Raw genomic sequence first — 144179 nt, forward strand, 5'->3', positions numbered from 1 at the left:
TTCCGCCTGCATCAACGGCCTACACATTCCATCTTCGGCCTGTCTTTTTGAAGTTATCTCACACCTGACATTTGAAGGACTTATGATTGGACTGGAGCTTTGATCCTAAGGGGGGGGAACGGGTTTGCCTATATATCAATTGCTTTCGCGCCATATTATTCAGATCTTGCTTCACTACTGCCCGCTTACCATTTATAATTAGTAAAAGTACTTTGGATTTCCAACCCATGAGTCTCTTAGTCTTCTTTCCTAATTATGGAGTGGAGTGGGCCCTGACACATGCATTTATTGAGGTTTTTCATGCTTTGATTTCACAGCTATGGTATTAATTTAATGGTTATAATTAAGTGTGAATTAAACATCTCTTTTAGTTTATGTTCAATTCACTTTGGATATGTTCCCGTTTTTGAATAAGATCAAACATTCCAAGACTTTTGGTTAGATTCTTAAGATTTCTGTTCAGATTGTTATCTGCATGCAGTCATCAGACCATCACAAAGCAAAGATTAAACAAAGACAACTATATATCTATATAAAAGCATGTTAACGTAAATAAAATTGGCAGTAACCAATCATCTAAATAAACTGAAGATTTTGACTCTCTATAATATCCCTCTTTGAAAATTCGGCCCCTGTTTTTAACATATGACATATGTAAATTATAAAGCCTAACTGAGGTAAACACATTCAGCCATGAATTAAAGTCATATGAAGGTGTATATTTTAAGGTGCCAATAAATTTTTAATTAGCACCTTAAATAAGGATTATCCAGATATACACCTAATTAGAGTTGGGCATAGAGCAGTGATGGCGAACCTATGACACGCGTGTCAGTGCTGACACGCATAGCCATTTGGGGTGACACGCACAGGATTCATGCGATTCATCCTCGCTCCTGCACGGCGCCGAGGATGAAAGAATCATCAGAAAGAGTGCAGGGCTGCTGGTAAGGCGTGCGTGCCGTGCGCACACACGTCATCAGCGCGGCAAGGGAGGACCCGCAGGAGAGGAGCGCGGGAAACAGTGCGCGCCTCTCTCCAGTCAGGCCGGCACAGAGTCTACTCCTGGGACTGTCGGTTACGACCGCACCACAGCACGGAACAGCGGAGTGCCAACGGGAACTGTGAGCGCCATTAGCAGCAACTATTGGGGTGCCATGGACTTGTAATTGCCCACAATAACTGAGATAAGTGAGGGGGAGGTTGTGTTAGCTTGTTAGGCTAGTTAACCCCTACATTTTGTAATTTAAACTATAATTGCGCAAAATTATGTTTTTGTCGAAGTGACACACAACGCGAGTTATGCTCGATTTTTTGCCGATTTTTGACACACCACGCCAAAAAGGTTGCCATCAACTGGCATAGAGGTTGCCAGGGGATTAAATAAAGAGGGAAGTCTTCTTGGATTGCATTCTGTGTGTGTGCCGAAGCCTTTCCTTGTTGCTATTGGAAAAGTGATATGCCTCTTTTGATTTCTTTTCTCAGCTTTATGTTTGCCAAGTGCTAAGATCTCAAGATTCATACTGCTTATTTTCCAACAGGCAGAATATTTCCCCATAATGTTTTATCTTTAAAGTTTGAAGGTAAAAACGCCAGTATTTCCAGATCAATACACATCTTGACCACAAATGATATTTTCGACTGTTTCCATAAAATCATACGTATTGTTCCTTCCGTATATATATGTATACAAGGAACAATGATTATATAGTGTCCTCTGCTTGTGAAACTACTTAGAAATATCTTAAATATGGCCTGTTCAATTGTTCCTTCTAACACAACTGCTGCCGGGGGGTGGGCTGATTGGGGTTCTCAGGGATTAGGGAGAACCTCTAGCTAAGATTATTTGCAGCTCAGAGAACCCACACATCCCCTCCTATCTGTGCGCCAAGAGCCCACTCCGCCCAACCCTGCCTCTCCCGGAATCTCCATGTGGCCCAGTTTTGGATGCAGGTAAGTGCAGGAACGGTGCATGGGAGGCTCGAGGAGGGCAAAAAACGGGCCTACCAGAAGTTCAGGAAGGCCAGAAAATGGGCCTGTTTCTAGCCTCCAGAGGGTCTCCAGAGCATGGGAGGCCATTTTCCCCCCCGCCCTCCCAGAGGCTCGAGGAAAGCCTCTGCAATCCTGTTGAGGGCAAAAAATCCCCTCTACCATGGTGCAGAAGGTTTGACTAGGCCACACCCACTATGGCCACACCCACCCAGTAACCGGGCAGAGAACCCCTGCTAAAGTTTTTGACTGATTGTAGCCATTATACCGTTAACAGCCTACCTTTGCAAATCAGTGCAGGACAGAAAAAATGTAAGGGGAATTTCTAGTAAAATGACACTATTTAAAAAACGAATATACTTGATTTGTCCATGTGTAAGGATAATCAGTCCTGGGTAAATGAGTAAAAGGTAATAAAAGTAAAAATACTCAAGGTGAAATGTAATTAAAAAATACTTCTTAACAGTTTTGTTCATTGCAGTTTTGTTCCTGCAGTTCCTGTTCTTTTCAATCATCTCATTTACTGCTATTAATCCATTAATAGGTTTCTACGTGTGTGTTTCTATCTTTTAATCAGTTATAACAAGATAAACTCCTTCCATCCACATTGCTATCAAATCAACCATTTGGAAAAACAAGGGTGACCTTGTTGCAGTTTACATATTAGAATTTAAACAAAACTAGACAAATCAAGATTCTAGGGCTTCATTGGTCTCATGGTTATAAAATGTATTCCAAGAGTCAGCCAGTTTAGAATTAGATTCTAAATTTGAATTAGAATTCATTCTAATTAGAATTAGATTAGTGAAGATATAGTAGATATAGAAAAAGTGTGGAATTACATCATTATTGGAGGCTGTTTTTATTCTGGGTATCATATGAAAAAGTAACAGAAAAGAAACCTCACCAAAGGAAAGAGAAAAAACCGTTGTAAGAGATTGTTCGCTTCAAAATTCTCTACTGCAACTATAAAGTGGTATCTGGAATACTGTGTTTGTGGTCATGTCTGTGTGTTTCTAAGAAAACGTTTTTCAGACTTGATTCTGCAGATCCTTGGATCCATGATAACGTCATAGGGCTTCTGGGAGAGACTAAGGGTAAAAAAACCCAACCCAACTCAATCCAACTCAACCCAACTAAACAGCAGGCGGTTTTCCTAGCTGATTAAAATTTAAGGGATTTATTTTTGGTAAACAGATCCTAGAGTTTGAAAAAGGCTGGTCTAAACCAATGTGATGATACTGGTTTTAAACATGCCTTATCATTATTTTCAAATGAGAAGATTTAATACAATACAATGCAATAGCAGAGTTGGACGGGACCTTGAAGGTCTTCTAGTCCAACCCCCTGCTTAGGCAGGAAACCCTATACCATTTCAGACAAATGACTATCCACATCTTCTTAAAGACTTCCAGTGTTGGGCATCACAACTTCTGGAGGCAAGCTGTTCCACTGATTAATGTTCTAACTGTCAGGAAAGTTCTCCTCAGGTTCTAAGCTGCTTCTTCCTTGATTATTTCCACCCATTGCTTTTTCTTCTGCCCTCATGTTTTTGGATAATAGTTTGACTCTCTCTTCTTTGTGGCAACCCCTGAAATATTGGAACACTGCTATCATGTCTTCCCTAGTCCTCTTTTTCATTAAACTAGACATACTAGACATACAAGAGGGAAAAGAGAAACAAGCTGGCATAGCCAGATGGTCATATTAAAGTGCTATTTGCCAGAAAATTATAGGCAGGATAATTGGCTGCCAAATCCCATTGTGCCACTGTAGAAGACTATTTACTGGTATCACCTATAGACTGGCAACTGGTCTTCCATAATGTGAAAGCGAGGAAAGAGGAGTAGTTGCTGGATATCTGTCTTTAGCTTCCCTTCTCTTTCTTCCAAGCATCACTGCTAATGCAGAAAGAACCATCAATCACTTGGGACAAAATTGGGCAAGTGTTTAGTCACCTGTCAAATTGTCCAATAAGCCAGTTACTGATGTGGAGGTGCTCATCCACTACCCCTCTTCTTTGCCTTCAGGAAACCAATAAAAACCTAGCTACTCGAAAAGTTAGGGAGGGAAGATTACTTTGAGTCTCTCCTCCCTCCTAAGGAGGAATTAGTTTTAGAATTATTGAGTATGTTTCCTAATTTATGTTCTTATCTGTTTTATTATTCTTGTTGTTATATTATAGTACTGATTTTAAATTTAATTTGAATTTTTTTAGTCCCAATTACATATTAGGCAACACTGCTCAGAGTTGGTTAATTGGAACAACCTACCAAGAAATAGTAAGTAAGTACGTAAGTAAGTAAAAATACATAAAAATTATATGAAACATATGAAACCATTTGTTAGTAGGATGCGTCAACAGTGACAGAAGCAGAAGCAAATGATCAGCAGATCACAACATACTTTCCAAATTTATCTAAATCTTTCGTGCAACACAGAACTAGTTCTGTCCTATTTTTTAAACAAGATGTAACATTATTTCAGACAGTGCTGAAAAATAGTTAAAAAAAAAAAGCCCAGCACTCTTTCAGAACAGCATTAAACCTATTGCTGATGTCAACAATCAGAATATAGTACATCTAACAAATAAATACATTGCTTTTTAGATTGTTGTGTGCAACATTTTGAGTACCAATGTTCATTATTGTATAAAATAATCAATCTTTGTCTCTTATTTTCTTCTATAATCTGCACATAGACTATATAGTTATGCTTAGCTAATGCACAATTCTCCTTCCCTTTTTATATTTTCTAATTTAAATGTCCAATAAAAATAGAAATTTAATTAGCCTAATATAGATTAGTTTTTAAACAATATCTGAAATGTTGAAATGCAAATGCCACAATACTTGAGCGGTTACTTGAATTCAAATAATAATTGTAGTGTGTGTGTGTGTGTATGTATGTATGTAATTAGTATGACACTAATTACATACATACATACATACATACATACATACATACATATATATATATATATATATATATATATATATATATATATATATATATATAGTGTCACAACCCCTGGTAAGCCCCAATTATGGGAGGAAGCTAACTGCTTCCATCATCTGTCAATCGGCTTGTCACAAGAGTCCATCACGACAGAAACCCAATATTTTTACTGTTGCCTTTGTTATATTTGTGTTTGTGTTATATTACTGCGAATACCAGTAAGGGTATGGCTAGCTGATGAGAGCTAAATAGCTTGAAATAGATCTATACTAGTCTCCCTTTATTTATTTATCAGCACAAATAAAAACACAAATATAAGAAAAGGCAACAGTAAAAATATTGGGTTTCTGTCGTGATGGACTCTTGTGACGAGCCGATTGACAGATGTTGGAAGCAGTTAGCTTCCTCCCATAATTGGGGCTTACCAGGTGTTGTGACACTAATATATACCTTCTTCCCTGGCTTCAGCTGATAAGGAGGAGACCTGTGGCTTGATGGCTAAGACGTTTGCCTAAGATGCAATACAGCACAGGTTCGAATCCCAGTAAGGGTATGGCTAGCTGATGAGAGCTAAATAGCTTGAAATAGATCTATACTAGTCTCCCTTTATTTATTTATCAGCACAAATAAAAACACAAATATAAGAAAAGGCAACAGTAAAAATATTGGGTTTCTGTCATGATGGACTCTTGTGACGAGCCGATTGACAGATGTTGGAAGCAGTTAGCTTCCTCCCATAATTGGGGCTTACCAGGGGTTGTGACACACACACACACACACACACACACACACATGATTTAGACACTTAGGTGAAAAAGATAAGCCATAGTAAGACTAAATGTTTTGTTTCTGAATGATCACTATCTATCTGAGACGAACCCAGAGTTTATGGTTGAAAATGCCATAAGATTGGTTGTTGTGCACCTGCTATTTTAGATCTTATTGACATCTGAAGAGTAAAAAAAACCCTTTCTACCTGAACAGAAGATTACATTTATTTCCTTGATGAGTTGACCCCCCGCACTCCAGCCACACTGGATAGGAGACAAGAAAAAAATAATCTCAGGTTCATAGACTTCATGCTTGGCTAAGCCCACAAAGTTCCATTTCCTGCCTTTTTCATTGCTCCAACTAACAAAAGTCTTCTCTTTCTGTTCTTTGAAGTGGAAAAGCCAAGTAACTGTTCCTTTTAATTATAAAGAAAACCCTTATTGTTCCTACTTTATTACTTATGGCCAACTACATTAGGAGAGGCTTGGTCACTGACTTATATTACTGTTTTCTTTTCCTTTCTGAATTAGTTACCATGACTAGAAATATACTCAATTCAACTGTCTACCTGGACTATTTATCTACATCCATAAGCATACACAATCACACATCTCTTTTGGTGTCTGTGTCATATATACGTCTGACTACCTACAAAATTGTACAAGCATTGGAACTTTTCCATTGGCTCAGTCTTAGCACTGCTGTTGGATATAAATAAATGTGATCAATGGTAAACAAAATAAAGTTTGAAAAATGAAAATGAAAAGATGTCACAAAGACAAACCTAGATCCAATGGGCTTAAGTTATAGTATAGTCCAATTTAATAGTAGGAGAAACCGCTTGATAGTGATGATGATGATAATCAAATTAATAATATATTCCATTTTTGCACTGCTTTTCCTCCTAAGATGCTCAGAACAAAAACAATGAAATATTTTTGAATTTAAAAATAATGCCTAAATGAAGCAATTCGCAAGCCAAAGAAACCTATCCTAAAAACAAGGCACTGTGTTGTAAGATTGTAAAAATAAAAGTATTTGTAAAAGTAGTCTAAAAGCAGTTGCTTCTCAGAGCAATTATTACCTCAGAATCATTTGAATAAACAAGGACATATTCAGCTGCATTTAAAACAACACAATGTGAAGACCATTGCACATTAGAATTGTTGGATCGAACAGGTCACTTGTGAATGCAATGTGAAGATAACTGCATTTATTAGAAATGTTGCATCAGACAGATCACTGGTGGCCACTATACCATGGGGCATGTTCAGGGTCTTCACAGCTGATCTTATTATATAAGATGTATGGAAGTGAAGGAGCCAATCTGAACTAGGATCTAGGCCACACAGAACATTGGAATCTTTAGCAGCTATTGTGCAATCATACCTTGTTGGGATCCTTTCGTGCTTGCTCCAATTTTCCTAATCAAGCAAAGCATTGAACTAGATGCTCCATAAAATCCACTGCATCATTTTATTGTTTAAGTATTTTAAAAAAGTTTGACTTTGATATGTAATTGTCAGTATGAGTCAATATGAGTCAATATGCCTGGGGGACTTCCAGGGAAGATATGGAGAACCTAAGATTGCTCTGTGAAAACAAAGCCAATGACTATGGCAAAGATAAAGAAAGCAGTGAGTAGATTAGCTTTTGGAACTTCTCTAGATAGTTGCCCCTTGCAAGCAGCAGTTTTTTTGGGTTTGAGTGCCAGAAGACAATGGGATTAGCCATTTAGTTGTAACCATGGCAGAGCCTTTTAAAGGCATATCTCATTTTCTTATAAGTTTCAGAAATTACCTATTAATCATCTTAAAAATATTAGAAGCCTTTGAAACAACAAGTCTGAAAATTTTTCATAGGAGGAGTTAATCTTCAAACTAAAAAAAAACAAGCTTAAGAACTTAAATAATTTGAAATATACAGTAAAAAGTAAATACGATTTTAATCTAAGAAAGTTATAACTGGATTAAAAGTCCAGATAAATTTGGAAACTTGACTTTTTACTATAAGATTTTGGGATTAACTATAAAAATAAACCACTTTTTGTGTAAAATATATTTACTTTGGCTATTCTAGCAATTGCAAGTCATAACAAAAGATAAATGATTATTCTAGAAACTGGATACTAGAAGGGACTAAAAATTTCAAGTAGAAGAAAAACTAGCAGCATGATATAGGTTAATACTGGGACTTATAAAAACAAAATATTATAACATTGGAAATATTAAAGGACATCTTTGAAGATTAGAGCCAATAGTAACAACAATAGCAATACTGTCAGTAATGATGTCTGCATTTATGGATAGACCATGTTCAAAAGATATTAATAAGTGTATGACAGAAGCAAAATAAATTTTCATTGGCACGATAAAGAAAGTACAGAATGTGGAAGTAAAATGATAAGCCAAGAGAATAATTTGGAAAAGGATACTTTACTGGATGTACAAAAGAAACTGGGCAAAAATTAAAAAGGGGGAATACAAGAATTTTCCAGAAATGACCTGGAAAACATGTATTTATTGGATCTGCAACAGAAGCTTGTTAAAGTTTTGAAGAAATCTGTACAATGGAATAAAGAAGAATTGAAGAAAAATAAAATCCTACAAAATATATGACTGAATTAAATATCAAGTAAAAGGGAGGAATATACGGTTGGTTTATTTGATCATTGTTAAAATAAGCTTTTTTTTTCAATGTTCTGGTAAATTATTAAATTTGTTTATACTTTTGTGAAAGTCTTTTTTAATATATTTATTTTATGTTTTTGATTATATTATTTCTTTTCTTCTTTCTTTTCCTGAACTTTTATTCATTCCATTCTCTTCTTTTCCTCTGTGTTTAGTTTGTATTAGTTTCTTACTACTATAATTAAAACTCTTACTAAAATTATTATTTTTTTAAAAGAGAAATTATTGTTTGGGCATCATTTTGAGTATCTTCATACCCCAGTGCAGGGATGAAATCTACTTACCTTCACTACCGGTTCGCAAATATCCAGAAACGGACATGACAATCCTGCTTTCTAGCTAATATAAATCACACATCACAGCTGATTGTTGGAAATACTGATTCGGGAGAACGGGTAGCATTTTTTACTACCGGTTCAGGCAAACAGGTCCAAACTGGTAGCATTTCACCCCTGCCCCAGTGTGCCTGGACTATAAACCATCAATATTTAGGAAAGGAAGACAGGCTAGATAACCTATCCCTTTGGAGCATTAAACGATGTCTTGTAGCTAGACAGTGTCTTCAAATGACATCAGTAGAGACACCCAATTTCAGATCTGAACACTCAAAACATAGACCTATGCTGCTGGAAGCTGCAACATTGTTCAATCATTTTAATGGAAACCACATTTGAATATGACATCCATAGTTGAAAGGGCATTACATTAATCTTCTGAACAGGAGAGTTGCTTTTTAAATGGCACTCATATGATTCTATAAGAAATTGTCTGTGAAGAGTGCATCTCTTTGAACTTGTAATCCTCAATAGTTTAGAAAAGCATAATTTTTATATGTTTTCATAGGAAGAGCAAGAGCATAGAGGGAGTCTTAAAAATAAAAGACTGTTTCTTTCACTCCTTCTACCATGACATGATTGGGGGTAAAAATGTCATGTTGTTGTAACATTCCCAGCACTGTCATTCTTCAACTGTCTTTAACTGACAGATCGATAAAAAATGTTGTGTGTTCCCATTGCTTTTTTAAAAAAAAAGCAGAATCTAAATAACAGGCTGCAATGGCATTTCCCCTTCAATGTTAATCCATCATTATCATCTGAAGCCAACTACTTTGAAGACTGGAGACGGTCCATATTTCAATTTAAATGATGCCAAACAGGTATCAGCTTGACAATCTCTGCTCTACCATGTTTTAAGGGGGCTGACAAAATGTGTGGCTTGTTTCTAGATAATTTCCTGCCCTGCTCCCCTGACTTGTATTCAGATGGCCTTTCTCCAAATAGTCAAATCTGTTTGCAGAAACACTTATTATTACAGCTGGTATATAGCCATGCATTCCTTCTATGGGATTTTACAGTGTTCCCTGTGAGGCATATGTTAATCAATCGTTGTAATAAACATTGAAATGTAGTTCTCAAAGGGGCATCAAAGACCCAAATCACCAATCTTCAGATAGGAGATAGGACATGTACCTTTTGTCTACCCCAAAGGTTCTTTTCCAAAAGGCAACTGGAATGTTTTAGCTTTTTTCCTTGAAAACCTTTCACTTCTTGTCCAAGAAAAAGCTTGAAATGTTTTCAAGAAAAAAACAACAAGGAAGTCCAGTTGCCTTTTGGAAAAGCACCTTTGGGATAACCATGACCTGGATGATTGAGAATTTTCATAGACATTGACATCTTGTCTTCAATATTTTAAGTAAATGTCCAATCCTTTTCATCTAAACCTCCAATGACTAGTTACACAAGGGAAGAGTTTGTGTTGTGGAGTAGGAATCATCTCCAAATGGGAACCTGACTGTCCTCAAAAGTCCAGTATTTTTTGTGAGGGAGTGCTGTCTGGGAATTCATCCATATCGTGACATTTTGGTGGAGGCATTCCAAGCTTTCATACCCTTTCAATTTTTCTTTGCCAATTGACACCTAATTTTCTGACTATGATTAGGGTCATTTAAAAATATTTGTATCCTTTATCCCTTCTCCCTCAGACTCATCCTCATTAGGGGTAGGATCCACTTCATTAGGGGTGGGATCCTACTGGTTTAACAACTGGTTCTCTGAGCACGTGCTTTGTGAGCATGGATGAGCACGTGTGTGTGTGTGTGTGTGTGTGTGCAGTTTACAGTAAACTCACCTTCCACATTACTGCTAGCGAGGAAAACAGTTGAGGCACACTGATCAGCTGGGCTTCAGAAAAGGAAATAAAGGTGAGTATAGTGCAGGGGCGGGAGGGCAGGCCCATTTCAAAGTCGGAGTGAACTGGTTCATTCCCAGCTGATAGTCTGAGCTAACAGTTCACCCGAACTGGTCCGAACTGGTAGAATCCCACCCCTCCATTCCCTTTGTATAGGTATTTCTGAAAAACGAGCTTCACTGAATATGTCAATACCTTTCTTATGATTTTCAAGAAAATGGGCTCATTTTGACACCACCTGAATTTGATGTTACATGGACCAGTAGAGTACAATAAATCCCTTTCTATAGGAAAACCAACTGTTTTTTGTTAATAGATGCATCACTTAGATTACAGCAATGCTTTCATCTCTTCTAGAAGCAGCAAGGCATATTGAGCATCAAGTCCACTGGCATTATATTTGATAGATAAACATGTTTAAAAGGCTGTAAATGTTGTATTTTGGAAGTGAGCTCAGTAATATTCTTCTCTTTCTAAAATGGAAGATCTTAACATGCCATTTTAAATGTTGATGTTTAATATAAATATTCTTTTTGGAAAATAGTCTGGATGAAATTTAATGTAGTGCAAACAAATATGTGCTAATCAGGACTTCTTCTCTTCCATTGTGACCTTTTCTGGTGTGGAGCTAATTCACTTCTTGGGATGCGTCCTGGATAAGCACATAAGCACGAACTAAACAGACTAGAACTCTTCAACAACCAAATAACTACTATGTACTAACACTGTAATCTCCTGGCTAAATGTACCATTGCCATATCTAGCTATATAGATAAAAATAGCCTTGTCTGTATGTTCCAGCATAACTCTGGAATGCCTTAAGCAATTTCAACCAAACTTGGTACCCAGATTACTTACTCTCTGGAAACAAATAGTGTGGGGGTAAGACACCCCTTGGGGTGTGTGTTCTGTTAAGATACAGCCTGTTGTGCCTTAAAATGGCTTCTACTGTACTGCCTTAAATGGATTCTACTGTACAGCACTGTGGAGTTGCCATGGGAATGGTTGGGGGAAGGAGGGTTGGGATAAACAAATACCCAGGCAGCGCTGGGTTATCAGCTAGTGCTAAGTAAAATAAATAAATGTGATTGTCTTTATACAAAGTGTCCTATCTAACTTTCCACCTTGTTATTCATTTCTTTTCTAACTTAGTATGCAAATATATTCATATATTTTCTCTTTATGAACAGCACCAAGGGTAATACAGTTGCTAAAATCTGGGAGTACCAAGTTTGATCACACCTCACAAATCAAGAGCTGGTTTGAATTTCTTTTTTTTAAAGTAACATGATAACAATAATGACCAGTTTTTATGAAGATTTGAGTTTACATGTGAAAAGCAAAAGTATCTTTTTTGTTTCAATACAGTTTGATCCCAATAGTTAAAAATAATCTGGAGAGGAATTATTGAAGATCCAGTCTCTTTGTTCCACTGTTGTCATTCATGGTGCCATCTTCAGTCATTCATTTCTTCTTCTGGAAGTTGACATTAATCTAACTACTGAGACTCACCTTGAATCTCTTTTTCTGGGTTTTAGTTGGATGTTGGCAGAACTTTAGATATTATCCTGAAGATACAGGTGACAAAAGAGCAAACATCTTCAATAATCAAAAAGTAAGCAAAAGAGAATCCGGAGAAACACTTACAAATCTGTTCAACATTCATTCAGGGAAATATCATAGAGAAATTGGTCTATGAGTATACTGAAGAACTTTTGAATAATTAACAGAAGTCAGCCTTGTCAAGAAAGAGTCTTGACTTCTTATCAGGTAACTTCCTGGTATTGTGATAATTATGGTAATCATACAGAAGTCATATTTCTTGACAATAGCAAAACTTTTGACAAAGAACCCACAACATTTTGATTGTGATCTTGATGATGGGCTTTTAGTGGGTTCCCATCAAAGCACAGCATACTCTTGAGGGAAGGGGCAGAAATTTCAATTCTGAGCTTTGTAGTCTTTGGTAATTTAGGAATGACCTGAATGGTGAGGTAGAAGAAATGTTTATAAAATTTGTAAATGACACAAAATTGAATTTACTACTTAAGATACTGAAAGCTGAAATACAACTCAAAATACTTTTCACAGGCTGGATGCATGGGCTGAAAATAACAGAATAAAGTTTAGCATGAATATAAAATTCTCCATAAGAAACAGAAGTCATATGTACAAATATAGAATAGAGGATATCGAGTACAAATTTATGAAGAAATTCTTAAGCAGTAGTTTTTTGTAAACTGAGCATAAATAGCATCCCTATGGGGGACCCAAAAAGAAAGAAAGAATCACAAAAGATCAGATGTAATTAAACATAAATATAATATAAATATAATTTCTGGGAATTATGGGAAGTAATATTTCCCCTTTATTTTGCATTAGTTAGGTTCAGCTATATTACAGTGTCCAGTTTTCTGTATTACTCTTGAACAAAACCCAACAAGATTCCAGGGATGGCAAAAAGGATGATTAGGGAAGTAGTTTGGAAGGAACCATAATGGTTTACGCTTGAGAAAAAGAGACTGAAGAAATTTGCTGAACTACTTTTTTAAATACAAAGGAATTGTTCTAATGAAGGTCTGAAGCGCAGATCATGGAACAATGAATGTCAGTTCCAGAAAAACAGATTGCAACTGAATTAGGAAACATTTTTTAACAATAAGAGCATTTTAGCAGTGGAACTAATTATCCAGAGGAAGTGGATATGTTCAAGCAGAGGCAGTTGTGGATGCTTTAATTTAGATTCCTGAACTGAATAGGGGTGGAGGGACAGTTGGACTGAGTCCCTTTCAGTTGAATAGACCTGGTCTAATATGCCGCTTGTAGGATGAACCTTTTATTGCTACATTTTTCTTCAGTAAAGAAAAGAGGCTTGTTCTGAAGATGAAGAATAGAGGACCAGGAGAAAGCAGAGCGAAAAAACTAGTGGACAAAAAGTAACCTATGTGTTTTTAAAAAGGTGATTAAAAGGTTGTTGCAGCAAAAGATTTACAAGTTTCAGTTACTGTTGTAGGGTTGAGTTGCTGTGGGCTCACTTGAGCACTAGCTCAGGCAACAAGAATTAGGCATTTTCCCATGGCAGCAAGAATTAGGTATATAGAAACTGCTCCCACTAAACAGGAAATGCATTTTTTCTGGTTTATCACAAGGTGGCAGAGTTTAACAAGATTATATCAAAACAACCACTACCAAATCACTTCCATGTTACACGAACATGGTTTTTAGCCACCTTCATTGGCGTTTATTACTGTTGATTTTTTTTTAAAGTGTTGTTATTAGCATTTTGTTCCCACTACAATTCAGGTTAGGACTCCTAGGTTCTAATCTGATTTTATGCACATTACACGGTAAGATTTGGAAATAATGTTTATGCTCATGTGAAAGTAGGCCAGGCAAGATTTAATAGTGGGCTGGGCCATCTATTTCAGTATGCAAATGCAGTGATGTGAATTAAGCAAGAAGTTTGAAATTAAGGGAGGAACTATAAATAAATAATTCATAATTTAAAATGTCTTGACACACAGATTCCACACACATTTACTTAATCCCCACACAAACTGAAAAGATTATCTATCCAAATTAGAAAAAGCCTTCTGCTAAAAGAAGTTTCATGTATACATATTTTTATTTTACCAGCTAGATTAGAATTAGGTTATTTATTTCTGCTGGCATTAAAATTCTGAGAATGAGCAGAACATACATAAACCAAACAATGCCCCATCCAGCAAAGGTACTGCGAGGATACCCCCCACCCCCAAAGACTGCAATTATCCCCAAGACATCTATACTTCTAGAGCATGGGTGTCAAACTCACGGTGTCATGTTGCCGTCATGTGACATATAGTTACATTTTTTCCCTTGGTGGAACTGGGGTGAGCGTGGCCTGCATGTGACACATCTGCCTGTGGGCCACCAGTTTGACACCCTACTGCCTGTTCTAGAGTAACAAAACCATCTTCACATACTCTGCACATAATAGAAAGAAACAGCAATTCTATGTATTTTATTTTTTAAATTTATTTGCTGCTTATTTCACTGTGGGGCTACTTACAACAATAAAAAGGAAGAAATGAAAAAAGTGTTAACAAAACAGAAATAAAATAATAGAACAATAAATAAATGAAAAAGAAAACAATGAGAATACATCAATACGATAACAAAAAGATGGATGAATGGTGAGCAGAGATCAAGGAGGGGGAAGGAGAGTCTGCCATCAATCCAGCAGCCACCTCCAGTGTGGAATTCTCCCATTTGGTCCTCAAGACAACTGGAAGAGCTTAATCTTCCTGCAGAAGGATAGGTGAGTAGGGTAAGGTCTTACCATAAAGGGTAAGAAGTTCTGAGGGATGGGTGCTGCGGTTCATAAGGCTCTTCTTTTGGATCCCAAGAGTCAGAATTCTTTGACCGATGAAATTCATAGTAGGCCCTCTCTGCCATCATGAGTGGGGCAGCCTTGACCAAACTCTCCCATGCCCATATTTTCAGTACATGATGTATGCTTATGGATATTCTCAATCATCCAGGTCATGGTTGTCCCAAAGGTGTTTTTCAAAAGGCAATTGGACTGACTTGGGTTTTTTTTTGAAAACATTTCACTTCTCATCCAAGATGCTTCTTCAGTTTAGAACTGAAGAACCATCTTGGATGAGAAGCAATACGTTTTCAGTTGCCTTTTGAAAAACACCTTTGGGACATACTTGATGTATGATTTCAGCTTCTTGCTAAATTTCTCCTCATGAGGGAAACATAGCTAGCTTTGCCCTGTTTAGTAACTGTTTGAACTTACAATGACACTGAAAAATGAAATTTATAAGGGGTATTTGTACTTATGACCATCACAGCATCCTTGAAGTCATATGATGCCATTTGGGTACTTTGTGAGTGATGCACTTTTATCATTGTTTCAGTGTTCAGTGATCATGTGATCATCATTTGTGACTCTCATAGCCAGCTTTCAACAAGCAAAGTCAATGGAGGAAGCTAGCAATAAGTCACAAATTGCAGAAACATGGGGTCACACTTAGCAATGGAATTCTGATCCCAGTTATGATTATTAAGTGAGGATTACCTTCATTTTTAAAGGGAATTCTTAGCTATGGAACCAAAGAGGTAACAACTCAGCAGGACATCAGCCGATGCAAAATGCCAAGTTGCTGCATAAGGTTGAATCTGAGCAACTACCTTGAAATAACATTTCTCTGGAAGTGCTTTATAACTAAAACTACAAACAATGTAGTTGGATAAAGGTCTCTTTAATAAATGAGAAGTTTAAGAATAATAACAGAAAGTAAAATAGCAGGAAACAGTCTAAATGTCTAAGGATAGGGCCAGGAAAGTTAAGGTTCAGAATAAGCTGAACCTTGCAATGAATGCCAAAAAAAAGGGGGGGATTTTATGAATATGTGCAAAAAAGTCAAGGAGATGGTTATTTTTCTGATTGGAGAAGATGGCAAAATGGAACAGACAACTGCGGGAAGGATGAAATTCTGGATATGGATTTCTCAGAAATTCAATAATTCAGAGCACTGCAAAGAAGAATCATGGTTAAAAACTCCATTACAGTTTCAAAATCCCTTTAGTTTAGCTACCAAAATCACACTGGACTATTTTGACCATTTGTAGAATCTTTTGTTGCAAGTGTCTTGCTGCTTTCCTTCAACAATGTAGGAATTAACTTTCTGAGAATTTAAAGACATTGTATGAATAAAGGACTCTGTGTACCTATATGTGAGGCAGGAAAGAGAGTTAATGCTTTCATCACCATTGACTAATGCTAAGAACTGCTGGGCAATTCTGATAACCTATTGGAACACGTTGATGTAACCAGCTTTATAGGGAGGCAGCTGAAGAATGGCACCAAATGAGGTGCACCAAGTAGTAAAAGAAAGAAAATATGCTCTTATCAGCCTGAAATAGGAACCCTAGTGGTGTAGTGTTTAAAGTGCAGTATTTCAGGCAAACTCTGCCCACAGCCACCTGACAGGATTCAAGGTTAACCTTCCAAAGTCAGTAAAATGAGGACCCTGTTTGTTGGGGACAATATGCAATTAATGCTTACCTTGTAACTGCTCACAGAGTGCTGCAAAGCACATGGGACAATATATAAGCCTAAATGCTATTGCTAAATAACTTTCACTCTAATCCCAGCTGTGGTCATCTGACTTCACTGCTGATTTAATAAGTGGCAACCCTAAGATATTTTACACACCTGGTAGTTGCCATTGGATGCTTCCATTGTAAGAAGGAAAACAATATTTTAACTTCAGTACAGTTAACCTAAGAATATAAACAGTGGCCTATTGGTTCAGATGCCTGCTCATCTGAACCAGGAGCCTGCTCTCACAGTGGCCAACAAAAGGAGCCTAGAAGTCTCTCAGCAACTGGCCTTCAGAAGTAGTCATTTTGCTATCAAGATAGATAAACACTGAATGTTAAGAATGTCTTAAGCTTGTCCTATTTATGAGCTGGAGAAACAACACAAAGAAGATATTGCAGAGTTAGGTGCAATTGGGGAAAGGCCCTTTGATTCAGCACCTAAATCTGGATACAACAGCACACCTTTTATTTCAAGTATTCCAGGAGCTTAACATATATTAGTGCACCCATAATCCACATGCACTATCCGTAATTTACATTCAGAGTTTACACCCTTATTCTAGTTTTTCAAAAAGGAGAGATTAGCTACGTGCACCAAGTTGAATATTATATTATACAAACTCAGGCAATAAGCTTAATTTTTTAGATGCTTCAAATAACCATTCATTTTGAAAGGGTTGAAATTTGAACCTGGAATATTCCCTTCTGAACTATTACCCACTACACAGCTCACAGATAAAAACAATCCAGTTTCTCTATTGTGAATCCACTGGGAAAGAACTTTAATATTACAAATATTGAAACAAGATGAGAAATTGATTTTGTTTGCTGACCCAGAAGTGAGAAAAGGGTTTTTTCATTTCTGCATAACTCACAAAAGACATTGCTGTATTTGTAAGTTAAGATGCCAGAACAGTTGACATCCTCTCACTGATAAAAAAAAAAGTTCAGAATCAAAATAACTAAACCACAGCTTTGCAAATAGCCCATCTCTGCTCAACACAAAATTATTTGCAATGAAAATATGTAAAGCATCTCTAAATGGGTCACTTCACAGGGCCACAAGGGACAAAGGTGGAATTTACACCCGTGTTTTCTTAATAACTGATTGATCTTACAATTCAATGCATTGACCCTTGTTAGAAGATAAAGATGGTCTTCTACATTCTATGTGGAAAGTGTATGAAAAGTGTAGCCACAGGGTGTAACAAACTTAATAGGAATCACATGAATTTTATCTTGAGAAATCTATTAGTTGTCTGACATTACAGCAGCTCTGAATGTTTGAGGTTAGGAAGGTATTTTACTAAGCCCTCATTTCAAACTTATATTAGCATTTCCAGTAAGATTATTACTGTTTAATGCTGTATGAGAGCATCTACTATTTTTCTACCCTGTTTGAAACATAATGGATGGGTATGTTTTTGAGAAAGCACAACTTTTCAATTACATGTCCCATATTAACTGTAGGATCACACATTCCTTGGGGAAGGTTCCATTCAGAATGTTGCTTTTCCCCTCCTAACACTGATTTTGATAGATTCTCACAAAATGTTAGTAGGGTAGGTAGATGCAGAGAAATAAATTTATATAAGTAACTCTAACAAAACTGGATCTTGCAAAAGATATTGGAGAGCTAGTTTGCTCTAGTGGTTAAGGCACCACTAGATTAAAAACACGAGATTGTGAGTTGTAAGCCTGGGCCAGTCACTCCTTCTTAACTCTACTCACCTAACGTTGTTGTTACGGAGAAAATAATAATAAGAAGGAGTATTAGGTACTTTCACCACCTTGAATTAATTATAAAAGTTATAAAGGTAGGATATAAAAAAGTAAATCTTAGCCTAATTATTTTTCTTACACTAATATAGATCTTTGTATCTCTTGGTTTCAATTAGAATGTTGGGTCAGTCAAGCAGATCTCTCTCCTATCTCTTCTTTCAGAGGTTGGGCATTTGTAATAAGATACTTATTCAATTTCTTGACTTTTGTTTCTTGGCTATAGATCAAATGCAGATGCAGATGTAGTTAGAGAGATAGCTAGTATTGGTATTATGCTGATCTTTTGCTCTCATTTGATTGGACCCTATGAATGAAGGGTATAGGGCAAGTCAAAGATCAGCAAAAGATGAAAGGCTGGGAGAAATGAATTCCATCTTGTTTTTTTCAGTTTTGTGTTTTAAAGTTGCCCCTTCTGTGTGCTATCAGCTGCAGAGGGTCACCAATGCTTCATTTAAAAAAAAATGTCATTATGTGAGCCAGCAACATTATAAGGTTATATGATAACCCATTTCAAAATGAATGTATTTCATTTTTAAATCATTATTGGAAATTGAGTTTTCTCACAAACAATCCAGAAAATTGTTCATATGTACAATTGAAGATTCCTGTGAATCTTGGCCAGTGGTGGGTTTCAAATTTTTTTAGAACCTCTTCTGTAGTGTGGCCTGCTTTGTGGGAGTGGCTTGCCAGCCATGTGACCGGGTGGGAGTGGCTTGCCGGCCATGTGACTGGGTAGGAGTGGCTTGCCAGCCATGTGACTGGGTGGGTGTGACCAACTTGTAAAATGTGGTGAAACTCACTTAAAAATGCTCTTGCTTAGCAACCAAAATGTTGGCTCAGAAACTCTGGCATTTGAAGCGCGCAAGTTTTAAAGCTGTCAAGTTACAATACCCTTGCACCCCAACTCTTTAGAAAAAAAAAACCCAGGGGTGTTCAAACTTGACATCTTTAAGACTTGTGGACTTCACCTCCCAGAATTCCTCCTCCAGCCATGTTGGCTCAGGAACTCTGGCATTGAAGTGTGCAAGTCTTAAAGCTGTCACGTTACAAGACCCTTGCACCCCAACCCTTTAGAAAAAAACCCCAGGGGTGTTCAAACTTGACATCTTTAAGACTTGTGGACTTCAACTCCCAGAATTCCTCCTCTCGCTCTTCATCTTGATGATGTGCAGACGGGCGGGGGAGGGAGCTGGAACCGGTTCTAAACGGCTATAGATTTGTGGAACCTCTTCTTTAGAAGAGATTAGAACTGGCAGGAACCCACCCCTGATCTTGGCCATTATTTATATAAAACTGTATATATGTGCATTTGAGAAAGACTATATTTTACATTTACAGATATTATATTGTATATACAGTACATAATCAACATTTAATATATCCATGTCCTTCATCTAAAGCAGGGGTGTCAACCTGGCACCCCGCAGGCCAGATGTATCACCTGCAGCCCACGCCCACCTCAGCTCCGCAAATGGGGAAAGCGTCATGTGACAGCAATGTGACGCAGCGACTTTGACACCATGATCTAAAGCTTATACTGCAACAAATTTCCTTTCCTTTGCACTTGTTTTTCAGAAAGATTTCCTCTTTGTGTAAAGATCTTGGGCTGGGGATAGTAGGAATGTGGGGAATTTCCCAGGCACAGCCCAAAAAAGTGGATACTCAAGATATGGTTTAGTGTTACAAATGATAAGATGGATCTATAGATACTTGTTTGGAGTGTTAACATGAATAAGTTAACATAGAATTCCAGTATTTATTTTTGAATGCTTTGTTTCAATACACACTCAGGTTTATTGGTAGTTACCCTTAGTGGACAAAATACATTAGAGACAGAAAAATTATATTGCTAGAGAATCTAGTGAAAAGAAAGGGTTTTGCTCAGATCAGGAGTGCTTGCAGAGAGAGTTTTAAAAAAAGGTCAAGATGGTATCCATGAGCAAATAATTGATGCTTTGTACACATGTAGAAAGGGGCTGGGGAGTGATCATGTGCTGTGGCTGACACTTTGACTTTTTTGACTCCTCTGAAGATATCCCTAGTTTATGAACATTTTGCCTTTGAATCTTTCAAATGATTAAAAGAGGGTAGGTGATAAAAGCTCAGAGGTGGGTTCCTACCAGTTCGCACCTATTCGGTAGAACCGGTTCGTCAAATCTACCGAACCGGTTAGAAGAGGTTCCATCAGTGGACCCGGAAAGCAGGCCACACCTACAGAAGAGGTTCCAAAATTTTTTGAAACCCACCACTGACTATCATGCTCATATCTATAAAACTCAGTGCCTCTGTGAAAGGTAAGGATGACTACTGCATTTGTGGTGCAATCAGAACATTGCGTGTGTTGAAATTGTTTTAACGCAAACCAAAGATGTCTTTTAAAAAACAAGTTTACATCATATTCTTATGCATGCCAGTGCTGTGTGTGAGGTAATTTAAGGTAGTTCTGACAAGTGTCGTCGGCATCTTTATATCTGGTCACATGGGCGGCAAGCCACTCCAATCCGGTCACATGGGTGGCAAGCCACTCCCACAAAGGAGGCCACACCCACAGAGTGGGTTCGAACAATTTTTGAAACCCACCACTGTAAAAGCTATATAATAGAAGTGTTTCCCCAAAAGCCTTCCATGTTTCCTCATTGTGATGGTGGCAGGAGCAATGTGGTCAGAAGTAAGGTGACCAGACGTCCCGATTTCAGTGGGACAATCACGCTTTATAACAATTTGTCCTGTGTCCCGGGCCGTTTTTAAAAAGTCCCGATTTTCTGGCTTCATGTTGAAAGCCCAGTGGATTTGCTTAAGAAATCCTAACCGGGGCAAGAGAAAAGACACCCTGTCTAATCCCTCTCTCTGTCTCAGTACTTTCATTGAAGATATTAAAATGTTAAAGTAACAAAACGGACCCCCGCGCCCCTTTTACCTCATTTTATAAGAAAAAAATGACCAAGTACCATAGAGCTCCAGGAAACACTTGGCTAGAGAGGTCGCGAGTGTTACTTCCTGGATTTTCCGGAGGGGAGGGGCACGGAGGTTGGAGGTCTGCTTGTGTGCGAAAAATGGTGGCAAAGTTTCTTTGAAAAATATTTCCCTGATTAATTTCACCATTTCAATTTGCTCAGTTCTTTGTATTAACATCTACATCATTCTGGGTTTACTTGGAGTGCAAGCCTGCTGGTAAGTGAGCTGGTTTTTTTTCTTTTATTTTTTTAATGTATTTTAAAATAATATTTTATTTATTGTGCATAGGATTTTTTAAAATTCTGTGTGGATTCTTTTTTTAAATTGTCTTAGACTATTTAAAAAAAGATTCTATCCAAAATAAATTGAAGTGAAACCATGTTTAAAAATTCTATGCACAATACTTTGAAATATATTGTGCATAGAAAGAATATAAATACCAAAATACCAAATACCAGATGCAGTTATTCACTTAAGAACTGTGGCAAGAAAGGTGGTATAATGGGCTTAGTGACCAAAGTTACAATGGCATTCAAAAAAGTGACTGATTACCATTTTTCACACTTAGCGACCATTTTCACACTTAGTGACCATTGCAGCATCCTCATGGTCATGTGATCAAAATTTTGATGTTTGGCAACAGTTACAATTTGTAAATTGTAGTTATATTGAAATTTAAAAAAATTACAATACTATTTTTGCATTCTATGAAAAATTTTGTTGCTCCGTATAAAAATTTTAATCAACCCCCCCCCCCCCGGTCAAAGGTGTCCCTCTTTACCAATCTGAAAATCTGGTCACCTTAGTCAGAAGGCACTCAATATGCTAATGAGGACTTAAGGATATCTAGTTTTGAATGTTTGAAAGATAATGGATATAATGGTAGTCAAGAAAACACACAAATGGATAATCTGCAAATCAACTCAGAGTTCTCCCCCTTGAGGCACAAATTACCAGGCCTAAATTATTCTGGTTCAGGCATATTATGTGAAGTTCTAACTCTCTAGAGAAAATTTTAATGCTGGGAAAGGTGAAAGGAATGAGAAGTGGATGAAGACCAGCAGCAAGATGGATGGACTCAGTTACAGCAGCAAAGAGTGCACCCTTAGGAGATCTTAAGATACAATGTAATGGAGAAAATATAATTGCTAAGCACTGATTTTACCAACCTGGTGCCTTATAATCAATCAACAGTAAAAGAATCAGCAATCAAGAGATATATCAAAGATCAGCACCAAGTTATAGTAGGACAGACTTATGGAGTCCTTGGAAAAGATGTGGCTTATTTATACCTGCAAATATCAGTATCATGCAGATGAGGGTTGATTTTCTCTTTGATACTCCAAGGAAGTGAAAGTTGGACCTCAAAGAAGCAGAATGGAGAAAGTATTGGTATTTTTGAACTTGGATATTAGAGAAGACTCTAGGGAATACCATGGATAGAGAAGAAAACAAATATAGCATTGAACTTATCAATCTGGGGTTCTCACTTGAGGCACAAATGATAGCTCAATTTTTAAATATTTTGGATACATTATGTGAGGACCCAGCTCCCTTGAGAAGCTCATGATTCTGGGAAAGATGAAAGGGAAGAGAAAAAGAGGATAACAAGATGAGCATATTCAATTACTGGGGTGATGGGAACCTAATTGGGAGATCTGAAAAGCTTCGTTGGGACAGATCATACTAGAGAAGATCTGTTTTTGAGTTGCTAAATCAGCACTAATTTAATGGCACATAATGAAGTGCAACAAAAGTATTTTTAAAAGCATCAGAAATCCCACTTCATTTGGAAATGCAGCATAATTTTTTTTAAAAAAAATACTTTAACAACAGCTTGCTTTTCTATTTGTGGCATTCCTCTCACTTCATTCTTTTGGAAAACTGGCTTCAGACCAATGATTAAAATGTCCAAAAATTATTTAAGAAATTCTGGAAGAAAATTTTTAAAAGGAAATGACAACATGAAAATATTTGTATTAATGTTTACTTTTTCACTGCTTAAACATCAAGTTTGGACTTTATTTAGTGTAGCATTAACTGCTGACTATTTGTAAAGACTAGTGATTGTTTACCCTAGGCCAATAATAAGACTCAATGTTTACAGGAAAGTAGCTGTGTATATCTTGGTCTTCTGTCTATCTTTCAGAGGGGCCTTAAAAAGTTCTTCCTTCCTACTTCATTTTGGGAGAGAAATCAATGTCAAATGAAGCTAGTAACTAAACAATTAACCTCTATAAAGCATCTTTGTGCTTTTTTTCACACACATATATAGACACAAACAAAATCCGAAAGCTTACATTATATACCTAAATCTGTTAATTCTATTAGCAGTCTAATTTGAAGAGTGAATGAGAAATGATGTCGAATGAATCTTCATGACAGATGAAGCAATAAGTTTGGGACATAAGCCAAGTTTTGAGAGGCTGTGTTAGGATTTATGGGAGGGGGTGGATGGGCTGATGGAGAAGAAACAACAGGAGGGCAGGAATGGGATATCATCCCTTCTAATTTAAAAATGAAATGGAGAAAATGACCATTCCAGACAACTTTAAATGTATTTATACTGCTAGACTGCTAGCATCACTGGAACAATTTTTCTTTATACTCACTGATTTGTTTAAGATAGAAAATGTCCTATAATCATCCCTAATATTAATGCTATGGCTCAAATTTCCATATCTTCTCAGAATACCCTAACAATAATACTCCTCAGTACAGATAGGTGAGCTATTCAACCAGATAACATCTTCTACTTGTGTAATTTTGTACTTCTTTAAGGAGCAAGGGTGTGTAAAATGTTTCATTCTCAAAATATTTGGGTATGAAAACAGTTATAAATGTTGTGAAAGTGAAATGAAACACATTTGTTTCAAGAACTTTTCCTGAGACTGGAAGAAAACTAGGTGTGAAATAAATCTTGTATATTTCAAAAAAGTCTTGTTTTGACCATTTGCTTGTTCTGAGCATTACAACTGGGCTCTTGTTTTGTGCTTGTGATCTGCTGCCTTTTCCCAAACGTTTTCCAGCTTAGCCAGTATACCAGCCAGGATTAGTTTCATTGGTGCTACTATTGGTTTACATTGGATAGTGTGAAGTTGGAATGGAGTGTTGAGAGAAAGGTAGCTTTTAAGCAGAAGGCCAGAAAGAAAAAGAAGGCTTCCTCTTACAGCTGCAGGCTTGCTGGCTCACCAGAAGCATTATTACTTCCTTTAATTTCAGTTAGTGAAGAAAGGAGGATATATCTATAGAGATAGATAAGTAGATAGATAGATAGACAGACAGACAGATAAATGATAGACAGACACATGTACAGAGATATCCACACAGACATTTCCAAATGTTTGAATTTTGTTCTAGGACAGGGGCATCACGTGACGTATCACAACTTTTTTTCCTCTTTGCTAAACTAAGGATGGATGTTGCCAGTGCATGACACATCCGGGCAGCGGGCTGCAAGTTTGACACCACTGTTTTAGGAGAACACAAAACACTCAAACAATATTGAGTTTTGTTCTTATGGAAAACAACCATCTTGAAATATTTTGACAGAACATTTTGAGTGGGGCTGCTTTGTTCCAAGATTAAGCAAAACACACTTTCTGATTCAGATACATCTTTATTCAGCAGTCCCTTTTTTGCAAATGTACTGGGAAAGTATGAATATTCATGTGCTCCTGTCAAAGACACATGATAATATTTCACTAAGGAGAGCATTTCTTTGGCTTGAAATATGCAGCAGAATTAAACTGTTCACAAACTTATGATTTTCTGGGTTTAAGGGCAATCAATATTCAATACAAAGATGCAAGAGGAGATTCAAAAGTAATGATAAAGGTTACTATTTTTATTTCTATTCCAAATTAAGTACCAGCCTGATAACCTTTATTATAAGTAGCTTCAGTACTGAATTGCATCTTTGTGGGGAGGGGGTCTATATTTTTACTTCCTTGGATATCCTCTAATTGCAGGAGTGCAATAAAAACAAACTTTTCATGCAATTTTAACACGTTAGCCCAACTGAATGGTGGTCAAGGGCTAGATAATAGTATTATAAAGCTAGTCTTTTCTTGTATTTCCCCTCTTAGACTGTAACACCAGAAGTGAACTGAAGTTGCTGTTAGATATATAATTAGATTCTGGTATTTCTGGATGAGATTCATTATCATACCTTGTAATTAAAGCTGGGGACATATAGTGTTGGCAGGTTAAGCTGTGAACAGAGTCCTCTTCCCCTTCCATTAATAAATAGTTTGTACCAGTCTTAACCAGTAATAAAAAAATGCTACCGGTTTGGCCGAACTGATATTTCTGACAATCAGCTGTGATGCATGATTTAGATTAGCTAGAAAGCAGGATTTTCTAAATCACGTGGCACAGTGAATTCCCCCCATCGCTGTTCTACATACCTTTGCAGGCACGCTCGGTCAGAGGTTTTACCCACCTGCCTGAACATCATCATGTCTGTTTTGATGCTCTGTGCGGAAGGTCCTGCACATGTGTGGAGGTGGTACGTGCACTCACATTTGTGAACTGGTAGTGAAGGTACCATAAATAGATTTCACACCTGGTTTGTACCTTAACTGTTTGAATTTCTCATGCTAAAAGGTGAAAGGGAATTATTAATAAAGTAAATATGGTAGCATGGAGGATCTTCCTGACAATCATATAGAGAGAAATGTGTATGTATATATGAAAGTATATACTAACCATATTATCACTGTATGAGTTCATTTATTTTTTACACCATACAGTAGCCCAGTTTTGAGGAGCAAAGTATCGGAAATGTTTCTCCACCCAATCAATGAAATAAATAAAATACTAAACTGTTGCACTTCTTTGTTTTTGCCCAGAAACTGAGAAGACACAGATGGTGATTAGCATCTTATGTGCATGTTTTGTTCATATAATTTTCACAATCTTAAAGGAGTGTGTTGTGAGCAGAATATGTGATTCATTTTCCTCTCCGCACAGTTGAAGTACTTAGATAATTTTAGATCCTTGATATAATGCTCTTACAAAAGTTCCTCATTTACATGTGAATGTGTATTAGTTATTTAAGCTAGTTCTCTTTTGCAAAATAAGGACCAGAACTTCTGCCCTCAGGTCTTGTCCCAGTGCACCAAGATTTTCATAGTCTTTGTTTAGAACAGGGGTGGGGAACAATGGCTCTTTTAGGACTTGTGGACGTCAACTCCCAGAATTGGCTCTGAGAGTTGAGGTCCACAAGTCATAAAGGGGCCATAGTTCCCCATCTCTGGTTTAGATAGTGGGCAAAGCAGGGGTGAAATCAACTTGCCTTCACTACCAGTTTGCAAATGTGAGCGTTTGTACAGGACCTTCCACGCATGCACAGAGCGTCAAAAATGGGATGCGATGACATCTGGGTGGGTGGGCGGAGCCTTCTGCCACCACCGCTACCGGTTCACCCGAACTGGATAGAACCAGCTGATTTTCACCACTGGGGCAAAGATATTCCAATGAAGGGATTGCATTAGAACTGGCCAAATCCTGAATTGGATTAGGTTGCTCTATACCAGTTCCCAATATTTGAAAGCACATTTGGTAAAGTACTGTCTGATCAGCAAGTGGAGATGCAAAAGAAGCAGAAACTTCCATGTACATTCCCCTCTTAATTAAAATTTATGAACTTTTGAGTTAAAGGATAGCAATAGCAATAGCAATAGCAATAGCAGTAGACTTATATACCGCTTCATAGGCCTTTCAGGCCTCTCTAAGCGGTTTACAGAGAGTCAGCATATTGCCCCCAACAATCTGGGTCCTCATTTTACCCACCTCGGAAGGATGGAAGGCTGAGTCAACCCTGAGCCGGTGAGATTTGAACCGCTGACCTGCTGATCTAGCAGTAGCCTGCAGTGCTGCATTTAACCACTGCGCCACCTTGGCTCTTAAAGGAAAAGAGCTTGTAAATTTTCATAGTCATACTACAGCATTATAGTCACAAGTCTGCTTGGTTTATATGCCACAACTGATGATCATCAGATTAACAGTTCAGGGTAATCAGATCCAAACATTCCTTTGTGGTTAAACTGTTAAGCATTCCATCTGTCTTTTTACAATTCCTTGCAGCATGCTTTGCTAGGGGAGCATTGAGCCAGTAATTTCACATTGCCACAGCTAAATTAGGTTTGTGGGTTTTAGAAAAACTTCTGTTGCTACTGTTTCCATAGACACCTACTCTTTAGAGAAAAGGCTACAATCTGGGCCTTCAGTCTCAAGTTTGAACTTAACAACAAAACACAGATCCATATTAGACTTAATTATTAGCTGTGTTGAGGATGTGGTGGCTCAGTCACTAAGACTCTGAGCTTGTCGATCAGAAGGCCAGCAGTTCGAAACCCTAGCGCCGCATAACAGAGTGAGCTCCTGTTACTTGTCCCAGCTTTTGCCAACCTAGCAGTTCGAAAGCAAGTAAAAATACAAGTAAGAAAATAGGGACCGCTTTGGTGGGAAGGTAACAGTGTTCTGTGCGCCTTCGGTGTATAGTCATGCCGGCCACATGACCATGGAGACATCATCTGACAGTGCTGGCTCTTCGGCTTTGAAACTGGAGCACCTCCTAAAGTCGGTAATGACTAGCACATATGTGCGAGAAGAACATTTACCTTTACCTTATTAACTGTGTCAATTGCATTCTAAAGGTTCTGCTGAGCTTCAAATTCCATCTTGTAAGGAGGTCAGGATAAACAGAATCAATGCAATCAACAATCAAGTATAGATTCACTCTAGGTGCAATCATACATTATGTCAGGGCCACTTTGAAGTAATATCAGAATGGTGCATTGTGGAATGTTCTCCTCAGCCTTCTTCTAGAATAATCCATTCCATGCCTTTACTCAATCTTGTTAATCTTCTCTGTGGTCATTGAGTTGATTTTAATCTATTCCCCATTAGATTTTTTGGGTCTTCTCTCCTGCTCCCTGGGAGGTGAATACAATATAATTGAAGATTTCAGGGAGAATTTGGTGAGATACTACGTTAACTATAAATATCTCCTATTTTCATAAACCTACCACTATTTTCATGTAATCCGCAACTTTCTGATTGTCACAAGAGTTGAATAGATACATAACTAGTTCAAAACAATATTTTCAGATGACACTAGATTGGATGGCAGAATTATTTCCCTAGAAGCCAAAAATAAAAAACAAAAATACTCTTGATATGTTTGATATACTGGTTGAAAAATAATAAAATGAACCGGGGTCTTGAGGCCGTTATGGACTGGATGAGGGCTAACAAGCTTGTACTCAACCCGGAGAAGACCGAGTGGCTGTTGTGTTTACCTCCCAATAATTCGATCAGTGTTCCATCGCTCAGGCTGGGGGGTCAAATTTTATACCCCTCAGAGAGGGTTCGCAACTTGGGAGTCCTCCTGGATCCACAGCTGACTTTCGACCATCATCTGACGGCTGTGACCAGGATCTGCGTACTTGAGAGACCGCCTCCTGCCAATCACCTCCCTGCGACCAATTAGATCACATAGATTAGGCCTCCTCCGAGTTCCATCTGCCAGTCAGTGCCGACTGGCAACTACACGGAGGAGAGCCTTTTCAGTAGTAGCTCCGACCCTTTGGAACGATCTCCCCGTGGAGATTCGTACCCTCACCACCGTCCAGACCTTCCGCACAGCCCTTAAGACCTGGCTAGCCCGCCAGGCCTGGGGACAAAGATAACCTGCCCCCACCCGAATGATGAATGAATGTTGCTTATTATTTTACTTCTATGTATTGTTTGTGTCTATTGTCTGTATACCCCCCCCCCCTCATTTTATGTAAGCCGCCCTGAGTCCCCTCAGGGAAAAGGGCGGCCTATAAGTATTAATAAATACTAAATACTAAATACTAAAATGAAATTTAACCTAGCGTAATTTGTTCCTCAATTGAGAAACAAGTACCAAATATACATGCATAGGATGGAGGATAGTTTGTAATACAGTGACTTTTGAGAAAAAGTTGTGTGATGTGTGTGCAGGAAAAACAAAAGCTGCAAAACAGTTGTAGAGTGACTAACAGGAGTCTAGTTTCCAAATGAGGGAAAATACTAATTCCATATGATCGGCTTTGTTCAACTCCTAATTAAAGCATTGCCCCATTTTGGACAATGCACTTAAAAAAAATAGACAAACTGGAACAAGTTCATGGGAGGACATTGAGGATGATTAAAGGACTAGGAAATAAGTCTTGTAAGAGAGATTGGAGGAGTTGAGCCTTGTGTACAGGGATATGTTAGCACTTTTCAAATAACTGAAAGGATGTCACGCAGAGGTCAGGACCTGTTTTCTGTCACTGCAGACTGAAGAACATGAAAAAACAAATGTAGCTTCAAGAAGGGCTGCTCAGTTGAATATCATGCTTCATAATAATTTAAAACAGAAAAGTCATTAGACCAAAAAATAAGTATCAGAGCTTGTAAAAAAGCAGTAAAAAAGGGTGTTTTTTTTTTTTAAAAAAAGAAGAAAATGAGGTGAAAGTGTAAATGGAGAGATGTAGAAAATGCCTGAAATTACTGCCCACAATCTAATGAGATTAGCAACATTTGGGCTGCCAAAGAGATGTCCCGGTATCAACATTAAAATCTGCTCATGCATGGTTCTCAGTGTTGGGAACCAGCACAACCTCATGACTGGTATTTGTACTTTCAACTTCAACTGATGCCTTTTATGTATTGACTGGACTTACTTGCTCTATTGTTGAACTATTACATATTGGAACTCAGCTATTGTGTATTGGAACTTAACACTAGTATGTGGCAAACGGACTCTCTCAATTTTCTGTGTTCACTTATGTTGACATTTACTCTAGTCTTCCTAGTTTATCATAGCTTCATTATGCAAGTCAGTATTTGAGATGTTTTCTTATTGTTTTATGAATTAATGTTCACCCTTTTTAAAGACCACTTCTGCCCAGACTTCTTATTGATTTTAGGAAATATTCTGATCCAACAGATTATGAAATATGCTTTCACAGTGGCACCAAAACTGTTGGGAAATATCCAACCTGGCAGGGAGGAAGGATGAAGTAGTGTCACTGTGCAACTAAGTGTAAAAGGCCCAGAACTGACTCTCCCTGAATTCCTTGGAGCCTTATCTAATTGTTCCAATAGAGAGCTGCCAGACTGGGGAGATTCCTGTATTATAAGGTAAAAGTAAAGGTTCACTCCCACATATGTGCTAGTTGTTCCTGACTCTAAGAAGAATGCTCATCTCCGTTTCAAAGCTGAAGAGCCAGTGTTGTCCACAGATGTCTCCGTGGTCATGTGGCCGGCATGACTAAACACCAAAGTTGCACGGAACACTGTTACCTTCCCACCAAAGGTTGGCTCCTATTTTTCTATTTGCATTTTTACCTGATTTCGAATTGCTAGATTGACAGAAGCTGGGACAAGTAACTGGAGTTCACTCCGTTACATGGTGCTAGGTATTTGAACTGCCGAACTACTGATCTTTCTGATCGACAAGCTCAGCGTCTTAGCCACTGAGGCGCCACATCTCTTCCTGTATTATAGGCAGAACATAATAAAGTAATTGGCTCAAACTCAAATGACCAGTCTGGTCATTCATGCCTGACACAAACAAATATTTCTTTTATTTACTTTATTATTTTCTTATTATTATTTGATTGTTTGATGTATGTTTGTTCTATTTCTTTTTTCCTCCAAGGTTGAAGTAATCTAACTGTTTGATTACTGAATAAATTTAACATCTCAACTTACTTTTTCTTTGTATAGTTTTCAGCCAACCAAATGAAATAAAATTATTAAGTTTCTGAGAATTTAGCTGGGCGATGCCCAGAAACTTGCCAAGTTTTTCCTGAGTACATCATTCAGAGCTCTCCTTTCAAGGTAGGTTAGGGTCCTACTTCTCAGTGGCTTCTGGTGACTATTAATTTGCGGAGATCATTTCAGATAAATTTCAGTCCAAAGCACAGATCATCTGGGCTTTCTAATTAAAGGACATGGAACTAGACTTCAAAGGAACTTGAGCTATCCATAGCTTTGAAAGCTTCTATTTAAGATATCTTGGATATTATAAAGTTTGACTACAAAGCTTTATATCATAAAATATTACTGCTATTGACTTTTTCTGCAATTTCCTGGTGACCTTATATTCCTTTCTTTAGGTGCTTGCACTGTGCATCATCCTTTACCATTTTTATTACTTCCCATTTTGAGATGGGGCTGTAAAAAAACTCAATAGATCTGTTATATGTGAAAGGACAGGTTACAACATTTTTGAAGTCTTTCATTCAATCAACCACACAAACCAATCATAGAATCAGGAACATCTTCTCAGGTAGTTAATATGTCCTTTTAGCCTTTCAGTTTGTCTTATTTAAAAGATTTATGTGTTGTCTTAAATCAGCTCCTGCAATAATGTTCAAAGCAGATCAACAATTATAAAAATCAAGTAGAATAATACTGATATTATCAAACAACAGTAAGAAAAACTAGGATAAATCTATCCAGTAAGATTAAAGCAAAGGTTGAGGTTAATGTGGCTAGCTTGATATTAGTTATCAGTATCTGGATATATAAATATACGGAAGGCTCCTTGCATATATAAACTGTTCCACTGTTGCAAAAGTGTGCTAGATCTTAGTAATGTGTATAACAAAGAAGAAAGAGGGAGAATTTCCATTGCATGGCAAAGGGCTTATAAATTCCAATCAATGATCTGCAGAACACTATCTGGTATGCAGAAATAGAAAACTTACTTTTGACTGTAAGTCTATATTTATTGTTTTTGGAAATATTTATGTTTTATGATTTTATAGGTTTCAATGTTATAAGCTGTCCAGAGTCATCTCGAGGCAAGATGGGTAGTAAACAAATTTAATAAATAAATAAATAAATGATGATGATGAACATATCTCTCTTTGTCTCTCTACCATTCATCTGTAGCTTCACACTTGTTAGTCCTTTTGTTTCTAGATTTTCTTGAATTGTACTAGACTTTATCTGCATTTCACAACTCTATATACATACAGTGTCATTTTATTCATGATTGCCTATCATCAGGCTAATCAGTGCCTGTCCTTTGTGCTCTTATAGTGGCTGCTATTTTTTGTACTTTTTGCACAAACTGTTATTCTATGGAATTATCCGCTTAGAACAGCCAACAAGACTGGGTATTCCAAGATACTTAAAGTAAACCTTTCTGAGCCAAGGTGGACTGAATTCAAAAAGTTGAAAATTGGCTAAAATTTATACCATCTGTTTATTTTCCATATGTCTGCTTTTGTTGAAATATCTTTAATTGACATGAGATTGTATTATTATTTTTCCCACCCAGCTTTTCAAGTTGGCTATATTCTTTCATTTCTGCCATAGCTATTTTTTTGAGCTTATCTATAACGTAAGTGCTGTTGTTTGTAATCCTGCTGTAGTCTGGGTTACTGAGTTATTTTGGGGTTGGGGTTTAAAATGGTTGTCTTTTCCTTTTGTGGATATAGAAAACATTCCAGTATGCATGTTTTAAACTCCTAATTATCATAAAAATGCCAGACATGCAAAAAGTACAAAATTATATGATGGTGTGAAGCTTTTTAAACTGTGTAATTTGTTAATGTAAAAGTTTGCTTGGGTAAATTTCAGGAAACCTCCTGGAATTCTAGAACATCTGAGGGAAACTGCAGTCAGCTTAACAATGTGAACTGGTTTACATTACATTAGATTTGAGAAACACACAATGCAAGCAACTTTGGTGTCCAAAACTTAATTAGAGGCTTCTTTTTAAACATATTCTCTCCCACTATGAGAGAGGGTAATTTATGTGGCTCTACTTAATTCATTCTTCAAAGGTGCAAATCTGTGGAAACTGGATTAGTATGTTGACTCCATCAATTAACATTAATCTAATATCCTGCCCATTTAAATTAGTGTAAACACAGACCAATAAGGTTAGGGGGAAGAGAGTTAAATTGAAAAAGATTTATTTAAGGATTAGTATGGTAACTAAACTAGAATTTAATCCAGGAAGTAAACATCACAGAAATGCAGGTTGTGGCAAACAACAGACCACAGCAAAAACTAGCAGCTTGAAACAAGAATTCAAATAGGAAAGGTCATTTTAGAGAAACTGTGGCTGTATAGTGTTTCTTCTGCTACAGAAAGTGATTGCAAAATAGTCAACAACTTGTGGAATTGGCCTGAATCTCTTTTTATGATGCTAGGGATTCCATATCTGTCTATAAAATAGAAGAAAATGAGTTTTAATATGTTGCTTGAAATGAGACTGTACTTGTAAAACCGACAAAATGAGGCTCTATGATTGGAGAATGAGAAAATAGAATTCCAGGTCAAGGAGTTGCAAGATTTCTAAATCTAAATAATAAAAACCATACTGTATAGCTAGCATTTCATAAATGAAATCAGATATCAAGGATTAATACTTCCCCTTGCTCCAATGTGTCTGTTTAGGCCAAATCTGATTTGCCCAAGAAAGGCTACAGTTGGGCAAAGGCATCCCTGACCAAAACAAGCTGCAGCCCCATTGAAAACTATCTTGTTTACTGATCACTAGAGTCCTTTCATCTAAACTGTGCTTCAGTTTTTTGCCTTCCTCCAATACATGTCTGTGTCCTGATCAGATGTGGGTTCCTACCAGTTCGCACCTATTCGGTAGAACGAGTTCATCAAATCTACTGAACCGGTTAGAAGAGGTTCCATCAGTGGACCCGGAAAGCAGGCCACACCTACAGAAGAGGTTCCAAAAGTTTTTGAAACCCACCATTGGTCCTTGGATATGATTATTCTACACTATCATGCTCATATTTATAAAACTCAGTGCCTCCGTGAAAGGTAAGGATGACTACTGCGTTTGTGGTGCAATCAGAACATTGCGTGTGTTGAAGTTGTTTTAACGCAAACCAAAGATGCCTTTTAAAAAACAAGTTTACATCATATTCTTATGCATGCCAGTGCTGTGTGAGGTAATTTAAGGTGGTTCTGACAAGTGTCACCAGCATCTTCATATCCAGTCACATGGGTGGCAAGCCACTCCCATCCGGTCACATGGGTGGCAAGCCACTCCCACAAAGGAGGCCACACCCACAGAGTAGGTTCGAACAATTTTTGAAACTCACCACTGATCCAGATAATGATTCAGGCCATTTAGTCAGGGTTACTTGAATTGAGATCCAGAAAATATTTCCTCCAGCTCTATAGCTATTCATTTGTTTGATAACATAGTACTTGTTGATCTGGTACTACCATTGTCTCATACGTTACAGCAGGCAAAGTTAGGAGACTGACCTTCTATCTAGATAAAGCTGTAAATTATGCTTATTGTAGTGCTATTTATTTCAGTGTTTCAAGGAGGACTTAGGTGAAACACTAAGCAGGGTCCTTCAGTATTAATCCATTGACGCCTCCACTGAGGTGTTGAAATTTGTCCCATTTTCACACATCAGTATATCTCAGAACCTTTGGCATTTGTAGTTGAGCCCTAAAATTGTTTCTCTTATGTTTCATTGCTGTAAATAAAGCATTTTGATTCACTTATTATGTAGTGATTTATTCTCTTTTAAACATTCTTGCTTAATCTTAATGAATATCAACGAAGTTTACATTACAGGCAAAAAGAAAATTCAGTGAACTCTCACAGATGGTAAGGCAGTCCCCAGCTATTAATCATCATAGCTGGCTATTGGAGAACTAGCAAGGTGCTGTTGTCCTGATTATTTGTGTTTGGTGGTTCTCTAGCGAGCCATTTCAGGAAACAATATAACGATTGCTGCAATTCATAAATTAGGCTAGATAGATCTTTGGTGTGATTCACTGAACTTTTCTTATGTTCTTAATTAGGATGAGGCAGGTGACCTACTTAAATGTTTTAGAAAACAAATCCACTTAAATCTGGTGCCAAGTTATTATCTAGTTCCATAGTTGGGGTTTCACAACAGAAAAGGCTTGGTTCTTGGAAAAGAGCTTGATCTCTTAAAGCAGGCAAGCCTAGAGATATCTCAGTCCAAAATTATATATATCTTCACAATGTAAACATCACCATCTTGCATTGAGCTCAGTCCACAATGGGCAAATCTACAGGGGATGCCATAGTGACCCAGGTGTCAAGACAGAGGGAGGGGCTAGAATTTCCAGTCTCATTGCAGTTCTCCTTTTCTTAGCTCACTCTTTTCTTTACCAGTTTTGATGCTTAGAGTTTTTGAAAGAGAAATGTGAATGCTTCTTTAAAAGCAACAACAGCTAAAAACAAAATGAAGCTGCCAAAATAGAAAATTGCTATTGCTGATGAATTTTGTGATGTGATCTCGGGTGGGGCAGCCCAGTGAGTCATAGAAACGGGGCTAGAGTCTGCTTGTGGTTTGTGCACCACTGGCATCATGCGCTCCACTTGACCACTCCACTTAAAGTGCCGGCAATCTTTCCCACTTAAGAGTGGCAGCCGCAAATGGACATCTCAGGGGGAAAAAAACCCGCTAGGATTGTGATATATGTCTTGCAGCCAGAGTTATTCAGTGGGTAAGAGAATCTATTCATCTCCATCATTAATTGTAACTAAAGTTTTCTGGAACAGGGCCTAGATTATGCCTCCTTTACAAAGCCATGCCCTTGCTTCTGGGAGCAAGGTGACTGACAAATTATTTGCTACAATGCTCACAAAAGAGAGCACAAATTTTACATTACATTTCAAACCACCATGGTGTACTATTGGATGTAAACAAAAGCAGTGCAATTTTTTCAAAGAATTTGAATGTCTATGGAAATTCTCAGCCATCCAAGTCATGGTTCTGCCAAAGGTGCTTTTTCAAGAGGCAACTGGACTTCTCCACCACCCAGTCAGAGCTGAAGAAGCTTCTTGGATGAGAAGCGAAATGTCTTTAAAGAAAAACCAAAAAGTCCAGTTGCCTCTTGAAAAAGCACCTTTGGGACAAATAATCTGAAATGAAGGAGAACACTTGGAATGGCTAAAAAGAAGTTGGCATGTTACCAAAGCATAGTTGGAAATATGCTTACCTTAATTTAGTCTAACAGAAACACACGTACCAGTTCTCAGAAATGTGTAAATTCCGATTGTAATCATTTTAGCAGTACCCTCCCCATTCTAAAATAAATAGGATTAAAAAAAAAACTTCCACCAATCCTAAGGCTTGGTCTTTGTATTGCTGCACCATGCAATTTAAAACATTTCATTTTCCTGGTTAATACACCTTGCTAGAAAATTGGATTTTTGCGGTATTCTAATAATACAGTACCACTAAAATTAACTTACATTCTTGTTCGCAGATGTTGAAGCAAATACCTCAGGCTTGGCTGAACTCACCTGAACCCACTTGAATCCATTTTTGGCACAGCGGCTTTTCAACGGCCCAAAGATAAATACTGCAATTTTGAAACAGGGTTCCCTCAAATTGGATGTGGGGTTGCCTCAAAACTCCACATGAATCAGAGTCCCACTACAGTATAGATTGCTGCTGTTTTAACAACAATTTATGTATAAAGGCTACCGCATTGCTATTGTCCCAATGACAAACCCTTCAGGACACAATTTTTTGATTGGTCATTCATTATGCAGGAAAAGGCAGCAACATTGGTTTGAAGGTAGTAATAACAATTGGTGATCCTGGCAGTTCCTTTTTACCTCTGTTGGTCATAGAACTGTATGCGTCATCAGAATAATATAAACATATTGTATTACATACTATATAGAGTATGTATGTGGGGTGGGGGGAGATTTATTTATTTTTGCACCCTGTGTGTGTATCTCACTTTAGAATAACTTTGATACTCATGTCTCATGTCCCAATAAGCATGAAGCTAGTTACATGGTTCATCCCGATAGTTAGTGTTTAATTGTATGTATCACACTGCCTATTCAGCATCTCCTTGGTTATAAATTGTTTTCATATGCAAGTAAAACACTCTGCCAGTTTTAGTTCTGAAATCCAATTTAATTCTGTATTTGGAGAAGGTATCATTTCCTTTATCTCAAACACAAAATATCCCAGGCAGACCATGAGGTTATTTAACTTTCAGAGTATGCAGCTGTAAAATGCTGCAATGGCCATTGTTTTAACTGGGGTTTAGTATTCATGGAACTTAAGGCTATCAAAGTTTGCCACTTATAATGACTGGATGCTGTTTCTGAGAGTGGGCAGCATTCCTCTGAACAGCAGTGGCTAGGGAATAAGTGGGAGAAAGTTATGTCTGCACGTCTGACTTACAGCGTTTGTGAAACCATATGGCTGGCTTGGGATTCTTCCAACTGCTGAGCTGATCCTTAAGTTAGATGAAAACTGCATCACACAAAATTACTGTTCCCATTGCCATTTCTGTCCTGTTTCTATTGCTTCTGTTACAGTCACTTGATTTCCTTTTAAGATGATGACCATCAAAGTTCAATAGAATTTATACACTTGAAGCTGCTCAGGGACAGGCTTGGACTGTGAGGGAAAATGCTACTGTATTTTCAGTGCAGTGGTAGATTCCGGTGGTGGGTTCCGGCGTCCTCCACATGAATGCGCAAAGTGCACGCATGTACCCTACCCTCCACTGATGCCTCTGCAAGCCTCCAAGACACCCCAGCTGCTCGGCGGAGCATCACACAGGCGCTGTATGCACCATGTGTACACGTGGAAGCACCGAAGAGTTTAAAGGCAGGTAAGGAAGATGAGTGGGCAGGTGGGCCTTCTGGAGCACCGTACCGGAACGGAACTTGGATATTAAAACAGTAATCCAGAGGCAAATTATTTATTTTGTTACCTACAGTTAATTTGTCAACACTAGGTACTGTTATGACACTCTTTCTCTCAATAGGTGCTTTGAGTTATGCTTATGCTGTTGAAGAGCCTTATATTGGATGCTTTTCAGTTTACTGTCTGGACTATAACAAATATACTTAAAAGAAAAATATAAAAAACTGAGTTTTTTTTTTAAAAATTACTTGCAATGATAGATGTCACTTTATTAAAAAAAGAGAGGGAGAGTAATTGGTAGGAATTAAGTTGTGCCTGAATAATGCGAGTAGGCAAAGAAGAAAAGGGCAAAAGAAGAAAAGGGACATAATACTTTATGTGTATCCACACACACACACACACACAGACATATATCCTCCCACACACAAACCTGGCTATGATACGTAAATATATTCAGGTAAGCAGATCTTGCTTCCTTGCTTCTTTATTTTCACAGTGGTTAAAGTGCAGGAAATGAAGATATCTTGTTTCAACTCTTTTGTTCTTGTGTCATCTCTTTTGTTCACTGGCAAGTGGTGTTGAAGCCTTGTAGACTATAACAGTTGACCATATCTTCTTCCCTATATCAATAAAGAAAAAGACAGAAACTTTGTAAGGAAATCATCTGGAAAGAGGAGATAACATAGTCTGGGTCAAAGAACCACTTTCCTCATACTGATAGATTTTTAGCTGTGTGAAGTAATCAGCAAGATGAAATATGGGCCTATTTTAAGAGTTCCATATTCAAGATTTGTCCTGACATCATGGAAACCTAATGGAGTTTGGGATGTTGAGTTGATAGGTAATTCAGGACTAGGATTCAATGACAGAACCATTAGTTACACTGTACAAGTACTATTGTAATGCAATGTCACCATGCAAGTAGAAGAGGGATGTAGCTTGCTTCATGTTAGCACAATGCTGCTTTAGTCATCTGCCCCCCCTGACCCCCCCTCCCCTCCCTCCCACTTTTGTCAACTCCTTCTCTGTTGGCTCCTCTTTCATAGGAAAAGTTGCAAAGATAATGTTTCAGTTTGTCTAGAGCTGCAAAATGGATGGTTGCCCATTAGTAGGAGCTTTCACACTGTCCTAGGCTTTCTCTCCTTCTTAAACCCTTGTGTTGGTCATTGTCGCACTCATCCCACTTGTTATTTAAGAGTGATCAAAGATGGGTGGAGGGATTACTGGTTATTCCCCTACACAGTTACTGTTGCTTTTTCTTGTGAAAACAGATAACATGAAGTAACAATGAGGATGCATCAATGCTTGGAAAAATTATTTTTCTTGTCCCTTAGTGGCCAACTGTATGGCACTTCTGTCCTTCTCTTTTTCTCATCTGCCCCAGCTCATTTACACAGCAGTTTGGAACTATACTATATAGAAATGTCCCACTGTGGATGTCCCTGGGAAAAGGCTGAAACCTGTGGCTGTAGAGCTGATGAGAAAACACCGTGGTGGATAATTTTAGAATCAGTGTGGCTATAACCAGTGTGACTGTGCTATCTTAAAGGATAACTTAAGAACAAAAGAAAACTCTTTTGGGATGAATCAAAAACTCAGTCCATCTATTCTGCCATTATATGGGTCAAGCCAGTTTGGAGTTTTCTAATAATCCACAAACTGGAATGTTTTTATTTGTTGTTCCTTTCTTGGGTGAACCTAATCTTCATGAACCTGGAACAATTGTGTTAATATTCAGTAATTACATAATATTACATGAGGTATTTTATTCTCGCTCTACCAAAGGTTTGGTATAATGGTAATTCCATTACACTCTTGTCAACTTGGGAGGCCAACTTGGGAGGTCAACTTTGCTTTTCATCTCTTTGATTAGTTCACAAGAAGGCTGTGAGCAATTTGTAATCTACATATGATTCTATCATTGGATACTAATGAACTGCATCCTAAGGCTACCACAGTGAGAAGAATGATATGAATTGCATGAAAGAGTCTGCTATGAATGTTTGTACTTTCAGGCAGCAGATACAGACTTTGTTCCTCTGATAATAGTATTAAAGTTCAATGTTCCATTTTATTTACTTTACTAATCTTACTCTACTATTATTTTGGCACTGTCACAAAACAGTTTACCTACTTACAAAAAAAGCTAACATGTTGGGCATAGTCAATCGCAAAGCCAAAATGATAAATATGAAACAAACAACATTCTTAAGAAAGGTTGCCTAAATTTACAATACTTTTCTAAACTAAATATATTCATGAAAGGCCAATTGCATATTTACCAAATACATCTATGATATGTCAACAGTTAACTCACTTGGGCTGAGTTTACAAATAATGTGGTTTGGGTGGTAATGGTTAGTGTGTTGCATGATTTGATAATAACCCATAGTTACAATTAATAACCCATGGCTTAGGGCTTATTGTGATGACTAAATCCACCCAACAAACCCCGATTAAAGCAAACCTGATTTATCACAATGTGTTAAGTCACTTATTCACAGGAACAGAGGTTGCACCACTGGTTTCTAATCTCACAATATTATTAAGAGAGACAGAGAAGGTTGGTGGACTGGAGTAAGGAATAAACCTCTTTAATTCATATAATCAAGCTCTGATCTGGAAAGGCAAGAGCTACAGAACATTCCTCTAAGTTTTCAAACTTTACTTGTCTGGTTTAATCCTTAATGTCAGCAAATTTTAAGTTCAAATGTAGATCATTTATTTAGTAGACACAAATCGGTCTGCAGCCTGCTTCTTTGAATATATGGACTTCTACCTTCAATTTATCAAAGGAAAATAACTGCAATTGACACTATGCAGTTTCTGAAAGAGACAAATGCTGCACATAAACATTCTGTAGATTTAATGCTGGAAACAAAGGTCACAACTTGTGTCAGTTAATATTTTCCAAATCAGAAAGGGGAAAAAAATCTACATTGCAATTTCATTTGTACCCCCTACTTTACCCTATCCCACCGCAGCCCATTTTATTTCTTATATATAAATATATAAATAACTTATTTAAAATAAAGGCCTCTACTCTCTGACATTTTATTGTTGTTACTACAAAGAAATATTCTCTTGTGAAGACACAATCTGTAAAAAAAATTAATTGCATAATACAGCATTTTAGAGAAGAGAACTTTTAATAGACTGTTAAAAGTCATCATTGGCAAAGATGCTGACAGACTGGGAATCATCTCTCCAGATTTCTACAGCATGGAAATTTACATTTTGTATGCATCATTGGAGAGGAATAAACTATGCAAATTCTATTTAGAGAGTCAAATGTTTGATGCTAGATCCTGAAAATTTAATTCAAGCTGATGTATTAAAACCAACAAATTGGATTCAGACTGTGAACACAGGACACTAATAACAAAAGAGTCGGGCTTTGATCATATTTTTGGAGCCACCATACTTTTTTTTTTAGCCACACTTTGTGGAAAACCCTGAATAGAAGTAAATTATATCACACCAACTATGTATCATGCAATTTCATTTCCATTTTTATTTACTCTACTGTAAGCACTTATAAGCAGATATGAATTGGGACAATTGCATGTAAGACAAGAGTCACAGCAACCACCCTAATCTTTTCCCTCACATCTTTTGTTTTTAAAGACACCATCTTTCTGCAAGTTATGTGTATGTGCATGCTTTAAATCAGGGGTGTCAAATTCAAAATGACACATCATGTGACATATCGCAACTTTCCCCCCTGTTGCTAAAATGGGGGTGGGGTGGCCAGCACGTGACGCATCTGGCCTGGGGGGGCCCGCGTGTTTGATACACCTGGTTTAAATCTATTAGCAAAAATAGTGTTTTTCAACCATGTCCTTTCTTGAAAAGGTAAGTAAGGTCAGGCCTGGCTAATTCTAGCACGGGAAACATCAAGAAATCCTTGGGTCATAGATTACAAAGAAGGCAATGGCAAAACACATCCATATTGTTGCGCAGAAAAATGACATGATTTTGCCATGAAAGTCATGAGTATGTCAAGGAGTATTTTGTTTTTTGCTAATTAGCGGATAGCAATGGAAAGAAGAAAAACTATTTACAAGATTATGTGTCATCTTCTAAGACAGGGGTGTCAAGCTCACAGTGTCACGGCATCATCACGTGACACATTGGGGCTTTCTCCCCCTTCGCTAAACCAGGTTGGGGGGGGTCACCAGCGCGTGATGCATCTGGCCCATGGGTCGGAGGTATGACAGCCCTGTTCTAAGACTATAAAGCAAGCTATAGGGAGAGACCATTACATGAAAGCCCTTCTGGTTGCAAAGAACAAAATAAGTATACATTGGAAAGGTAACACAGCAAAAATAGAACTAGGTTAACAATATTTCCTCTTGATTAACTATCCACAAAACATGAAACTATGATGCCAGCAAGGGCAGACAATTTGGCATCCTTTAGAAATTTTGAATTTCAATTCCTATCAACATGCCCATGCAATGAAACCAGAGCTATTAGTCCTCTCTTTCTCTCTTTCTCAAATCTCAATGTACTGTATTGCTGGGTTGCCTGCAATGAAAGATTCCTTTTTTTAACAGTCCGATCAAGAAGAGCTGGTCAAAGGAGTTGAAATTTAGAAATCTTGAAAATGTCAACGAATTTAGTTAAGGGAGAGGTAACCAAAACTTCTCCTGATGTTTTAAACTTCATTTCCCAGCCCCACATTCTTGGCCATTGGTTGTACTGATTGAAGCAGTTAGAAATTCCAAAAGTGCAAGACATTTGGAGGAGTGAGATCCTCCCAGTTTGGCCCAGTTTGGCCAAACTGGTAGGGATGATTGTCCCTTGTCCTGCGAACTGGTAGTAAAAAAAAAGCTTCCAGGGATTGTGTGGCTCAGCTGTGAACCGCGTGATCATTGGGAGCTCCCCCCGCCCGCTTTTTTTCAGGTGCCTGTTCTCCTGAATCGGCAGGAAAAAAAATGCTTTAAAAAGTGAAAAAAAGCTTCCGACAATTGCGTGGCTCACAGCTGAGCTGTGCGATCATCAGAAGCTTCCCCCCCACCCCACTTTTTAAATCAACTTTTCCTGTCTATTTGCTCAAATTAGCAAGAAAAAATGCTTTAAAAAGTGAAAAAAAGTTGCCCAGAGCCACACAGTCACATGACCTACTACCAAGCCACGTCCACAGAACCGGTGGGCAAAAAAAATTAGATGTCACCACTGCTTTGGAGAGCACCGATGCCTGGAATATGCAATTAACTGCAGTCTTGTGAAAGTAAGATTTATTGCAGCAATACACAACAAATGCAGTGTGATTTGTAATATGTTGTGGAAGTTTTAATATGCTTTCAAATATTGTACAGTTTTGGGAGTATCTTGGTTGGGTTTAGTTCTTCAATCAAATTTCCTTTTGGAAATTATTTGGAAAGTGTTTCCAAATAAAGTTTCATAATATTGGGAAAATCCCCTTCAAAATAAAGGAGTGAAACCCATGTGTTCCTGGGTACAAAAAGAACTATTATGATTCTTATCTTCACAAGTGCATTAAAAAAATAGCACTTGTCCTCAACTTTCTCAAAACGTTATTTAATAAAGAACTTGAAACCATTATCAATATTTACAATAGAAATGCTCAAGAGCTGAGTTACCGGTATGTGTTTTGAAATTCACAGAAGGTTTCAGCCATTGAAGCAACAGTGATAGGAAGTATAGTTGACATTTTCCAAATATAAAAACCAGATGATGGAAAGTTTAATTTCTGCGAATTGCAGCAGTAGCTCAGTCTATGTAAACCACGTGGGAATATTGTCTGGCCAACAGGATGTGCAAAGTGAAGAATCTCCTCAGTATTTGCAGAAAAAGAGGTTCAAACCCTTTAGCCAATTTCTCTATTTTGAGTTACAGGTGAAACTGCTTCCATATTAGCTTTTCACATTCTTTGTTCATCAATTTTTATCAAACAAAATTTTAACAGTTTGTATTATTCTTTTCATCTTTTTCAGGCACAATGAATTCAAAATTCTTGCTGGAACAGTTGACATTGAAAATGATCAGATCTCGTGTAGTTAAAGATTTAATTTGCCAAATCAGCCAGTATTCTTAGATACGTATCTCTGTTATTAAAATCTTTTAAAATAACATTAAAATATTTTAATGAGATGTCAGTTTTCCAAGCAAAGCACTAGATTTTAGTCATCTATCATTTTTATTTCCTAAAAATGTATCTAGGGATCCAGAAGTATTTTGATAAAAAAATGATTCTTGCATTTAATCTTTGCAATTAATACTTCTACATTTTAAATGAAAAAAAATTAAACAATATGGGCAAGAGTCTTAAGGCAGAGAGGTGTCTACATTAATGTTGTTTACATAGCTCTTCTCTCTTTCTGGGTGCTGCTTTACTGCTTCCAGAAATCTGTTTAAAAACTTTTCTTTTTCTTTCCATTAATCCTGTTTTATTTCTGAACCAAATAAAAGTGGCCAAGGTTAACTTGCTGAAATCAGCCTGCCTATTCAGACACTCTGCTGCTATCTTTATGCCGGACTTGGACCAGACAGCTCTTCAAATAGAAGTTGACCCCTATAAAGTAAGACTCATGGTCATACTAATCAGCATAGAAATCACTGAGTAAGAGGGATAAACACACAGACTGGTACAAAATATCTTCCAATGAAAAACTTGAAATTAAAAGAAGGGGGCTGGAGGGGGAAAGTATATGTAGAAGTTAATCTGTATTCACTTGTAAAATATACGCTTGCCACATTTTGTAAGTGATTGCTTTTTCACTGTTGCATTGCATAAAAAAATTCATTGCTTTCCTAACATATCTCACATCTTTAATGGTTTCCTAAAATTCATCCTTGAAAATGACCTGCTGGTTAAAAACATAATAATAAATCTTGGTGGAAAAACAAGACTTTGAATGTTCGGGGCCATTGTTTCTCTTGTTTTCTTGTTATCTGTGAGTGTAAGGCAAGTGGGAGGAAGTAAAAATGAGGGTTGATAAGGTTACCAAACGAATCCATCTTTGCATGGGAGGATAAAGATATGCTTATATATATAATGTCAAACTTCACAATGAATGGTGGGGATGGAGGTGAAAGGAGATGCTTAGTGAACCTATATTTGATTGAATGGGTAAATCCCAGTTTTGGTTTTCATGAAACATTTTGTGATGAGGATGGTGATAAGAATGTGTTTAAGTAACAGAATGTGTTCATTTAACTTTTCCTACCAAGCTTTGCTCCAACCTTCTTTGGCCCTACTTCTCATTCTGTCTTTGAATTTATGCTTCTTCCATTCTTCCTTATCTTGACTCCTGATTTATCTGTTATTTCTCTCTCTCTTTCCCCAATCATTTTCTTCGATGCATTCATTTCATATTTTCCTTTTTTCCTGACCCCTGAGGTAAAGCTGACCCAGTATCAGAGGTGGTATTCAGCCAGTTCTGACAGGTTCTGGAGAACCGGTAGTGAAAATTTTGAGAGTGGGGAGTTGCCATGCCCACAAAGCCACACCCACAGAACCCACAGTAGTAAAAATGTTTGAATCCCACCACTGCCCAGTATGCACTCAATTTAGGTTCCTCTTCCATCTTCTGCACCTTTGCCCATTGTCTCTGTTTATGTCTCAGAATCTTATTTCCTTTGTCTCTTCAATTATTTCATTACTTGTAATTCACAGAATGTACAATATGAGTAGGTGAGTTAATGATCACATGATGGAGTTCAATCTATATATATATTTTAAAATATGAACTGAACTAAATTCTAGACCTTTCCCATTTTTCCTCGGTTTGCATTAACTAGTAGTTGTTTGCTTAAAACTGTAGCTAATGGCTGTGCTAAATAGTTGATCTAATCATTTGACGGCTTTCAGTCTCCATCTAAGGAAAGATAAAAGGGTGAAGAAAGTAAGAATACATCAAATATTCATTTGATAGTAGGAATGTGTCCCTATTCCTGAACTTATGAAGGCTTGGTTGCTTACATGCATTCTCTGACATTCACACAGATGAGTACATGCAATCTGAAAATCTGTAGAATATCATTTGGAGATATCATGGGAAAAACAAAGTAAAGCTGTCACTTTATGTGGCTAATAACTTGGGTTCATGTGACACATTAAATCCCATAACCTGGGATAACAAAATGCAACAGCTGTATTTACATAATATAGAAACAAATAAACCACTTTATGGCTTAAGGGAAATTCACTACACAAGTTCCTCCACTACACTAACACAATCAGTGTTCCCACAAGACGCTGAACCACAAATAACCTGACCCCATTTTAATCTCCTCTAGCCTGTGCATGTTTGTGAGAATACTGGAGGAAGAAAGTCAACTATGTTCAAAACAGTACAGTGGAAAAATAATGAGAAGGAGTTAGTACAATGGGTACCAAGCTGTGTTTTGAATGGGTCTCTTGGTAATATTTGCAGGGTGAAGATCTCTATAAATCAATTACTAGCTGTTGGCCCAAGGGGTTAATTAGATTCACTTCATCCTGCACAATGAAGGGAGTGGTGTTACAAGAACTAGAAGAGTTCACTAGAGGTCTGGGAAGAGAACCAAAGTCATTTTTCCTTAGAAATCATGTCATTCTGAGACATATCTGATTCCTGATTTATAAGGGGCTTGTGTTTAATATGGAGGTGGACCTTGAAACTGCTTGTAAGACATACTTGGTGATGGGAGAAAATGCATGCCAGGCAGTTTTACAATACAAGTCAGTACTAAAATATATTAACTCTGTGGTTATTTATCTACTTATAGGAAATATTAGAAATTATGGCTGGGAGAATTACATGTATATATTTCCACCCTAATGTAAAGTCTTGAAGTGACTTCTAATCATATGAATTGGGGTAATAAAAAAGGGGATTATCAAGCTGAGAGATGCATCAAGTGCTGCATTCTAAATGGCAAGTGAAGCTTAGAAAAAACTCCAAAATTTTAATTTCATGTTAGTTTGTTACATTAATCATAAAACATACATTTTCACCAAAATATGGAAAACATGAGGAATCTCAGAAACTTTCATATATGATGATGATTTTTATTAATGATTTTATTTGTTATAGTTGCCAGCTCTAGTAGACTCTGGGCAGTATGCAAAATCCAAGGGGGTTAGAAACAGTTAAAAACTTACAATAACACAGGCAACCTGGGCGAAAACAACTGGAACAATAATAGATAACCACTCAGGGCTCCACAAATAAAAACCAAGACCAACAACCACTTTACTCCCACCCCAAACACTGCCTGAGACTGAACACTGTGGCAAATCATTGCTTGCAACTCCTGCAGCTGGTCCAGAAAGATACTATGGTCAATAATATTGAAAAGTGCTGAGAGATTGAGGACCAGGATGGATGCATCCTGGCTTTGATGATAATGTCCTCCAATACCAGATCATGGTGCAACTGCTCCAGGATAAAAGCATATCTACTCCTTCCCATCACTGTATGAATAGAACCTTCTACCTCCATATCCCCCCTCCAGTTCAGCTTCCTCTGCCCAAGGCCTACACATCCATTTCTCCCAACTTCCCCACCCAAACAAATCTTCAGGAAAACAAAAGAGGATATTGCTTCATGGGTAAGATGTTCCTCAGTGAGTAGACCCTTCAGAGAAAGATTGCCTTTGGATGTCTCTTTAATGGGTCATAGGAATGGGACAACAAGCATGCTCTCTCTTCTTGCATGTATCAATCAGACATATTCCATCTTGAGGAGACAATCCCTAAGGTACCCAAAGCCAAACCATGTATGACTTCATATATTCAAACCAGCAGTTTTAACTAAAAACCCATTGATAACCAAAGCAGTGACCAGAGAATTGAATGTTATATCGCAATAGCTATTCCCATTGCTAGCTGCTCTATATTTTACCAATTACAATTTGGGGATCATCTTCACAGAGTCTTCATGTAATTGAAGTGTGTGCCTGTAGAAACATAAATCACCACTGTAAGGACTTCATGGTCGAATATGGTTATAACTGGTGCACCAGCCTAAGCTCTATAAAGGCTCCCCAACCATGGTATCCACCTACTATTCCAGCAGGATTTGTGAGGCGGTTACTAAAGAAATATGTTTCTGATTGAAGAGTGATTCCTGCTTTGCTGTAATGCCTTCAAAATCTATGAATTCAGTCATGAGAACTTACAACACCTCCTGCAGATCAGGTCAACCTACCAAGGGCCCTGTATTATGTGTCCCCACTCAAAAATATTAAAAGGAGGATGCTGTATCTTTTCTGTTTTTGCTACCTACTTTCTTCTACTTAAAGGATGCTGCCAGAGATTACAAAGATAATAAATATCTTCAAGATGACATCTATAAATAAATGAAGACCACCCACATCAGTGAACCTTTCACCAATCTTATCAAAATTCCTGTAGCATATCCTTGTTTGAAACTCAAGTGCTTCATAGGAGAATAAATTAACAGATGCACTTTCCTCAGTCATCAGGACTTAACCTCAAAGCCAGAGTAGTATGTGGGGATGCTGTGATGGATTTCATCCAAGGAGACCTGGGCTACAAACAATACCTTCTCAAACCACAAAAGCTTACTGACTGAATGTCAGCCAAACCTTGGCTTGGTTTACCTCACAATGTTCTTTTGAAGATAAAAAGGGATAACTCTGTATACGCTGCTCTGTGTTATTAAGAGGAAGAATTGGCAACAGAATAAAGGAACCACCTTTTCTATTTCTTTCAAGTGTTTAGAACACATGTGTAAGCGTGTAAAAGGAAGAAAGGAAGAAAGGAAGACAAGCAATGACAATAATGTATCAAAGATAATCTTCAATTTGTTTCTTCTTTTAGATTTTTTTTAAAAAAAAAGATTATGGAGGTCCATAATTTTAAATTCTCTCACAAATCTATTTCTTGCCATATTTCAGGAATCTTGTTTTCATAGAAGATATTTGCCAGTTTACAATCAAGTCCCCCCCCCCCCAGTTTATAATATCTAAAGTACCCACTTTAAAAAAAACTTTTTACATTCTTTAGAACTGGAAATTTATCCCAAAAAAACTTTTATTTTGAATTTGCTTCTCATTCTCTGAAGCTGACCAAATTTTCTTAGTAGACTTTTGAAAGTAGACTTATCAAAATAAGCTTAATGTCTAAACAAATTATTTCCCCTCTCTGTGTGGCTCATTCTTTTTCTGCATTTTCATTAACTTTTTGGACAGCAAAAACTGCAGACAAGACTTATAGTTCCATAAATCATATTTTTCCTAAGACTTACTTATGGTTAGTTGCATTATAATTCTCTCCAAATTGCATTGCCTTTTTGCTAAGTATTTGCTTAGTTAAAACATTTGCCAGTAAAGTACAAAAACCAGAATTTCATAAAACCTGAAATCTTTCTTGATGGATTCTCAAAAGTGACACTACTTGTATTGGATGGCTTTCAAGGAAAATGTAATAACTGACAGGCAGCTGAAAGAATATAGGACTTGGGAAGAAATAATGGAAAAAAGAAACATGTAAAGTTATTTAACAAAGATGGATGGGATTTTGAAGAGGTTCTTTGCTTCACTGATGCTTCAAGTGCTAAAAGCATTTTCTTAAAGCAAAATTGCAAAGAAAATTACAAAGTGAAGCAGATACCCTACATCAAAGCAGTGGATCAGCCATTTCCTTTAAGGCAAGGGCACAATAGAGAAGGTTTGACCTCATTTTGATGATGATTCAAGCAAATTGCATCTCTTTTCATAAAAAGAAGGACTAGAGATAACATGATAGCTGTGTTCCAATATTTAATGAGGTACAACAAAGGAGGGGGTCAGTTTATTTTCCAAAACACCAGAAGGCAGGACAAGAAGCAATGGATGGAAACTAATCAATGAGAGAACCAAGGTAGAATTAAGGAGAAATTTCCTGACAGTTAAAACAATTAATCAGGGAAGCAACTTAACTCTAGAAGTTATGGGTGCTCCAACATTGGAGGCTTTTAAGAAGAGATTGGACAACCATTTGTCGGAAATGATATAGGGCAGCAATGGCGAAACTTTTTTAGCTTGTGTACCATAAGGGGGGGAGTGCAGGGTGGTCATGTGTGGGAGTGCCACGCCCATAATGCAACACATGACCCTCCCAGTGCACATGTGCGCATGAGAGGCACTCCTCCCATATTTTGCGTGCTTTTTTTGCCCTCCCCAGGCCCCAGAGGCTTTATAGGAGCCCGGGGAGGGCAAAAACAGCCTCCCCCACCCCCGTAGGCCCCCCAGAGGCTTCAGGGACCTTCAGGACTAAAAAGGACCCTACGAGCAAACCAGAAGTCACGGTTTGCTCGTAGGGTCCTTTTTAGTCCTCCGGAAGCTTCAGGGAAGACTCCTGAAGGTCCCTGAAGCCTCTGGAGGGCTCAAACCGACCCTATGAGCAAACCGGAAGTCCATTCCCGAACTCCTGGTTTGCCCATAGGGCCAGTTTTTTGTGCTCCGGAGGCTTCAGGGAAGCTCCTAAAGCCTCTGGAGGGCCTCAGGGGAGGCTCTTTTCGCCCTCCCCAGCTCCTATAAACTGTCTGGAGCCTGGGGAGGGTGAAAAATTGGTTTTAAAAAAGCTGAAGTCAGCTGGCCAGCACACTCATGCACACTCGCCAGCTGATGGGGCAATGTCTCACGTGCCCTGACAAATAGCTCCGTGTGCCACCTGTGGCACACGTGCCATAGGTTCGCCATCCCGGGTATAGGGTTTCCAACTTGATATAGGGTTTGGACTAGAAGACCTCCAAGGTCCCTTCCAACTCTGTTATTCTGTTATTTATTATTCTTTGGCCACATAAAATAAAGCACTGAGGTGAGGTAGCATGCACACACACATACAAGTGGCTATGGAGTGGCTATTGATGCTCCCTCCCAAAGATTGGCTAACTACTCCATCTCTCAGGCTGGGGGGTGAAATTATACGCCCCTCAGAGAGGGTTCGCAATTTGGGAGTCCTCCTTGATCCACAGCTGACTTTAGAACACCATTTGTCGGCTGTGACCCGGGGGGCCTTTGCCCAGGTTCGCCTGGTGCACCAATTGTGACCCTACCTGGACCAGGAGGCCCTGCAGATAGTCACTCATGCCCTCGTGACCTCAAGACTGGATTACTGTAATGCACTCTACATGGGGCTGCCCTTGAAGAGTGTTCGAAGACTTCAGTTAGTCCAGAACGCAGCCGCGCGAGCGATTGTGGGTGCACCTAGGTACAGCCACGTTACACCTATCCTCCGCGAGCTGCACTGGCTACCCATTGGGCTCCGGACATGCTTCAAGGTGCTAGTCGTTACTTATAAAGCCCTTCATGGCATCGGACCTGGGTACCTGAGACCGCCTCCTGCCAATTACCTCCCAAAGACCGATTCGATCGCACAGACTTGACCTCCTCCGGATACCATCTGCCAGCCAATGCTTCTCTGTTGCAGCTCCGGCCCTCTGGAATGAGCTCCCCGTGGAAATCCAGACCCTTACTACCCTCCCGGCCTTCCTTAAAGATACCAAGTCCTGGCTGTTCTGGCAGGCTGGTGGCTGTTGAAGTATCCAGCTCCACTTCATTTGTGAATGTTGTCGTATTTTAAATTGTTGTATTGTCTTGTATTGTCTTATTTATCCGCTTTCCCTGTTTTATTGTAAGCCGCCCAGAGTCCTTCGGAAGTGGGCGGCATACAAAATCAATAAATGAAATGAAATGAATGAAACAAAAGAAAGTGTCCATGAAGTAACCAAGAATCAAGCATAACTAGAAGATATGGCATTACATGCCCCTGAAGCTGAGATACTGAGAAATATTTCCATTAGTTCATGGAATATTTTTTTTTAAATAAGCAGAATATATATTTGTATATATGCAGCAGCAGTACAGAAATGGCTTCCTTTCCCATCTTTTGGGATGTGGCTTTGATCTCCAATTCTAGCCTATAACCAGATTTCCAGGTGCTACCTACCTAAATACTAACTGAGTCAGACTCTGTTTAGCTTTCAATAAAGGCCACTAGGTGTTCAAGAGTATAATTGCACCAGTTTTTTATATAATTGGACCATTTCTGCCAGGGGCTGTTGCCAGGGTTTGGGGGCAGAATTCAAGAAGCACTGATAGTTGAATTTTTCATAACACCCTAGACTGATGCTGCAATTAAAGCATTTTTGGAAAACAGAAGGGTTAGAACCAGATGTTTGGCAGAGTTCTAGACTAGATAAAAGCATTAAGGTGGGGACAGGGCAGGTATCAGCAGAAGATCTTGCCTGGGTGCTAAAGCCCCAGGGGCTACTAATTACAACATAATACTGATCAATAAGATTGTGTCCTTTGCTTACCTAATTCTTCTATAACATCTTGTTCTTGGTGACTTGGTGTAATTCTTCCAAGGATCTTGGATCTTGTCCATCTGTTCTCTTCCCCTTCCCTCAACTTTGTCAAGCATAATTGTTTTTCTAATGCATAATCACTTGTCTAATATATGCGATTTTTTTTTTGCTGACTAATCAATATTTCAAGGAAAAGTCAGTCTTTACTCATCAAGGATCAGTTTATCAATTCTTACAGTCCATGGTACTTTTTGTAACCAAATCCAAAAATCATCAGTTCAAAAGCATCTTTTTTTGACTAATTTTCTTATTATTGATCATTAGAGTATATATATATTTCTCTATCACACTCTGCTCTGCTGATTTCTAAAATCAGTGAAGCTTCATTTGTCTTCCTGAAGGAATTGATATAGCACCACAAACATGATCCTGTTCTTCAGGAGAACACTTTTTAAATTTGTGAATGTTTTAATCCTCTGACTTTTAAAATGCAGGCAGTAATAAGGACTGGTTAAATGAAGATTTTTTTTCTTTTAAGTATCCTTGAATAACTCACTCTTCAGTTTTTAAAAAATAAAGACTGAAATGAGATAGGTAAGGAAAGCCTGCAACTGCTCAACTTTAATGGAAATACCTATATCTTTCTTATATGGCTTTCCCTTTCCCCATTTTTGAAAAAAACAATACTGCATATATTAATTTAATTCATTATGGAAATGAGGAAGGAAGGAAGGTAGGTAGATAGGTTGGTTTAGAAATGAATGAAATGTGTGTAGATGTAAACTTTGGTATTTCTCTGGTTTCCCTTCTCACCCTTCAAATCTAAACCTTTCCCCTGCCAAAACTCCTGATGTGCTGCTCTGTTAATTCCAGCCAGTAGCTTTGTTTATAAGCTCTTGTTGATTTTTCTTCCAGACTAATGTAATTAAGTACACTCAAGACAGCTGGTTTAAATGCCCTTCAGATTTTGCATTTGTAGGTGTCTGTACCACATTTTATACTCCATGGGACACAGAGTTGCTGGAGTAAGGTATTCAAAGGGACATTTGTTGTTGTTGTTGGTCTTCTGAAAATTAAGCTCTTGAACATTCCAAACAAGTCATTTTCCAAACTGAAACGTTGGGCAGTCTGATGCAATGAAGATTATTGAAGAATATTTTCAAATGGAACCTTTAAGAAGATTAATATGCTCTAAATGAGACTCCCCTTGAAAAGTATCTGGAAGCTTCAACTGGTGCAGCCACACAAGCTATATTGATATCCAAAGAAGAACACATGTAATTCCTCAATGCAGATCTGTGAACTGCATTGGGTACCAATTTGCTTCTGGGTCCAATTTAAGGTACTGATTATGACCTACTAGCTGGATACTCGTGCTTCGCTACAAAACCATGTGATCAGGCCATCCCGCAGCCAGATGAATAACGTGCTGGCCACGCCCATATAAGGCAACTGGCAGTTGGAACAGAGTTCCTTTTAGGTGTGGAGGGGGAGTAGAATGACTAACTCTTTAGCATCAATGTGTGTTAATATAATACTGTATAAAGAATACTGATGATCTGATGGTCATTTGAAAAAATCCTTTATATATAAATCCTTTATATATAAAGTCCTACAAGGCCTAGGGCCAGATTACCCATGGAACTAGCTTTGTCTCATTACACCAGCCCATCCCACCCAGTCAGGGAGGGTAGATAACTTGCAGACCCCTCCAGTTAAAGAATTTCAACTGGCAGGCCTAGTAAGAAAGCCTTCTCTGCTCTTGCCCCCTCCCTATTGAATATTCTTCCCCCCAGTGGTAAGGCAGGCTTTCAAAAAATGGATTAAAACATGGCTCTGTGGCCTTGCATGGGAAGCTCAAAGGAGCATGCAATTATGAGAGTCTTTTCTTAACCAACTTTTAACAGGCTTAATTTATTATTGCCTCCTTAATTTTTTAATTTTTAATTTTAACTTTACTAGTGTGTTAATAGGTTCCCACTGGATGTTATCAAAGAGAATCAAAATTGTCACTAATTGGGAATGACTTGATTCCTTTAATGAACAGATAGTTGCATGTGATGGCTTAGAGTGTCATCTTGCAATTCTATGATTTTTTTTTTTTAAAAAAAGGAAAGGAAGAAAAATGATTTTTTGAATGCATAAGAAACAATATGTTTGTAGTTTATTCTGGCTGGAATATTGATGAATACCAAGTGTTCTATTTATGTAGATAAAAATAGCCTTGCTTAGGCAATCATTTGAATGCTTAATAGCCAACCATTTAGTACATCTAATCTGAGACACCAGGGCTGTAATCTGGAGGATTTAGTTTTCATTACATACATCCATATTTCTCAATCTCAGCCACTTTAAGATGTGTGGACATTAATTCCCAGAATTCTGAGAAAGAGAGAAAGAAAGAGGGGGGGGAGAGAGAGAGAGAGAAGGGGGGAGGGAAAGACAGACTCTGACTGACTTATGGTGGGGGATGCATGCTATTCCTTACATTATTCAACCCTATGAGGCTAGGCTAAATAAAGAGTGATTGGACCAGGATCACCCAATTGGCTCTTATTCAAAGAGAGAACTAAAATGCATGGTCTCCTGAATGCTATAACAACTATACTAAAGTGGTCCTTAGACATATAGGAGAGTCAATATGGTACACTGATTAAGGTGCTGGACTAGGAGTGAGGTAGCTCAGTTTCTACTGCTCCCTGAGAAGAGAATCTATCCAGCTAATTCAAACTTATATTGGGAAGTTAAGTAAATAAAGAGATAAACAAATAAATAAAGTGTAAAGGTAGATTCTAGTCTATAATCTTCAACAAAGAGGCCTTCATTATTCACTGAACTGATTCAGGTGTTTGTACATCACAGACATTCTATGGATAAAAATTTCTATAGACTCAATTGGAGGAAGCATGCCATGTTTGTAGGAGTTAAAAGCTATCTCAAAGCTATCTCTATTTCTATTAGAAAATATTTCTAAGTAATTTCCCCACATAATGGAAAAAATGTATCTATCTATTAAAGGAATAAGCCTTCTTCTGAAGATTAAGGTGCTGGATTCAAGAGTGGGGTGTTTTCAATACCATAAATAAGGCTGTTTTCTTCTATCTTTACCAGAGTTTTGCTGGTAAGGTAAGAGGGAAGAATGTAAGATGATGCCTGGCTTAGTTTCAAATAGGCATTTGAGATAAGATCTCCCAAATAGGACTGAAAATGTCCATAAAAAATGTTGTTTAGCAGTTTTATCAGAAGATATGCAACCAGTATAATATGGGGTTACACATTTAGCTTTTGAATGATGTGCTATTCCATTCTATGCTAGTGCCACACGCCAAAAAAAGTAGTTAAATCTAAGGAAAATGATGGGTTTAGCCAGTCCAACTCTGATTTACTTTAAAATACATTTGATTGAAATTTTTATTTAATTAATAAAATAGAGTTTATAAGATTCCTCTCCTTGTATTTAGTAATGCATCCATTCCAGGACATTATGAATTCAATTGCATGAGAACTTTAAGAAGGCTCTGGAGAGGCAGATCCAATGTTCTGGTTTAGCCATGTGTGACTCTGAAGCATCAGGCTGTGTGTCTCTTTACTTTATGCTTATGCAACTTTTGATTCAGCCAGACAAATGAAGCCAAATTATTAGGGCTGGTGGCTTCATAAACTACCAGATATTATAGTTAGCCCAGGACTTTAAAAAAAGGGAATTGCAAACCATCTGTCAAGCCACAATCCAGCTAGAGGGCTGTGTTCAGTTTCGTGAGTCACAAGTTCAGTGGGTTTCTTTTAGACCTATCTCATTTCATCTCTTATTCCATATTAATTGTGGCTACATCAGATTCCTTAGCCTAGAGGAAAAATAACCTCAAAAATCAGTGAGGTCACCCAACTCAGACTGTCCAGCAGACAGGGGTGGAAATTTGCCGTGGAATATTAATTGGGAAATTAGGCAGTTTATAATTTCTTACTGAGGATATTGTCCCTGTGTTGTTGTTTTTTATTTGAGGGAATAAAGTAGTGGATATACTACATTTAGATAAACTGCCCTTTCTTGGCATACAGAGTATCTGGATGGGAGTATAGTTACTACATGTAGGGCAGGTAATAGTATACATTGACTAGATCCTGAGAGGCAAAGGAATAGGATATGGCATAAGCAGATCTCTCCCAGTTGGCAGTCTTCAGTGAAATTAAAATCTCAACACCTGGCTGAGCTCTATAGAGCTCTATAAGAGAAGTCCTATTTTTAAATAGGTCTAGAGCAGGTGTGTCAAACTTGCGGCCCAAGGGCCAGATGCATCATGAACTGGCCATGCCCACCCCCATTTTAGCAAGGGGGGGAGAAAAGCCAGGATACATCACTTGATGACATGACGATGCAAGTTTGAGTGTTCAATATAGACCTCTGTGGAAGTCCTACCAAATACTTCAGAAATGGCTAGTCAGGTGTTTGTTGGGCAGTGGAAGCAGGTGTGCCCAGGCCAAAATTATCATGAAAGACAAAACCCCAGTGACATACCAACTTCATGCACATGGCAATTTAAAATAGCCACCAGGAACTGGTCAAATCCCAGTTCCTAATCAACCCCAGTTCATCAATAACTCATCCTAGATAATATTCATGGCAAAAACCTTGCAGGGAGGAGAGGAAAAACATTAGTTTGAAACTGAAATAGGTAAAGGCAATGTTAACCTGCTTCAAAAATGAATTGATGTTGTTATCATTATCATTTATTAAATTTGCAACTTCCAATGACTCTGGACATCTCACAGCAATCAAATAAATAACAATAAAATTAATAAAACTGAAAAAAGATAAAAGATGATGAACATGATGAGATGAGGGAGGGTCTCACTCTCCCTCACCAAAGGCCTAGGTGGAGACCAGGTCTCCATGGCTGTTTTAAACAACAGCAGAAATGGGGGCGGGGCAGGAGGGACATCCAGATCTCCTTAGTAACTTTGTTTCAGAGGGAAAGCATTGCTATATGGAAGTTGCGCTTACAGGATCCTGAGAGATGATATTGCTTAATTGAAGGAATCCAGAGAGCACACCCACCCTGCAGGATTAAATCTTCTGGGTAGTATTCTGGACCAGTTAACCACCACCCCCAGGTGATCTTCAAGGGCAATGCCATGAAATCCCATTGCAGTAGTTAAGCCGTGATCAGGGCATGAGAGATTGTGCAATCCTTTTGAGATAGCCAGGTCAAGAACAGACACTGCAAGGATTATAGGAATGCTACTTTATAGTTGTAGGAGCTATCAACAGAATCCTGAAAGCCTGCCCACAACTTTCACTACCCCTTTCGAAGGACCACAAGGTCAAGTTAGAGGTTTTCTATTTCTTTCTCACCCTTTTTATTTTCTTGGGGCTGATTAATCTTTTACCACTTACATCTCCTTCTCAAGGCCAGAACTACATTTTTCTATAGTTAAAGTTAAAATTAAGGCTACTGTTGATTTTAGTAGCTGGTGGAAAAGATATGACAGAGAAACCAAACAAATACAAAGAATGAAGCCACAAATACAGTATCAAAACTCAGTACCGTTATCAGTAGTTTAATAACAAGGTACAAATGGTTTTCCTTAAGCTGAATTAAAAAATATCAATACAAAAATATGTGCACGATCTTAATTATGAATTTGATTGATGCTGTTTTGTAATTATAGTTGCTATTTATTTAATATTGTTAAGTCAATGAAAATCTTAGAATTATGTGATATATATATATAATTGGTGGCACAGTGGTTAGAATGCTCATTCCAGGAGTTTGATTCTGAATGGCTCAAGATTGATTAGCCTTCCACCCTCCCAAGATTTGTAAAATGAGGACCCAGATTGTTGAGGGCAAGATGCTGACTCTGTAACTGCTTAGAGAGGCCTGTAAAGTATGGTGAAGTGATATGTAAGTCTAAGTGCCATTGCTATTGCTATTTACAATATGGAAGAAGAAGACTTACCTCATCCAGGGTGGACTCTGAGATTTGTATCAACAAAGGTAACATTGTTCATTTGTGTGTTCCTGCATTAAGAGCATGGAAAATACACAGCTCAGCTAGGACATGTGCATGTGATTTTTTTAAAATGAAAATCTAAGTATTTTCATTATACATTTCATTATTCTTATGATTAAGGTTGAGAGAGTTCATCAGGCAGATGGAAAGCTTTGATGTCTAAATTGAAGTTGTGATAACATCTGAGTTTAACTTGTATCTTCTACAAAAGAAAATAGAAGCCCTGAAAGACGAGAAAAGGTTCTTGATCTTGAGGTCCTTCTTGGGTCAAGTCTAATCAGTGTTTATGTGTAAGAGACAGTCTGTGTTTTTTGTCCCGGGAAAAAAAACTGGCCAAAGCAGATATTGACTACTCAGTAGTAACGTCTTTTAAAACAGGGGATCTGTGGGTAGAGTTCATAAAATTATTAAATTGTGAAGTTGGAAGGGGCCACAAAGATCATCTCAGTAACCCTCTGCAATTTACAAGGTAATTCGTTTAGCTTCTCATTTTGAAAGGTAGTCAGGTAAAATTTATAATATTTAAAACAGCGATTCAGCTTTTTATAATATATATACTTTATCGAAAGATTTTTTTATTATTTTTTCCCTTCTACAACACCTTATAGCCATTACATCAACATTGTTATGTCATCATACCTGTACATGTATATAATATTTTGCTTCTATATTTACACACTTTATACACAGTTCTATATATATTTATATATATTGTTTTTTGGCTTAATTAATTTTGTTCCTGTTTTGCAGCCATTTGTACCAATTGTTCCAAATTTCATAATATTCCGACTCTTCTTTATCTTTTAATTTCAGTTTTAATTTGTCCATCTCTGCACAATCCAAAGTTTTTTTTATCACCAATTCGTCCGAGGGGGTATTATTTTGTTTCTAGCATTGGGCAAATGCTATTCTAGCTGTAGTTAGCAGATGTGTTAATATGTAGTTAATTTTCTTTGTATATTTCCTTTTGATTATTCCCAGTAGAAAGATTTCAGGTGTGTATTTTATCTGTTCTCCTGTAATTTCTTGCACCCATTTCCAAATTTTTATCCAATATTTTTGTGTTTCCGGGCAGGTCCACCATATGTGATAATAGGTCCCTTGTACTTTTTTACACTTCCAGCAGGTCTGCTTCATGTTTGGGTACATTTTAGCCAATCTTGTGGGTGATAAATGCCAACGATGAAACATTTTGTATATATTTTCCTTAAGTGCTGCTGATCGTGTTAGTTTATAATTTGTGTTCCAAATTCTATATATACTTTAAATCTGGAGCTGAATTTGAATATATGAACTAAAATAGGAAGATTTTCTTGAACATAATTAATGTTTCATTCATTCTGGAGGAATTTGCAGATATCCGTTAACCATAACAAATAAAAGCAAATCTTTGGGGAAGTAGGAACAATGAAGTTTAACAGATAGACTACAGTTTGGCAAAGGGGTCAGCAGTATAGAATTTTCCTGACTCGGGGAAAGGTATTACCATTTTTTTCTAAATGTCTATCAATAGCAATAGCACTTAGATTTATATACCGCTTTACAGTGCTTTACAGCCCTCTCTAAGCGGTTTACAGAGAGTCAGCATATTGCCCCCAACAATCTTAGTCCTCATTTTACCCACCTTGGAAGGATGGAAGGCTGAGTCAACCTTGAGCCTGGTGGGATTTGAACTGCTAAATTGCAGTCAGCCGGCAGTCAGCAGAAGTAGCCTGCAGTATTGCACTCTAACCACTGCACCACCGAGGCTCTATCAAGTCCTATATATAACTATATTGAAATACTATGTAAACATATCCTCTTTTGAGGAGATAAATTCTGACTTTTTAACATTAACATTAATCAGGAAAACAGCTGGAAGAGACCTTGGAGGTCTTCCAGTCCAACTACCTGCTCAAGCAGGAGACTCTATAGCATTTCCCTTCTTAAAAACCTCTAGTGATGAAGCACCTACAATTTCCTAAGGCAAGCCATTCCACCGGTTAATTGTCCTCACTGTTATGAAGTTTCTTCTTAATTCCAGGTTGCTTTTCTCTTTGATTAGTTTCCAACAATTGTTTCTTATCTTGCCTTCTGGCACGTTGGAAAATAAATTGACTCCCTTTTCTTTGTGGCATCCCCTCAAATACTGGAATAGTGCTAGCATGTAACCCCTAATCCTTCTTTTCTTTAGACTAGCCATATCTAATTCCTACAACCATTCTTCATATGTTTTAGTCTCTAGACCAGGGCTGTCAAACTCACAGCCTTGCAGGCCAGATGCCTCACATGCTGGCCATGCCCATGCCCAGTTTAGTGAAGGGGGAAAAAATGTCCCGATATGTCGACCATGACAATGTGAGTTTGACATCCCTAAACCAGGCCTTTAATCATCTTAGTTGCTCTTCTTTGCAGTTTTTCCAAATCTCAACATCTTTTTTATAATATGGTGAGCAAAACTGGATGCAATACTATTCTATCTAGTTATTAACAGAAATCAACCTAAGCTTATTCTTGCTGTTTATCAATGTCTTTATATTACAAAAGTGCTTTTTCAGAGGTCCTACTGTTGAACACCAAACCCTTATGTAGACCTTCCCTCCCATCTGATCTGCCAAGTCAAGCCTTTGCTTGCCTGTTGTTAAGAGCTAGAAACTAAATGGAATCCTCAGTTTTGCTATCAGTATGTGGTCTTTAAAGCAACTTCCAGCCTTCTGGCTTTTCCTTTTGGGCTATTGACATTCCTACTCCTGATCTATCTCAGGTAAAATTGTGATGCAAAGTCCCTGCCTAAACAAGACCTTTCAATAAGACAGAATTGGCTCCATTATCTGATCTGCAATCTCCAACAGAGCGGGAGGGTTAAGCCTCCATTGTGTGCTTGAGGGAAGGCTTTCCTTTGCTTATATGTGAAGGCTGCTAATCCCACTCTAAATGGATTCTGTGATTAAGATGTAAGGATGGTAAATAGCTGTTAGGTGTCTGAAAACAATGCCAGCAATTTGGAGGAATTATAACCCTTGAAAAAGGCTACTCTACCTAGAAGAGACTGATGGGGAGGATCTTTGTTCATGCCAAAGGGGAAATCAGAACCACCAATTCCACTAATTGGTTCCAAGAAATGGATTTAATAAAAATATAAGAAAGGTGTCATCATGTCTAAAATCAAAAATAATGTTTGTATTTGCCAACTTTGTTTTGGGAAAGAAGAATCAATATTTACATGCATATTTATTCCTTTGATTTTTCTCCTAAATCACAGGAAGCTGCCTTAGATAAAGTCAGAATATTTGTCTTATCTCTGACAATGCAAGTTTTCACTGATGAACGCAAATCGTGCAAAAATATGGATTGAAGGCACTTTGGATGTTGGATACACTGTCAGCCATTTGAAATTGATTTTTAGGATTGAACAAACAGTTCAATCACTGTGGTCACTGGCCATTTCTGATGCTGGCTAACTTAGAACAAATCAACTGGAATTTGTAATAAATAACAACAAGATTAGAAAGAAAGTAAATCAAGTATTTACTCAAAGGAAGATTTAAAAAAAAGCTAAGCAGGGCTGACCTGGTTAAGTACTTAATTGAGAAAGCTACGGGAAATCTTAAAGCTATAGATTAGATTGTGATATCCAAGAAACATATTGAAAGAAGGGAATGATAACCAATCCTATATGGTTGCCAAGGAAACTACATGGATGTGTTCATGCAGTGACTAGAAACCGAATTCAATTCAAGGAAGTATTTTTTAAAAACTTTTAACTGATATTCATTTGTCAACCAAATTTCAAAATGCTTTAAGAAATTCAGTTGCCTGACATTCTGTTGCTCTTTTTAGCACTTTGGTTAGATGAATGCATACAAAGTACGTTTTCATAGATTATGACACACTGTTAGGAAAAAAAATACCTGATCTAATCTTGCTACTAATTATTTTATGTTTGCTTTCTTTTGAAAGGGTAGCTTATAATCTATAGATCTGCAGCTGACTGTGTGGAAAAACAATCCTTGGGTGATCCATAACAAAGTTTCTTCAGTTATGTCCCATGGAATACTAGTATTTTCCCCAAAAAGAAAAGAAAGTTTTCTACAAATTATTCCCAAGATCCAGAAGGTGAGTAATGAATCCATTCAGTTGGATTAGCTGAAGAAGTATTCAAAGATACTATTCATGAATTGAGAGGAGATGTTGGAAAATTTCTCCATCATGCTGAAAGAACAGCAAAAATTGCTAAATGATTTCTAGTTGAAAGTCCACCGTAGACATTCAGGGAAGAGACTTTGAAGGCCTACTACCATTTCCTTAAATGTAGCATTGTGGTAGAATCCTTTCAGTACAATGAAGAAAAAAATTGCCAAAATAATCTGAGTGTTATTCCAATTATGATTTTTTTTAACAGGTATCATTTCAGACTATTGTAATATGCTGTCATAAATCCTACTAAGATTCATAACTGAGGAAAGTAACATACTGTAAATTAAAATGTAAATCAGAAAAGGCAGAATTATTCAAAAGTTACTTATTTCAATATTATTCCTCCCCCTTTAAAAAATAGAATCATGGGTATATTTCATGTTAAAAAGTTTTTTGTTTCCTGATCTTGAATATTTCTGTTTTACAGCTACTGGGCAATAGCCATGGTTTTCTGCTGTGTAGATCATTGTTCATTTTAAAAGAGGTGTGTCAAAACCTGGCTTAGAATTTCAAGCCACGTTTCTCAAGCTGTATTAAAAACCCTTTTACTTAAATTACCCCCTCTGATTACTTTTCAAGCCAAATCATACACTGAAATGCACGAAGGAGCTTTTTGCTCCATTGGTTTGCAGGGAGACATTTTTTGATTTTGAAATGCTCCCAAACAAACAAAAAAACCCCCACATTTTGCCATTAAAATATAAGTCAAATTAGAGTTAAAAAACCTGTTCCGCTGTTTTTGGAGTTAAGCTATTTGTTTCTGCTCTTCTGTTCTCAGCTATAGAATTAGTAGTAGCAGCAGCAATGGACAATGAATATTATATTTAACAGTATAATGATCATTATGTAAACTTGAACAATAATGGTGTACTAATATAACCCAACCAAATCATCAACTTCCTTTCATCAGAAATCTTCCCCTTGAGGACATCTGGAAATATTCAGAAGTTAATTGGGTACATCAGTCTCTTCACACCTGTAAAGTTTTCAATTTATTGACTAGCAACTTACTTTCTCCTAGCTAATCCATTTTCTGACCAAACATACACAAATATGATTCTGCAAAATACTGAACACAAAGTAAGTGGTTTTTTTTTAACTAAGGCTTATTCATTTCCATTTGTTAGCTTAATGCCCTTATTATACAAACAATCATAATGGGAATAAATTAGAGACTTCAGTTGAAATTGGATGAGAGATTATTTTGTTTGGCCCGGATTTTAAAATGAATCAAACCATTTGAACCTTTGCTATATATAAAAAATGAGGGAAACAAATCTGCAGATAATAAGATCACATATGAGCCTTTGGGCAGTTTTTGCTTTGCTTCCAGCAGCACCAGTAGGTGGCACTTAATTGACTGCATTTGGCCTAGATGTCCCTATGCTCACTCTGTTTGAATCTCATTCTGTGCTTCTTCTTCTTAGATCTTACATGCCTTCTGGAAATCTGCAACAATTAGAGCAGCATCTTCAACACCATGAAATGTAAAAGCTGTGCTCATCAAAATCAAAGTGTCACAGCTTGTAAAGTCCATAGTAGTTCAATTAAGAGTTTTTTGTTTATTGGCGGTTGCTTGTTATATATCAGGATGCAGCAGTATATAATTTCCCAGCATTTCACATTAAAATCTTTTTAAAAGGTCATGATAGTTGGTTCTCTTTATTTGTAAAAAGGCAATTGATACATGGGGTTGCTGTTGTTGTTGTTAGTCGTGAAGTCGTATCTGACACATTGCAACCCCATGGACAATGTTCCTCCAGGCCTTCTTGTCCTCTACCATCCTCTGGAGTCCATTTAAGTTCACGCCTACTGCTTCGGTGACTCCATCCAGCCACCTCATTCTCTGTCGTCCCCCTCTTCATTTGCCCTCAATTGTTGCCCTCAACCCTAATTAGGTGGCCAAAGTATTTTGAGTTTCATCTTCAGGATCTGGCCTTCTAAATAGCAGTCAGGGTTGACCTCCTCAAGGACTGACCACTTTGATCTCCTTCCAATCCAAGGGACTTGCAGGAATCATCAATTCTTTATGGTCCAACTTTCATAAGCATACATTGCAACTGGGAAAACCATAGACTTCACTATAAGTACTTTTGTTGGCAGCTTGATGTCTCTGCTTTTTAGTATGCTGTCTAGATTTGTAATATATAGTAAAGGTAAAGGTTATCCTCACACATATGTGCTAGTCATTCCTGACTCTAGGGGGTGGTGCTCAACTCTGTTTCAAAGCCGAAGAGCCAGAGCTGTCCAAAGATATTTCTGTGGTCATGTGGCCAGCATGACTAAATGCAGAAGGTGGACGGAACACTGTTATCTTCCCACCAGAGGTGGTTCCTATTTTTTCTACTTTCATTTTTACATGCTTTTGAACTGCTATGTTGGCAGAAGCTGGGACAAGTAATGGGAGCTCCTTCCTTTACACGGCTCTAGGGATGCAAACCGCCAACCTGCCAACCTATCTGATCGAAAAGCTCAGCGTTTTAGCCACTGAACCACCACATCCTTTTTAATACATGATAGGAAACTCCAAATTTAGATCAGGAGGAGACTTTCACCCTCTCAAGGTTTAGGCAATCAAAGACCATAGTTTGTTCAATCAACATGTATTCAGTTTACATTATGAGTGAATCACTGTCACTTTTTAAAGATTTGAATAATTACAATAACAAAAGATTGAGGGACACAAAATCCCAAGGGTCTTAGATTGGTCTGCCTTTTCGTTCAAGGACTCTCTGCAAGTTATTATCAGATTCCCACCCCCTTTTAATTAGTGCTTCATGGTTGACATGCCATCCATTTAAAAGAATATTGCATTTAAATTAGGAACATATTTTTGATGGAAGTTCAGATTCAGATTATCTTTTGGAATGTTCAGCATGTCACTAGAATTCCATTGTAACTTTAGAGTTTTGGGTTAAATATGGATCCTATCAGAAATGAGATGAATTTTCTGAGTTCTTCCTTCTGAGATAAGTTTATGGATCGTTTCAGCATTCCACATGGGTTGATTAATTAAATAAATAACTTGGGAATAGAATGGTTGGACTACAACTGGAGAGGCCCAGGCTCAAATCTCCCAAGTTTCAGCCATGATTTCTGATCAATCATTATCTCTCTTTACCCTGCAGAACTGAAGTTAAGAATAAACAGAGGAAGATAATTATGTGCAATCACTCTTTATGCATAAGAACCAGGCCAAGAAATACCAAGAAATAAATGTTAAATAATATTATGTAGTACTTATAATACAATATGCATTATATTTTATTTAGAAAAGCTGTTCTTTTAGTATCCAATTAGTTTCTTTTATGTATTTGTAAGCAAGAAAACAAATAAAAATTTGCTTCTAGGTTTTAGAACAAGATTCTATGCTCTACTCAAACATATTTTTTGTGTAGAGAATTCAACTTGCAAGGTAAAGTGACTTCCCCCTCCTTTTTCTGAACTGCATTCTGTTTCCCTTAAGAGCTGGTCAGCCACCATGCACAGTTGTCTGCACCAGGGAGCAGATAATTTACATGTAAATCTCTTATTTGCACTGTATCCATGAATAGCTTTTCATTGGCATCACAGTACCATTTATAGAAGCAATGGACTACTCATTGCTCTTTGTACATAGAATTTTTACAAGGGAACATGTTGTCTGAACAGAACCCCTGTTAAGAATTAGAGGTATACAAAAAAAGGAGATAGGCAAACTAGTTTAAATTATGTATTATTGTTCCCCCTCGTATTTCACCATTAACAGGGTTAGTTGCAAACTAAAATCCCAGGTAGAAGTAGATTAAATGTTTTAAATCATTCTGCTTTAAATTATTCATCCATTTAAACTTTCTTATTTGTATTTATATTTGTATTTATACAAAGAAACATTCAACAATCTTTCTTGGTTACTCTTGAGAATTATTTCTTTTCCAATCCTTTGGCTTAGCCATTTATGCACCTGTTTCTTCTAGTTTTTTTTCCAGTGTAGATTTTTATGACTTGTTAAAGAAAAACTAATTCTTGGCTGGTTTAGGGTTCCTTCTTATTCCATTATAACCATCATTATCATTATTACCTATAGAAGCAAGTGTAGTACTTTTTCAGAAGGCTAGAGAGGGTGCGAGCCTTAGGCTGGGGAATTGAAGTCACAAAACTTAAAAGTTGCTGAAATTGAGAAACACTAACTCCGGTGATTATGTTTCCCATAATCCTATTGATAAACTAACATACAAAAAGGTTACTTTTTAGAACACGTAGGTATTTCAAGCAGCGTTTATTTATTTTTTTGTCTTGTTGGAGGATGAAAGAAAGAATGAAGAGCACGGTGGAGAGGAAACACGCATTTCATTATTTTTCAGCCACCTTTAGTCAAGAGCTGTTACAAAAATATTACTGGGGTAGTAAACATCATTGGACACATTAAAGCAGATCGGGTTCAAAATATCACAACGAAATAAAACAGCCCGCTTGTTGTCTTTTCTCGGGAGCTATCATTTCCTTTGCAAAAAGGACACGTTTCCTCGTTATGGATGTTAGGGACAGCTTGCGCTTTTACAGTTAGTACCGGCCCGAGAGGGACCTGACAAAGAAAATCGCCGGATCCAGAGCCACCTTTATCAAGATATTAGGCGGGCACCGATTCTTGTTCTTGTTCAATCCAAACAGCGCTTTAATTGCCGCGTTCTTGCTTGCTTTGTGCCGGCGACCAGAATGACGCTCTCCAGCTAAAACTTTATCCATCCAAAGCTATTTCAACTGGGGATCTCTCTCTCTCTCTCCTCCCCCCTCCCCCTCCCTCCCCCCCTCTCTCACACACACCCTTTTGTGTCCTTTCTGGGACTAATTTCATTTGTTAATTAGTTGCTAACAGCGTTGGTCCGGGATAGATAAGCACACCATTAGCACTCGGCTTCGGCCAGTCTCCAGCAGAGCTGCGGCGACCTCACGCCGAGCCCGGGAGATGCAGGAGGGGCGCAGAGCCTTTAACCCCCACCAAATCTCGGCGGGGCCCTTTCATCCCTCCCGCGGTAGCCACAACAGAGAGCTCCCGGCTGAGGACTTTAATGAGGGGTAGGGCAAACTCAGGGGGAGAAGCGGAGTTCTATGGATTTTTCTCTCTCTTTAAATCCGCATCGCGCCCAGGCCTGTGAACCGGGAGAGGAGGTCAGGGTATAGAGTGGGAGCGCCCCTAATTTTTCTTTGTCTCTCTTTTTACATTAAAAAACCCCAGAAAACTCTCCACTGTTTGTAGACCCGCTGCCAACTCTTAGCCCGATGGTGAAATTGCTCTGCAGATGCCCATGAGGTGTGTGGGATTACAAGGCTCATCGTTCCCAGCCAGCAGGCCAGGAAAGGTGAGTGTTGGAGACTCGCACACCCACAGAATCTTGGGATGAGGCAAGCCAGCAGAGAGGTTCCTTGAAGCCCTCGTCGACCCGTTAAATTTACCACGCCGTCCAATGAATTTCGGCACATCCCTCCTCTATACACATCCCCCCCCCCCCGGCTTCCATGGGAGTTAAAACCCTTTGGCCTCGGGCGACGTCAGATTATAGTTGGAAAACTGAGCTGTAAATTTCTCACATAAACCTTCCCAGGAGATAAAGGCGCTCAAAATAAAGCTTTATTTTTCTCCGCCCCACAAACTTCGCAATCCACCTTGAGCAATGTTTGTACGTGCGTGCTTTAAGCACCTTTGGCCGGGAAATCGGCGAGCCCCTGTGATTAATCAACCCGTTTCAATGGGGCTTGCATGTGCATTTAAAATCTGATTTTTATCCGGCCCTGCCCCCTTCGGTTATGCTCTGATGGAAAAATAGAAGAAGCCCATTGATTTAAGTATCTTGTCAGAAGAACGCTTACTTTTCTGAAGTTATTTGAAGAAAGAGGGAGGGAGGCCTTCATTACGTGCCTTTAAAATATCAATTGGTTCTTATATTTATTCTTTGAGTAAAGTCTAAAACCTTAACGTTGTTAAGACTTTGGGAAAGAAATTTAGGGCCCCTTTAAGCCAAACAACGGAATGGCCTGAAAGGCATATTTGAAAAGAGATGGTCAGATCTTGCCCTAGAGTTCAACCAAAATTGTTATGATTCCCACAGCGTGAAACTAACCCTATTTATTATCGCAGTTCATGTAATGATATTATTAATTCGGATACTCCGCCCTTACCAAATGATCTCAGAGCGAAGTTACTTCTATTATGCCTTAATACATGAATGGACGATAATGACACTTAATTATTTGCATTGACATGGGGCGTGGTCCTATGTTACGACTGGATCCATTTATTTTACTATGCAAATTCAATATCCCACCCCCTTGCAATCAACTCTGGGAGGCAAACCAAAATAAAACCACATCCAGAGCAACAACAGATTTTCTTCCCGGGTTCTCACATATTATCCAAACCATTTGATTAATAAAATGGTCTAGGATTCCCCCTCCTCCCCCGCTCAAACCAAAGTTATAACTGAACAAGTTTCATAAATTATGCAAATTGGCCTATGAGTGATTCTTGCTAAGCCTGTGATGTGAATACAATCATTCAGGAGCCTCCCCTACCCGTGTTTACCGCTTGAGGTTGCTCTCATTTTACTAATATTCCTAGTCTCGAGGATTACATTCACAGTTGATTTTCCCGGGCAAATCGATCCGTTTGTCAGCCCGGTAGAGCGACCGATGTCACGGATTGATTGACATCCCTTCGCTATGCATTTCGAAGGCATTGGGGTGTGTGGGGTGGAAATGAATCACTTTCGTGGGAGGGCAATTCGGTCATTTGGCCTTAAGGCGAGAAAATATATATCACATGTACGAACTCATGTGCTTGAGGTTCGTGATGAGCAGTATGAGTTAAATAAATATACATCCGATTTGCTTTTTTTTTTTTTAAAGGAAAGTGTTTCATAAATAAAAGAAATCAAACATGCCACTCCTAGCTTCTTCTCTCTTTGGGGTTGCTACAGATTTTTGAAAGGTGGGCTATTAAAAAATCAAGTAATTAAACGCGGGCGCCAAACGTTTCCGCCTCGGGCTAACTGAACGTCTGTAAGTAACGCCGCGAAGACTGTCAAAGCGGAACTGTCTGGTGGTGTGAACAGGGTGATGCAGGTCTATAAATACTCGCGAAAATTCAGGGCAGCAAAACCAAATTCATAACTAGAGATAAACACGAGGATCAACATGGTTTTTGGAAGGTCCTGAAACGACCATCGGGAGGCTGGAAAATGCCACTTCATTCCCCCTTTCTCGCAAAATGCAACCGTCTTTCCCACACCTCCCCACGGGATCAATTTAGAAACAGCGTGACTGGGATAGACGGGTGGAGGGCAAACGTCAAATCCCCTTCGGACCTTAGAGAGCGACGCCCTTGAAAGGCTCCTTATCTTTTTTTGCCCGGTCAAAGGCTTCGTTTCCCACGTTCTGCCTTCTCGAGGCGCCACACGACTTCGGGATATACTTTCCCCACCGTCCCGTTTCCTTCACGACTGTCTTTGGGAGGCGACACCGTTATCGAGCCTCCCTGCCGCCTCTCCAGCACGGAGTGTCAGGGCCGTTTCTGGGAATTGTAGTTCTCCGTCCCGTTGCTCTCCGGCCGCCACCTGCGACGAGAAGACTTCATTTCCCAGCTCTCCTCTCTGCTGTTTTCCCTCTTCCACTGGCGAGGCCGAGCCGTCAATCAGTTGGCGTCACAATGAATGTAGCAGCGCTTGGGATTTTTTTTTCTTTTTGGTATGTAAAAACACTCCTTTTCCCCCCTCCTCATAGCGGTGTGCCTAATAATAAGACTTTTAGGGCGGGTTTATAAAGGCAAGGCAGGAGGCAAGTGTCATGTGGGCTTCAGCTCGCCTCGCCGAGGAGTGGCAAGGCAGCAGGGCTGAGTGAAGAAGGGGGTTTGGTCGGGGTTCCCCCCCATCTGTCCGTCCGTCCGTCTGTCTTTTGGTCATCTGGAATGGTGCAAGCGAGACCGCGGCGAAGCTGATCGCGAAGGCAAAAGGCAGCCCCGGCTGGAAGATTCGCTGGTGGAGCTTCGCAGAGCAATGAAGCGGCAAAAGCTGGCCGTGGCAGCTGGCTTCTGTCTGTCCTTCTTGCTGGGCACTTTGCTCAACCTCTTATTCATCCCGGCCTTTGATCCCCTCCAGCAGCAGCAGCAGCGAAATGCGGGCATCGCGCACTCGTTGGCGGGCTCGCCTCGGGACAGGTCGTGGGAGGCAGCAAGGAGAAGCAGCGGCCGTCACCGGCGCTGGGATTTAGCCCGGCAGATCCGAGAGCGCTACGAAGAGGTGCTGCGGTACCAACAGAGGCAGCCGCCCGGAGAAGCCGGAGCGGCGGGAGCAGCCGCGGCTAAGTCTCGGCCGGCGGTGCGACCTCTGGAGAGGCGGCTCATGGATCTGGCGCCGCCGAGGCTCCCCTCCTCGCCCACTGACCGCAGCCCACGGGGGCTCCAGCTCGGTTCGCCCGGTCTCGTTGCCTCCGGGGCGCCCTGGGTCCCCGAATCCAAGCTAGAACTCTCTCTCGGGCCGCTTCGGTTGGGATGCCGGGACATTAGCAACGTGACCGAGGTTCATTACCTGGGCTCCGGCTACACCAAAGCCGTCTACAAAGCGGTGCTCAACAAGAGCCTGGCGGTGGCCTTGAAGTCCGTCGACTTTGCGGGGCACGACATCGACAATTGCGTCAAGCTCTATGGGTCTCTGGAAGACTGTTACAGGCTGGCCTCCTATAAGATTGTCAAGGAAATGGTCCTTTTACAACGGTTGCGGCACCCCAACATCCTCCAGGTAAGCAGGGGATCCCCTGGTCTTAGGGACTTCAGATTTGGGTGGACTTGCGCGGCCCAGGCGGTGAAAGATGGGCGGACGCGGGGTTTAAGATTCAAACTCAGACTGGATTGCTTTTCCTTAAGCGGAATATTAAGGCGACGGCTGCTTTGTTATCAGCAGACAGAATGATTATTTGTCATATTTCAATCCTGTTCGCTTCCACCTGATGGGCTGGTGGAAGAGGCAACAGGGTGTTCTTCTATCAAAATTAAGTTAAGACTTTCCGGCTGGCCACGTGGGATTTCTTGTTTAGTGTGGGATGAGATGTTGCAACCTAATTGGGAAGTTGCTATAAAGTGAGCTGAACTGGCTTGGAAGATAAGGTAGGATCGTGTTTCAAGCAGTTGAAATCAGGGATAAATCCGGAACAAGATTTAGAACTTAAGAAGGTTGTTTTGGCTACCGATGTTTCTGTTAGAGGTCAGATGCCAGAGAAAATGTTCTCAAAGAGTTTGCGGAAGAATGAATACTCTAGTGCCAGCCTCATCGTCTTAAGGCCACAATTCCAAGCACTTAGAACTTTAAAGCATGTATAGATTCCCATGGAATTTATTTCCCATTTAAAGTCCCAATTGTAATGCCTAATGACATCTCTATAAACGAAGCTGGAAATCTTATGCAGCCTCCTGGCAAGTAAATCCTGCTGAATTTTCTCCTGAACGAATTGCAAGAACCTGGCCATACAGTCATCAAGAAAGAGTCCAAGCTCTGCTTCAGGGAGTCTTTATTTTTAGACATGCATAGTAAGGATGATGTTATGACAGTCAGGGTGTTTGGGGACAAGGTGTGAAATGTTTCTTCTAAACTGGAAGTATTGATTCTATGGTGAGAAAGCCGGCAAAAAAAAAACCCGTAGTCTGAGTAATTGGACAAAATATGCGGTCACTTCTAAATTCTTCAAATTGTGTGTCTGTGTTAGGTCAGTTAGTTGTATGTGAATTAGGACCTACCTATTGGAAGTCTGTGAGTTCAGACAGGGAAGTGCTGCAGTGATGTAAATGTGAAAATTTTACAGCAAAATAAAATGTGCAATACTCATCCAGCTGTTTCCTTCTGTCTGCATACTGAACTGGTGAAGGTAGGCAAAGCAGGGAGCTAATTTACTTTCAGAAACTCTTGAAATTTAATATTCTCCCAAATCATTGTGAATCTTAAAAGTGAGATGAAAATGTGGTGCTTCACAACCTTGTTGCTTGTTTTTTGTAAGGATTTAATAAGGCACAGGAACACCTGCAACTCTGGGTTCTGGACTAGAACTTGACCTTGTTTCATTAGAAATCAGAATTGCTAAAAAAAATAAAAAGTTTGAGTAAAGTCATTTCTCTATTTTTTTCCAAAGGCAAACCAAGGACCATTTACAGTAGCTCTGGTTTCCATATTGAATGTGCATCATACTAATTTGAAGAGGAGTTCATTGGTCAATTTCATAACTGCTTGAGGACCAATGTATGAAATTAATTGAACTTTGAGTGCTTTCAGTTTTAGCAGATTTGGAAATCATTGTGCCCAGAAATGATGGATAAAAAATCAAGGCAGATGTCAGAATGGGCAGAGATGGCTAGGCAGCAGCAACTCTCCTCATTCTTCATAAACAGCGAGCAGAGCAACAGGAGGCTAAAGTTTCTGTTACCGGTAGCATTTTTTAAATTCTAGGTGCTTATTTGTTGTTGGGGGGAAATCACTCTTGTCAAAAGTACAGATATGTCAATCAATGGAGCTTGACAGCCAAAACCTTTTCCCGCTTTTTTGTCTTCCTTCAAACCGAGTTTTATATGTTTTTAAAACAAGGATAGTCTTTGAGATTCAAATTGACTTGCAAAGTCTCCCGCCTCTGGCATTGTCCAGAATGTCATACACTGGGGGGGAAAACCCTCTTCCTTTTCATTTCCTTTTCTCACTTTCTTCTTTGACACTGTTAAACGTATGCCTGGGAGTAATCAGGGTTGTGGTTTTTGTTCCAAATCCTCACTTAAACTAATGCTCCATTCGCTTCTATTCTAGGTCATCAGAATCGTTTTCTTACCTGTTCCAAATTTTCAGAAAAAGCATATCCAATAGGAAATCAGTCAGTTCTGTCCACATGGACATAGGCTTCCCTAGATTTCTCCCAAATAAAAGGGCCTACTCTAGAGGAGAACTTGATGTGACTTTTTCTTCTCCTTCTCTCCTCTGGACTGCATCCTATTTCATCCCAAGTGGTAACCATTTCTTTAGGACTCCTCTGAGAACTGATTTTATGTGCCTCTTCTCTTGGAGAAAACAAATTGGATGGTGCTCTTCAGTAATCACTGTACATGGATACTTCCTGGAGAACTACTCTTTGGAGAAGAAGGTGTGGATTTTCAGTAAAAAAACAACAACAGCACATATTTTTTTATTTTGGTCCATGAAATTAAGAAAAGGAGGATGAGAAGTTTTTTAAAGTATTTCTTGCAACTTGTCTTCCCTATCCTGTTTCTCCCCTTTTCTTTCTTGAGTGACTTGATGGCCATGTTCCTTTCAACATCTACCTCTCTTGCAACTGCAATTATAACTTTGTTAATTATGTGCTCTTCGCACACAAATATACCCCATCAATTATGGAATAATTCATTTAAATAATATGAACCATGTTTACCTATGAACATTTGTGCTTGTGAGAACGCCAAAGCAAAGCAAGACTTCCTTGACTGAGATATCCTATTCACAGCAGGAAAGACAGATGGAAATTAAAAAAAGCAATGTTACTGCTCCCAGTTGACTTAATTCTGCAAATCTTGGAGGAAATGGTAATGTGGATCTGTAAAATGCAAGTTAGGACTAAATAGTTGTTAAAAATGTGAAGAAAATTGAAGCTGAGAGATTTAGCTAATTATGCTTCCTGTCCCACTCTTAGATTTTTTGTTTTTTCCCTGAGATCTTTGAAATAGATTTTTGAGAGGATGTGTGGAGGAAGGCAACACTGTGGCTTTCAGTTTCATGAATCTGTAGTCAATCCACTTCATTGTCTGAAGTGGGGTTACGGTTTTCTTTGAAGTTGTCATGAACTCCAGTTTTTATTCCAGATAGTTAGTTCTGGTTTCATTCTGCTTCATAATAGGAAGCTGTAGCCCTTCAAAACTTCTAGATTCCTGTGTATTATTTAAATTTGTATTACAGCTTCTAATCTTGAAATCAGTTTGAAATGAATTGAAAGTCCCAGGCAAAGGATTGAAAGTCCCAGGCAAAGGAATCTCACTGAATCTGCTAGAATACCAAATCTATTCTTTCTTCAGGGGTAAAATAAAAGGGTATTTTAGAATGTGGCTGAATATTCTGTTACTATTTCAGCTTTAAGCTGGATGTTCTATTGCTCAGCAATTTTCATAGAATGCAAGAAAGGATCCATCTGAATATCCCTCCAGATAGGGGTGTCCAATTTTGGCAACTTTAAGATTTGTGGATTTCAACTTCCTGAATTCCTTAGTTAGCTATGCTGCCTGGGAAATTCTGGGAGTTGAAGTCCATAAGTGTTAAAGTTGCCAAGGTTGGATACCCCTGCTCTAGATCAACATCACTCACATTTTAAACTATGGACAGCCAGATGATTCTCAGAAATCTCTAAAAGTACACAAATACAGCAAGAGATAGCCAACTGTGCTCCTCACTACTTCTTTCCCAGCAAGAGGTGGCTTTCCTGATCAAGAGGTTCTGTTAGGTATAGCAATAGCACTTATCATAATATACAGCTGTACAATGCTTTACAGTGGTCTCTGAGCATGTCATCTATTGCCCCCAACAATCTGGCTCCTCATTTTACTGATGTGGAAGACTGAATCAATCTTGCGCTGAATCAAACTCCTGGAGTGAGTAGTGAGTTAGCCTGCTATTCTGCATTCTAACCACTGCCCCATAACTTATCATGGTATTTTACCTGTGCATAAATACAGGTAGTCCTCAACTTATGACCACCATTGAGCCCAAAATATGTGTAGTTAAGTGACACATTTAAGTGAGTTTTGCCTTATTTTATTACCTTTCCTTCCTCAGTTGTTAAGTGAACACTCCAGTTGAAAAGTTAGTAACCTAGTTGTTCAGTGAATCTAGCTTTCCCATTGACTTCGCTTGTCAGAAGGTTGCAAAAAGTGATCACATAACCTTGGGACACAGCAACAGTCATAAGTATGAACCAGTTGCCAAACATCTGAAGTTTGATCCCATGAGCATGGGGATGCTTCAAAGGTTGTAACTGTGAAAAATTGTTGCAAGTCACTTTTTTCAGTGCTATTGTAACTTTGAATGGTCACTAAATGAACTGTTGTAAGTCGAGGACTACCTGTAATTTCACAAGGTTGTCCACTAGATATCCCTGCCATCCTAGGTGAATTAAAGAGACAAATAAGTCCCAGTCTTCCCAATAGTGATGAGAGAATTTAAAAATTTGCCTTGTGTCTAATATTTTGTCAAAGGCTTTTATTCATTTCATTTCCTGTAAAATTGAATTTTCACTTTTCTAATATTTTTGTGTTTTTTTTTTAAATTTAGGTATTTGTTTTTAAATGGTTATTTAACTTCTATAAAGCCGCCTTAAGAAAATTTATTTTGAAGATTGGGAAAAAAATAATGGTATAAATATGACTTAGCACACTAGAGAGATTTATCCTGGTTTACTAAAAGTTTTTGCTCTACTTTCAAATATCTAAGACTGTAAATGTGGTCATTTCTTCTGTAACGAATTGCATAGACCCAATGTCATGATGAGAAATTTGGCTTTCTTCTAAATTCTGAACTTTGTTTCCTTCCATTCCGCCTTGAAGGTAATAATGACAAAATGAACTTCTACTTCCAGGCACTAGCAATATGGGTGACTTCACTGATCTCTTTATATAAATTTCTGGGAATGCCTGAAACTCCATCCTTTTGACACCCCCACCTCAGACTCTCCTGGTTTCTGATTTAATTTTGACAGGGGGGGGGGGGCAGACTTTCTAAATAAACCCAGTCTGTTTAGGTGAATTTCCTAAAGCAAAGCTCTTAGTGTCCAGAGAAAGTGTAGAGAGCTTTCAAGAACAGAAGCTTATTTTCCTGTTGCTGCTTCCTTGAGTGCTTGGAATACACTGGAGACCACCCATTCTCCCGCTCTTCTCTCCAGTTCAGCAGCACATCCATCTACAGTGAGTGACGGGTTGCCAAGGGCCTCCAAAGCATTAGTGAATTAGTCTATTTATTCACAAATAGTGCCTTATACTGGAGGGGTGTCTAACCCTCTGGCCAGAAATCAGACTTGTGCAGGACAGTTTAGCACACAATTTGTAACTCCCTTTTTTTTGAGTAGGATTAGTTCTGGATGAACTCTAAAAATTCAAGCCACATCTCTTCCTGTCCAGTAAAAAAATATGTGGACTTAATAAGTGACAATCTGATATTCTCCCCCCATCTTTGATTCATTAGAAGGTTTTTCCAATTTCTTGCTGTACTGATTCATGTTTTTGGAATTTCCAGGCTTGATTACTGCAATAGAATTGATCAGAGCAGCCAGGATCAGGGCAGCCGCTGAAAGCATCTTGGAAGCTTCAGCTTGGGCTCTGGGCACTTGGACAATGAGGGAGGTCCACCCAAACTATGGGTTGTTATAATAATATCAGATGGGTCACTACTTCTGATTCAAGACCACAGAGCCAATTGATTAACCTTAAAAGCCAAGAGCCATGTCAACGTTTTGGATTTTTTTTTGCACACTCATATTTACCTGACCTTTGGTTTCAGTAGACACCAATGCAATGGGCAGAAAATAATCCTGGATACAAGATGCAGGGAAAAGGAATTATGGAGAGATCTGAAATGGTCACTGGATTACCAAGGTGTTCAGGAGGGTTTTTTTTTTTAAAAAAAAATGTCCTGGTTGTGCAGAATAATGGACAAGCCTGTCTGCTCCATGAAAGTTGTTGGTGGAGTTTGCTTAAGGTGGTGATTGGAACCCTGAACATCTCAAGTATTTGTGTTTCTCCTGCAATAAGTCAGCTTGCCCATGTAAATTGAGATACATCTACCATTTTGATGTGCATCTTTATTTGCTTCAAGTCAGAGCAACAGCCATTATTGCAAGAAATGTGTAAAGCTTCATGCAGGCTCCATTCTTTTTACCATACATGTAAGGAAAATCACATTGGCATTCTGCTGATCATTTCTAGAATGAAACTGAAGCTTAATAAACCAAACCAAACCTTGTCCAGCTTCTTTTAATCCTAAGGATGTAAGTCCTTGAACCATTGTCTGCGTTTAGTTGACTCTCCAGAGTCAGGCACGACTGGACAAGGGAACTATACCTTTTAAATGATTTTTGGGAGGCAACAAAACAATAAGTTTCTCAATTACACTAACAGTAATATCATGCATTTATGTTGTAGGATTGTTGCAAGGATTTCTGAGATCATATATATTAGCACTTGAAATTCTTGACAATGTTGGGGAATATTATTTTTAATTGGTATGGTCAATCTATCCTTGGGTATAAAATTAGATCTGGTAGATGGCTTGGGACAGAGCCTCACGTTTAATTTTGGATCGGAGTGAATGAGTCAGCACAGATAAGGCAAAGGTTACTTATTCCATATAGATTAACCTTCCCCAAAATGATGCTCTTCTAGTTGGAGGAAATTAGCATAATCTCTATCCAGCACAGGATAACTGAAAATGATGGGAATTGTAGTGCAATATATTTGAAGGTTACTGGATTGAAGAAAGGTGAGCAAAAGAGTTTGATCTTCCATAGGTGCCTTCTGTCATTCCTCAATCCATGGCAGGATATTTGGGAAAGCTATTTGGATTTTTTTTTTGTGGAGTTTCTTCTCTAATGGGAAGAACTAAGACAGATGTTCTAAAACACTGTAAAATCTTTTATTTAGAAGATAGTACTTGAGTATTTGTAGTTTAGACATAGATAAGGAAATTGTAAAGTTTTAACAGTCCTCTCTTGAGGGAAAAGGGTAGAGAAAAATAGTCTGGATGTGAGCAACATGTGATTACATCAGGACTGGTAAATGTTTTACTTTTTTGACAAGTACAGATAAATAGTTTAAGGCAGAAGTATAAATGGGATTTCTAACACCATAGTTAAGTTTACGACATGAAAATTATATTAATCTTTTATAAATGTATTTAGGATTGTAGACTAATGTTGTAACCTAGACCCAGTTGCTAGAGGGCAACTCCTGTTGCAAATACCTATGCTTATTCCTGATTAAGTTTATTTAGAATGACAGCCCCACTATAAGGAGACAAATAAGAATGAATCTTCTGCTTCTGAATATAGTTTCCTGCAATGTTGGATGATTGAAATGGTAAGCAGATAGACGGCTGGTTTGACATGGCAACTTATTTGTAGGCAAACAGCTTTCCATACAGAGAAGTGTGGCAAACAGCCCACAGAACGGATGTCAGCCTGATGATCCCATTTTGCTTCTACCTGGTTTGGCATAATTGAATTTAGTGTACAGTAGTTTCTTATGATCTCCACAGGAATGGCTGCCACACATTTATTATGGCTACCGATATTACATGGAATAACTCAGAGAGACTAAAACCAGTTAAATAACAAAAACATACTGATAAAGGAGAATCTTTGTAGCTCAGGGTTGAAATAGAAAGTCCTTGGTGTTCTCTGAGCTTTGGTTATCTTGCAGACATTTCATTATCCAAACTAGGTAACATCATCAGTGCAGTAGCTAGTTTGGGTTAATGCAACGTCTGCAAGAAAACAACAAAGCTCAGAGAACACTAAGGACCCCTAAAGTTAAATATCTCTCATGCCACCAAGTGCCAAAACAGACTCATTACAAAACTACATTTTTAAACTTAATTTTTCAAATTTAGAAATTACCCATCTCCCTCACAGAAGGATACTCTTCAAGTAAATATTAAAATATAAAACTCTGTATAAAATTAAATAAGAAGCAAAGATGGATAAATTAAACATAAAAAGGTCTGTGCATCTGTGTGTGTGTGTGTGTGTGTGTGTGTCTGTGGTCATTCAGATCCTCATGGCCTCCAGGCATTTAAAGTTGCCTGTTGAAAAGGCAACTTTCCCTCAGTACAGGTTTTTAATGATTATTATTATCTTTTGCTTCTTAAAAGTGTCTTGAAGGATTTGCTATAGGAAAAAAAATGTTTCGTTCATTGTTTCATTATTTATTCTGTAATTCACCTTGAGTGGTTTTGGTACGTTTTCAATAAATATGTAATATTTTCAAGAGCAACCTTGACTAAGCTTATTGTTCTTTCCAACTGTAAAATTGTTATGCTCACTGCTTAAACCTGGAGTCTTGCTTAACGTTTCCTTCAAATTTTATTATATAAGCAAGGAAATGCAGGTAAGAGTTCTCTGGAAGTATATACTATGCATATTATCATGAAATCATAGCAACAATGCAACCTTCCCCAATTGGGTATCTAAATTTTTTGCAGAAGGGCAGCATTTAAGAAAACAAATGCAAACTATATGATTGAACAAGTCTCTAACCTTGTGTATTTTTTTAAAATAAGTGATTGCTTGAGCATCTGGAGCTTTCTTATAATTTCACCTTACTTTGCATGCAATGAAAGCAAAAGACCTGAGTAGTGCAACTCTAGAAAGAATGTTTTGTTTCAAGAGGAAGAGACTACTTCTAAAATAAATAAAAAAATATTATTTTATTCTAAGCCCTCCATCTAATATACAAATTGTTCCTTGCTGACTGGTCACCCTTAGAGGTTATGCCTTCCTGGGCCTTTTCAAATTGAATGTGGTCACAAGTCTTACTTTAAGTGGAAGGGGGTCTTCCCTTAGACATACATGTGACCCTGCAAGGGACATTTTCCTTGTAAATCTCTTCCAGATGACAGCTTGAAGTGTGTCTGTAAGATAACAGACTTATTCTTCTACTGTTTCAGCCCTTCCCAGTTCTTATCCTGCCAGGCCTCACAGTCACCCTTAGATTGTGTTTGTATTTTTAAATGCATTCTTTCAAAACATTCTGTATGTAGTACATGTTGATGAAATGCTTTGGGTTAACTATAAAGTGGGCCATGATTAATTAAGGCAGTGTACTTTTGTTTTTCAAAATGCAGGTAATACTTAATGATGTCTATGGTAGAAAAACAATGTTTCATCTCCGAAGAGCATTAGGTAGGAAAAGTGTGTTAAGTGCCCATTAGAAATTGAAATGGCACCATAGGGGAGGCAGGCAAAAAAATTAAAAAAATGCCTGAAAATCTTCAGCCAGAAAAATTGCATGAAATAAGTCTAAATATGGTTAGCATCCTGGCAGCTAAATATTGTGTCTGTCTGTTATAGTTCCAAAGGTGATATTCAAATAATAAAGTATATTTTTTTCTGAATTTTTAAAATACTATTTGGCAAGGGGAAATTAGAATGAATGAATATCTAAATCATCAGAACAGATTGAATAGAATAGATGAATTTCTACATAGATAGAGAGAATGAAAACTGAGCACTCCTAAGGATCTCATTGACTTTGTGTGTATCATTTCATTTTATCCATTCATCTTGGATATGGCAAATTATTCACTGGGCATATGAGAAGTAAAGTATGACCCACAAGACTGGGAAGGTTCAATTGCTGAAAAATCCCAACCTTCTATTTAACAAGAACAACAAAAATCCCCCCTTTCTTTTATTATGGTGTCACTAGTACAGTTTGGATAAGTTTGTTCTGTATAACTCAAGAGGACAGTTTGGTGTAGTGATTAAGGCACATGTTAGAAATTAGGAGTCCCGTGAGTTCTAATCTTGCCTTAGGTATGAATCCAAGTGGGTGACTTTATACCTATCGCTTTCTCTTAGTTCTAGGAGGAAGGCAAGGACAAACCATTTCCTAAATGTTTGCCGAGAGAACTGTGAGGACTGGTCAAAGTAATTGCCAGGAGGCAGCATTGACCTGAAGACCCAAACCCATGCAAAATATAGCACAATCAAGTGTTTGCTTGTTCCACCTCTTTCCTATTCTCTTAGCAAGTGGGCATTTTAGTGGGAGACATTTTAATAGCCAGTTTAATGTTGCTGTGTTTGGAATGAAGGAAGTGGAAGAAAGAAAATCAGTTTAGTAATGATGGACCTTTGCAAAAGAGAGGTATCAAAGTCTGATTTATTTCTGAAATTTTATTTAATTCTGTTAATTGCTGTGCAGTTGCTCTCTATGAAACCTGGTAGCTACTGGTAACTGCCTCTTTTTCCTATTTCTATGCAATGTGGTTGCTTTCTTTTGTGGAAGTGGAGGTAGGTGGGTTGAAGGAGAGATTCCAGACCTTGCATTTTTGTTGGGAGATAAATATGGATAGTTTGTAGTTTAGTGTCAAGACACCCTCGACTACTATACATTGCAATCTGGAGATGAAGGTTGAAAAATTATTTCCTTCGGAACTGCAGTAGTAGAACTGTTAATTTCAAACAATGGATGCAATTGTAAAGAGATAATGGTGATGTTTGATTTACTGTAATCAAATATAATTATAAGCCTTGTCGGTTGGCACAAATGCTCAGGCAGGCATAAACAGCTTGTCTTAAATGATTCTTCTCATTTTTTGGGGAGCCAATTACAAAGAAACAATTACTAAGGAACAGTTTTGTTTCTATTGTGCCTTATTCATCTAATGAAAGCTTTTCCATATGGAAGTTTTCTGGCGATTTCTCCCCCTCCCCCTTTCTTGATAGGAAATGCACTAAGGAGTAACTTTCTTCTAGGGAATATTTCATATGATATTATCTTGCAGCTGGTATAAAACAATGGTTCTATCTCAAGCACTTAAAGACAGGAAGGATAATATTAGTTAAAGATTAATAGCAAATTATTTATTATTGGTCTTGCTTCAAGTCCATACTTGATATGAATTTTACTGAGTAGCCACATGTTATATCATTTCCTCTCAATCTTAAAAAGTGGTTTACCATTGCCTCCCTCAACACTATTTAATATTTTTAAGTAAGTAATTATATGCCCCTTAAATAATGCATGCAAACCTCTTCGTTGTTTTATCTTGATTCATGATAACTCTTTAATTAACAATTGAGTTGTCTTTATGCATACAAATTATTTAAAGGGATGCATAGATCCAAATTGGTGTTTGATGGACGTTAGAAAGGTCAAAGCAGTGCCACCTTCTGGTGATTCATTGGAGGTGACCATATGTTCCTTTTCTTGTGCAACCCATGGGATTTGAGGTGGGGGTGGGAGACAGGAGTCAGCCAAAAGAGTAGACAGATGCGGCTTGGTGAAGAAAGATAAATTACATAAAGTGCTTCTTTATTGCAAGAACGTTTCCCTAAGGCCCAGATGTTATCCTGAGCTTTTAAGAGTGAAGAAAAGATCTGTTAGCGGGAATTCTGCTCCTGCTAGACGCCAGAGCTGATACAACTGTAAACTTCCCCTAACTATCCTTGTCATTATTAGATGAGTTGTGTGTCTCTTCTCTGAAGTAGCTGTAGCTGTCTAGATGCTAGAAACTATGAAGTGTGTGTGTGTTGTGGGGGTTGTCTTGTATAAGGTGTGATAAGTAGGGGATCTTTTTACATAAGACACAAGGTACACAATGATGTTGGCTAAAAAAAACCCCCTCCACCATCCTTACTCACTTTGAAAACTGTCCTTCATGAGAAATAATCCAGGCTAATTTGTCTATTCTGACATATGCATCATATAAATCACTCCTAAAAACTCTGTTCCCAGTTGCTGCTTCTTTAATAGGAACTGATGATTTGCAACCTCATCTATTTTCCTTAGGAATACTCCCCGGAAAGGCCTGTTATGGAATCAATTGCTACTAATTTCGGTACTGTTTCCAGGCTACTGACATTTACAATGTAAGACGGTTTTATGTGTGGAGAGGTTTTAGAATGTAGAGAGCATGTCTATCTAAAAAGTAGACTTAAACTGATTTAGTAGTCAGTCCATGTTTCACTTGAGAACAAAGGAAGGTATAATTTGGTAAGGAGAGCTAAGGGGATCTAACTCTGAATTCTACACTAACCATTACAAGAATTCTTTGGAGGAAACTCCAATCAGTGAAAATTGCAATGTGTGATAAATAATGTTATTTATTTACACACATCATCTAAGCTCTATTTTTCTGGACACTACTTCCATTCCACAGGGTGCACATAATAGAGATGAGTTATCATGTATTTTCAGATGGTGACCTTTCCTCTTGGTTTGCTCAAATAGGGTCTATGCTAAATTATACACAACCTAATAAATAGTGAGGTGATCAACATAATTGGAGTTGTACATAATCACTTATCAAATTACACTGCTGATATAATTCCCCTTACTTTCTCAACTTTATATTTCTTCCGTAAGAAGTCAATAATTTGATCTTTGTTAAAATTAATTCATGTCCAATGTGTGGATTTCAACACGCTTAAATCAAGATGACTTTTCCTAAAGCAATTAAGGTTGGACATAGCACCACTGCCTCAGTAATTCCTGGCTAGACTTAGTTTAGTTTAGTTTATTAACATTTATAGGCCGCCCTTTCCCTGAGGGGACTCAGGGCGGCTCACATAAAATCAGGAAGGGGAATACAAACAATAACGTAGACACACATAAGTAAAATAATAGGCAACATTCATTCATCATTCGGGAGGGGCGGCTATCTTTGTCCCCAGGCCTGACGGGCTAGCCAGGTCTTAAGGGCTATGCGGAAGGCCTGGACGGTGGTGAGAGTACGAATCTCCACGGGGAGCTCGTTCCAAAGGGTTGGAGCTACTACTGAAAAGGCCCTCCTCCTTGTAGTTGCCAGCCGGCACTGGCTGGCAGATGGAATTCGGAGGAGGCCCAATCTATGAGATCTAATTGGTCGCAGGGAGGTAATTGGCAGAAGGCGGTCTCTCAAGTACGCAGATCCACTACCATGAAGGGCTTTATGGGTGACTAATAGCACCTTGAAGTGCACCCGGAGGTCGACAGGTAGCCAGCGCAGCTCGCGGAAGATAGGTGTTATGTGGGTGAACCGAGGTGCACCCACAATCACTCGCGCGGCTGCGTTCTGGACTAGCTGAAGTCACCGGATGCTCTTCGAGGGCAGCCCCATGTAGAGCACATTGCAGTATTCCAGCCTAGAGGTCACAAGGGCCCGAGTGACTGTTGTGAGAGCCTCCCGATTCAGGTAGGGTCGCAACTGGCGCACCAGGCGAACCTGGGCAAATGCCCCCCTGGTCACAGCCGTCAGGTGGTGGTCAAAGGATAGCTGTGGGTCCAGGAGGACTCCCAAGTTGCGAACCCTCTCTGAGGGGTGTAAAATTTGACCCCCCAGCCTGAGTGATGGAATATTGGTCGAATCTTTGGGAGGGAAGCACAACAGCCACTCGGTCTTTCTGGGTTGAGTACAAGCTTGTTAGCCCTCATCCAGTCCATAACGGCCTCAAGGCCTCGGTTCATCACGTCTGCCGCTTCATTGAGTTGGCACGGGGCGGACAGATACAACTGGGTATCGTCCGCATATTGATGGTATCTTTTTTTTTTTTTTTTTTTTAAGAGAACTTTTTTATTTTTCTTTAAAAAAAAAACAAACACAAATATATCATCATTTGTCAATCATTAAGACATTGAAATACAATTTTTTTTGTTGTGTGTACCCCTCCCTCCCTCCACCCCCCCCATCCCCCCTCCTCCTTCCCCCCCCGACTTCCCAGAACCCGTACACGGTATGGATTTTTAACTAACACAGTCTAAAATCTATTGAGAAAAAAGAAATAAAGAAATTAATGACATTCTAGATTGAACTTAGCTTCTTCTTACTGAACTAACTTTTAACAGTTTAAATCATTTCTGATCTTAAGCATAGGCTAACTGGAATTTCTTAGTCCCGTATTTATTTTGTATATAGTCAATCCATTTTTTCCAGTCTCGTTTATATCTCTCATTTGAATGATCTTTAAGATATGCCGATATTTTAGCCATTTCAGCTAAGTTTGTTACTTTCAATGTCCATTCTTGGATTGTAGGCAAGTCTTCCTTCTTCCAATATTGCGCCACCAACAGTCTTGCTGCAGTTATCAGGTGCAGAATCAAATTGGTCTCTACCACTGTAAAATCAGTACATATACCTAGTAAAAATAACTGAGGAATAAACTTTATCCTTTTTTTAAAAACATTTTGCATGACCCACCATATTTTTATCCAAAATGCCTTAACCTTTTGACAGGTCCACCATATATGATAATATGTAGCATCGAGAGAACCACACCTCCAACATTTAGGCTGTACATTCGGATACATAGAAGCCAACTTTTTAGGATCTAAATGCCATCTATAAAACATCTTGTAAAAATTTTCTCTCAGATTTTGAGCTTGTGTAAATTTCACATTTCTTACCCAAATTCTTTCCCATGTATCCAACATTATTGGTTCCTCAATATTTTGAGCCCATTTTATCATACAATCTTTAACTAATTCTGTTTCCGAATCCATCTGTATTAATACATTATATATCCTCTTTATATGCATTAAGCTTTGATCTCTTATTTGTTTAAACAGATTATCCTCAACTTGAATAAAGCCAATTTTTTGATCTATTTTCCACCTAGCCTGTAATTGCCCATACTGGAACCATGTTTGAACTACCTTCTCCTCTTTTAATACCTCTAAAGATTTTAATTGTAATACCCCCCTTTCCGAGGTAAGAAGCTGTCTGTAAGTAAATCTATCCTGTTTTTGTGCTGTATTCATATTTTCAATTGCATGTCTAGGAATTGCCCACATGGGTATCTTGTCATTTAATTTATATTGGTATTTCTTCCAAACCCGCAATAAAGCATTTCTCAAAATATGACTTTTAAAGTTCTTATCCAATTTTTGTTGAATAACAGGTAAGCATGCCAACCAAATACCAGATCGTGTCCCTCAATGTTCAATATTCTATCATTGGTTAAATGAATCCAATCACTAATTACAGATAATGCCACTGCATCATAATATAGTTTTAAATTAGGTAGTTTCAATCCTCCTCTCTCACGTACATCTTGCATTATTTTCATCTTACCCTCGGCTTCTTTCCTGCCCACACAAATTTGTTGATACCCTTCTGCCATTCTAAAAGGTTCGCATCTTTTTAAGTATAGGTAACATTTGGAAAAGAAATAAAAATTTTGGTAAAATGTTCATTTTCACTGCCGCTATCCTGCCCAGCAAAGATAAGTGCAATTTCTCCCATTTTTTCATCTCTGTCTGTATGCTATGCCAAAGTGGTTCATAATTATGCTTATATAATTTCCCATTTGAAGTTAAAATGTTAACTCCAGATATTTGACTTTTTTAACTACCTCACATCCTAGCATCACTCCTAATTCTTCCTTTTGTTTAATATTCATATTTATAGCTAATATTTTGGTTTTTCCTAAGTTTATTTAAAGCCAGACACTTGACCATATTGATTAATCGTATTCATTAAAACCATACTGGATTCCTGCGGTTGTTCCAATATTATGACCAAATCATCCGCAAAAGCGCGGACTCTATATTCTTGCTGCCTAATCTTGATCCCTTTTAAACCATCCAAGCCCCGTATTTTATTCAACAATACTTCCAAAGTTATAATAAACAATAATGGGGACAAAGGACAACCCTGTCTTGTACCTTTTCCAATTTGAAAAGAGTCTGTTAAACTTCCATTGACTATGATTTGTGCTGTTTGCTGTTGGTATATTGCTTTAATTGACTGTAAAAAATTATCTCCTATCTGCATTTTTTGCAATATCTTCAGCAGAAAATTGCCAGTTAACTCGATCAAAGGCCTTCTCAGCATCCAAAAATATAAACGCAGCAGGGATCTGGTTGTTCTTTCCCAAATATTCTAATGCATTAATAATTAATCTGACATTACTTTTCATCTGTCTCCCTTGTATAAAACCTGTTTGGTCCGTATGTATCAATTGTGAATGACCAACATTAACCTATTTGCTAATATTTTAGTAAAAATTTTATAATCTACATTCAGTAATGAAATGGGTCTATAATTTTTGGGTTGAGTAGTATCTTGATCTTCTTTGGGTATCAAAGATATAAACGCTGTCTTCCAAGATGGAGGGACTTTACCTTCCGTTTGAATCATATTAAATAATTCTCTAAGAGGTTCTACCATTTCTAACTGTAAATTTTTGTAGTAAACCGCTGTCAAGCCATCTGTACCTGGTGCTTTCCCTGGCTTTAATTGCTTAATTACCTGCAGGATTTCCCCCGAGGTTATTGGTTGATTCAATTTTGCCTGTGTTCTTCTCTAACTGAAGGTATTTTCTCCTTGTCTAAATATTTGTCTATGTCCTAAACCATTAATTTTATCCCCTTTATACAGTTCTGTAAAAATTCCCAGAAAGCCTTTTGAATCTCTTCCTGTTGGAACACCTCCTTCCCTCTGTAAATCAGTTTAGATATATTTCGAGTTTCCTTTTTTTCCTAATCTGATAAGCTAACCATCTGCCAGGTTTGTTTGCATTACAAAAAGTATTGTGTTTTGCATATAATAAATTAGTAGCTACCTGGTCAGAGATCAACATGTCAAATTGAGATTTTAATATGTTAATAGCTTCCTTAACCTTTGTATCGTCTGTTTCCTTGTTAACTCCAGCTCTTTTCTCTTAATTTCCTCTTCCAGTTCTGTTCGTTTTAGCCCTTGCTTATTTCTATGTGTTTTATTTATATTCATCAAAACTCCTCTCATATACGCTTTGCTTGCATCCCATACAAATTCCATAGATGTACCCTTATTCATATTCAAAACAAAATATTCAGATAGTAATTTTTTACAATCATTAATATAGTTTTCATATCTAAATAATTTTCATTCAGTCTCCAAGACCTTCTTGCCTGCACTACCCTTCCAACTCCATCCAAACTGGGTTATGGTCCGAAAGGACTCTAGCTGCAATCTTTGTTTTCTTGACCCTAGGAAGCAAATCATTAGTGGTTAGAATAAAATCGATCCTTGAAAGGGATTGATGCCTGTCCGAGAAGAAAGTGAAGTCATATTCCTCTGCATTCTTTCTCGCCAGATATCTCTCAATTCAAAATCATCCATAATGTCAAAGAAAGATTTGGGTAACTTTGCTCGCATCTTGGTATTTAGGCGGGAAATCTTCTTATCTCTCTTAGTATCTATCACTCCATTCCAGTCACCCATAGTATACAGGAACTATAGTCCCACTGTACTAATTTAGCATGAAGATTTCTATAGAATCTATCTTGCTGTTGATTGGGAGCATAAATTCCCAAAAGGTAATGTCTTTTTCCCTTCTAAGATTAAGTCTAAAGCAATATATCTTCCGAAGGGATCTGCTTCTATTAATTCAGCTTTCATATCTTTTCTTAAGTATACAACTATACCATTCTTCTTTCCATAGCAGAAGCTGCAAAATGTTGACCAAGTTTTGAGTTGATCAAATATTTTTGATCAGTTGACTTGATATGAGTTTCTTGCAAACAAATACATCGTTCTTAAACTGTTTAAGATAATGAAATATTTTCTTCCTCTTCTGTGGAGAGTTCAGTCCGTTGACATTCCATGTTAAAATCTTAGTTGTCATCTTGGTTGGTTGAAGCATTTTAGAGCTTCCTGCACGGCCTGTTTAACCTTAGGTCTAGCTCCTCCCACTGCTTCCAGATTTGTTGTTGTAGTTCCTTGATCGATGGCCGATGATTGTTGATGCTGTTGCCTCTTAGCTTGTTTCTCCATACGTCTAGTAGTCATGCGGCTAGGTCTTGGTTCCATAGCACCTTGCACTTCTAGAGAAGAGAGATGCTCCATCTTGTCTGGTGGTTGTGTAGTTTGCTGTCTATCCTGTCCTTCTTGTGGTCTTTCTCTAGGTCCAGATGGTGCAGGGTGTCCGGCCTTCAATATATTATAATAAAATCTCGGGCTTTCCATACAGAGTTGAGGCGGTACCTTTGCTTATCAAATGTAATATGATGCCAAATGGTGCATCCCATCTATACTGTATCTGACGATTTCTGAGTTCTTCGACCAAAAAAGCGTAGTCTCTTCTGGCTCTTAACATTTGAGGTGGTATCTCTTTCAAAACAGCCAGGTCTTGACCGCCAATTTGAAGCTTAGTGTTATAAGACGCTTGCAGTACCATATTTCTGAACTCTCTTGTAGTAAAATATATAACGATATCTCGAGGAAGCTGCTTCTGCTTTGCCAGCCAGGAGTTAACGCGGTAAGCTTTGTCATTTGCCAGCCTTGGTTGGTCCCTGGTCTTCCCATCAGGCGGTCAAAAGCTTCCGATAGGATCTGTTTCAGGTTTCTCCTGTTTCTCCTCACGCAGCCCCCCTTACTCTTAATGCGAACTCCATTTGTCGGTACTGTATCATAATAATTTCTTTTCAGCATTTTCCCACTTTTTGTTCCACCACCTCTGTTTTCAATGTCAAGTTAGCATTGGCATCATTAAGAACCTCTAGAGTATCTTCCACTCCAGAAATATGTTCTGTTAATACAGTTACAAGACTCAGCATGTCGTCTCTAATTTATCAACCTTAGCCTCAAATTTCTCATACAAACTCCTGTTTAAGTCCTTTTATTTCACTTTTAATTTCACTTTTAATTTTCTTCTTTCATTTCTTTTATTTCCTCTTTTCTCTCCTCTCTATTATCTCTAAATTTATCTTCCATTTAATTGTCTGTGCATTAAAAGCCTCGCTTAGATTACTCAGAAAAAATTCTTTCGTTAACACATCCCCAGCAGGGGGCGTAGGAAGCGGAGGCTGCAGCTTTGTACAGGCACTGAGGATGTGCCCCTGAAAGTAGAGGGTGACGTCTTCAAGTTAATATTTGGTTTTGAGGCCATTTCAAAATTTGTCTGCCTGCAGTTAATAAAACTCTATTGCCTAAATATGCAGCTTTAAGTAAAGAGGCTTTTATTTGAAATTAAGGCTTGGCAAAAGTTTCAGTGAGTAAACATTGTAACAAAACCGTTCAACAGATTCATCACCATTTAACTTCCAAATAGCCAAGTTAATGAAGGAGTAAAATTCTTCTATTGTGAAACCAAAACATGTGATACGCTATCTCTTTTGTTTTGAATTCTTTTGAAGTCTTGTGAGAATTAGCAAAAGTGTTCGTTATTACCGGAGAAACCAGCCTGCTCGGCGCCATTTTAAAAGCCTCTGAGTAAATAATTTTCGGAGGAGAAAAAGAGAAGAGCTAAAATATTGATAAGCAATTATGTCCTCGCAGTAACGGATTCGCTCGTGATAAGATAAATCAAACAAAACTTAGAGCAGAGTGGGAGAGACTACTTTGTCCTGCACAAGGCAGTTGGAAGTTCCCAGCACGGACAGCCGTTCTGCCTGGGCTAGCCCCCCTTTCCTTGCAAGCACAAAAGCTGCAAAAATCGAAGAGCATTTGCCAGCAAAACAGTTTCTTCTTTCCCTCTTGCCTGAAGGATAAGAAAACCTGATAAGACGTCAGATGGAAGATCCTCTAATCAGGTACGTAGCCAGGAATTCGGAGGCAGCTGATTTTTTGCTGCTTCCACCAGTAGGCTCCTCCCAGGAAGTCCATATTGATGGTATCTTATCCCGTGCCTGCGGATGATCTCTCCCAGCGGTTTCATGTAGATGTTGAATAGTAGGGGGGATAAGACCGAACCCTGAGGCACCCCATATGTTAGGGGCCTAGGGGTCGATCTCTGCCCCCCCACTAACACCGACTGCGACCTGTCCGAGAGGTAGGAGGAGAACCACCGCAACACGGTGCCTCCCACTCCACCTCCCGCAGTCGTCGCAGAAGGATACCATGGTCGATGGTATCGAAAGCCGCTGAGAGGTCAAGGAGAACCAGGATGGAGGGATGTCCTCCATCTCTGGCTCTCCAAAGATCATCGGTCAATGCGACCAAAGCGGGTTCTGTGCTGTAACCGGGTCTGAAGCCTGACTGGAAGGGGTCAAGATAGCTTGCTTCCTCCAAGGACCGCTGGAGCTGGAAGGCCACCACCTTCTCAACAACCTTCCCAAGAAAGGGAAGGTTGGAGACTGGGCGATAGTATTAAGAACAGCTGGATCCAGAGATGGCTTCTTCAGGAGGGGTCTCACCACCGCCGCTTTTAACGCGGCGGGGAAGTTCCCCTCCCGAAGAGAGGGGGGCGGTAACAACCGCCTGGATCCAGCCTCGTGTCACCTCACTGCTGTTAGTAACCAGCCATGAGGGACACGGATCCAGTACACAGGTGGAGGCACTTACAGCCCTCATGGCCTTGTCCACATCCCCGGGGGCAACATCCTGAAACTCAACCCAGAGGTGGTCTACTTCATCCTCTTGTGCCTCGGCTGGAACTGCAGAGATAGAGTCCAAGTCCGACCGAAACCGAGCAATTTTGTCCGCTAAGAATTGGGCATAATCCTCAGCTCTGCCCTGCAAGGGTTCCCTCGCTTCCCTTATTTAGTAGGGAGCGGGTTATCCTAAACAGGGCGGCTGGGGCGGGACTCAGCGGACGCAACCAAGGTGGCTATATAAGATCTTTTCACTGCCTAAGTGCCCTGGTGTATTCTTGGTGCTGGTGGTTACCATTGCTCAGTTCGATTCGGACTTATTGGACCTCCATCGGTGCTCTAGGCATCTCCTCCGGCGCTTCATCTCCCGGAGTTCCTCGGTGAACCAAGGAGGTCTCCGGGATCCGCCGCCTCGGAGGGGCTGTAGTGGCGCAATCCGGTCGAGGGCCTCCGATGCTGCCGAGTGCCAAGCAGCAACCAGAGTCTCTACCGGACTGTGGGCGAGAGTATCAGGAATGACACCAAGCTCCGTCTGGAACCTTAACGGCTCCATAAGTCGCCTGGGGCGGAACCACCTGGTCGGTTCCTCCTCCCTACAGTGGGGGTTTGGTCTCCGGAAGTCAAGCCTCAGTAGGCAGTGGTCTGACCACGACAGGGGTATGATGTCGTTACCCCTCAGACAAGATCACAAATCCACTGCTCCGAGAGGAATACGAGGTCGAGCATGTGACCCGCCGAATGGGTTGGGCCCCCGGATTACTTGGGTCAAGCCATGGCTGTCATGGAAGCCATGAACTCCTGCGCCCCATCAGAGTTTTCACCGAGCGACGGCAAATTAAAGTCCCCCAGGACCATCAACCTAGGGAACTCAATTGCCAGCTCGGCTACTGACTCGAGGAGCGAGGGGAGGCTGCTGCAACGCTGTTGGGAGGCAGGTACGTTAACAGCAGACCCACTTGACCCTTGAGGTCCAACTTTATCAGCAGAGACTCACACCCGACAAGCTCCGGAGCAGGGACCCTACGAGGAGCTAACGACTCCCGGATAACAATGGCCCACCCCCACCCCTTCCCTGGGCTCTCGGCTGGTGCAGCACCTGAAATCCTTCTGGGCACAGCTCTACAAGGGGGACTCCTCCCTCTGGGCCCAGCCAGGTTTCAGTAATACATGCCAGGTCTGCCCTCTCATCTAAAATTAAGTCCCCGGATGAGAGGAGCTTTATGTACCACAGACCTGGCATTTAGCGACAGCAGCCCTGAGTCCAGGGTCCTGACTACTTGCGCCATCTGGTCTCGGAGTGGGACTCATAGGGCCGGAAGGAGGGATCTCTGTAATGTAGCGAACCCTCCTTCCCCGGTAATGGCCTGCCCTAAAGTCCCCGCCATATCTGCCCCTCCCTGTTACGACCGTAATACTCCGACCCTCTCCCGTGTCTCTGGTCCCCTCAAACCACCCCCCATGGGGTGGCATCAAAACTCAATGTGATATGATTTAAGAATTTAATTATGTTGCTGCATTTTCTTTACAAAGTGGAACATCCACATCTCCCCTAATGATAAGTAGTAAATGAAATCCAAATATATTCAAAGTTTTTTAAGCTTTAGGAATATTGCAGTATGACAGTTTCTCATTTGTCCTAGGCGGGAAAGTTAATCCAGTTAGTGGAAAGTTGCCCAGAGCACTGTTAAAACTGGTAGCTGAATTATATATTTTTGATGTTACAAAGGAGGAACACTGTTCAATCCATGGAGACCAGCATTTAATCAATCTGATCTCAATTAAATTCAAATGTGGATTCTGCTGGCAGGAGCACTTTTTGGAATGTGACTCTGGTTCCTTCTAAATGTCTAAAGGATCGCATAGCTCTGTCAAAGTTCTGCATCTTAAGGAAGAAATCTGATGTTGGATTTTGTCAAACTTCCTTTAAAATCATAGTATTTGCTGTTGTACAGCTTGGAAATTCCTGTACTCATTTGTTCTTTGTCTTGGCTTTTCCCACAATAGTAATAATTACAGGCAGATGACAACACAATCCTCAATAGAATTCTCACTTCTCACATTTACTTGACATCCCCATCATCTTCGATCTTATTTCTGCCCTTCAACTGAATAACCACCTGACATTTTTCATTTCTCTGTTTCAGAAATCAAACTATATAGACTGAAAGTACAAACTATATAATCTGAAAGTACCTGTTTCATGCCAAATTATCTACAGGTACTCCTTGATGTACGACCACAATTAAGACCATAATTTCCATTGTTAGGCAAGGCAGTTGTTAAGTGAGCCGCACCTGATTTGCAATCTTTTTTGCCAATGGTTTTTAAGCAAATCACTGCAGCTGTTAATGAATCGTGTGGCTATTAAGCAAAGCTGACTCCTCCCCCCATTGATTTTGCCTTGCCAGAACCCAGCTGGGAAAGTTGTAAATGTTGATCACAACCATTGTAAATACATGCTAATTGCTAAGCACCCAAAATTTGATCACATAGGGTATGCTATGACAGTTCTAAGTGTAAGGACTGGTTGTTAGTCACTATCTTTTCAGTGCCATTGTAATTTCAAACAGTTGTTAAACAAGTCAAGGACTACCAGTCAGAGGTGGTATTCTACCAATTTGGACCGGTTCCCTGAACTGGTAGCGTAAATTGTGGGTGGCCATGCCCCCCCCGCCCCAACTCGATGTCATCCCATTTAGGCCCTTTTTTCAGTTTTTATAATTTAAATAATAATTTAATAAATAATAATAATAATATAATAATAATAAATAATTTCCAGCTTAAGGGGACTTCTATCCAGGAATTCTGTGGCTCTTGTAGTTCTGTTTTGCAAAAAATTCAGTTGATTCTCAAGGAAAGCTAACAAAGCGAAAGCATAGAGTATAAAAACTTAAAGCTTAATTAAAATTGATACTAAAATCAATTAATTATAATGGAAAGCCTGGCAAAAGACAGCGTTTTTACAAATTTTTCTAAACAGAGAGAAAAGGAGCTACATATACAGAAATGGTGAAATTGTAGGCTTGTCTGTAAAACTGTGTGTGTCTCTGTGTGTGGAACCTGCAAAAAAGAAGAGCAAATTACTTCTGTGCTGCTGCCAAGAAAAATCTGGAGACATGACCATATAGTTACCCAGGAGGTGAATTCAATTTGACGGAACCTTTACTTTTTATTACCTGCTTATCTATCTTGGTGAACAGTCTCCTGCATAGAAGCATTTTATTTTGTAGGCTAACTCTTGTTCTGTTTCTAAATATGCCAATTCTCTCTGCACAGTAAGGTTTTTGTCCAGGTTTCAACCGTATCACTGTGTGAGGTCAGTAGATAATGGGATGATGGAGAACTCCATACAATAAATGGGTTTATAAATCACATTTCCTATGTCTGCCTTTGCAGCTTCATGGATATTGTTACCAAGACAGCAATGACATCTCAGACACCTTGACTGCTATCACGAACTAGGTTCACCATTGGAGATGATACAGCTTTTGCAGACTTCATGGGAGGACAGGTTTCACGTAAGTACAATTACAAAGGTCTAATGGCTCTGTTTTGATATGCACAAAATGAATATAGGTAGTCCTTGCTTGGAGACTACGCAGCCAGCTACCTTTCAGAGTTATGATGGTATTGAATGAAGAGACTTATGATCGATCCTTGTAAAGGTAGACCTCAACTTACAACCACACTGAGCCCAAAATTTCTGTTGCTTAGTGAGACAGTTATTAAGTGAGTTTTGATCCATTTTATGACCTTACTTGCCACAGACGTTAGGCGAATCACTGGCAGTTGACGTTAGTAACGTGGTTGTTAAGTGAATCTTATTTCCCATTGACTTTGCTTCTCAGAAGGTCACAAAATGTGATCATATGACACTGTGACATTGCAACCATCATGTATATGAGTCAGTTGTAGGTGTCTGAATTTTGACCACATATCATGAGGATTCTGAAATGGTTATAAATGTGAAAAACAGTCATAACTCCATTTTTAGTGCCATTATAACATTGAATGGTCACAAATGAACCGTTGTAAGTCGACAAGTACCTGTAATTGTGCAGTTGCACTGACCCCATGGTCACCTGATCATAATTTACATTTTTATCAACCGGCACACTTCTGTAATAGTTGTGGCGTTCTGCAGTCACGTGATTCCATTTGCAATCTTCACAAGCAAAAGAGGGGAAGCAAGCAGGAATTATGAAGTTGCAACTAGGTGATGTTGAGCTGAGCAACTGCATGCTATTCACTTAATGATTGCAACTGCTGTAACTGCTATTGTGAGTTGGCACACTCATATGATTTACACACACACACACACACACACACACACACACACACACACTTTACAGCCATGGCACTTAGTGACAGAATTGCTGATCCCAATTACAGCCATTCACTAAAGGCTCAAATTTTCAACTTTCAATTTCCAAACATTAGGGGTGCTCAAATGTTGTGACACGACTTGGCAATTGTAAATATATTTCAGTTACTTTAATATAATGTAGATGTGCCTCGTAAGCAGCTACATAAATATCATAACTTTTAAACATTGTATTTGTTTCATTATGTGAAGATATCAGTTCTGCTACCTGGCACTTTTCAGCTGTATCGGGACTGGAGCTCTCTGCATAAATACCATTTTGGTTAGGAATACTGGAGTTGAATCCCTAAAAACTATTAGGACAGACTCAGAGACTGATAAAAAAAACTAAAACAAAATGAAGAGGGGATCCCTGGGGAAAATATTATTACAATGGTACCTCGATACTCATCTTTAATTGGTTCTGGGAGATGATGAGTACCAAAAATGATGACTACCAAACAGTTTTTTCTCATAAGGCATAATGTAGTGAGCCACAAAGCAGCTGACACCAACAGATTCTAGCTTGTGTGTTGAGTAGTAAACAAACAATGACTATTGGGATAAAATTTTCACGTCAAAATTTGTTGATGAACTCGATGAGTTCCAAAGCAGTTGAGTACCAAGGCATCATTGTACTAATTCCAAGTTACTGTAAGGTAAGTGGGAAGTGACAAAACTTGTAGACTATGCCAGGGTACTGACACCATGATTATTTGCAGTGGGAGAAAGAGGAAAATGATGACATGTGTGATAATGTCATACAAATAATTTACAGGTTACATATCTGAATAAGTATGGCATTTGCATGATGATATCATTAATTACTGACCAAGACTTCAAAGCTGTTTCAGGTGTCATGGGCTGGCATTGGGTCTCATTGAATGTATAGGTAGTCCTCAACTTACAACAGTTTGTTTCCAACGGCACATTAAGAAGTGACCTATGACTGTTTTCACACTTACAACCGTTGCAGCATCCCCATAGCCACATGACCAAAATTCAGACGCTTGGCAACTGGTTCATATTTATGATGGCAGTGTCTCAGAGTCATATGATCATCTTTTGTGATCTTCCAACAAGCAACATCAATGGGGAAATAAGATTAACTTAACAACCACGTTACTAACTTATCAACTACAGTGATTCACTTAACAAGAGCCAAGGTGGTGCAGTGGTTAAATGCAGCACTGCAGGCTACTGCTAGATCAGCAGGTCAGCGGTTCAAATCTCACCGGCTCAGGGTTGACTCAGCCTTCCATCCTTCCGAGGTGGGTAAAATGAGGACCCAGATTGTTGGGGGCAATATGCTGACTCTCTGTAAACCGCTTAGAGAGGCCTGAAAGGCCTATGAAGCGGTATATAAGTCTACTGCTATTGCTATTGCTAAATGTGGCAAGTATCATAAAATGGGACAAAACTCACTTAACAACTCTGTATGCCACATTGTTTCCCAAATAGACTCTCATATGATGGAATTGTGTGGCTGCACCATGTGCCAGAGCTATCTGGAGGCAGTCTGGAGGTGGACTTTGAAACGTATCTTGCAAGATCATGCTGGAACATTGGGTGAAATTGGTTTCTAAGAAATTTGTGCATCATGGGTGGATTTTAGCCGGCGTTACTGACAGTTTGCTCATGTGCACTGGATGTGTGCTGCATGCACATGCACATTTCAGTAAAAATTGTTCTGTGCATGTTCAGAATTCCAAAACAAGATGGTGGCGGTGACTATGGTGACTGGAGAACTGGTTCGGAGGCATGGCCAGCCTGGGTTACTGTCAGTTCTGCGGTCCCAGGCCAGCACACCATTACCTGTTCACTCGAACCAGGCCAAACCGGTAGGAACCCACCTCTGTTGTGCATGTGTGATGTTAACTTCATTTTCCACCCGGGACATCAGAGAGCCAGATTTGTATGCCAAGGACCAAGAAAAATTATTGAGCAAACTTTCCAGTTGCACACTTGGCATTCATAGTTGCTGAATCTGTTTCTAATAATGAAGAAAGCTGAAGGCTTATTGTCAATTTCCATGGTCTCTAACAATAACAGATATTATTAGGATTGTTCTGTTACAAAAGCCATGTGTGACAACTTGGCTTTTCTGATTTCAGATATGCTTCAGCTTAGTTCAGCTTCTGCATTACCTGGCCCATTCTCCTCTTGGCTCTGTAACTCTATGGATTTCCGACCTCGACAATTTGTGATTGTGGATGGAGAGCTCAAAGTGACAGATCTGGATGATGCCAGCAATGAGGAAACCTTCTGCACTAGCAACAGAGATTGTTTCATGGAATTTCCAGCAAGAAATTTCACTCTTCCTTGTTCTGTTGACGGCAAATGCCAAAGCATGAATGAGAAGAGGAATCTTTACAATGCATACAGGTACTGATCCAAATAGACACCAATAATTTAACAAATCAAATTATTGTTTACATATTGAAACCAGAAAATAGGCATTAAGGAAGAGTAGCCTTATGTTACAAGTTATTGTACTGTCCTGGAAGTCACACTGTCCTGGAATATGAGCAGTTATACTTCAGAGATTAAAATAGGCTGGGCAGTCATTTGTGAAAGATTTTGGTTACTAGATCCCACAAAGTTGATCCTGCATTGTGGAGAGGGTGAACTGGATGAGTACATCTCTTGATTATGGGGCAGGGCTAGTATTTTAAGATTAGTAATAGACAAGGAGCTGGTTGATCTGTGAACTCAGCTTGGTAATGGTGATGCACATGTATATAAGCTGAAAGAACAGCGAAATACGTACCGTATATTTTTTGATTTATAACCAAAGTTTCAATGGATCCAAAAAAAGATACTTACAATCTAGATTCAAAATTCTGACAGCTGGATGCTGTCAGGTGAACACATTTTTGGCACTTGGCAACTTTTATGGTTGTTTGTAGGATCCCATGATTTACACTTTTGTTTTAATGGAAACGAGTGTTTATTTCCAATTTCCAGCAAAAAGCATTCATTGTAGACAATGGGTTTGCTTAATGCCTGCCACAAAAATGTTGTACAATTGGATTGGTCACAGGTTGGGCATAACCTATATAAGAATTGGCATGACTTATGCTCTTCTCTGCACTTTTTCTAGAGTTGCAACAAGCTTTTATAATGTGGTGACCAAAACTGGTCACTATGTACTGACTGATGTGGCTGGAAAAATATCCTAAATGCAATCCTACATTGTATCATCAGGAGTGTGAAGATCAAGAAAAATTGTAATTTCTCTCTATTCTGTTTTGTTGAAGAAAAATAGAAAAGTTAATAAATTAATAGTAAAGAAAGAAGCCTGGGACTTGCAAGTTTCTGCCAGCTTCCCCACCAACTTTGGTTGTGGAACTCAGGGAAGTTACCTTACTCTAAATCATGAATTTGCTTAATGAAGATAAAAGTCACATTTTACAACTGTATCCTTACCAAGGGAAAGTTCAATCCTAATTGCCACCGAAAGTCACCAACTACCTGTACAGCACATGGTTTTATTTTTTGCAATTCCCAGAGATGTGATAATCATTGATTGTGTGCCATTTTAAGTTGCTGTCCACCCCTACTGATCTTATGGATAGATTTTCTTCATGAAGAATGTGCACATTACTGGAATTTATTATTCATTGGTGTTCCTCAACAGCGATTAACAAACTATTGCAAACCTAACACGGTTCATTGTTTTGTAGGTTTTTCTTTACATATCTCCTGCCTCACAGTGCCCCTTCATCCTTGAAGCCATTGCTCGATGCGATAGTCAATGCTACCGGTAAGAACATACAAGGAATATTTCTGTATCAGACAAAAAAAAAATCTGCATGATTCTGCACTCATCAGATGCCCCTGGCTTGCACTGTATGAAGAAATACTTCATTTCTTGAATCCTAGTCCTCAACTTACAACCACAATTGAGCCCAAAGTTTCTGTTGTTAAGTGAAACATTTGTTAAGCCATTTTACGACCTTTCTTGCTGCAGTTGTTCAATGAATCCCTTCCCCATTGACTTTGCTTGTGAGAAGGTTGAAAAAAGTGATCGCATGACCTTGGGACACAGCAATGGCCTTAAGTAAGAACCAGTTGCCAAACATCTGAATTTTGATCACATGATCATGGGGAATCTGCAAAGGTCGTAAGTGTGAAGTACGGTCATAAGTCACTTTTTCAGTGCCATTGTAACTTTGGTCCCTAATGATCTGTTGTAAGTCGAAGACTACCTGTTCAGTACTGAATTTCTTTGGAAGACCTCCAATTTCTTGATGATTAGGATGAAGATTTCTATTCTTTGCCACTCAGCTACCTTACCTATTCTGAATGGCATTTTTCAACCCCCTAATGATTCTATTCCTTTTTTCTTTCTTTTGCATTTTATACCAGACCATATAAAAATGATAGCTTTTGTTTCATTCTTTCTGGTTGAATTTCAAGGTGGAAATGTAAACATGAGAAATTAAAACCTCCATTGATGTCCCCACGCCTACTTCCCCTCATTCCCTCAATCAGTTAAAATGATAGGTTTGTGCCTTTCTTTCTACATTTCCTGGAGTTTCTGTAAGGGCAGAGTTATTTTCTTCTCTAAGTCATTTCCCCCCATTTTTCTTCTTATAGGAGAACTTCGCTGGGGAATAGATGAAACAGGCCATTCATCTTGAAAAGAGTTTTGTATATGTACAAGAGTGGCATGTATCTTAAGAACTCAACAGGCCACACAAATCAGGTAAAGTTCCAGCTTTTGAAATCGAAGAAATTTCTAGAATTTTAAAATACGATGTAAGAATCTGAAAACCATATTTAAACTGGTTTTCACAGAAAGTGGGAAGGGGAAATGGAAAGCTTCTTTAAAGTAGAACTTCATCTGTGGCACCAGAGGTGGATTGTTCCCAGTTCGGCCCGGTTCTGGCAAACTGGTAGTGGCTGCAGCGGGAAGCTCAGCCCACCCTCTTGGATGCTTCTGCGCATTCACAAAGCATTGTGTGTGTACGCGAGCATGTGCAAGAGCGAACTGGTAGCGCCGGAATTTACAACCCACCTGTGTGGCAACATAGTCAACAAACATGCATCTGCATGAAGCTCTTGTCAATCTGAGTCATCCCATAACTAAATGTTAAAAGATAAACCTTGCTATGTTACAGAAGGACTGGATTCTTAAGCTTTCATTGTGCTTTAGTTGTAAAACGTTTTATAGTGCCATAAATTATATTCCACTGTAGTGATACAGAAACAAAGCATATGTGTGTTTGTGGTACCAAAGGGGAGGTTTAATAGTTATGTATCTTAAATCACTGCATTATTAAAGTTGGTTTTCTGGAGACACTGTGCAGATACTGCATTCAAAATATCTCAGAGGGTTAGTGGGTACTGACTGCAAGGAACTAGGATAAATTATCAGCTGTAAATAGAACTTGTAAATAAATAATTATGCATGCTCACTTCCTTGAGTTACTTATGAACTAATAAAGCCAAGATAAAAATCAAATCAAATCCATTAACCAAGATTATTTTGAATCTACGGTAATTATACTTTGCAAAATTATTAAAAATAGTTTCCCATAAAACCCATGCTGCTAAGCAATGTTTCATTTGGGTCAATGTTCCTAAAATTCAATTTTGTGGAAAACTACTGAGCTCCAAATAAACAAAATGCTCTTGACATGTTTTCAAGATCTGAAAAAAGATTTTTGGGGTCTTTGAACCATTTCTTTCCATTGATAAGTTCTGCATAAACCAATTATTTGTTTAGTGCTCCAGTTCTGAAGTAGTTTAAAAAACACCAAACCAGGTCACCTTATTAGCTATATTTTTGGCTGAAAATGTAATGCTTGTGAAGAAGTAGGATAGATTTGTTATTTTTTCATTCTTATTTTCATTCTGCCCTACATCAATTAGAGTGTGCATGAAAAACCATATGATTTTTTCCAAATATATGCATTTTTAATATTCCCTTTTCATTATGTACTATAGCACATTTATAAGATTTTCCCCTAATATGATCTGTTTTCCTGTTATTTTATTCAATATTCACATTTCAGTATTCACTTTTTCTCCAATATATACATACATACATACATACATACATACATACATACATACATACATACGTGTGTGTGTGTATAGATATATATGTGTCTGTATATAGTGTGTATATGTGTATATGTGTATATGTGTATATGTGTATATGTGTATATGTGTATATGTGTATATGTGTATATGTGTATATGTGTATATGTATATGTATTAGGTTAGGTATAGGTATAGAGATAGATAGATAGATAGATAGATAGATAGATAGATAGATAGATAGATAGATAGATAGATAGATCGATCACTGGAATAGAATTAGACATAGGTTTGTCAAGACTAATTTGCCCCATTAATTTCAGATGGTCTACTCTAATCATGATTTTATCTGCATCTAACCTTGGCTTCACAAGTCATAGGCATATTTTACCATACTAAGATTTTTAATTCTAAAAATGAATTAATTTCCCTTAATCCTCAAGATTTGAACATGAAAGGATGAGTAAAATAATGTAAAATAGCATATGGTATAAATTAAGCAAAATAAATAATTGTAAAATTGGCCACTGGTTCTATTGTAAACATATTAGTGGTTAAGTTCATGTATATAAAGTGGAAACTTTTTTTAAAAAAAGTGGCCAGTTGTTATTCTGTTACATATAAAGGAAATTAATACTGATACTATGTTATTCTACAAATAAGTTAAATCGTTTTCATCTCTCTCTCTCTTTTTTGGAAATCTGACAGAAACTTTAATTTTGTCATCCAACAAACAAAAGGGAAGAAAATACATAGAAGTTTGATATACTGTAGGCAACAACCTGGGAAAAAAAAGACTGGGCAGATTTCCAACTTGTAGCTATTTTAAAACAACAGTCTGTTGCTGTGGTTGAAATAAATGGTCATTAGGACTGATTAAAGTCAGATTGAGAGTGATTCGAACAAGTTAAAAAGAGGAAACCGCTGCCCATTTTACCTAATTTATATTACATTGTAGTCCAAGAATTTGACTGGTTAGAGTAAAATGGGCTTGCTTACTATTCAGATAATAAAGATAGTTTTTAGAAAGATTGTTTTCCGTTCTATACTCACTCTTTTAATAGTGTGCTTCTTAAATAGGGCATTCGTTCGTATGTTTACTTACTTCCAGTAGCCACAAAGGTTGAGTTAAAAATAGTTAAGCAGCAGAGAAAGCAGAGTTAACCAAAGACATTTTGCTGGCCAAGATGGCCAAGAATCCACCTTTTCTGTGCAAGCTGATAATTCAAACATCCAAAATAAAGTAGAATTTTATTCTGATTCTTGGGATGAGGCAGAGCTCTTGTAAAGACAACGAGTTATCTTAAGATAAGGTAAAGATTCCCCTCACACATATCTGCTAGTTGTGCTCATCTCCGTTTCAAAGCCGAAGAGCCATGCTGTCCAAAAGACATCTCTGTGGTCATGTGGCCAGCATGACTAAACACCGAAGGTGCACGGAACACTGTTACCTTCCCCCCAAAGGTGGTTGCTATTTTTTCTACTTGCATTTTTACATGCTTTGAACTGCTAGGTTGGCAGAAGCTGGTACAAGTAATGGGAGCTCACTCTATTATGCGATGCTAGGGATTCTAACCGCCAAACTGCTGACCTTTCTGATCACAAGCTCAGCGTCTTAGATACTGAGCCACTGCATCCCTAGGCTATCTTAGAAATAGCATTAAACTGCATGACCTAAATAACTCAGTTGCTCAATACATTTACTATTTTCAACACTTCAGTATCTGCTGTTTTTTTTAAAGATCACTTCCTTCTGCTTACTGCTAGGAAAATTTCAGAGATGAAGGATGTCAGGCTTCTCTTAGATGAAACCAGAAATGTAAACTGCACAGGCAATGATTCAGAGAAGCAGATCTTGTTAAGTAATTTATTGTGAAAATTAGAACTGTTAATAAGAATCACAGTGATTGCCAAGTATAAAATGCAAGCCCTATTTATAGTAAAACCAGGGCCAACCTTTGCTTCTTTTTCTCCCATTGGCATAGACCCTCATAGTTTTGAGTAGAAGGAATGATTAAAGCTTGCTCCTTGTTACTTAATAGACTAGTCTGATCTCAGGCTGTTTGTTTCTGACATTGCCAGAAGTATTTCTAACCAACAATTCTCTACAATTGCCTTTGGTTTCATTTATTAGCATTATGTGCCGATGCCTGGAAGCGTCAGGATCTGGATGGGGGTAAACAAACTCGTACTCAATCCGACAAGACTGAGTGGCTGTGGATGTTGCCCCCGAAGGATAGCCTACACAGTCCATCCTTGATCCTGGGGGGTGAAAACTTACACCCTCAGAGAGGGCCCACAATTTGGGGGTCCTCCTGATTCACAGCTGACACTGGAGCACCATTTGTCGCTGTGACCAGGGGGGCCTTTGCCCAGGTTCACCTGGTGCAATCAATTGCGGCCCTACTTGGATTGGGAGGCACTTCAAATGGTCACTCACGCCCTGGTCACCTCAAGTCTGGATTACTGCAATGTGCTCTACATGGGGCTACCCTTGAAAAGTGTTCGGAGACTGCAGCTAGTCCAGATGCAGCCGCACTAGCGATACTGGGTGTACCTAGGTACACCCACGTTACACCTATCCTCCGTGATCTGCACTGGCTACCTATTGGTCTTCGATGCAATTCAAGGGTGTTGGTTATTACCTTTAAAGCCCTACATGGCTTAGGGCCAGCATACCTGCGAGACCGCCTACTCCACATACCTCCCAGCGGCCGGTGAGATCCCACAGGGTGGGCCTCCTTCAGATGCCGTCAGCCAGACAATGTCGGCTGGTGGCTCCCTGGAGGAGAGCCTTCTCTGTGGCTGCTCTGACCCTTTGGAATGAGCTACCCCAGAGATCCGGACCTTATCCACTCTCATGGCCTTCAGAAAAGCTGTTAAAAACCTGGCTATTCCGGCAGGCCTGGGCTGTTGACCTCACTGTTGAGGTCCAGCCCCGATCAGAACAAATGTATGTGTGGTGATTTTAAATCTGTCTTTTTTATTTTTTCATTATTTCTTTTTTTCTCTTTTTGTAAGCCGCCCCAGAGTCCCTTGGGATTGAGCGGCCTATAAATCTTATTAATAATAAATTATAAATAAATTATAAGGCATGTGGTTTCGTGCCCTCTGATTGCTTTGGCAAACTGTAAAGTAAAGGTTCCCCTCGAACATATGGCTAGTCATTACCAACTCTAGGGGGTGGTACACAGCTCTGTTTAAAAGCCAAGACCCAGCGCTGTCTGAAGACATCTCGATGGTCATGTAGTTGGCATGACTAAAACGCCGAAGGTGCACAGAATGCTGTTACCTTCCCACCAAAGATGGTTCCTTATTTTCTATTTGCATTTTTACAATGCATTTTGAACTTCTAGGTTGGCAGAAGCTGGGACAAGTAATGGGAGCTCACTCCATTACTTACACTAGGGATTCGAACCACCAAACTGCTGATCTTTCGGATTGACAAGCTCAGCGTCTTAGCCACTGAGCCACATGTCCCTATCTGGAATCTGTATCTGCATGATAGCACTTAGATTTCATTAGCACAGGGGTGTCAAACATATGTGGTCACGGTGGTGTCACATAAGGTATCGGGACTTTTCCCCCTTTGCTAAACTAGGTGTGGGGATGGCCAGCGGCATGACACAACTGGTCCCTTGGCTGGGAGTTTGACAGCCCTGCACTAGCAGCTCAGAGTTCAACTGTTGGTTCCTGTATTCTCTGACCTTGGTCATTTTACTACAGACTTTTCATAATCAAGGTCATATTATCTAGTATAAAGATCCACACTCAGAAAACATCAAGATCACACCACTCAACACTCAACAATAAAATTTGAATGAACACCCTAGTTTGAAAGTCTAATATTACCAGGTTAGTATTGGTCTGCCATTTGTGAAAACTTGACCCATAGTCTTATAAAAAGAACTTCAAATACACACAGCTACATACAACATTGGAGAGAGAAGGAAAATACAAGCGATAGTTATAATCTTAGTGACATAAAGCAGTGGTCCCCAACCCCCGTCTGCGGACCGGTGCCGGTCCGCGAGTACCTGCACCGGGCCGCGCAGCGCCGGGGGCCATGATCACTGCAGCTGGGCGCCGTGGCTCTCCTGCTGCGCCAGCCGCTCCTCCTTCCAGCCACTCGCCCAGCGCGCAAAGCTCCCGGCAGCGGCGCCACATCTCCTCGAGGCGCCGGCGGCTCTCCTGGTTCTGTGCGCGCAGCTTGTGCAGGTCCTGTTGGCCCAGGCAGCCCCCTTCCAGCTCCTGCAGCGCCCGCAACTCGGCCTCGTATCGCTCCAGGCTCTGCGCGCAGCTCCAGCTCAGCACCAGCGCGTAGTTGGAGGCCAGCTGCCACTTCTCAGAGCGCCCGGCTTGCGCGCTTCTTGCAGCCCTTCGTGCTCGGCCCAGGAGCTGCTCCAGCAGCGCCTCCAGAGCGGCACAGTCGGCCCACAGCCCCTCCAGCTGCTGCTGCCGCCGGGCCAGCTCGGGCTCCAGGCGGCGGAGACGCAGCTCTCCAAGTTGCGCGCTCAGCCTCTCCAAGCTCTCCAACTCGTGTCGCAGCGCGTCTCGCTCCAGCTCGCCTTGAGGTGATCTCAAAAAATAAGCTAGGTTGGATATGACTGGGATAAGATTTCCAGATGTTGACTTGGCTCAAGTCCTTTTTCTTGCTGAATGAAAACTCCTGCATCATGGTTGTATGTAGGATGTATTTAGAAAAAATTCAAGATGGAACCATCTTGGTTTTTATGTGATGCAAATAAAAGAATAAATAGGCTTTTAATTTCATAGTCATGGCTATTACCTTGACATTTTCGATGTCACTCTGACACCCCTGTCCCAGATAATTTGGCGTGTGTAATTTGGGACGGCGTGTGAACAGAGACATTTTGGACATGTTTCAGACATTAGCGGGGATTTTAGGAGAGACAGCCTGAGCGTTCATTCTCCCAGTTGGTGCACGATCACCTGTCTTTGCTTTTAGAAGAGTTTGAGCGCTACTTCCCAACCACAAAAGACCCACGAACTGGTAAGGAATGGATCCGCGACCCATTTGTCAACAAACCAGACGAATGTAGCATGTCTGTACAAGAAGAAGATCAACTGCTGGAGGATTGCAAATGACGGCGGCCTTAAAACTGCATTTGAGACAACAACTCTGCCGGTGTTCTGGATTAAAGTCATGGCGGAATATCCTGAGATTGCCACTACAGCTCTTAAGTCCCTTTTGCCTTTTCCAACATCCTATCTGTGTGAAGCGGGGTTTTCTGCAGTGACAGCAACCAAAACAAAACAACGAAATAAACTGGACATAAGCAAGACACTTCGGGTGTCATTGTCTCCTATTACCCCCAGATGGAACCGTCTCGTTGCAGAAAAACAAGCTCAGGGTTCTCATTGATTCACTAGATTCTAGTAACTAGAGCGCTTAGTTAAAGTTTAAACTGGTTAAAATGTTAAAAGCACTTTATATTTATGTAATTGTATTTTATTTTGTAAGGCATGTTTAAATACATAAAATAAAAGTTGTTTAATCAAAAACAATCTGATATATAAACAATCAATGTGTCGTCGCGAACAACGCCCCCCCACCCCTGCGCGCGCTCAGCGGGCCACGGTAAAAATTATCACAGGCTGACTGGTCCGCGGCGATAAAAAGGTTGGGGACCAAACAAAACTCTTAACTCATAAAACCACTTATGCCAAATTCTAGGGGCCATATGAAACAATGCATGCTTTAAATGCTTAGGGCATTTTTCTTTTCTTTTTCATGATACTAAGCAAAATATGAGCAGGAAAATCTGTGAAGAAAGGGCTTCTTTTATTAGCTGGTGGGCCAAATTGAGGCTTAATGCATTGAGTTTGGAACTTCTTCCCATTAACTCTTTTAATTCTATGCATATATTAATCACATGCTTCAGATAAATTCTTCTGTGCATTTATAGTATAAATAAAGATATCTTCTATGGAGCAATAGAGGTACTCCTGCCATAGACTTATAGTGATACTTATGGGTTTATAATAAACCTCTGGCTTCAAATGGGCTAATTTTAAGGAACTCTTTTAGCCGGCAGCTCCTCTATTTTTTAATAATCTTGCATCAATCTCTACTGTCTGTGTCAAGGCTGCTAGCATGTGCTGATGGGTTTATGTACCTCCTGGGTTTTCTCTTCCAGTCTGTGTAGCACAGGCACCTTATGTTCCTGCCATTGGTTGGTTGCTTCTCTGTTCAGCCTTTCAGTTGTGTTGTAGCCAGTCAAACCATAGCAACACTGAGCAGAGCACAATAACACTGTGTTGCTTTCCTTCATTGAGTGTCCTGCCAATCGTCAGCCAGTGGGTCCATTTGACAGAATGCTGGACTTTAACCTGAGTTCAGATCTCAGCTCAGCCATGACTCAGTGGGTGGCCTTGAACATATAATTATAGTAATGTAAAAACCAGGCTGGAAGTCTGGGGTAAGAAAAGGGCCTGGCTTACCCAGCTGTTGTAAGATATCGGTCATACATACAGGGGTTGATGACATTGCAGATTGTTATACTTGGAGATATTTCATTAGGGAAGGCTGAATTAAGTATACCCAATCCCATTATCATTATATTGTGGTCTCGGGATTTATTATTCAATGGGTTTTGTTTAGAGAAAATAGATTTTAATAATTTTTTAGCTTTGTTCAAATAGAATGAATACACACAGACATTATTAAAGAAATCACAGCATGTTTCAGATTGCTTCCATTTCATTCATTCATTCATTCATTCATTCATTCATTCATTCATTCATTCATTCATTCACACACACACAGACACACACACACACACAGTTTGTTTGTTTGTTTAGTATTATGTATGTATGTAGTGTATGTATATAAACAACAACATAGTATTAGCTGACTTTTGGGCTTACATGCTTACAGGTGAATGGTCACCCACAAGAGGCAATATTTTAATGTTGTGTTTTGGGTAAAATTGCTAAATGGGAAAATCAATTTGATTAATGATAAGCAATGGTGAGAATAAAATGCTACCCTGCCTAAAACTATCTTCGGTGAGTTGCTGTGGCTAAACTTATATATTGTTGTGGTTGCCTGATGAAAGCCCTTTAAGGACTATTAATTATGTCTCCCATAATCCCCTGGCCAACATGGTCAATAATAAGGGAAGATGGGTATTGCAATTGAGTGGCACATGTGCCAAAGGCGCTTTTTTTCAAGAGGCTACTGGACTTCTGGTTTTCTTTGAAGACATTTGCTTCTCATTCAAGAAGCTTCTTCAGCTGCCTCTTGAAAAAAGCACCTTTAGAACAACCATGACCTGGATGACTGAGAATCTCCATAGATACTGAGTTGCATATGATGACTCATATTATTCATCCCTCCTGAGGTAAATATATTTTAAGACTGCACACTTATATCAGCTTGGTTAAGTTACAGTAATTGTCTTCTTTCAGAAAGAAATACTTTCTCTGCAGCCATTTAGTTTGAGAATTTCAAAGAGCTGCTAAAAAGTCAGTATTTTTTTTAGTTCACTTCTAATTGCATGCATGTTTGATGTTGGAGTTTAAACATCTCCTCCCTTTGTAGTGTTTCTGAATCTCCAGTTAACTTTATTAAAATGTCTAATCCTGTTTAATGAGATTATAGTTCTGAAGTTTTTTGAATTTGCAATAAAATGGGTTTTGTTAGGACCAAATTGCAGTTTAGCAAAGTTTATATAAATACAATAAATCTTTTCAATCTTTACTTTGCGTTGGTTAAGTAGAGCATAACGGGCAGATCCCCCACAGAGCTATTTAAGAAGTCCTGCCCAGACTGAACCTAATCTGTGCTAAATTCAGTTGCAAACTCTTGGCCCTTTCCAGCTGCCCTCTGAACCTCTTGCCGTACAGTGTGAATTTATTTTCTTCGCACACAGTTTGAGCTGCCATCTCCTCTCAGCTGAGGAATGTTAGCTTCCATCAGATCCATAAACAAGAATCTTCCAAGTTTGGAATCTTGTGATTCTGCTACATGCTCAATTACCATGACTATATCCACTATTGAAACTCATGTGGAAAAATCTCTCTCTCTCTCTCTCTCTCTCTCCCTCCCTCCCTCCTTTCTTCACACACACATAAACCTTCTTTCTTCCTCTTCCTCTTCTTCCTCTTCCTCCTCCTCCTCCTCCTCCTCCTCCTCCTCCTCCTCTTCTCTTCTTCTTCTTCTTCTTCATTATCATCATCATCATCCTTTTCTTCTTTCCTTCTTCATGAAATGATATTTGGTTTTGGGTAGTAGAATACATACTGTTCGGATATTTAATTCATAGCATATCCTCTCATTTGAAATCTGAAAAGCTGTTGCCAGTCATCATAAAACTGATCTAGAATATATATTTTATAAGCCTATTTATTTAATATATAGAATATACATACATACATACATACGTAGGTACGTAGGTACGTAGGTACGTAGGTACGTATGTACGTAGGTACGTACGTATGTACATACATACATACATACATACATACATACATACATACATACATACATACAGAGTGTGTGTCTTTACTCTTTGAGAACAGGCATCAGAATTTCATTTTTTAAATGTGTGCCATTGTGTTCACAGAAAAAAAAGTGACAATAAAGGTTATCTCATCTCATTACACCTCATCTTAATGGCAGTGTAAAATAAATCATATAAAACCAACATAAAAACAGAATAATTAGTATAATTATTAAGATAATAATTAAAATAAACATGTAATAAATGACAATAATTAAGCAATAAAAGGGTCTTTGGACATTAGCAATACTTGCTGCTCTTGTTATTCCTGATGACATTCTTTCTGTTTAGAAAGTCGCTGACATTTATTTCACTCAGTGCAGGGCACTGAATAGAAAATGAATTCTATGTGCTATCCTCTCCCCATAGGCTGTTGTATTTGTAGAAGAAAAGAGAATAATTGTTGCAATGGGAGTGAATCCAAAATCTATGCCATGCTGAAAATTTGCCAAAAAAGCTAATGGAACAGTTGGTCTAGTTAGATGTCTAGGGTTTTCCATTCAACTTTACAAGTTCTCATATTCAATAACTTTCTATCTCAAGGCTCAGTTAGTTGTCTTTCTAAACAGTTGTATATATATATTGTGGGCTTGTGTTACTATTTACTAAATATGTTATGACAAGTATTTATGCTAGTCCAGAGACCAGAGACCAGCAGCAGAATTCACTTACCTTTCCTACCAGTTCGCAAATGTGAGTGCATGCGCCATGTCTGCACATGCACACCGCCTTCTGCACATGCATAGTGCTCATGCATGATGTTGGATGGGTGGGCAGAGTCTCCTGCAGTCGCCACTGGTTCACCCGAACCAGAGAGAACCGGCTGAATACCACCTCTGCCAGAGACCTTTGGAGACCTGTGGTTTCCTGGGCTGTAAGCATCTGCCTGATGGGTGGTATTCCATATCCATGCAAGCTGCCAAGAACAGAAAGATTATTTGTGTGAATCTTTCACATGAGCAAAGCATGTTAGTAATGCTACAAGTTTTATCTAGGCCACTAAATTCACTTTGTGGAGATTTCCCACTATTCTATTCTTAAAAAAGGGAATGGGGACAGGGTCCAGGTTGAGCTCTTGCAAATCAAAACAGATTAACTATGGACTTCACATTTGCAAAACAGAATAAATCCAAAAACAATATATATATAGTGTACTTCTAATTGTACTTATTTGGACATTCTAGATTTGGTGATTTGACATTTAGAAATTATGTGTTTTGGATTTCTTGCTGTTTTGCAAAATGTGAAGTCCATAGTTACATATATATTTATGTTTAACAAATTCTTGGGACGGTATTTGGGAGTCCTGTGGATAAATAGAGCTATACATGGTTAACTTAATTGGATGATGGCATTCATTAGGGGTATCCTCAGACAGCTGGAAAACAGCACTGAGTTGTGAGCAAAACACATGCGTAGAAGGGAGGCTAAATCAAAGTCAATCAAGAGTCCTGTGCAGACAAGATGTGCCTGAGCAAGAACCAACTATACTATTTTTACCTCATGTTTTTCTCTATGGAGCTCATCAGGTCACTGCCTTTGAACTAAACTGACAATGAAAAGTTGGCTTCATTAAGACTGTGTTTGTTCGTTATAAAATAGGTAAAACCAGCTATGCTCCCCTGATTTTGAACAGGGCTGGGAATGCTTATGAAGTCCTACTCTGTTCTTCCTCTTTGCCTGTGTGGGACTACATTCCACAGAATTCCTAGTCAGCATAATCGGTGATTGGGACTTCTGGAACTTAAAATCTTAACACACATGAGGCACCAGGTTGGGGCTGATTTAAGAATAACAGAGCTGAGGTCTTTGCTCATTGATGTGGATGATATTCATTCAGTCCGTCCACCAAGACCTCAGTGAAATCAAATACTTACTTTTCACAGGAAAGAGAAGTGGGGTAGAAGTAGAGGCACAGAGAGTTGCTCACAATTTTTTTCTATCAAAGTGTATATAACAAAATATTCTTTTTGGCAAATGTTTGGTGCAAGATTAAAAGCACATACAGAGGCAGTACATTAAAAAGGGAGAAGAATGTTGGAAACATTTTTTAAGACACCGTCAAAGCCCAATTTGCCAGAAACAATGCATTTTAAATGTGGATTTTCTTTGCTTTTTTCTAGATTATAAAAGAGTGCCTGAAGCTACAATAATCAATGAAATTACAGATGCTGGCCATCCTACCATCATAAGGGTGTCTCCTTTCTGTATTTGATGTAAATGAGGCTATAGAGGTATGCGAGAGTCATTCGCAATGCACAGCTTTCGTTTTCATCAACCAAACAACTTGGACAGGTAATAGTTGCCAATTTAAAAAGTTTTATAATCCTAAATTAGCAAAATGAGAATGTTTTTAAAAAAAGAAGATTGCACATTCAGGCATACACACAAGAAAATAATTAATTGTTCATGATATCACAATGATCACTGTGATTATTGTACCTAGTTTTTAATATTCCTTGGAGACATTTGTTTATCAAGTAAATAGTAATTCCAAAATAGTTCACCACTAGGTAAATTCTAAAAGGGATTCCTTGTGTCTAAAGCACATAGTATTGTCTGTATTAGGATCTACCACATTTCTCTGAAAATAAGACAGGTCTTATTTTCTTTGATCCTTGAAATAAGCACTTGGCCTTATTTTCAGGGTGGTTTATTATTTTTGAGGTGCAGGGGACAGTGAGCGTGGTCACCTTATGGCACCTATGTTGCAATATTTTTGGGGAGAGCTTATTTTCAGGGGAAGGCTTATTTTAGTGCATGTGCTCAAAAGTCTGATTGGGCTTATTATTCGGGGAGGTCTTATTTTCAAGAAGCAGGGTATGAATGGAAAATTGTGCTTTCCATCACATTGTTAGTTTGCAAAAGGAATCATTAACAGTATAATTCAAATTTATGAGGTGAATTATCTTGTTCTTGAGTTACGCCTATAATTCTCAGAATCCCAGCTAGGATGGCCAATAGTTTTAGTGCCTGCAATTCTGGGAAATATATTTTCAAAGCATCTAGAAGAATCCATGTTGAAACAGGATGCCTGAAGCTTTCAGGGCAACAGTATACAATAATAAGAGCAATAAAATTAATATCCAATATGAAATATAAATAGCAGAAAAAATTGAAACATTTTAAAAATGGAGAAATAGTGTGTATGTATGTATGTATGTATGTATGTATGTATGTATGTATGTATGTATACACACACACACATACACACAGAGAAAAGATTAGCTGAAAAACATAACTATAGAAGATATAAAAATATAAATATAAAAGCCAGTAAAACATTACTTGAGGGAAAAACAGAAGGAAAAAAAAAAGGATTTGCCTGGATTCAAAACCATGAAAGACTGGTTCAAAAATATTTTTATGGAGGGCATTTCATGGATAGGGACTGCTAATGAGGAGAATTATCTGCCAAATCATAATGCAGGATATTCAGAGAAATCTCAGGAGATCATTCAGCAGGTGGCTTTAATATATATATTTTAAAAATCTGTCTTGGGAGTATCCAGAGGACAAGTTCTTGATGATGATAGCACTTGAGAGAAGGGATTTAGAGAAGCCACTCTCCTTTGTGTTAAGACTAAGTCGGGGTCCATCGGCTACAATAGTGATCCTGGAAAATACATTCCAACGCCTTTTCTTATCAGTCTGATGAGTTCCAAGAGATTAGCGTGTGTGTGCTGGATGACTGTTTCCAGCTGGATGCAATGTAAGCAGGATCTTCCTTTGACAAGTAGAGCATCTGTTCTCATATCTCAGCACACCCCAGTTCCTAACAAATGCCACCTCACTCAAAGGGCACCTCAGATGAACTCTGGGAACTTGACACAGGTCACGTCTGCTGCTATCAGTCTTGGCTATTGAATTATATTATGAATGGTTTAATAATAACTTGAAATATGTTCTGGCCTATGAAACAATTTATAAGAAATTAACCCAACAGAACATTTAAATAATAATTAAATTATGTGAATGCAGACTCAAAAGTCATGCAAAATAATCTGGTGCATTTAGATAGCAGATTATCCCATTTGAACCTGAAAATTAGACTTTGTATTTTACTATTATTTTGGATGAACCCTCTTTGATTAGAACATTGTATGTCAATTTGTTTGGAGGGGGTAATACTTGAAAGATAAGGTGAAAAGAAATGGACACACACTTGGTAAATGTTCCCAATCTCTCCCCTATATATAGCTAAATAGATAGGTATGAACATAGCAAATTGTCCTCCCATGATTGGTCATAGCCAGAGGTGGTATTCAGCTGGTTCTCTCGTGTTCGGGGGAGCGAACCGGTAGTAGTGGCTGCAGGAGGCTCTGCCCACCTGCCCCGATGTAGTGCACTGTGCATGCACAGAAGGCAGTTGTCACATTTGTGAACTGGTAGGAAAGCTAAGTGAATCCCACCGCTGTCATATCACTAACTTTTGGGTTGCACCAGGAATGTTGACAGTATTGCTATAATCAGAACATATGCCATGCTCCTCCACTTATTACCGTGTAATGGATTATTCAACCAAGAACTCTTCAGTATATATGACAACATTGCTTATTTAGTAATATTATGCTTTTGTTGGACTAGTTCAAAATAATCAGGAGTTTAGTGGTATTTGTATATCAGGAATCCTGGAATGTGTAGTTCGCAGAGGTGTCAAACTCATCATGTCACATTGCCATCGCATGATATTTTGCAACATTTTTCCCATTCGCAGAGCTGCGGTGGGCATGGCCTGTGTGTGATGCATCTAACCCATGGCCAACCAGCTTGACACCCTTGTTATAGAGCAATCATGTGAATATGTATCATTTATTTATTTTATTGAATCCAAAGGCATCTGCAATAAACATGTCTCACACTTCTCTTATAGGATGAGCTATGGCTAGTCTTCATAGGAAGGCTATTGCTTTCTTAGAAGTAACCACTGAGAACTCTTGATGTACAGTTGGTCCTAACTTATATGTACTTGCAAAAGAAGAGGCTGTAGTTGGATAACTTTAGAGTTGGTTTTAGAAAAAAAAAATCTTTATACTTCAATAATAATAAAAATGATGATGATGATGATGATTGATGATGATACAGTGATACCCATTGTCATCAGGGCACTTGACACCATGTCCAAGAATTTTATAAGATACATCAACAAATTGCAGCTTCTTGCAATAACATCAGTGGAATTGCAAAAAAAACTGCTACGCGGAACATCAGATAGTTTAATAAGGTACTTGGTTGATACCTAGAATGCTGGCAGCAATCTGTATCAACCATTAACACCAGTCATTGTATTTGTGATACATTTTTGAATGTTCAGTTGACTTTCATGTTTAATGAATTAATAATAATAATAATAATAAGAATATAATAATATAATACATTATTTGTTATCTGACAAGGTCGTCAACTTGTCTACTTCAAGATGGGATCCACTTCTATTGTGCCTGACCATGACAAGATAACATATGTGAAAGTGACTGGATGAAGTTATGGGTCCTATAAGCTCAATTCTGGGCAGATTTACTCAGACTACATCTATGTGCCTTACTCCATAGTAAGTGCACCCAGGTTTGTTACCCTGGTTCATTGGTCATATGACAGCTATTGGGTTGGTTGTTTTTTTTTTTAATGAAAATGGCTTTTGTGTGAAAAGAAGCTGAGAATGGGGAGGAAACTGCACTCAAGCTCAAAACAGTCTAAGAAGAGACCTTTATTACCTGAAGGAATGTGCAATACAATGACATTTTAAAAAATGTGACTCTATATGAAGAAGCAGAATGAAATCCAAAATGTGACACACTGCATGGCTAGCCTTACAGTGTTAGAAAGCAGCAGCTTGCTTTCTGACTAGAATTGTAAACCCTCTGTACAATTTGATGAGGGTTGGCTGAAAATTCTTCCTTTCATAAGAAGCTCAGGATTACTTATTCCAATATTTTTGTGAGTAAGTATAATTAATGCAGCACTGTTAAATCTCTTGAAGATCAAACTGTCTGGAAGACAATCAGGACTTCTGTGATTGTATGAAAAATAGTGTGAACATCAGGGTGGTCCTTGAGTAAGGGATTTATTTGCTATCAGAATTGCCATCAATTTTTTACAATCTAGTAATTCTGTCAGTTTCATTAAACCAGCAAAATTTGTCTGGTGAAAAAAATATGCTCAATTGCACAGTTTGCAGTAGATATTATCTTAAAAGAAACATTGCTTCACTTTAATAAGGGAGAAATCAGAGGTGCGGTTCAGGTCCTTTAGCCTTCAAATATTATGACTGTATTCTCTCTTGAGGGTATCAAATATTACTTTAGCATATCACATGCTAATTCTGCAGCTCGTGGACTCAATTTGCTGAATGGCGTTCTGAATTTTATTTTTTACCCCAGTGTCCCCTGGTAGCACCACTGGAAATAATGCCACTTTTAAAATTGCACATGTCATCTGCAGTTTTAATCTGATTGTGTAAAAGTATGCACTGTGTATCTGCTGCTCAGTTACTTAAAAAAAGATTAATATGCTTTCAATCAGTCTAACTGGTTAATTGACTGAATTTGCAATTATAGTACCTATACAATTACCCTAGCCTATGCCTAGTTTAACAATAAGCTAGAAGTTGTCCCTTAGTGTGATGATATTGAAGTATGAGAAAACTATACACTGTAAGCCTATGAGTGTTAGTAAATGGGTAGGGTAATTGCTGTCTCCAGATCACACTCTAAACTGAACCATTACTTTTCCCATATGGGTGAATGTATCTCACACAGCTTCAGAATTAAAAGTTCATTATATATGTGGGCTAACCATAATCTCCTTAATAGGAGAAAGAGATTGAGGTATTATCATGTTACAGAAGCTTCTGAAAATTGTAGTCTGCTTATTTTATCCCAATGGACTTCATAGAAACCTCCAGCAATTAAGCCTATAAAGATCTATATAACTTCTCTTCATTTTTGTTTAAATTGATCCAAGGTTATAGGAATGAATTGTTCAAATTATGTCTATCTAAATGCTACTGCAAAATTTTGTTTCTATATATTCCGGTGTCCTATTTTATCTAAAATAGGGCACAGGAATAGACAAAAACAAAATTTGAACTGGCATTTAGATATGCATCATGACTTGATCAATGCATCCCTATAGTCTTGCATCAATATTTAGAGTTGATTATTATTAATATGACACAAACTCAAAAGTTTGAAATCTGACATTAAAATGCACACTTGATGGGCTGCACACATGCGGTGTTTAATGAACTGAAAAGTCTGGATTCTCATATTGATGCAATGGACTATCCAAATTTTGTCGAAGGGACACTACTGATGAATGATGTTCTCAGTTGCATTTGGTTCTAAAAAATTCATGGCATTGTTCCCAGAGGAGGCAATATAAACAAGGACATAACATCCTGAAACTAGATGTTTCAAAATACTAGTGAAAAAACTTTATTTGGGGGCTAGTCACTTTTGTTTATCCAAAAGCAGAGAGAAATGTATCCCCTGCCACATCAAAATGGCAGCTACCACTAATGAGAGATGCATTTTTTCCAGAGTATTAACAGCAAAAGATACATTTCTGCTGGTGATTGTTTTGAATTCTTAAGCTGTTGCTTACTAGCTTTAAAAATAAAATGTGTTTAACAACAGCAAATGAATCCAAGCCTTAATAATGGAAAATTTGTAACAGGCGAAATATATGGATGTAGATTATGCTTCAATGAAGCAGCAGGAAATGTTAAACGTGACAAATGTCATACTGTTACCTAGTTTGTACATCCAGGAAACTTTCTACTTTTGTTCTTAAATTGTTTATTTTTATATGAAAATAAAATGAAATGGATGAACTTCCTTCTGCTTTGGCTGTAACTTATTTATTTACTGATTAAATTTATATGCAACCCAACTCACTATCGAGTGACTCTGAGTGGCTTTTTGGTCAATACTGTGCTATCCTAAAGGGATGTTTCTAGAGATGTTTTGTCAAACCGAACAGGAGGGAGAACCTTGTGGCCTTCTATATGAGAGGCATTTGTTCAGCTGTGGATTGTTTAAAAGATAAAATGAATGTACAAAAGCCTGAAATGAGTTTCAATGACAAGAACTTTACCTGAATAAAATCTAGACATTTCTAGACATCAGGCCTTAGAAATTGGACTGTTTTGGGATTTTTAAAAAAACTTTCCCCAGTTTGTATATCTGCCTCTCTCTCTGATTGTGTTTACTTGATCACATCTCTGTGATCAAGCATGTTGTGACACAGCAGCTAGAGAGACAGCGACTCAAATACTCCTTTACTCACAAAATTCTAATAGATACTACAGGAATCAAACCTATAGGATTATTGTGAGGACAGGGTTGGAGGAAATTCAGTTAGGTAGTTTAAATTCTTGTTTAGAAAGTTATTCCAATATATTTTAAAAAAATGTCTGTACAGAACCCTATACATTTCTTTTCTTCTGGTCTCTTCATGTATTGTTTTCGCCTCTCCTTTCTGAGATGCAATATTCTTATATCCAAATAGATTGGATTTGATCACATAGATCACATACGTTTATGGTGCCTCACGGAATGGGACAACTTGCCCCAGCCAATTCGCCACAGCCATCTTACTGTGGCCAATTTGCCATGGCTATCTCTCTGCAATCAACTCGCCATGGCCATCTTGCCATGCCAATCCAGCTTAGCCATCTCACTGGGGCCATCTTGCCCCAGCCAACTATGAAACAACTAGCCATAGCCAACTCAGTGTGGGACAGTTCCATGTGGGATAACTCAATGTGACAAATATCATGTGCTATTGTTTCTTTGACATTATTTCCATTCACAAAAATGAAATCAGTAGAAGAAACAGTGTGGATAACATTTATCACATTCAGTTATCCCACAAGGATTGTCCCATGGCAAGTTGTTCCCACAGTGAATTATTTGATTTTAGTATAAAGCCTTCATAAGGTCACACTTTTAAAAAATAATTATAGTTCCTTATAGAATATGAATAGAAACCTATAGAATAGACTGCACAATAAAAGCAATAATACTATAATAACTTCGTTAAAGCCAGTTTTCAGCCCAAAGAACAAGTGTTCCTTGCATGACAACTCTTGTGCTGACATTTGCGGGTTAGCAATTTTTCTGTGCCACTGCTACCTCCTGACCTTGGTGAGGGTTTACACGCCACCATTGCCAACGCCGCCAATGCCACACCCACTTGCCCTTGCTTACACGCCGCCAACACCGATGCTGCTGCTAACACCGCTGGGGCCACCACCAAAGCCCTTCCACTCATCTCTCTGTTGTCGGCGGAACCTGTTAGAACCTTCTGGACAGCAGCTGCACTTCAGAGCCTACTCTGAACTCACCCAACTCTTCTACTTGGTTATAGCTGCCTACTCTGAAGTAACTCTCTACTTGGATGCAGCCGATAAGGAAGAAGGCAATGATGACACTGAGTGGGGGTGTGCTGAAGGTGGCTGAGGTCATGGTGATTGGTGCTGGTGACTAGGGGCATCATTTGGGTAATTGGGTGGATTTGTGGGTGGAATTGGGCAGGGTAATGGTATATCTAAGTGATGGGATTAACTTTGTTAGAACTGACTTGGATTTGCTTAACATTGTATCATAGTCATTTAGTGCTGGTTATCACAGTTTCTTAGAGATAAAGTTATTCACCAAACAAATGGACTCTGTTTATTTTCAACGTGAACGCCGGAACATGACATTGCAACTGAAAATGGCAGAAGAAGGAAAGGTACACATAATTTCTGTAGAAGGGTTAGGTTTTGCATTCGTAGGATTTCTTGTGAGACACACAGAACCTTTCATGTGCTGAAAATTTCAATGGGTTTTTAATTTCCTTTACTTCTAACAACTTTGTACATTTCTAAGGTAGAAAATGAAAGAAGCTACCAACTGTGCTCTAAACAATGTTTCTGAGAATAAAACGAAAGAAAATTCTTCAGATCTGAAGAGACATATACTATTTACAGAGCACAAAAGGAACTGTCAATTTCTGAAATGAACAATCTGCCAGGCAAATTTAGCAAATGGGACTGGAGAGCTGAAATTTGATTGCAATATAGACCATATTGGTCTTCAAAATGTTGGATCTTTTCAATTTTTTAAAATATTGAACTGCAAAAGGTGGATATTCAGTTGTTTTGGGGATGGAGTGGGGAAAAGAAAGAAATTAGTAAGTAGGAAGAAAACTTGTTAAAAGATGTTGGCCTTAAAAATGTTCATGGTAAGCTTTATATGCATGACACAATATATGTACTGTTACTGGTAATAGCAGCAATTTTTTTTTAAAAAAAATTATTTTCCATTTGTGTTCCGATGTCATATCATGAGACTGGAAGAAATAAGAAGTTGTTGTACACTATGTACCATAAATAAATATTGTGACTAACATCTATTTAATCAAGTACCATTCCTATTTGCCAAATAGATATATGGGTACCGTAAGTATATTGAGGACAAAAAATTGGAAATGGCAGTGAAAAATAAGAGGCACAAGTGTAAAAGTGTTATATATGCAAAGCAACAATTTCTGACATAAGATGTTGCATAAACTGTTGGATACAACTTGACGATCCAAGGATTGTTGTATTAATATACATACAAAACAATAGAATACATACATACATACATACACAAATGCCCACACAGAGATATGTACATAATCATGGGCATAGGATTAGTTCATTTACTTTTCTTTTATTTTCGTACTTTAATAAACTTAAATAAATAAGGTAGTATATTTTGAGACAAACAAACATTACCTTCAGAAAATGGAGGTGGGCATGATCCATCCAGCCTGTGGGCTGTGAGTTTGACACCCCTGTTATAGTACAAGGATATAGAAGAATAAATAAATTGCCTTGACAACAGAAAACTACTAATGGAAGAGTAGTTTTGGTGAAGTAAGAAGTTAAATTGTGTGTGATTCATAATCTGTGAAATGAGGTGGGGTTTTTCCCTCTCTTTCTCCAATATCTTTCAGGAGCTAAAGTGGAGACCCATCAGTCACAGTGGCACTCAGAGGAAGCTGAAAGTTCTTATCTAAGTGAATCTATTGGCTGTCCTATAAAATATGAGCACTCATTGATGGGACAAAAGGAAGGACCTTGGCAATCTGAGGATTTTTAGAGCATTCTTTAGAATTCAGACAACTTTGAGAATACTTACAGTAGTAAATGAGTAAAAGATAGGAAGGAAGAGAAGGATGTCTCTTGGCCAGATAGAAGCAGATGTGTACTAGTGAGGATTTCTTTTCTTTTCATCTATGATTTTGTGGGAATCAAAAACAATTTCTGACTTTGTCATTTAGAAGTGTCAATCATCATGTTTATGATGAATTAGTTCTGATGAAGACTAGGTCTTCCAAAGAATGCTTCAAATGGAATAAATGTTAGATTTCTTATGTTGGTAATGCAAGATTTTTGAAGGTGTATTGCTGTATGATTTAGTGACAGCTTTGTTTTTGTTGTAAATGTGGATTTAAGTTTGGACCTAATTTAATTTGGAAAAGAAATATTATAATTAAGGATGTCTGTGTGATGTTGACTATATTCCTCAAACATGGAATTTGTGTTTTAATGAAAGGATTGGCTCTCTCAAGGCCAATATATAGCTAGAGGACTATGCAATTAGAAAGAAAGTCACTCTCCTGATTTGAAGGAATGGATCCTAGATATGAGTTGTAATCTGTCTTTTAAAAATCTCTGTTCTAAACATGAGAAAATGAAATGGCACATTACTATATAGCCCTAGACCTAATGATAAAATATAATTGTATGTAGATTGTTGTATTTATCATATAGGTCTCTCTCTATTAATCTTGCTCTTGTATTTAATTCATTTTAGTCATTCTTATATATCTGGGTTTTTTCACTGTAATTATTTAATAAAGATTTTTTTTTGTATATTTCACTATTTAAAAAAAACATTGAGGAGAAAAATGGTCTCCAACCTAGGAAAGAAAGAAGTAGGGAAATGCATGAGATGTTAGGTTCTGGAAGCATCTGATTGCCAATCAATCAGAATAGAGCTGAAAGGGACCATTTTAAACAAGTGGCTGTCCAGTCTCTTCTTAATCTCCAGTGCAAAGCAACCACAACTTCTGAAGGCAAGCTCTTTCATTGGTTAACTGTCCTCACTGTTAGGATTACACAGAATCATACATCAGTTAGCCCTTATGCTGTCTTCCTCAGTCTAAAAAGTATTAGCAAACAAGCAGGGGTAGTAGTTTTTTCATTATGATACCCATACTAGAGGTTTCTTTCTTCTTTTCTTCCTTTCCATATCATCATCCAAGATTTGAGGTGTATCCAAGTATTCAACTAGGCCATAAATATAAGAGGAAGACATCTACAACTTGATGGGGGAATACTTGAGGGATAATTACTTTTAGCACCAAGTGGGGTGAATAGACAAAAAGTCAATTATGAAATGGAAAACTAAACTGGAGAAATTTGACAGAATTTGGTCATGGCAACTTGGACACTCATGGCTGAAGCCCATGAACCATATAGATTGTCCTCCATTGTCTAAAAGCTTATGATGCAGCCATTATGCTTGAAGCTAAACAAGGTGTAGCTGGTCAGTGACAGATGGAAGATGGTGATGATAGAATATTTATGATACATGTGGGAAGAAATGCAGAATATAACATTCCAAGTAAACATATATAAATTAAGTAATGCAAAAGAAAAAAGAACCAATGTTGGGACACAATCAGGAGAAGGAGTTGATGGGTAAGATGTAGTTGGAAGGAATTTCGGGAAATTTTAAAGGAAAAAAATATTCTGAACAAAGGGATACAGAGTAAAGTTTTTAGGGTTTGAAAGGCTTTGTATGATGCATTATTGTGATAAACTTGTACCTTATTTCCAGAATATCAGAGTCTCTCCCAAAAACTGAAGCTAAGTTAACTGAGTGATCTTCATATCAAAGAATAGGTTTTATAAAAGAGCATCTTTGATTCCTACTTTTCTCACACTTCTAACACTGATGGAAATTCTGATGGAGCAGAAGATGGGCTGAGCAGCAGTGCTGTTCCAGCTTCTCTCCTCACCATGTTTCCATCCTTATTTGTCTACAGGTAGCTCCCTTTATAGAAATGAGGCAGATCATTCCAGCAGTGCAGAACATTGCACATGTCTTAGCCATAATAACAGAAGACAAGTATTCATGCATGCCTGACCAACGACGAGCAGATGAGGGCTTTCGATGATACATCTGCCATAAGCTGGCAAACAGATTTAATTCTGCTGTGATCTGTAAATGGAATAGGGAAACAAACATTGACAAAGAAGAAGTACATCAGCCAGGTCTGAACAAAGCCATACTGGATGCTCACTCCTTGAGTTAAACTGGTTGTGGCTGCATGACAGAAATATATGCAAAATTCCACTCAGAGACTCAAGAAAGGATTAATTTTAATTCCCTAAAGCCAAATCAAGATACAATACACACGCTGTTTAAGTTCTTAACTCCATTGTTCGTTTGTTCTTTCTTTCTTTCTTTCTTTTTCTTTCTTTCTTTCTTTTCTTTCTTTCTTCTTTCTTCTCTCTCTCTCTCTTTTCCTCCCTCCCTTCTGTATTTACACTCTTCAGTTCCTGAAATTGTGCTGCTTCTTTTAAATCACATCTTTAGATATTTTATACTTTCTGCATGCCAATAAAATCTTACAGAGGCCTAGGAATTTTTTTTTAAAAAAGATGCTCAGAAGCTTCCTGCACCAATTTATATTTTATTTCACTATCCTAAAACTGTTTCCTTATTCACTTATTTCTGCTTACCCAGGACTGAGTCATGGTATATATGCTCCCGAAGTATTAGTCGATGCCTCCTTCAGGTTAAGAAGTCACTGAATTCTACTTAATTAGGGACAACAGGACTGTATTTTTCCTGCCTGGGTAGGGAGAAAGCTAGCTTAGGTAGCATATAATAGGCCATATGAATTAATACATGGGAATTAATTATGCCCTAGAACTCTACCCTTCAGTTTTTGACATTGGAGGCAGCTGACTCACTTTTAAAAATATAAGCTCCCAAATTGGATATTTTGAACTTTGTTAAAGACCAGCTTTGCCAAACCTGTTGATCTCTACAGTCCCATTGTTCTAGGCCATTAATTATGAAAGTTGGAGTTCAACTACAGAAGGCCTTAAGTTGGAAAAGTCTGAATTAGAACATGTATACAACTATCAGATCCACATTGATGGGTTCTTATTGCAGAAGTCTCCTCTTACTTGATCACCAACAATAAAATGAGAAAAAATATATACAAATTCTGTTCACACATAGATTGGCTGAGGAGGACCATGCAACATGTTCCAATATTGCTCTATCTGACACCTGTGCTGGATAAGGATAATGAGGATTGGAGTTCAATCTATATCAAGGGTGGATGTTGGTATGTTAATTTAAGATAAACTTAGACAGTAACATCCTTGGGATGCGTGTGGAGATATAACTATTTCTGGAAATTCTCATAAGGATCTTTTAGTCTATTGAGAGAATCAGCTTGTGGTAACTATTCTCTTCTTACTGTCAATAGAATCCAGAAAGTTGGCCTATTTAGCCAATTAGTCAGTCTCTGCTCAATGCAGAAATTTGATTTAAGACACTCCCAGGAGATAGTTCTCTAGCCTCTATGCATGGCATTCATTGCTGCCTATTCTGGAACATCCAATGAAGAAGAGCCTATTGTAGTAAGAAGTGGGCATGGCCAGTTCAGATGAGATCTACCCATTGATCACCAACTTCAGCAAGTGTCAGAAGTTATGTGTTGGCCATCAGCACTGCACCAGTGGAGTTCCTGTGCCCATTTGCATGCCCAGATTCAGCTAGTTACACTAGAAATGGTTGGTGGGAGAATAGTGTATACTCTTTGGAATGTGTATTGTGCATAGGAAATTCATGGGGGCGTATTTTCTATGACACATTTACATATTTGCATCACTTCTGAATGAATGTCTAATGTGCTGTCCTTACGTCTCAAATTCATTCATCTTAGGTTGATAAGATTTCATGCTACTGTCAAGCAGATCCATGTTGGATTGGAAAGAGAGAAGCTGGTGATGCAATAAAGGAAGAAAAAGAGAGAAAAAAGTGGAAAAAAAATGGCAAATTTGCTGTGTTTAACACATTAGGGGCCATCTGTATTTTATTCAAATAGCATTATATATTTGGTGAAAATATAAAACAGCTTTATGAGTCAGTGTACGCATGGCAGTCACTTCAATGTCTATAATGGAAAACATGTTTTAGATTGGAAGTTGCAAAGGGAAATCAAATGTTTGAAGTGTCAAAGTTGGAGAAGTATAAAATATGCCTGACACCATAGCTATTGAAGCCAAAAGGAATAAATCATCATTCAGGAAAGAAAACCCCACCAAACTCTTGGCTACAAACCCTCATTTTCCAATGCTCAATAAAATTACATACAACCTGATAATTTAACCAGAGTTGTCAATGGGAGATGATTGAATCCACAGGCATCAGCTTTTGGGCATAAAAATTCATTATGTTATCTGAAAAATGCTTTCAGACACCTAAGGTCTTTAATTCAAATCAATAAACTAAGAACTTTTTAAAACCCATGCTTATTCCTAAGTATGAAAAATGGTGATGTTCTGTTATGTTGTGTTACAGGTGAAAGTAGATAAATCAATGAACTAAATTTATTTGGATAGTATTTTTAATTGGGATAAGAAGAGAATAAATGCTGTTAAATAGGGCAGTACTCAATTTCTATTAGGTCAAGAACAAAATATTGCCTTGAATAGTATGTTAGGACTCATTTTCGCAAAGTGTGTGAAATCATCAGAAAAGTATAAAGTTAAAATGAATTTAAAAAACTCCTCTGCCCTCTCTGTCCTCTCCACCTCTTAAATAAAGTTTATTATTGATAAAAATGATATGATGATGATAATAATGATGCTGCTGCTGCAGTGGTTAGAATGCAGCATTGCAGGCTACTTCTGATGACAGCCAGCTGCCTGCAATTTGGCAGATCAAATCTCACCAGGCTTAAGGTTGACTCAGCCTTCCATCCTTCCAAGGTTGGAAAAGATTGTTGGTGAGTTGCAAAGATTAGGAAAAGGAAAGTAGACATAAAAGTACAAAAGTAGAACAGAAATCTGGGAAGAAGAAGCTCAAATCATTCCAGTTTAAGGGACTGGAGGCTAAAACATATAATGAATGGTTGCAGGAACTGGTTATGTCTACTTTGATGAAAAGAAGGACTAGGGTGACATGTTAGCAGTGTTCCAGTATTTCAGGCATGCCATAAAGAAGAGGGAATCAACCTATTCTCCAAAGCACCTGAGGGTAGTACAAGAAGCAATGGGTGGAAACTAATCAAGGAGAGAAGTAACTTAGAACTAAGGAGAAATTTCTGACAGTTAGAACAATTAACCATTGGAACAACTTGCCTTCAGAAGTTGTAAATGCTTCAACACTGGGAGTTTTTAAGAAGAGATTAGATAACCATTTGTCTGAAGTGGTGTTGCATTTCCTGCCTAAGCAGGGGATTGGAGTAGAAGACCTCCAAGGTCCCTTCCAAGTCTGTTATTCTATTCTGTTCTGTTCACCAAATGAACTTGATGAATAAATGAGGATGGGAAATCCCTCTTACAGTTTCCAAGATGTTATATTTTCTGAGGTTGGCATTAAAGATACCATACTGAAGTCTATGTAGTTCTTACTTGCATGATCTTGTCCAGCTGCATGAGGCTTAACAATGACAGCCTCCTAGAATAAGAAAGGAATGTCATGCTAGGAGAGAAAAATATCCTTAAGCCAGGATAAGAGAATAATGAAGCAACTGTTGGTGGCTCATAAATGAAAGGGGAAGGAATAGAACAGATATTCAAGGTACTTCTAATGCCATCAATGCATTGATCTAGTGAAGCTTTCCCTTTAGCTTATTCCTAATACTCTGACTTCTAATTCCTAGAATCATTTTAGCGATATTTATTATGAAATGAAAAATAAGAAGACAAACTTTCTCCCTTCTTATGTGTCTTCATACTTATGTTAGTAAAAAAATCCTTTAATTTTTAACCCTATACCTTCCCCATGTATTTCAGAAAGTGTGTAATTTTTTCTTGAATCTCATTTTTCATCTTCTCAATTTTTTCTAAAATTTATTTTGTGGCAGATATACTAGAACACTGAAGGAGATAAAACAAACCCTCTCAGCCATCTTTTAATTTATGTTACTTTTAAAAATAAAAACTAAGGTCCAAAAACAATTGCCCAGAGTTTCAATGAAATCTTGTTTTATGTTTTCAGCACTGAACAACTAACAGTTGCTGCTGTTAGTAAAAGAAAATAAATGTGTGTTATTTTTTTGTTTTCTGTATTAAATATGATAAATACTTTTAAATTATACTTGGGATGGTTTTGCCCTTTACAAAGTCTAATGGAAGACTATCCTTTGTTAAGCAGGATACCATAACTTCAGTCTTTAATTCCTACCTGAGTCTAGAGCATCAACTCTGCAGTTATTAAAGAGAGGCAACTTCCAGTAAATTTGCCCCATATTTACAGCCACATTAGACTTTACCATAAACTTTGCAAGGATGTGTGGGGGATCCTTCCTAGAGACTCTTAGTGATATTTGATCAAGAATCTCAAATGGTCAACAAGTTTCGGTTTCCTGTAACCAAATAGCTCCTTGTCTAATTTGGAAGTCAAAGGATATAAACTGTATTCCAGACTATCAATATTAAGCCATTTAGAATCTTGAGATTATCTCTGCTAGGTAAGAAGTCCTAGAAAAATATTTGTGGTCTTCCTATAAGCATTTGGTTGACCACTGTGGGAAACAGATGGTGCCTTAGATTCTGAGCTAGCAGAACTTTTCTGATGTTCTTATGAGAAATGTGCCCCTCCCATTAATCCAGAGTTATCAAGGATGAGTCATCCAGATTCCAGACCTTACAGTGAGAATGAATCAATGAGATCAATGAAGCTTGCAACAAAATGTTGACTTGAAGAATAGGACAGCCATGCCTTTCATTCCAAAACTCAATCCTTCTTTTATGTTTCATCTCTGCTAGTTAGCATTTTATAGTTATTAGGAATATCCAAATCTTATGAGCTATTAAGGAGTCCAGTCCCTTTCTTTCTCTGCAAATAGTTTTACACTTCTTAAGACTGAATCTTAATCTTAATACTTCCCTTTGTGTATGGGTGGTACAATTTTGGCTACATGAACAATTGCGCCTTGCAGTATGAACCCTGGAAACAATCAGGATGTTAATGAAAATACAATAATGGTTTGGATAATGATTCCAAGTCTATAATTTATTTAAATTATTCTAAGTATATAAGAAAACTGATGCCAAGAAAAATTAAGTATTTCTTAAACAGCCCAAACTTTCTATGTAAGGACTCTAGTGAAATTATTGGAATTACCCAAGTTGGATTTTGCCAGAACATTTACTCCCAGTTCTGGCTAGATTTTTAAAATAATTAGAAGTTTTCAAATAAAAGGTAACCCAGGAATGAGAAATGCTGCTACTATTATTTTTCTGCTAGGTCCTACGAAACCTTTTGGTTGTCCATAGCAATAGGAAAGGGCCAGTTAACATCTTCCTTGAAATACCACTTCTTTCTTTAGTTATCCTCAGGTTGATTTTCAGTTTAAAACATATTATTTGTCATTTCAAAAATGACTGATAAAAACTTCAAAGGAAAAAACCTGGAGATTTTCACCATACTTTTCTGGTAATGTCCAGAACCTCATGATAATGCTCCAGGGAGTATAGTATTCAAACACGGGTACTTCCATGTTCTCTATACAATCTCACTACTGGTCCCAGACTTAGCCAATACCTAGGGAATTGGGAAATCCTATTTATCTGAAGGACAGGTTGTTAGAGCCAGGCCACTTATTAGGTACAATAAAGAATTAACTTCAAGCAATAGATGCAGGAAAGCTGAGATAGGTAAATTTGGAAGGCAATACTGGGTGTCTTGAAGAGGAGAATGTTGAGTGTAAAAAGACTCATTTGACTTCTGAATGTGGATTCAGGGTTTAGAAGCATGTTCTTCTTCTTTAAGTTACCTATACAATCATCTGAAAACATAGAAAAGATAACATCCCAGGTCATAGGTGAAAGAGAGTTAGCCATTTAAGAGAAAAAGAAAAAAATAGCACAGAAGAGTGAGAAAAGGTAGGCAAAGAACTACAAAACGGAATGGGGCTAATGCATGTTTTCTCTTTGTAAATGGATTTCTTTCTGGGGAACATGGTTGAGAGGGTGTTTGGTCTGCATAGTTGATATAGTTTTAAACAGACAGACAGACAGACAAATATATATCCATAGAGATATCTATAGTGGAGAAAAAAAGTCAAGATGGCAGCCACAACAATGTGATCAAAGTTCTCCCTGTATTTATGTGTAGTGCAGATGAAGAACAGGCATAGCTTCAGTGTTACCATAATCACAGGGCAACCCTGGACATTTACTTTCAAATGTTCTTCCTTTACTCTTTCTTGTCTCCCTCCCTCCCTCCTCTCCCCCCCTCTCTCTTTGTATGCATGTACACTGTTTTCCCCAAAATAAGATCTCCCCAGATAATATACCCAATCGGGCTTTTTAGCACATATGCTAAAATAAGCCCTCCCTTGAAAATAAGAACCCAAAAATATTGCAACACAGCAGCAGCCATGAGGTGACCACCTCACCACTTCCTGCACCTCAAAAATAATAAGACCTCCCCAAAAATAAGGCCAAGCACTTATTTCGGGGGGTGAAAAGAAAATAAGACCCTGTCTTATTTTCAGGTAAACACGGTATGTATGTATGTATGTATGTATGTATGTATGTATGTATGTATGTATGTATAGTGCCCACCCGCCTGACACACATACTTTTTGTATTCCATGTATATATAAATAAACCTTTGTATATTCTGTAGTGTGAGCCTGGAAAATACTTAATTGCAATCTTTAATTGGCTGAGATTATAGATTAATCAGATAATACTCTAGCAATCAGTGGGGTTTATTTTTAATTGGTAGGGTTGTTAATTAAGACCACATGAGATTTATTTGTGGAAATTGTCTTGATTTAGAGATGTTAATGTAAAAGAGAAGGGTTAAACATATGAAAGATTGTTTTCCTTTTAATCAAAGAATAACTTTCTTATTTAAATTGTATTTCTTTTGTGGTGTACTTAGTATTTTAAAATGTTCCTTTGATGAGATGAACAATTATTTAAAAGTTTGCTGTGCTGCAGTCACACAATTAATCAACATTTATACTAATGTAGGGGTGGGGAGGAAATAGCTGCATCATGTACCTTCATAAAATACCACATTTATAATAAACTCATCAGTGCAAGAATATATCTGTTATGCTTAAGAATTATTTTGTGAATGGCTATTATCTATAGGTAATTATCCCCATGTGTACCATCTGCATTTCATTTCCCTTTAACCTTACTGTTTACACCTCTCCTACTTAACCATTAGTATATATCAGGGAGCCCAATTTGTGGGGGGCTAAAGGTCATACTTGATCTTTCAGCGACATGCCAGTGTCTATATTTTATAATACGATATAGGTTGAAAACGTTGGAGCAAGGTGGAACAAAATTTATTTAATATTAACATTAGTTTAATGTAAACTGGATTAATTATGATAATTAATTTAATTAGAATATGATTACTCCACGTGATCTTTAATATTTTTCTCTTTCTATTAGAATCATAATTATAATTTATTGGCAACCTTTAGATAAGAATTCTGGGACTACGTGTCCTCCTTAGGAGTCCAGATGCACATTTTTATTTGTACGGATGCTCCCATTTAGGATTACACTTGATGTAATCTGGAAAAGTTTATTCCATGATAAATCTTTGGTTTTTAAAATGCCACAATGTTCTTTGTTGTTACCCGCTAATTGTACTGTCAGACTCCTTTATTCTCTCCACATGGGGCAGACCTTCTTGGTGGCATTCCTCCCCCCCCTTTCTAGTTCTCTCTTTTTCTTTATGTCCTAGTGTATTTCTTCAGTGGTTGATTTGGGCATGTTCAAAGAAACTTTTTCTTAAACATGTATTCACATGCTAGAAGATAAGCAGGCGAGATGAGACAAATCCATCCTAAGGGTGGCATACCAATTAATCAAGGGGATTACTGCTGAGGCAATTATCATCTTTGCAACCCTTCACTGCCCTGACCCTTTGTTTGCTGGAGGTGAATGGAGTTAGGCATCACATGCTGTTCCCATTGCTGGATGCATTCTGGAAGAAGCTTTCACCATTTTTGTAGTTGCTTCTTTCTCATTCATAAAATTCTACAAAGGACATTGAATTAGGAATGCACTCTATCCGAAAGCTGTAAGTCAGCTCACTGTCAAGAAATCTTCAAATAATCTTTTGTGGTCAAAAAATATGGGATTCTTTGGGGCATTTGAAAAATGAACGAGGAACTGATGAAGAATGGATGCAGCATGTCAGCATGTCTATGTTACACATTGAAAGATCTGTCCATGCTTCCCTGATCTCTTTTGGTGGGATTTAATTGAGACACAGGAAATCAGGGGAATAAAAGGTGCTGGAAACCAAAAGGTTTCCCATGATGGTGGGGAACTGGAAAGGCTGCAGAGAAGAGTAATGAAAGATGGTCAGCTAAATTCTATGAAAACTGAAACATGTCTCTTGTCCTTTCACTTTTACCCCTCTGCCATCATTTCATTTCATCATTTCATTTAGTTTCATTTATTTCATTTCATTTCTTTAGTTTCTACAGCTACTAATTTGACAAATGACAAAAGAGAAATAAAAACATCAGCAAAAAAAACCCATTGTACCTGGGGCAGCTTTTACAATTACTTCAAAAAAATTCATAAAAAGGACCTCACCTAACTTCTTGGTCCAATGCTTGAAGAAAAAGCCATGGTTTAATGCCTTACAGAAGAGCACTATAGTTGGGGCCTTCCAAATCTAAGGGGGTATGCCGTGTTGTTTTGAAACAGTTGTATCCATACAGCTATATGAATGATCTTCAATTCATCTAAAGCAATGGTCAGCAACTGGTGGTCCACGAGAAAATTTGGTGGTCCCAGAAAAATATTTGCATTTTTTATATTGCACTAAATCAGGGGGCCTCAAACTACATACCCTGGTCCGAATATGTGCAATGAACATTTGTGTTGCTGCAGAGAGTCTCCCCCTTCAGGGTCTTTTTGTGGGGGTCAGAGGGGGGGGAATTCCAACTTGGGGTCTGCTTCAGCCTCCTGGTGCGGGGCTTTGGGTGAAGGCTGGAGGGAAGTGCCGGTGGTGGCAAAGATCTGGAGGGCCCTGTTCCAGTGGGATTGTATCATGGCCTGGAACTGGCTAAGCATCTCAGCCCGCTGAGGCTCCAGATGCTGGTAATTGGCCTTGCACTCCTGTAGGTCTTCCCTCTGCTTGGAAAGCCTAAGCTCGTAGTGAGGTGCTTCTGCTGAGCTTCTTTCTTGGTCAGATCCAATTTGAACTGAGCCAGATGTTTTGTCAACTCTTTCTCATGGTGGCTGCTTAGCTTCAACAGCTGCTTCCTGTTGGGAAGTGGATGGGAAGGAAGGGGCAAGTAGAGGCTGGCGAGCAGGGGTGAGTTGCTCCTGGTTCGGCCTGGATCGGGCAAACAGATAGCAGTGGTGGTGGGAGGCTCCGCCCACCTGCCAAGACATTTCTGCATATGGAGAGAAGCTTCTGTGCATGGATAGAAGTGTCATGCACGCAGGTGTGCATGCATGTATGCGTGCACAAGCGAACCAGTGGTAAAAAACAAATGGAAACCCACCACTGCTGGTGAGGCACCTGTTGACGTGAGTGACATCGAGTTGGCTATGCCCACCCAGTCACATGGCCACCTAGCCACGCCCACCCAGCTGGTCATTAGGCAGATTGTATTAGTGGCCCGTGGAATTTAAAATTATGAATTTAGTGGTCCCTGAGGTCCGAAAGGTTGGTGACCCCTGATCTAAAGCACATAACAATAATCAAGATGCCCAAGAGATGACCAAAGCACAAATGACCTTAGCAGGGCCTCTCAGTCCAGGAAAAAAAAGTTGTATCTATTCAAAAGTACTCTGTCACTTGCTCTCCAAACAGAAGTCAAAAGTATCAGAGGACCACCAATTTGTATACAAGTTCCATCTCAGGCAGTGTAACCCCACCCAGAATCAATGATGCAAAATCTCTAGATCTGGGGGCTAAAATCTATAGCCATTCAGTCTTGCTAAAAGTGAGCTTAAGCTTGGTTTTTTTCTCTCTCATTCAGAACCTTACTAACTCCTAGTCACTGATTTAGACAGCATCACTTGGTTGGTCAGAGGTGGAGGTGTGTAATCATGTGCTCTTGGATAACCTCACCCAGCAGCTTCCTGTAGATATTTAAAAAAAGTGGGGAAAAGGATAGAGTCCTGCTAGGCCTAACAAAGCAGAGTCTTAGGGCTAGGTCTCTCCCTTCCACCAAATCTGATTGGAATCCATCTCAGAGAAGGAGAAAAACCATCTTTGCATTGGGCTCCTTAGTCCTGACCTCCCCCCTCCCCCAGGATCCCAAGACCAGTAGTAGTGAAACCCTCTAAGAGATCAAGGAGGGTCAGGATGGATAAGAATAATTGGGATGGAATCCATGACTGCTGGCAAAACATAGGAAAACCTTTCCAAACTAATAAAAAATTCAAATCACTTAAAGTAAAATAAAATAAAAACAAAATAATAAAATAAAAGCCACAACTGAATTTGTTACTAGAAAAGACATCCAACATGGATTCTCAGAAGTTCTTAATTCCTATTCAGCCCACTCATTATCAGAAAATAATTAATATTTTTCATCAAGTCCTCCATTTAGCATTTACTTAAAAAGAAGCAACAGGTACACCTGTGCCTCACCCTGGAAAGAAGACGCTGCTCATCTAAATTATATTGTTACCAAGTTTTGTTAAATCATTTCTTCAGTCACATGCATTCGTTTGTGCTTTAGATGTACTTTTCAAAGTCTTGCATCAGTGAACAGGCACAATACCTCCTCCATAAGAAAAACACTCTCTAGCACTCATACGTACACAGGGCTGAATCAGCAAAATTTAACCCACAAAACACAGAGCTCACTCACCCACCATCCCCCAAACAAAGCAAAACCTTCAGTCTTGGTTTTTTAAATGCTTCCTGAAAGTTTACATTGTACAACAGTATTGTACAATGGCGTGCATCAAGGATTACCAAATCTACACACAGTGAACATAGAAGCACTGCATTTTAAATGCACCCTGAAAATCAACTTCAGCACAACATGCACAGTGCACAGATCCAAAACACTAGAACTCAGCAAACCAATCAAGCCAATATAGCATTAATAGTCTTTGTACAATTTCTACATCGTTAGCAACAACAGTGCTATGCATTATTTCCTGAAAAAGAGCACATAGGCAGCTTCTCCAAAAGAACTGTGGATCCACATCTTTTCCACAAAACACATAATAGTAGTAGCAATAATAGTAGTCATAATACAACAATTTATCTGTCAGAGTGGTAGGTATGTACCGTGCATGGCTTGCAGGAATATGCATTTGACAATTGCTTTTCCCTCTATACCCTGAGACCCCACTCTCAGTCAATGGCAGTAAAGTCATACTGGTCCCTGTTGCTACACCGCTAGCCTAGAAAATGGCTGAAAAAAGTAATTGCAGACATAAGCTCCAAAAGTGCCAAATCACAGTTCTTGCAATAGCCAGAACCCTTGAAATAACAGCACTCAAAATGACTGTTTTGTTGTAAGGTCGGAACACACAATTTTCACATTTGAACATTTTATATGACCCTCTAATAACTTGGAAACTGAATATTTAGGGTAGGAAAATGTGGCCTTTTTAGGTAACTTGAGAGTTTTCATTAGAAGTTCTACACTAGAAGCTACAGCATTGAGGAGATTATAACAGGACTCTTGCTGACAAGAGGCTGATGTGAAGACAAGTCATGTCTTACCTTGATAAATTCTCAAATACCGCAGATGGAAATGCTTGTGATCTATCAGTGTTCCTTCTCATTGCCAGATTGTGCCCAAATGAAATATGCAATCAATTTAGCTCCAAATGCAATAATCTCTATTGCCTCCTGATTTCTTTTGGTGTGTCAGAGAAGATGAATGAATAAAAGCCAAGGAGCAGCATGGAAAGAAGCAGTTGCTGGGGTTGGGGGTGGAGGAAAGTTGATTCATAATGCCAGATATGGACAAACCCAAAGGTACTTTAATGAATGCAAAAGTCAAAGGGGAAAGCACAGGAGATAGTGCCACAACTCTTGCCAAATGAGAAAAAAGGGAGGACAAAAATCCATCAAAGTGAAAAGAACTGTTTGGTCCAAGAATAGAGATTGTATTTAATTTGGACATGGAACTAGAAAAATTAGGTGATGAAAGACAGATGAATAGGCAACAAGTGGTATGTAAATGGAAAACTGTTGATTCATTTCTTATTTATGTATTTCTTATATCAGCTGAGGGGCTCTGTGAAAAAGCGGCTACTTAGATTGTTCACTTAGACCTCGTTGATTTAGTTAAGGTGAAATAAGGTGGCCATTTAGGAACAGTCAAAACAAAGAAATTTCATTGCGCCCTCCCCCCAAAAGGTCAGATTTGCAGATCTTTGCACATGAAAAATTCAGATTTAGATACAAAGATTTAACATTAAAATCCATCTGTTTAGGTACAGCTTTAGAACCCAAATAGAAAGCCAAGAAAGGGGAAAGTGACCAGATGACTCCTGTGAGCCATCTGCTATCCAGCTGCTGTCTGCTGATGGTCAGCTTCACAACCCTATTCTCATGTCTCATGGTTGTTTATCTTTAAACCAAAAATGGACTGCACAGCTCTCAAATTCAGAATAGAATGTGACGTAGGACATATGGCCACCATAAGACCATGATCTATAGTTTTCCCTGAAACATAGTCAATATACTATCCTTCTCTGAAAAATCTACTGATCTGCCATCAGTGAGTGATCTATGAACACTCAGTGATGGCATAGAGAGTGTTCTATGACTGGAGAGAGATAAGACTCCTTAATGTAATTCTTATACTTCATCCATTATTCTCTCCCCTCCCCACTAACCCCAGTGGATGGGTCAAAACATTCACTTTTCAGCTTTCTAAAAGTAGCAGCTAAGGGGGAAATTACAAAAGGTAAAAGATTGAATCTCCCTGCTCTTCCTTAAATAAAAGTGCTATGTATAGAAGAAAATGAATCTAGATTATTTTAAAACAAAGTCTAAACTTTTAGATTAGGCTTTTCACAACCCATTCTCCTGTAAAGTCTGCAATTTTTCTGGGCTGGATTAAAAAAAAAAAGTTTAACATGTAGCTAAACATTGAACATCAAATATAAATTCCCTTCCGATATGCATTTACTAATTTTCTATTCTATCCCATTACTCAACAGATTTGAAGGCCTCTGAGGGCTACACCAAAAAAATTAAGGCTGGCTTGCTTGGTAAAGTTAGCTTTAGAATGGATCCTCATAAGTTTTGAGTTCCCAAACCTGAAAGCCTTCAGTTGTGTTCAATCATATGCACTATGTTCATTTTTTAATATAATGCTTCCAATGAAACAAAGTTCTGCAGCGATCAGGGGTCCTGTCATTCATTCTGCCAACCTTGATGGCACCAATGCATACACATAATTTACAGCTTCCTCATTTATAATGCGGCAATTGATTCCCTGCCTCTGATTGGTGAATTCAAACTGATGCAATTGCAAACTTCTGGATGCAAAGGATTTATTGCTGAGCATGACTTACTGTTCTGCAAAGTGAAGAAAAGTTCTGCCCCTTAATCATCTTTTGATGGAGAAGAACAGATACCCAATAGAAACTACATCAGGAGCTGATTGTGTATTAAGATAAGCTTACATTTGATGTCCTATGCTTTTGCTGCCATGATTTCTGCAAGGGCAAATTGTAATATGTTCTCACCACCACAAAGACTTTGACAGTGAAGAGAAACGGCAAATGGGATAAGCTGAACCTTGTAACTATAATTTACTTCAGCTTTCAAAAGCCAGTTTAGTTTGTTCCTTATGGAGTCACCTTCATATCTCTCTAACCACAACATGAACATGTTTCAGTAATTGTTTTTTATGCCACATCTTCATGATTTGGCCTTTGTCTGATCCCAGCACACAGCCTGACATTGTCTTCAGCTGTTCTGGTTTTGAAGTTGCATTTTTTATTTGCCCCCAGATAAATGACGTCAAGGACACTATCCAGCATGATTCTTGATTATCTGGTCTGTGATCAAGAGCTAGGATTGCTTGAGATCCTATTGACCATTATACACTGCTGTGGACATGTCCTGTCCTTCATCATTGGTCACTGTCTCCATGACCATTTTGTTTTAGGCTGAAGGGTAAATTAGACATATGACCTCCTTAGTGATATCTCTCTGTGTATAATGTGGATGATGCTTTCCAAAGAATTTCATAAGTCTAACATGGGTTTTATATGTAGAGAGGCAGTGCATTTTGGAAATATAACTAATCCTGTGGGGCACTGAAGTTCAATTTCAGCTGGAAAAGAGAGCCATGGTGTAGTGCATTTTAGCCTACATCTAAGTTTTTTTGCATGCTATATGGGTTACTTCCAAGTGTTGCCAGAGACCGTCATTCACTGCAAACACTGTTAGCTCTACTGATGGATCAGAGGTATAGAAGATGTGGGTATTTTCTATAGGTATGAATTGAAAGAGGGAGAGATGGAAATAAGAGGAGGAAGGAATATTCAATAATAAATGCAAAATCTTATTGCATGTTACCACAAGGGAACCCCAGAGTGACCGTGGCAAAGTGGCAAGGAACAGTCAAAACCATAGGAAGTAACCAATGCTTTTTCAGTACATCAGGAGCATTCTCACCTGTTTTATCTCACACTTCTCTCTCTCTTTCAAAAAGGGAGAGGTACTAGACCAAGATTAAGAAATAGCCTGCCTGACATGTAACATATTGGGAGCACTGTTGTGCCTGCTATCTATTAGCCAGCATCCATCTACAATCACCTCTCTCCTTCCCATCATATGTTAAGTAGCAATAGTTTTTTCCTGAAGGCAGAAGACAATTGGTAAATGGGAAAAGAAAGTCAAAGGAAGCTACCAATTGTCTTCCTTACATCATCCTACAATCAGACTGTAAGAACAATATCATCCAGATGTTTTATAGATGGCATTTAGATCCTAAAAAACTGACCTCTATGTATCCGAATTTACAACCTAAATGCTGGAGATGTGATTGTGCTGATGCTACATACCATCATATATGGTGGATTTGTAAAAAGGTTAAAGCATTTTGGATAAAAATATGGTGGATTATGCAAAATGTTCTTAAAAAAAGGATAAAGTTTACCCCTCAGTTATTTTTGTTAGGTATGATTACTGATTGTACAGTTGTAGAGATTAACCTGATTTTGCATTTAATAACCGCAGCAAGACTGCTGGTGGCGCAATACTGGAAGAAGGAAGATTTGCCCACTATTCAAGAATGGACATTAAAAGTAACAAACCTAGCAGAGATGGCTAAAATATCAGCATATCTCAAGGACCATTCAAATGAGAGATATAAACTGGAGTGGAGAAGATGGATTGACTATACTCAAAATAAATATGGGACTAAGAAATTCCAGATAGCTTATGATTGAAGAAACAAGGAATGATATAATCTGTTTAGAGTTAGCCTAGCAAAGAGGAGTTAAAGCTCAAATGAAAGATAATACTAACTTTTTAAAGTTTATCTTAGAATATCTTTGTTAAAGATTTATACCCTGTATTGGTTCTGGGAAGGGGGGGGAGGGTGGGGGGGGGGGTTGGGGGGAGGGTAGGGGGAGGGAGGTAAACATTTGTAAAAGTTTTTTTTTTCAAATTTTTCAATAAAAAAAAGAACAGTATCATCCACTGGCTTCATTACAAAACACAACATAGGGTTTGTCTGGCAAATATTTTTCTGCCAGCTCAAAGACTAGCAGATTGAACGTTTAACATGGACAGCTCTCTGTGACCTTTGAAGATTTTTAAAACCCACTCTCTCACCCAAACAAAATAAGATATAGAGCTGTGAGTCAAAAGCCATAACTACCCATTGATTTAATGCAAGAGCAGGAGGGATACTACAGTATCATAAAGAAAACAGGGTTTGTTCTATTACTGTTGATGTTTACATTGTTGCTATAGTGCTATTGATTGATCATGGCTATATAGAGACATTCAGTAAGGGTTAGAGCTCAGAGGTAGAGCATATGCTTGACTTCAAAAGGAAATCTCCCTGACATTTCCAGATATGGCTTGGAGAAAGTCCTTGGTCAGCTAGCATGCTTTGAATACCAGCAGCTGGGGAACAACAGTAGAAGAGGGATATTATACTTCTTTTCAAATATGAGAGCTTCCTGAATGTCCCGTATTGGCCACAGAAGTCCGGAATCGTGGACTAGATGGGCTGTTGGCAGATTCAGGAGGGATCTTCTCAAACATTGAATACAGCCTAGCTTAGGGAATCTACCATCCTCCAGATACTTTGTACTGCTATTCCTACCAGCCTTAGCTACTGGACAACTATTAGATTATTATTCATATTATATAGTAGTATGATCATTGGAAAGTACCAAGTCTGAGAAAGATGCTGAAAAGTCTTTGTTTCTGGATTTCGTGCCAGGCTTAGAGCAATTTAGTCTGGGGAAAAAGCAAAAAAAGATGGACTTTGGGTGCTTTGCACCTATCTTGTCAGGCTCAGTGCACCAAAATGTACACACAGCTGTATAGATACACAGCTGGATAGATACACAGCTGCTTCAAATTAACATTCTTCATTGTCCTGAGTGGAACTCTATTGATTTATCTTAGCACATCTAATGGCCAAATGCTTCTCTTTTCAGTTTTAAATGATACCTATCAGTTAATTTATACATTATAACAAAATGTTTGTACTTTGAATAACTTCCATAGGCCAAGACTTAATAGAATATGATATTATATCACAAAATAAATGCAATCTAAAATGCTAGAGATAAATAATAGCTTTGGGGAAAATCCATTTTGTGGATCTTGAGAATTGATTGAATACATACAGGGCCCAGTACCTTTCTTCATGGTCCTGAACTACTCCTCAAGATCACACCACAATTTGAGGGTTAATCTTTGTTCCCCCTTTCTTTCCTGCTGACAAAACCTTGAACCTCTGAAAATCTGTTCATGTCAGTTTATAACATCCCTTCTAGTTTTGGAGGACAATAATTGTTCATGTATTGGCTTTGTTATAAGAAAGCTGCTTGTTCCTGATGTTGAATATGTACAAGGAGACATCAACAGATCAATGGCTTCCCTTGTAGAACATTTTGTTTCTATAATGGTCAACCACAAGTCTTTGGAGAGGATGGATAGAGTACTGTAGTGCATACCACAAATGGACATGATATTGTAAAGAAAAGTCAATGCTGGAACTAAAATATAGGCATTACAATGAGTCTTACCCATTATATTATTTTTATAGCAGAATCCTTATAGGAGACAAATATTGCAAACCATGAATATCAACTAATATTTTGATGGCTATCTTCAGAATAGGATAATTTGGGTAACCGGAAGGGCTAAAGTTCTGTAGCATAGTTTAAAAGGGACCGAAGTAGCAATCTATTAGCATTGAACCTTGGATTTGTTACTTCTAGGCTGGCAATTCACCAAAAGTCATCCTATTTCAAATGGAATCATTCTGCTGATGACAACCAACTTTTTCATTCCTCCCTCTCAACCTCCCTTTCATGAACTGCATGGGTTTGTTGGTGTCTGATTGCATGTGAATGTGTGAAAATTTTATTTTCAAAAAAGCCATCTAAAGCTGCAAAAGATTATATTGAAATGCGATTTGGCCTTCTCTTCTTGACTACTGCTGAAAATATAACAGTCCCATGCCAATCACTCAATGATTGCTGGTTTTGGATCCAGGATAACGAATTGCATAAAAATAACACAAATACTTTATAAAGGGTGGTTAGTAGGGAAAAGAAAAAGGAGAAAGTTAATAAAAATATAAAGTCTTTTGCAGCAAATGTAGGACATTTCAGGATTGCCAGGAAGGATGAAATCTAACAAAGATTATTGTATTATCCATCAGTTTCATTCTTCAGAATCAGAATCCACAAAATTGGATTAGAAGTCAAGAGTTAGAAGTCATTGCTAGCTAGCAACCTCTACAGCTAAGGAAGATGAACTCTGGATTCACCTCTAATCAGAGGTAAATTGATATGAATAGCAGAGGGGAAATTGTTCTACCCCTTTCTTTCTTATATTTACTTCAAACAACTCTAGAAATACCTCCCTCAGATTCAGGTAGGTATTTATATAGGTACTAGACTTGCTTCATCCTGACTCATCCTGGCTCTTTCCTCACCCCACAAAACTCTTCCCTATGAAGATTATCTCAATCCCTCCTAATTCAGACTTCAAGGTAACTTTTTAATATTCACAGAGCTGGAGCCATTATTGAAAAGGCCATGTTCCTAGCAATTACACACCAACTGTTGATTAAAGTACATTAAAAGTATATTTAGCAAAGAAGGTAGTTCTTCTGGGTTTGTATTCATTATTACCTCAAATAGCTGAACATGCGACTGGAAATTCTTGTTTTGAAACCTATAACACTACAAGCCTACTTAATTCCTACACAAATGGCCAGCATTCTGTTTGAAATCTGAAATGTATGGATTTGATATATGTAGACAAGTTCAAATAATAAATTGCTATAATAAGTGAGATGTTGGATCTTTATCCCCATCCAACTTCTTCACAGATTCTGTCAAAATAAACTGACACATTTTAATGATGACGGATGCCCACCAAAGACTAAAGTAATATGTAAGTTTTCCAGATTCATGTAGAAAGACTCTCTCTGTGTGTGCATGAGGGTGTGTGTGCATGTCTGTGTGAGAAAGTAGTGTTCTCAAACATCATGAAGCTCATACTCAAATATTTACATGTTTATACTTTCAAGTTCACCTCTGAACAAATTATTTGGTCTCATTTACAAATGTGTTTTTGAGGCCTAGCAATGACAGATGAGCTTTGATGGGGAATAATAGCAAAGAAGTGAAACTGACATAGAACTGCTGTACTTGACTACCATATCAAAAAGCTCCAGCTGCTCTGAGTGCAACCACTGTCAGCCATCTTGAGTGGAGACAGAAGACAGCCCTTTCTGAATCTGAGTCAAATAGCACATCTGTGATGAGGAGAGTCTGATATGGAATGCTCACTACCTGGTTGCTGCACATACATAATGTGCATTGGGATTTCACTAGCAGTTCATCCCTGATGTGAATGGACTGGATGAAAATGTGCAATCCTAAAAAAGACACAAACACCCAAACCTCCCTTCTCCATACATATCACATATCACTTCTTCATTCCAAGCAAGTACATTGAACTTGTCGATCAATTGTACTGTGAGATTATAGACCTTTAAAATAATACAAAGACTACACTTTTAAAAATAGATACATTTTTTTGCCTGCCCATTAAAACTCATGAATTTTAAATGCATACAGAATTTTAATATTAAAAAGGAGAATGATTTACCGATTCAGGACTTTCTAAATTTTCTTTTATGTTATCAAGGATAAGCAACATGAGTTACACAAGTTACATGAAACTGTAAGGTCCCCATTTGTGTCCAAAGTCTTTTTGGGCAAACTCACTCCAGTCCTGTTATAATTTAATGGGCATCTTGGATCCCTCAGGATAGAAAAGCTAATGTTGGTCTCCAGACTGAAAGCATTGTTCACTTCTACTTTATGTGGACTACTAACTCATCCTCAAGTACTCTGGAGGTTCCAACATATGTTGGATTGGTAACATGTCCAACATGCTTCCTGGTATATTTTCCTCCTCTCTCCTCCAGATGGCAAAATTCCTTGCAATGCCAGCCATTTGGATGGCAAGAGAAAATGTTCCACATGTTTTGTATAGATGGAGGTGCTTTGATAACTGGGCCATATCAGTGTTAAAGGAAAGCTTCACAGCAGACAGGAAGTGGGATCAGTTCCAGAAGTATCAGTGGAATAAAAAAAGATATAAAAATCAAGATGGCAGCCATGGCTGCATGAACAAAGTCCTATTCTTTTTATAGATGGGCTTGTGGCTGCCATCTTTATTTTTTTTTATTTTTTTTTAACTTCCTTGATCAACTCACATTCCTTGCATCTCATCCTTTTTCAATATATGGAAAGATGGTTCAGATGAAGTTTTATATTGCATTGGGTTTCCTTGGAACCATGCTAAGTGTGGCTGTCCATTCTGTACAAACTCAACTGACTCTTGCTTGGATAAGTCAAAAATATAGCAGTCTGCCTTGAATAAGGTCAAGAGAAAATAGATTCCATTGATGCAATAGATTTAAGTCTATGACTAAGGCTGGATTTAACCCCTAGGTTGGGAGCAGGAAAAACGGTATATTCATTTTATTTATTATACATATAAACATTTTCTCCAAGCAGCTTATACAGTAAACATACCTCATAAAACACATTAAACCAACTTCAAATTGCTCACAGCCAACAGTTTGTCACACAGTCCTTCTATTAGCATAGTTGGTTTCCATGAGCCACAATAAATGCAAGGAATCC

General features: G+C 38.5%; 1 protein-coding gene and 1 long non-coding RNA gene across 2 annotated transcripts; one reads left to right on the forward strand and one right to left on the reverse strand.

The window, feature by feature from the left end:
- Positions 1-38578: 38578 nt before the first annotated feature.
- Positions 38579-70063, reverse strand: LOC116506981. Its single transcript, XR_004255118.1, has 3 exons — positions 69906-70063; positions 58336-58397; positions 38579-38724 (listed from the first exon to the last, which is right to left on the reverse strand). It is a non-coding gene; the product is annotated as an uncharacterized LOC116506981 (long non-coding RNA).
- Positions 70064-70216: 153 nt separating this feature from the next.
- PKDCC (protein kinase domain containing, cytoplasmic) lies at positions 70217-118368 on the forward strand. Its single transcript, XM_032215813.1, is given in 12 exon segments — positions 70217-71333; positions 94985-95039; positions 95042-95106; positions 98066-98129; positions 98132-98336; positions 99638-99717; positions 100554-100582; positions 100585-100648; positions 112654-112689; positions 112692-112718; positions 112721-112825; positions 115927-118368. Coding segments are annotated over 12 exon segments (1557 nt in total). The 5' UTR covers positions 70217-70592; the 3' UTR covers positions 116013-118368.
- The last annotated feature ends 25811 nt before the right edge of the window (positions 118369-144179 follow it).

The sequence above is a fragment of the Thamnophis elegans genome, chromosome 4 (genome assembly GCF_009769535.1).
Source record: "Thamnophis elegans isolate rThaEle1 chromosome 4, rThaEle1.pri, whole genome shotgun sequence".
NCBI lineage: Eukaryota > Metazoa > Chordata > Lepidosauria > Squamata > Colubridae > Thamnophis > Thamnophis elegans.